The sequence below is a fragment of the Gorilla gorilla genome, chromosome X (assembly GCF_029281585.2).
Source record: "Gorilla gorilla gorilla isolate KB3781 chromosome X, NHGRI_mGorGor1-v2.1_pri, whole genome shotgun sequence".
NCBI classification, from domain to species: Eukaryota; Metazoa; Chordata; class Mammalia; order Primates; family Hominidae; genus Gorilla; species Gorilla gorilla.
Window position 1 is genome coordinate 157,264,691 of NC_073247.2, and position 144,179 is coordinate 157,408,869.

General features: G+C 38.6%; 1 pseudogene; it reads left to right on the forward strand.

Annotated features, from left to right (window-relative positions):
• The first annotated feature begins 12,976 nt into the window (after window positions 1-12,976).
• LOC115932116 (tRNA (guanine(26)-N(2))-dimethyltransferase-like) lies at window positions 12,977-102,754 on the forward strand (annotated as a pseudogene).
• The last annotated feature ends 41,425 nt before the right edge of the window (window positions 102,755-144,179 follow it).

Genomic DNA, 144,179 nt, shown 5'->3' on the forward strand with positions numbered 1-144,179 from the left:
GCCCAGCAGCAGCTTTATTTTTAACATCAAGGAACTGGAAACAGCCCAGTACCTGATGGCCCAGTACTAGACTCCTTTTTCTTTCACCATTAACTTATTCAGTCATTAACTACATTCCAGCCACACTGGATTTCTCTCTAATTCTTAAACCTGCCATTACTTTTTCCCTTAGAGTGTTTGACCAATTATTCAGAAGAGTCTTACCCTAGACCTTCATTTGGCTTGTCGTTACCATTTCCAATCTTTCCTCACAAGTTCTAGTCCTTTAGATCTCCCAACATTTTTATTTTGGTTTACATTCCCTCATTGAGGCTATTCCTAAGAACCCTGACCAAATTACCTCTCCTCCAATCATTTTCTCACACCCATCTAATTTCTTTTCTTCTTAGTACTTATAACTAACTGAACTCATGTTGTTTATTTATTCATTTGTTTTCAGTTATCTGCCTCCATCCCCAGTACGATGTAAACTAAATGAAAGCAGGATTCTTTATGTCAGCATTCTCAGATCCTCTAGGAATGCCTGACCCATTAAAGAAACTCAATAAATATCTGAAGAATGAATGAATGTATTTAAAAACAACTTGTTAAATGGAATTCCTTTAAAATTTAGCAGATTAGATGGTCCATTAAGTATGTCCTTCATATAAAGCAAAGAGTAGGTAACAAAAATGAAATTAGAATTATATGGTATTCTTAAGTAGCATATCTGCTATCACATGTTTAATGTGATCAGATAGTACTACTTCAGCATGTCCAGTTAGAGGTTTAAAATAGCATTTGGGAATGGACTCTTCTTTTGCAATTTCATTAGATAATCTTTGTTCAACCAAAGGCCTGGTTTTTGAACTTTAATTGGATTTAGGGTGAACATTTAGGCTCTGTTATTTGTTGGTCAAAGGACACGCTTTATATGCTCATTGTCTTTCCCATTGCAAACAATAATATCAGTCGCTGAACATGAGGACCAAAGTAAGAGACAAAAACTACAAAGCTAATGATAATTGCTTTAAAGTAAATAAGAAAAAGTATACATAACAAATAAATGAAAATACAGTAACATGAAAATGATACTACATCCATCAGCAGGAGCAAGGGGGTCAGAAAGGGAAATAAATGTCATGTGTTACGAAAGTAGAAAAAGATAAACAAATGCTGTAGCTTCTCGTTCATCCACCATTATTTAAAAAATAATTGTGACGATATGTGAAACCTAAAACCTATGTGTTTATATTTTTATGTGTTGAATTAAATATTTTTTAAAAGGCATTGTATTTCTTTCTGCTTGGCAAACTCTTGTCCACACTCACAGATAACATATTTTACTTTGCAGAAACTTCTAGCCTAACTTCCCACTCATTAACAGAAACTTCCTGACACCTAATCGGGAATGCTGCAGAAGAAATTTCACAGCTCAGAGTCATCTGGAATATTTTAATATTAAAATATTATGCTGATTCATTTTGACTTTAATAACCTTTCAAATAAAAGCATCAATTATCTCTGATATTTGACAAGTTAAATAGGCATTATTGTGCAATGACAACTATGCAGACAAGTTTTGTCCTAGGTTTGAAACTCTCTTCACCTCTTCAGCCTCGATTTTCTAATCTGTAAAGTGAAATGGTTGGCTTTTTTAATATTTCTAAAATAGGTTCTGCTTTTTAAAAATCAATTATTCCGTGAATTGGCTTTCACTAACCATAGTATAGTATAAAATGCCTTGGGATCTAGTGATGGTTGGAGATGTAAAGTTTATTATATTGTCAACTTTAAATTTTCTTTACTTGTTAAAATTGAACAGACTGTAGAGCATGCACAAACATTCTTTCTTTCTATTTATTTATTTATTTATTTATTTTTTGAGATGGAGTCTCACTCTGTCACCCAGGCTGGAGTACAGTGGCGTGATCTCGGCTCATTGCTACCTCTGCCTCCTGGTTCAAGTGATTCTCCTCCCTCAGCCTCCCTAGTAGCTGGGATTACAGTCATGTATCACCACGCCTGGCTAATTTTGTATTTTTAGTAGAGACGGGGTTTCCCCATGCTGGTCAGGCTGGTCTCGAACTCCTGACCTTAGGTGATCCACCTGCCTCAGCCTCCCAAAGTGCTGGGATTACAGGCGTGAACCACAGCACCCAGTCACAAACGTTTTTTCAATGTAGTCTCATCTATGCACTTCAAAGATAGCATTTGCAGCTTAGATAACCAGGAACTTCATGGAGATGACCAATGGAGTACAGTAATTCTGGATTTACTACAAGTAGCTCTGAAACTTTTTCCCTACTATGTTAACTTTTTATCTAAAACAATTGAAATTTAAGGTTTAAAAATTGGGAAAGAGTAACTAAAGTATAAGTGTAATGTAGGGAGATGTAGTGATCAACTGATTAAATATTCTTCATTTCCTAGATTTGTAAGTTGTTTTTATTTACTCTTGTTTTGCTACAGAGTATAGACTATGAGCACCGAGTTTGTTACCAAGACATTCCCAAATGATGTCAGAGGAGATGGATCCCCTTGATGTCCTTGCCTCTGCTTTTACTAAGAATTAATAAACTTAGCTATCTGTGCCAATGTCTATATTAGCTCTCTAATTCTTTATTATAATGGAATTTCTAGCCAACCCTATATTTTGTCATTCCATTTACTTTATCCATCTTGGTTCTCTGAAAGACAAGGTTAAAATAAAACCCATCAGCTTGAGTAATTCAAATTGAGCTGCCAAAACAACTCAGCAGAAAGCAAAATTAGAAAACTATGCCACCCCTCCCCCTTACATCTTCCATTGTTACCTTTTCCTTGGGTAATTTCAAGTGTTCTTTGAATTAAGTCCTGTGGTTTTTACAAAAAAAAAAATGACATTTTTAAAATAATGTCTTTGATTTTTCAAATTGCAAAAGCAAAAGGAGTTTAAAATAGAAAATTTGGAAAATATATCAACATAAGAAAAAGGAAACAAAATTATTTCCATCACTGAGATTTCATCATTGTTTATAACTCAAAGGCTTTTCTTCCTGCATGGGATTATATCATAAATAAAGTGTGGCATTATTTTTTTAACATTTAAAATTACATCATAAGACTGTCCTTTGTCATTAAATATTCTTCAAAAACATAATTTTACTGGTAGTATATCATTCCATCATACGGATATATGAAAACTGACAGTTAACCAAAGAAAGAGCTGATTGAAATGAATTATTAAAGCTGTCTTTCTCTTCTTTCCATCATTCTTGATGGTAACAGAGCAGTCAACGTAGTTTGAATTGTGTCATTTCTTCTCTATAAGCCATGATGACAGGAATCTCATTATCATCTGTCCCTGGTAACAAAGGTGAAAATCACACTGTCCTTTTAACCCCTTATTGAATACTTCTGTCACTTGTTATATCTTCAGGGCCTCTCCTGTGTGTGGTGTGCAATCATTTAGTACTCAGCAGAGAGGAAGTGACAGAAGCTTGGGCAGAGAGCACTTCACGTTGGCTTCTACACCCCCACCCCCAGAACACAAGACAGAGACAGAGGTCATACTAATATTGTAACCGAGCCACAGCCAAAGCATCATCGTACTTAGATCAGGCAGAACATCGGGGAATTCTGTTTGCCTCTCTCCCTAGATCCCCAGACAATACACTTTTGGAAAATGGGGTCTCCAATCCATCTACTCCCAGAGCCCAGCATCAGCCGTCACAGAAAATATGATGTCTGTTGACAGTAACATTACAGAAGTTGCTGGAGACCAATAATAGCTTATTTATTATGTGCCCTTATTTGACAGCACATTAAATATTTTTCTACTTTTAATAGAATGTGAGTTTATTTTCTTCCTCCTGGTTTGCAATAGAAGTAATAATCTCTAAGCCTCTCCTTCACCATATTATCACTATGATTGGTACCATTAAGAGGGGTCTCACTTAAGTACCTCGTTAGTTTTGATACATCCTTCAGCAAATATAACCAAGCCTGTCTCCCATCAAAGACTGTGTAGTGCTTTCAGCAGCTTCAAAACTGAGTTTAATATGACTCTAAGTCTCTCTTGTGTCCCACTTTCCAAAGTTCTACAGACTTAGCAGGACACATAGCCTCATACCTGTAACATCTCAAAAACTGAACAAAATTTTCAACTGCTTCAGAAGCTTATAATAAAAACATAAACAAAAAAACAACAAAATTATGTCTTCAGGACAAACAAAAATAATGTCTCCAAAGAAACACAAGTCAAAATCTTGACCAGTATTGTTATTGCCAGCTGCAGACCCAGGCAGAGGTTTAGTATTACTTGGAAGAAGGTATTCAAATGGGGTAAGAAAAGTGAGTAAACACTCTTGAGTTTCAGCTTCATTTTCACTCCATTCAATCTAACACAATTGACTATACTTGAAAGATAATGAATTAATACTCAACTTTGAGTTAGCCTTCAATCAAGTAGCTGATTTTAATAGCCAGCTTTCCTAATCCTTGAAGAAGAATCCTACTGCATATACCACCTCTCTGCCTAGATAATGGCATTTGAAAAACCCCATCATTTGGTAAAGTTTAGAAATGTGTTATGGTTCTACCCCTTTTTTTCAGTTAGAGTTCTTTCTATATTAAAATCCTTGCATTTCCATTCCTCATTCACAAATAGGTCTAAAAGAAGAGTAGGTATTTACAAAAAAAAAAAAGTAAAAATACTATCCTACTATAAAGAATTATCTGAAACTTTATTTTCTCACTTAATAATGTGGCATATGTCATTATATATGAGACATACTTTTTCACATTTAAAATTATATTATTAAACATTTTAAAATTAAATTATATATAATATACATTATGTAATATATATATACACACCATGGAAATAGTATAAATAAGCTGTGTGTGTGTGTGTATATATATATATATATATATACTTGCATATACATATATATACTTGCATATACATATATATACTTGCATATATATATACTTGCATATATATATACTTGCATATATATATACACCATGAAAATAGTATAAATAAGCTTGTATCTATCTCTCTCTATATATATCACAGATTATTTGATGATTTCACTATCTGTTGACTCTTATTAATTTTTCTTTCCTTCCTTTCTTCTTTATTTCTCTCTTCCTTTCTTCCTTCATTGCAGCATCATTCACAATAGCGAAGATATGGAAACAACCCTATTGTCTACTGACAGGTGAATGGATAAAGATAATGTAATATATATATAAATATATATATGTAGATATATAGATAAAAAATGGAATATTATTGAGTCTTAATAAAGAATAAAATTCTGACATATGTGACAATATGAATGAACCCAGAAAACACTATGTTAAGTGAAACAAGCCAGGCACAGAAAAGCATATAGTGCATGATTTCACTTATATGTGGGAGCTAAAATAGTCTTCGCTCTCCCTTACTAAACAATGGCTTTAAAAATTGTCTATTCTCATTGTTTCCACTTCCTTACATCCACCCTCTCATCAACCCACTCCATTAAAATTGAATTTTCTATCATTCCACCAAAACTCCCTCTATCAAAGATGGAGTGACCTCCACATTATAGATACACTGATTAATTCTCATTTCTCCTCTTCTTTGATCCATTGGCAACATTACAACCATTGGTATTTCTTCTTTCTTGAAATACTCTATTCTTGTGTTCAAGAATACTTGTTCTTGTTTCATCTTTCTCGTGTATTGCTTATTGCTTTTCATCTTTCTCCTTTGCTGAGTCCTTATCTTCTCATTGATCTCTTAACTTTGGAGAAACCCAGAGCTCAATCCTCAGACCTCTTCTATACACTTATTCCCTCAGTAATATTTTCCAGTTCCATTATTTAACTACCATCTATATACTAGTAATTCCTGATATCTTCCAACGTTTTATATCACCAGCTACCTATGTGACATTTTCACTTAGATGTATGAGTCAGATTACACTGCAGTAAGAAACAGCATGAAAATGCCTGTGGCTTAAAACAACAGGCCGGGCGCGGTGGCTCACGCCTGTAATCCCAGCACTTTGGGAGGCCGAGGCGGGCGGATCACGAGGTCAGGAGATCGAGACCATCCTGGCTAACATGGTGAAACCCCGTCTCTACTAAAAATACAAAAAATTAACCGGGCGTAGTGGCGGGCACCTGTAGTCCCAGCTACTCGGGAGGCTGAGGCAGGAGAATGGCGTGAACCCGGGAGGCGGAGCTTGCAGTGAGCTGAGATTGCGCCACTGCACTCCAGCCTGGGCGACAGAGCCAGACTCCGTCTCAAAAAAAAAAAAAAAAAAAAAAAAAAACAATGTCTATTTCTCATTTTATACCGCATGCCAGGGAATCAGCAAGAGGTCTACTTATTGTAGTTATTCATGGACCATGGCTGATGGAAGCTCCATCTTGACACCTGTTTTCATAATCACAGAGTCAAAAAAAGAAAAGATGACAAATCATGCAAGTTGATTCTTGAAGCTTTCACTGAGAATAAATACACGTCACATCTGTTCACATCTCAAGCACTTACCATCTGACATATCACTTAACAATTTACAGGTTAGTTTTCCATTTCTCTCTATTACAATGTAAGCTCTATGAGTTCACAGACTTGGTTGTATTTGCTGCTTTATTTTTAGTACCTAGCACAGTGTCTAGCACATAGTAGGCACAAAATAAATATTTATTAAATAAATGCTCTCTTGTATTTATTTCAATTTATTTTATTGTACTTAGTTGAATTATTGATAAACACATATGACGATTAATCTTCTAAACTCATCTTTCACCACCATCCATATACTTTGAGATGTAGTGCTCTCACTGGTAACATATCCAAATGGTCTGCAGTTGGAGTTGGAAGTTCCCCTTTGACCTAAGTGTTATTTAGAACAATATTTTAAAATATTGGTTGGATATTTCTATGAATTTCAACTGTTTATTTTTAATTTCTAGCTTTATTTCATAGTAATCAGAGAAACAGTAGAGGAGGGTGCCAAAATAAAGAATTTCTATCATCAGCATACTCTGTGCACATAAAAAAATGTGCAATTACAGCAAATAAACATTAACTACAGGATAAAATATCAGATCTTTCGTATTTTCATGAAATCTAACCTTACTAAATATTTCATCTCGTCTATGTTTTCTTCCAAGGTTTCCGCATGCTGTTCCCATGACAATATGCACATTGAAAGAGGGTTATAAAGTCCTAGCATGTAATCCCAGAGGAATATAAATTAACTTTGTTATAGGAGACATGCTTAGGTTGTTCCTGCCTTGTTTACATTTTGTATTTAACAGCACTGTCCTTCTAAACTCTCAAAAAATATATATGCTGAGGAGGCAGAGAAAGATGATGAAATGGAAGGCTTTACCAGTTGCCACCCCACCCCTTAAGTACACCAATTTAACAACTATGTACATTAAAAATGCACCTTTATGATAACCAAAAATCAGGTGAACACTCACAGTACTGGTTTTAACTTAATATCATTGAAAGAGGCACTAAACAGCTAGAAAAAAACAGTCTTGATTCACCAATGGCACCCCTCCCCAACCCCATTGCAGCTGCAGCAAGGTGCCAAGACTGTTTAAGTGCACTGCGAGGGGGAGAACACAGCAATTGTGAGGCACTGAACTCAGTGATGTTGTATAAGAGCAGAAAGAGAAACCGGACCAAACTCAACTAATGCCTGCCCATGAAGGGAGAATTTAAACCAGCCCTAGCAAGAGGGGAATCACGCAACCCCAGAGGTCGGAACCTGAGTTCCTGCAAAGCTCACCAACCTGGGCTAAGGTACTCTGGGGCTCTAAATAAATGCGAAATGCAGTCTAGGAAACAACGACTGCAACACCTAGAAGAGTCTTAGTGAGGGACTGGGGCCAGAGTCAGTGAACTGGGAGGCAGGAGACCTACTGAAACTTCACCTTGGGCAGCCAAGGGAGTGCTGGCATCTCCCCTATCCTCACTTCAGTCCGCAAATTTCAAAGCCCCAAAAGAGACTCCTTCCTTCCACCTGAGGATAAGAGAGGTAATTGTGGAAAGGACTTTGTCTTTCATCTTGGATGCCAGCTTAGCCACAGCAGGATAGGGCACTCATCAGAGTCCTGAGGCCCTGTTTCCAGGACCTAGCTCCCAAATGACATTGCTAGACACACGCTGAGCCAGAAGGGAACCTGTTGCCTTGAGGGGAAGGACCTAGTTCTGGCAGCATTCATCACCTGCTAACTGAAGAGCCCCTGGGCCCTGAATAACCAGCAGTGATACCCAGGCACTAGATTGAGGGCTTCAGGTGGGGTCTGAGACTTGATGGATTCAGGTAAGACTCAGCAAATTTCTAGCTGCGGTGACTGTAGGCAAAGACTCCGTCTGCTTGAGAAAAGCAGAGAGAAAGGTAAAGGGGATTTTCTCTTGCACATTAGGTACCAGTTTAGCCACAGTGTGTAGTGCACCAAGCAGGCATTTGGAGTCCCCGATTCTGGGACCTGGCTATTAGATGGCATTTCTAGACCTGCTCTGGGCCAGAGAGGAGTTCATGTCTCTGGAAGGTGAGTCCCAGGCAAGGCAGCATTCACCACATGCTGACTGAAGAGACCTGGCACCTTAAGGGACTATTGGCAGTAGGCTGGTAGTATTCCACATGTGCCCGTGGTGGTCATGGCCATGGGGTGAGGCTCCTCTGCTTTTGGAAAAAGGAGGGAAGAGTAGAAAGAATGGCATGCAGTGGATTGACTGCCAGCTCAGCCACAGTACAACAGAATACCAGGCAGACTTCTAAAGTTTTTGAATCTAGTCCCTGGCTCCCAGACTGCAACTCTATAACTGCCTGGGGCTAGGGGGAACTTGCTGCCCTGAAAGGAAGGACAAAGGCCTGGCTGTCTTTGCCACCCACTGATTGTAGAGCCCCAGGGTACTGAGCAAACATAGGTGGGAGAAAGGAAGTGGTTACAGTAGGCCATGGGTGAGACCCAATGATGTGCTGGCTTCAGGTCTGACCCAGTGTAGTCACAGTGGTAGAGGCCACAGTGGCGCTTACATCACTCCATGCTCAGCTTCAGGTGGCTCGGAACAGAGAGGGAGAGACTCTGTACATTTGGGAGAAACTAAGAGAAGAGAACAAGTTTCTGCGGATAATCAAAAGAATTCTCCTGAATCTTGTCCAAGACCTTCAAAGCAGTACCTCTATAGGTCTGCAAGAACAACAGTGTTACTGTGCTTGGGGTGCCCCCTAAAGCAGACACAGCTTAGATCAGAACACCCAAGTCCTTTAGAATATCTGGAAAGCCTTCTCAAGAAGGACAGGTACGAACAAACCCAGACAGTGAAGACTACAATAAATATGTAACTCTTCAATGCCCAGACACAGATGAACATCTACAAGTATCAAGATCATCCAGGAAAACATAAACCCAACCAACTAACTAAATAAGGCACCAGTGGCCAATCCTAAGGAAACAAAGATATCTGACCTTTCAGACAGAGAATACAAAATAGTTGTGTTGCAAAAACTCAAAGAAATTCAAGATAACAAAGAGAAGGAATTCAGAATTCTATCAGAGAAATTTAACAAAGAGAGTGAAATAATTTAAAAGAAGCAAGCAGAAAATCTGGAGCTGAAAAATGCAATAGGCATACTAAAGAGTGCATTACATTTTTTAAATAGCAGAATTCTTCAAGCAGAATAAAGAATTAGTGAGCTTAAAGATAGGCTATTTGAAAATACACAGTAAGAGGATAAACAACAAAAAAATAAAAATAGAAAACAAGGAAGCACACCTACAGGATCTAGAAAATAACTTCAAAGGGGAAAATCAGAGCTAATGGCCTTAAAGAGGTGGTAGAGATTGAGTTAGAAGTAGAAATATTATTCAAAGTGACAATGAGAGAATTTTTAAACTTAGAGAAAGATGTTAATATCCAAGTACAAAAAGGTTATAGAGCATCAAGCAGATTTAACCCAAAGATGATTACCTCAAGGCATTTAACAACCAAACTCCCAAAGGTCAAGGATGGAGAAAGGATCCTAAAAGCAGCAAGAGAAAAGAAACAAAATGTGCAGCGGAGCTCCAATACTTCTGGACATCTCAGTGGAAATCTTATAAGCTGGAAGAGAATGGCATGGCATATTTAAACTGCTGAAGGAAAATACTTTTATCCTAGAATAATATATCTCGTAAAAATAACCTTCAAACATGAAGGAGAAATAAAGACTTTCTTAGACAAACAAAAGCTGAGGGATTTCAGCCACACCAGACCTATCCCACAAGAAACACTTAATGGAGTACTTCATTCAAAAATAAAAAGATGTTAATGAGAAATAACAAATCATCTGAAGGCGCAAAACCCACTGGTAATAGTAGCTAAACAGAAAAACACAGAATATTATAACACTGTAAATGTGGTATGTAAACTATTGTTATCCTTAGTAGAAAGACTAAACTATGAAACAGTCAAAAATAATAATGACAACAATCTCTGCAGACATAGACAACACAATAAGATGCAAACACTAAGTACAAAAGGTTAAAAAGTAGGTAACAAAGTTAAGGCATAGTTTTTATGAGTTTTCTTTTTGCTTGCTGGTTTGATTGTTTGTCCATGCAAACGGCATTATTATCGGCTTAAGATAATGGGTTACAAGACAGTATTTCCAAGCCTCATTGTAACCTCAAACCAAAAAACTTACAACAGACACACCAAACATCAAAAGCAAGAAATTGAATCATATCACCAGAGAAAATCACCTTCACAAAAAAAAGAAAGAAGGAAAACAATAAAAAAAGCCAGAAAACAAATAACAAAATGGCAAGAGTAAGTTCTTACTTACCAACAATAACACTGAATATAACTTTACTAAACTCTCCAATCAAAAGACATGAACTAAAATTTCCAATCAAAAAACATACACTGGCTGAATGAATTAAAAAAGTAAGACTCACTCACCTGTGGCCTAAGAAAAATACAGTTCACCTATAAAGGCACACATATACTAAAAATAAAAGGGTAGAAAAAGATATTCCATGCAAATGGAAACCAAAAAAGAAAGAGAAAGAGTAGCTATACTTACATCACAGAAAACAGATTTCAAGACAAAATCTATAATAAGAGACAAAGAGAAACACTATATAATAATAAAGGAGTCAATTCAGCAAGAGGATATAACAACTTTAAATACATATGCACTCAATAAAGGAGTCCCCAGGTAGATGCTGCAAGTATTATTAGAGGTAAAGTAAGAGATGGACTCCAATACAACCAGAGCTGCATACTTCAACACCACACTTTCTTCATTGGACATATCTTCCAGACAGAAAATAAACAAAGATACATTAGACTTACCTGTGCTATAGACCAAATGGATCTAACAGATATTTACAAAACATTTCATCCAATGGCTGCTGAATATACATTTTTTTTCCTCAGCACATTGAGCATTCTCAAGGACAGACCGTATGTTAGGTCACAAAATACGTCTTAAACAATTGAAATTATATCAAGCATCTTCTCTGACCACAATGGAATAAAACTAGAAATCAATAATAAGAGAAATTTTTGTAAACTATACAAACACATGGAAATTGAACAATATGCTCCTGAATTATCAGTGGGTCAATAAAAAAATTAAGAAGCAGATTGAAAAACTCCTTGAAACAAGTGACATTGAACGTACAACACACTAAAACCTATGGGATGCAGCAAAAGCATCCTTGGTCTATGTATCCTTGTTTGCAGATGATATAATCTTATATTTGGAAATATCTAAAGACTCCACAAAATAGCTATTGGAATTATAAAACAAATTCAGTAAAGTTGAAGATACAAGATTACTATGCAAACATCAGTAGCATTGCTATATGTCAACAGTGAACAATGTGAAAAAGAAATTAAAAAGTAATCCCATATTTAATATTGAGAGAAGTTTATAGCTATCAGAACCTATATCGGAAAAGAAGAAAAACTTCAAATAAAAAATCTAAAGATGCATCTTAAAGAACTAGAAAAGCAATAGTGAACTAACTTCAAAATTAGCAGAGGAAAAGAAATAATAAAGATCAGAGCAGAAATAAATGAAATTGAAACAAAAATATACAAAAGATCATTGAAACAAAAAGTTGGTTTTTTGAAAAGTTAAACAAAATTGACAAACCTTTAGCCAGACTTTAAAAAAAAAAAGAGAGAAGATCTAAATAAATAAAATCAGAAATGACAAAGGCAATACTGCAACTGATACTGCAGAAATTCAGAGGATCATTAGTGGCTACTATATGCCAGTATATGCCAATAAGTTGAAAAATCTAGAAAAAATGGTCAAATTCCTAGACAGGAACAACCCACCAAGATTAAAACAGGAAGACATCCAAAATTTGAACAGACCATTTCCAGTAATGAAAGCCCAGGACCCAGTGGCTTCACTGTTGAATTCCACCAAACATTTGAAGAACTAACAGCAATCCAACTCAAATTATTCCAAAAAAAACAGAGGAGGAGAGAATACTTTCAAATGCATTTTGTAAGGCCAGTATTACACTGATACCAAAACTAGACAAAGACACATAAAAAATAAATAAATACATAAACTACAGACCAATACTTCTGATATATATGGATGCAAAAATCCTCAACAAAATACTAGCAAACATAATTCGACAATACATTAAAAACATCATTAATCATGACCAACTGGGATTTATCTTCGTGATACACAGATGGTTTACCATATGTAAATCAATCAACGTGATACATCATATCAGCAGAATGAAGGAGAAAAACCATATGATTATGTAAATTGAGGCCGAAAAATTATTTGATAGAATTTAATATCCATTCATGATTAAAAAAAAAAAACCCTCAAAAGACTGGGACTAGAAGTAACATACCTCGACTGTGCCAACATGGTGGCGCCCAGGTCCTAATTTGAGAAACGTGCACCTTGACTAATTCGGTTTTCTGTGGTTACGAGAGAAGAGCCCGGTTTATCGCGAGGGGCAGTCCCCAGGGCTGCCGAATCCAGCAGCGATGGAGAGCGGCACCGGGCCCTGCGGAGAAGAGCGCCCACATGAAGTCCAGCAGACGACAGTCACTGAGGGGGCTGCCAAAATCCCAGCGCCAACGAGGTCTTTTATAACCTTGTGCAGGAATTCAATCGGGACATGACGTGCTGTGATCATCCAGTTTGCTCGCATTCAGCTTGGGGCCAGCGGAATCCAGATCAAGGTGCCAGGAGAGAAGGATACACAAAAGGTGGTCGTGGACTTGTCAAAGCAAGAAGAGGAAAAGGTTGAACCGAAAGGGAGTGAAAACCTGGCCTCAGGAGACCAGCCTCGCACAGCGACCGTGTGGAAGATCTGTGAGGAAGGCCTGCATGTGCTGGAAGGCCTGGCAGCTTCAGGCCTACTTTCCATTCGATTTGCCTGGGGCTCAGATCTGTGGTTGCAAACGATACCTCTGCCGGGGCTGTGGATCTCATACGCTGGAATGTGCAGCTCAATGACGGGCCCACCTGGTACAGCCCAGCCAAGTAGATGCCTGGATGCTGATGTACCAGCACCAGAGGGTGTCGGAGAGGTTCGACGTCATCCATCTGGACCCCTATGGCAGTCCTGCCCCCTTCCTGGATGCAGCTGTGCTGGCTGTGAGTGAAGGAGAGTTGCTGTGCGTGACCCGCAGGGACACGGCGGTGCTGGCGCGGAACAGTGGGGAGATGTGTTACAGCAACTTCGGTGCCATGGCCCTCAAGAGCCGGGCCTGCCACGAGATGGCCCTGAGAATTGTCCTGCACAGCCTGGACCTCCGCGCCAACTGTTACCAGTGCTTCGTGGTGCCGCTGCTTAGCATCAGCGCCGACTTCTACGTGCGTGTTTTTGTCCGTGTCTTCACCGGCCAGCCCAAGGTTAAGGCCTCAGCCAGCAAGCAGGCCCTGGTGTTCCACTGAGTGGGCTGTGGGTCCTTCCACCTTCAGCGCCTGGGCAAAGCGTCAGAAGTCGCCCGCGGCCGGGTCAAGTCCTCTGTAGCCTGTGTTCCCCCCGTGACCCCGAGCGTGAACACTGTGGGCAGCGACACCAGCTTGGTTGCTCCATGTGGGCAGAGCCCATCCATGACCTGGATTTCGTGGGCTGTGTCCTAGAGGCTGTGAGTGCTAACCCCGGCTGCTTCCACACCTCGGAGCGGATGCCAGAGGGTCCTGAGCGTCATGACTGAGGAGCTCCCAGAGGTGCCTCTGTACTACACCCTGGACCAGCTGAGCAGCACCATCCTCTGCAACACGCCCAGCCTCCTGCCGTTGCGGTCGGCCCTCCTCCACGCTCACTTCCGGGTTTCGCTCTCCCACGCCTGTAAGAACGCTGTGAAGACGTATGCCCCGCCTCCGCCCTCTGAAACATCATGCGCTGCTGGAAGAAGGAATGTCCGGTGAAACAGGAGCGACTCTCAGAGACCAGCCCAGCGTCCCGCATTCTCAGTGTGGAGCCCAGGCTGCAGGCCAACTTCACCATCGGGGAAGATGCCAACCCCAGCTCCCGCCAGCGACGACTCAAGCGCTTCCGGGCCAACCCGGAAGCCAACTGGGGCCCGCAGCCTCATGCCTGGCCAGGGAGCAAGGCTGCTGGCGAAGCTATGGAGGAGAGAGGCAGGCTGCTTCCTAAGGAGTGGAAGGAGCCGCCTGAGGACAGGGCCCAGCGAGCTGCCCTGCTCAAGACATTTCCTTGCAAAAGGGTTAAGGAGGGGGGCGGGGCGCGGTGGCTCACGCCTGTAATCCCAGCACTTTGGGAGGCCGAGGCGGGCGGATCACGAGGTCAGGAGATCGAGACCATCCTGGCTAACACGGTGAAACCCCGTCTCTACTAAAAATACAAAAAAATTAGCCAGGCGTGGTGGCAGGCGCCTGTGGTCCCAGCTATTTGGGAGGCCGAGGCGGGCGGATCACGAGGTCAAGAGATCGAGACCGTCCTGGCCAACGTGGTGAAACCCTGTCTCTACTAAAAGTACAAAAAATTAGCTGGGCATGGTGGCACACGCCTGTAGTCCCAGCTACTCGGGAGGCTGAGGCAGGAGAATCGCTTAAACCCAGGAGGCAGAGGTTGCAGTGAACCGAGATGGCGCCACTGCACTCCGGCCTGGCAACAGAGCGAGACTCCGTCTCAAAACACACACACACACACGCACACACACACACACACAGAGAGAGAGAGAGAGAGAGAGGTCACGTAACCTTCTCCCGATTAAAAAAAAAAGAAGTAACATACCTCAACATAATAAAAGTCATATATGACACACACACCCACAGCTAGCATCACATTGAGTGGGGAAAAGATGAAAGCCTTTCTTCTAAGATCTGGGACATAAAAAGGTTGCCCACTTTCACCACTGTTATTTAACATAGATTTCAAAGTCCCAGCTAGAGCCATCAGACAAGAGAAAGAAACAAAGTTCATCCAAATTGGAAAGGAAGAAGTCAAATTATTTTTGTTTGCAGATGATATAATCTTATATTTGGAAAAATCTAAAGACACCACAAAATAACTATTAGAATTATTAAACAAATTCAGTAAAGTTACAGACACAATATCAATATACAAACATTTCCAGGTCATTGGTCTAAGCAAAAATGTATTGAGTAATACCTCACAAACACAGGTAACCAAAGTAAAAGTGGACAAATGGTATCACATGAAATTTAAAAGCTTCTGCAGAGTAAAGCTTACAATAAACAAAGTGAAGAGTCAACCCACAGAACTGGAGAAAATATTTGCAAACTTCCCAAATTCAAACAACTCTATGGGGAAAAAAAAACGAATAATTCTATCCCCAAATCCCAAAATGGGCAAAAGATGTGAAAAGATATTGCTCAAAAGAAGACATACAAATGGCAACAGGCATAGGAAAAGGTGTTCAACATCATTGATCATCAGAGAAATGCAAATCAAAACTACAGTGAGATATCATCTCATCCCAGTGTAAAATGGCTTATATGCAAAAACAGGCAATAACAAATGTTGTGAGGAAGTGGAAAAAAGGGAATCCTCGTACACTGTTGGTGGAAATGTAAATTAATGCAACCCCTTTGGAGAACAGTATGGAAGTTCTTCAAAGAACTAAAAATAGAGCTACTGAATCATGCTGCAATCTCGCTACTGTGTAAATACCCAAAAGAAAGGAAAGCAGCATGTTGCAGAGATATCTGCCCTTCCATACTTCTTGCAGCACTGTTCACAATAGCCAAGATTTGGAAGAAATCTGTGTCCATTGGGTAAAGAAAATATGGTACACATACACAATGGAGTACAATGCAGCCATAAAAAGGAATGGGATCCAGTAATTGCAATAACATGGATGGAACTGGAGGTCATTCTGTTAAATGAAATAAGGTACAGAAAGACAATCATTGCGTGTTTTCACTTATTTGTGGAACCTAAAAATCAAAACAATTGAACTCATGGAGATAGACAGTAGAAGGACGGTTATCAGAGGCTGCAAAGGGTAGTGGTGGTTGAGGGGGAGGTGAGGATTGTTTATGGGTACAAAAAAATAGAAAGAATGAATAAAACCTACTATTTGGTCTCTTAACAGGGTGACTATAGTCAATAATAATGTAATTACACATTTTAAAAATAACTAAAAGTATATAATTAGATGTTTTGTTATACAAAGGATAAATGCTTGAAGAAATGGATACCCTATTTTCCATGATGTAATACTCGAACCAAAGTATCTCATGTACCCCATAAATATACACACCTACTATGTATCCACAAAAATTTAAGATAAAATTTTTAAATAAAAAGAGAAATGTGACATATAATATATATTATGTGATATATAGATCCACAAGTTTGCTAGGGGCTGATGGCTGTTAGAGCTCTCTGATTCTTGTTAGTCTTTGATGTTTGGACTGGTAGTCCCTTTTCTCAGGAGCTTTAATCAAAACAATGTCCTTTCTCATCACTCTAGCCAGGAACTGTGAAGCTAAGTAAGGCCAAATCAATCTCTCTGCCCTTAATCTTGTATGTATTTCTAAGTGTGAATTGCCTACTACTATTTAATAGTCCTGTAGGATAAGTCTGATATCAGAATTTAGACTGCATTTCATCCTTGTTCCACTTGGAACTTTTTATGATTTCCCTCCTCCACTCCCCTCCCAGCTTAACCTCATCTCCTTTCCCCTCTCCTCTCTTTTCATCCCCACTCGTGTACATATATACTACACACACACACACACACACACACACACACACACACAGATACATATATATCCACACACACACACATATATATTGTGAGTGCTAAATAAGAGATTATAAGGAGAATATTTGACAATTAATAGGTAAATAAGTGACCATTGACTAGTAGCTATTATTAAGGCAGTTAGCATTTATTTTAACTCTCCATCCCAAAATAACAGAATATATATTATTCTTATCTGCACATTCACATACTCTAAAATAGACCACACAATCAGACATAAAACAATCAAGTACTGAAATTGCTGGGTCAAATGGTATTTCTGTCTTTAGGTCTTTGAGGAATTGCCAGCTGTCTTCCACAATGGTTGAACTAATTTACACTCCCACCAACAGTGTAGAAGTGTTCCTTTTTTTCCACAACCCCACCAGCATCTCTCATTTTTTGACTTTCTTATAATAGCCTTTCTTACTGGTGTAAGATGGTATCTCACTGTGGTTTTGATTTGCATTTCTCTAATGATCAGTGGTGTTGAACTTTTTTCCATATGATTGTTGGCTGCATGTATGTCTTCTTTTGAAAATTCTCTGTTCATGTTTTTTGCCCACTTTTTAATGAAGTTGTTTTTTACTTGTAAATTTGTTTAGGTTTCTTATAGAGGCTGGATATTAGACTTTTGTTGGATGCATAGCTTGCAAAAATTTTATCTCATTCTGTAAGTTTTCTGTTTATTCTGTTGATATTTTCTTTTGCTGTGCAGAAACTCTTTAGTTTAATTAGATCCCATTTGTCAATTTTTGCTTTCATCGCAATTGCTTTGGGCATCTTTGTCATGAAATGTTTGCACGTGCCTGTGTCCTGAATGTTTTTGCCTAGGTTGTCTTCCAGGGCTTTTATAGTTTTGGGTTTTACATTTAAGTCTTCAATTCATCTTGAGGTGATTTTTGTATATGGTGTAAGAAAGGGGTCCAGCTTCAATTTTCTGCATATGGCTAACCAGTTAACCCAGCACCATTTATTGAATAAGAAGTTCTTTCCACATTGTTTGTTTTTGTCAGCTTTGTCAAATATCAGATGATTGTAGGCATATGGCCTTATTTCTGGACTCTCTATTCTGTTCTGTTTGTCTGTGTGTCTGTTTTTGTATCAGTATCATGCTGTTTTGGTCACTGTAGCCCTGTAGTATAGCTTGAAGTCAGGTAGCATGATGTCTCCAGCTTTGTTTTGTTGCACAGGATTGCCTTGGCTATCCAGGCTCTTTTTTTTTGTTACATATTAGTAGGAGCTAAATGATGAGAGCACATGGACACATAGAGGGGAACAGCACACACTGGAGCCGTTTGGAGGGAGGACGGTGAGAGGAGGGAGGGGATGAGGAAAAATGACTAATGGTACTAGGCTTCATACATGGTTGATAAAATAATCTGTACAACAAACCCCCATGATACAAGTTTACCTATGCAACAAACCTACACTTGTACCCCTAAACTTAAAAGTGAAAAGAAGACTATCCAAAGCAAATTATAAAAATTAGAAATTATACCAAACACACGCTTGGACCACAGTGCAATAAAAATAGACATCAATGCTAACAAAATCACACAAATCCATACAGTTACATGGAAAGTAAACAACTTGCTCCTGAATGACATTTGGGTAGATAATCCAATTAAGTTAGAAATCAATTAATACTTTGAAACTAATGAGAACAAAGATATAACATACCAGAATGTCTGGGACACAGTCAAAACAATGTTAAGAGGGAAGTTTATAGCACTAAACGCCCACATTAAAATGTGAAAAAGATCACAAGTTAACAATCTAACATCATACCTAGAGGAACTAGAAAAACAAGAGCAAACCAACCCAAAAGCTAGCAGAGGAAATAACCAAAATCAGAGCTGAATTGAAGGAAATTGATACATGAAAAAAACACACAAAGGATCATGAATCTAAGGGCTGGTTCTTTGAAAAAAAAAAAAAAAGATAAAAAGACCACTAGCAAGACTAATAAAGAAAAAGAGGGGGAGTGGCCAAGATGACTGACAAGAAGCAGCTAGTGTGCATGGCTCTCATTAAGTGAAACAGAAGGGGCAAGTAAACACAGCACCTTCAACTGAAACATCTAGGTACTCACATTGGGGCTAATCAAGGAAACTACTTGACCCACAGAGAATAAAGAAAACAAGACAGGACAATGGCCCATCCAGGAGCAACATGGAGCCAGGGAATCTGCCCCTCACCCAGGAAAGTGGTGAGTGAATGTGTGACCCCAGGAAACCATGCTTCTCCCATGGATCTTAGCAACCTTCAGGTCAGGAGATATCCTTGTGGACCCACTCCATCAGGGCCTTCGGTCTGACAGATGGAGCTATGTGGATTCCTGGCAGAGCATCAGCTCAAGCATGCATGGAGAACTTGGAGCCTTACGTACTTGGGCATTCTGGAAAAAGTAATTGCAGCTCTGGAAAAATGGGAGGTTATATCCCTGCACATACCTCTAGGTAGGAGGCTGAATCCAAGAGGCTGAGCAGAAACATCCTGCAGGCTTCACTTCCATGGCACCTCACAAGGTGAGATCCACTAGCTTGGAATTCCAGCCAGCTACTAGTAGTGGTATTGCACCTCCATAAGAAGGAGATCCCAGGTGGAGGGGAGCTGCCATCTCTGCTGTATGGGAGAGTTAGCTGTTTCAGCCTTTGGCCATTGAATAGTTCGAGCTGACCAGGGGAAAAGGGATTCCCCAGCACAGCATAGCTGTTCTACCAAAACGTGGACAGACTGCTTCTTTAAGTGGGTCCCCGATCCCATTCCTCTTTCACTGAGTGGGACTTCCCAATGGGTGCCTCCAGCCACCCCTGTCAGTATTCTGCAGCTGGCTGACAGAGATTTATAACCTCCCTGGCACCAAGCTCCCAGAGGGAGGGGCAGGGCATCATCTTTGCTGTTTGGGTGACTTAGCCTTTCCAGCTTTCATGAATCTGAGTGTGCAAGGCAATTAGAGACTGAAGTGGACCCCCAGCACAGTACAGCTGTTCTACCAAAACACGGCCACAGTGCTTTTTTAAGCAGGACCCCAATCCCATTCCTCCTCACTAGGCAGGACCACCCAACCTGGCCTTAGGGCCAGGAACAGGCCCATGCCTCCCTGGGGCAAAGCTCCAAGAGGGAGGGACAGGCTGCCCTCTTTGATGTTTCACAGCCTTCACTAATGATGCTTCCAGGCACTGAAAAATCTGAGATGACAGGAGACTATAATGGGTCCCAAGCATATAACAGGAACCCTACAGAAAAGCAGCCAAACTGTTATGTGGGTGCTCATTCCCATATCCCCTCAATGGTCAGGTACTCCAGGCCTGGGCCTTGAACCAACCCACACCAGAGCTATCAAGCCAGTAGCAACTTGGCAACTCCCCAGACAGAGCCTCCAGGGGCAACTAAAAGCCCCTCTGCCACTGCCTCTGCAGTGGAACTGCCCTTGCCACCCTTGGACTAATGAATGAGCAAAGACCCAAAGTGCCTTATCCATACTTCCAACAAGCTGCAGTCGATCCAAGGAGAAGAGGTCAGTCAGTTTCCCTCAGGTCCCACACACGTCCCACTGCACATCCCCAGAGAGGGAACCCTTGACTTAGGACAACAGCACAGACCCTCCACCCTGGGCCAATTGCTCTGAGTGATTGCTGACTTGCATCACTCTGGGGTGGAGCCCCCAGCAGACAAGCAAACAACCCTCAGCCACAAGCACTACTAAGGTCCCTTCCTTTGCTGCCTCCAAGTTGAGGAAGGAACATAAACACCAAGATTTTCACAAAGCTGCTCTGGGCGGCCCAGGAGTGTCAAGTTATGATCTACAGCCAGCACTCAAGGGGGAGAACAACCCACACATTTGGAGCATTGAGAGGGAACACAGCAGCAGCTGTGAGGAAACACAGTGGAGCCACACAACTGAGCAAGAGTCTACCAACTGACCAATAAGCCTAAGTGCCACTTGCTGGATCACACCTCAAAACTTCAACATCAAAATACCTAACATAAGCCCTCTGAAACCAGAGACAAGAAGTCAGCTTCAAATAAAGACTCTGCACAAAGCCTCAGCCTGCTGAAAACATCCAGAAAAGAAGTCTATTAACTCTACTCAATCTGCACTGCAGTTAAAGGTACACTCACACACAGAAATGAGAATGAATCAATGCAAGAACCCCAGTAACTCAAATGGCCAGAGTGTGTATGTCCTCCAAATGATCACACCTATTCTCCAATGAGAGTTCTTAACCAGGCTGAACTGGCTGGAATGACAGAAATAGAATTGAGAGTATGGATAGACACAAAAATTACTGAGATTCAGGAGGATGGTAAAACCCAATCCAAGGAAAATAGGAATGATAATAAAGTGATACAGGAGCTGAAGGATGAAATAGCCAGTATAAAAAAGAACCTAACAGATCTGACAGAGCTGAAAAATGCAATACATGAAATTCACAATGCAATCACAAGTATTAACAGCAGAATCAACCAAGCTGATGAAAGAACTTAAAAGACTGGTTCTCTGAAATAAGACAGTCACCAAAAACAAAAAGAAAGAAAAAAGAATAAAGAGCAATAAACAAAAACTCCACAAAGTATGGGATTATGTAAAAGGTCCAAATGTATTAATCATTGGCATCCCTGAAAGGGAGGAGGAGAAAGTAAACAACTTAGAAAGCATGTTTCAATATATCATCTATGAACACTTTTCCCCAACATTGCTAGAGAGGCCAACAGTCAAATTCAGGAAATAAAGAGAATTCCATCAAGATTCTACACAAGAAGATCATCCTTAAGACATGTAATCATCAGATATTTCAAGGCCGTGCGAGCCCACCTCTTGCATCAGTGTGACCTGGATGTGACACATGAGCCAAAGGAGGTCATTTTGGAACTTTAAGGTTTAATGACTGCCCTATTGGATTTTGAACTTGCGTGGGGCCAGTAACTGCTTTCTTTTGGTCAATTTCTCTTATTTGGAATGGGCGTATTTACCCAATGTCTGTACCCACATTGTATCTGGAAAGTAACTAACTTGCTTTTGATTTTACAGGCTCATAGTTGGAAGGGACTTGCCTTGTCTCAGATGAGACCTTGAACTTGGACTTTTGAGTTAATACTGGAATGAGTTAAGACTTTGGGGAACGGTCAGAAGGGCATGATTGTGTTTTGAAATTTGAGGACATGAGATTTGGATGGCGCCAGGGGTGGAATGATATTGTTTGGCTCTGTGTCCCCACCCAAATCTCACCTTGAATTGTAATAATCCCCACATGTCAAGGGCAGGACCAGGTGGAGATAACTGAATCATGGGGGGTGGTTTCACCCATACTAGTCTCATGATAGTGAGTGAGTTCTCATGATATCTTCTTATGAGATCATGAGATCTCATAAGGGGCTCCCCTTTACCGGCTCTCATTCTCTCTCCTGCCTCCCCCTGTGAAGAGGTGACTTAGCCATGATTGTAAATTTCCTGAGGGATTTCCGGCCATGCAGAACTGTGAGTCAATTAAACCTCTTTTCTTTATCAATTACCCAGTCTTCGGCAGTTCTTTATAGAAGCGTGAAAATGGACTAATACAGGCTGCCATAACAAAATAATCACAAATTAAATAACAGAAATGTATTTTCTCATAGTTCTGCAGTGTAGAATTTCACCATTAACTTGTCAGCAGTGTTGAATTTTTCTGAGGGCTGAGAGAGAATGAATGATCTGCTCTAAGTCTCTCTCCTAACTTCTGAGGTCTTGCTAGCAATCTTTCATAGTCCTTGACTAGTAGACACATCACCCCCATCTCTGCCTTTATCATCACAGGGCATTCTTCCTGTTCATGTCTGCATTCAGATTTCTCCTTTTTATAAGGACATCAGAAATATAGGATTAGGGGCCTAATCTACTCTCATATGACCTCATCATATATAATTATGACTAATTATAAACCTACAAGGATCTTCTTTCCAAATAAAGTCACATGCTGAGGTACTAGAAATTATAATGTCAACATATGAATTCTAGGAGGAAACAAGTTACTGATACTGATACAAAAACAGTCACACATACAAACGGAACAGAATAGAGAGCCCAGAAATAAAGCCATACACAAGTTAATTCATAACAATGACTACCTCCTGTAAATGATTGGCAGGACAGGAGCAGGGTGGCAGTTGGGGAGGCAGTTGGTAAGAGTAAATGGGAGCTCTCTACATTCTCAATCTGATACGGACATGGTAAATCTGCAGAAATAAATGAAATAGGAAACAAAAACATAGAAAATATCAATAAAACAAAGAGGTTTTTTTTAAACATCAACAAAATTGACAAACCTTTCGCTAGATTAAGAAGAAAAGAAGTTTCAAAAAATAAAATTAAAAATTAAAAAAGGACCTTACAACCAGTGCTACAAAAATTAAAAGTATAATCTTCCTCTGGTTTCCACAGGGAAGTGTCTCAGGATCCCTATACATACCAAAATCTACGGGTTTTCAACTTCCTAATATAAAATGGCACAGTATTTACAGTATTTAGATATAAACTATGCACATCCTTGTGTATACTTTAAATTATCTCTAGATTTCTTATACAATACAAAGGTTTCTTATACAATGTAAGTCCTATGTAAATGATTGCTATTCTGCATTGTGTTTTAAACATTTGTATTACTTTTATTGTCATATTGTTTATTTTTTGTGAATATTTTTCTATCCAGAGTAAGTTGAATCTGCAGATGTGGACCAACAGATATGGAAGGCCAACTGTATTCTGAGTCTATTATGAACAATTATACATCAACAAATTGGATAACCACTAAGAAACTGCTAAATTCGTAAAAACATACAGCCTTTCTGGACTGAATCACGAAGAAATAGTAAGTCTGAACAGACTTATAACTAGTAAGCTGATTGTTTAAGTAATCTAATACCTCCCCAAAAAGAAAAGCACAGGATAAGATGGCTTCACTGGTGAATTCTACCAAATACTTAAGAAGAATTAATGCCAGTTCTTCTCAAACTCTTCCAAAAGACTGAAGAGGAAAAAAATACTTCGAAAGTCATTTTATGGGGCCAGCGTTACCCTGATATTGAAGACAGGCAAAGCCAATTTAAAAAAAGAAAACTTTAGGAGAATATCCCTGATGAATATAGATGCAAAAATCTTCAACAACAATATACTAGCTAAACACATTCAACAGCACATTTAAAAGATAAAGCATCATGACCAAGTGGGATTTATCCTTAGTATGTAGGTATGGTCAACATATAAAAATCAAACAATGTTTTATACCACCTTAAAAGAACAAAGTATAAAAATCACATGATCATGTCAATAGATTCAGAAAAAGCATTTGATGAATTTGACATCCTTTTATGATAAAATCATGCAACAATCTAGGAATAAAAGAAAATTACTTCAACATAATAAAGGGCATATATGAAAAGCTTACAACTAACATCATACTAAATGTTGAAAACCTGAAAGTGTTTTCCCTAAGGTCAGAAACAAGATAAGGATACTCACTCTTGGCAATTCTACTGAACATAGCATGAGAAGTGCCTGCCAGAGCAGTTAGACAAGAGGAATACATAAAAGATATCCAAATCAGAATAGAAGTTAAAATGATCTCTCTTTGCAGATGATATAATCTTGTATGTAGAAAATGCTAAATATTTCACCAAAAACTGCTATAACTAATAAGCCAATTCAGTAAAGATGCAAGATACAAAATCAACATTAAAAATTAATTGTGTGTCTATGCACTAACAACAAATAATCCAAAAAGGAAATTAAGAAAGAAACCCAATTTTCAATATTATCACAAAGAATAAAATATTTGGGAATAAACCTAATAAAGGAGGCCAAAGACCTGTACACTGAATGGTACAAAACATTGTTGGAAGAAATTAAAGAAGACCCAAATAAATTGAAAGTCATACCTGGGTCATGGATTGGAAGATTTAATATTGTTAAAATGCCCATACTACTCAAAGCAATCTACAGATTCAATTCAAAATATATCAAAATCTCAATAGCATTTTTCACACACAAAAAGTGAAAAGCAATCTTAAAATTTATATGGAGTCTTAAAGTACCACACATGTCAAAAACAATCTTGAGAGAGAATAACAAAGCTGAAGACATAACCCTTTCTGATTTGAAAATATACTACATTGCTACAGTAATTACAACAGTATGGGAGTGGCATAAGAGAAGACATAGACAAATGTAACCAAATAGAGTGCCCAGAAATAAGCTCATGTGGATATGATCAAATGGTCTTCAACAAGGTTGCCATGACTACACAATGGGAAAAGAAATAGTCTCTTAAACAATTGATGTTGTGGAAACTGAATATCCACATACAGAAAATTGGAATCGGACCCTTATCTTACATTAGCCACAAAAATAGACTCAGTGTAGGTCTTAGATATAAGACTTGAAACTATACAACTCCTAGAAGAAACATGGGGAAAAACTCTTTGGCATTGGTCTTGACAATGATTTTTTGGATGTGACCCCAAAAGCACAGGAAACAAAAGCAAAATTAGACAAGTAGGACTACATCAAACTAAAAAGCTTCTGAACAGCTAAGAAAACAATCAACAGATTGAAAAGTCAGCCTACTGAATGTAAGAGGAAATCTTTACAAATGCTACGTCTGATAATGGATTAATATCCAAAACAAAATGAACTGCTACAACACAAAAGTGCACACGCGCACACACACACACGCACGCATGCACGCACACACACACACACACACACACACACATAACCTGATTACTGAATGGGCTATGGACTTGAATAGACATTGCTCCAAAGAAGACACACAAATGGCCAAGTATATGGAAATGTGTTCAACATCATTAATTATCAGAAAAATGCAAATTAAAACCACAATGAGATATCTCCTTCCACCTGGTAGGATGACTATTATCAAACAAATAAGAGATAACAAAGGTTGGTGAGGGTAAGGAGAAAGGGGACCCTAGTACACTGTTGGTGGGAATGTAAATTGCTGCAGCCATTATGAAAAACAGTATGAAGTTTCCTCAAAAAATTAAAAACAAGACTGCAAAATGATCCAGCAATACTATTTTGGGATATTTATCCAAAAGAATTGAAATCAGCATTTCAAGAAGTTATTTGCACTCTTATGTTTATGGCCACATTATTCACAATAGCCAAGAGGTGGGAACAATCTAAATATTCATCAGCGAATGAATATGTAAATAAAATGTAATATATACAAATAATGGAATATTATTCAGCCTTAAAAAATGGAATGGAATTCTGTCATATGCTAGAACATGGGAGAAAGGGCTATGGACTTAGTCCCTTAAATCAATGGGGCTATGGACTATGGGGCTAAGGGGCTATGGAATTAGCCCCTTAGATTAATTAGGATATTAATCTAAGTGAAATAAGCCAGTCATAGAAGGATAAATACTGCATGACTCCACTTATATGAGGTATGTAAAGTAGTCAAACTCATAGAAATAGAAAGTAGAATGGTAGTTGCAAGAGGTGAAGGAGAGGGGGAAATGGGAGTTACTACGTGATAAGTATAGAATTTCAGTCATGAAAAATGAAAAAATTCTAGAGATCCATTGTACAACACTGTACTTATAGTTAACAATTCTGTACTGTGCACTCACAAATTTAAGGAGGTAAATATCATGTTATGTGTTTTTTTTACCACAATAAAACAAAAATAGCTCAATAGTTTACCTAATTATTACCTATTAAAATTCCTTTCTGTCTTGAAAGAAAGAGCAAGGAAGGAAGGAAGGAAGGAAGGAGGGAGGGAGGGAGGGAGGGAAAAGAGAGAGAGGGAGGAAGGAAGGGAATCTTTTGGTCTTTCATTTGTCCTTCTGTTACTGATTTGTAGTTAAACTCATTGTGGTCTTAGACATGCTTTGTATGATTTCTATTCTTTTACATTTGTGCTTTATGGCACAGAATGTGGTCGTTTTGGGTGAATGTTCCATGAGAGCTTCAGAAGAATATACTTTCTGGTGTTCTTATATGGATAGTCTATAAAAGTTAATTAGATCCAGCTGATTGGTGGTGCTGATCAGATCATCTGTAATCTTACTGATTTTCTCCCTGCTCTATCTATCAGTTATGGAGAGGAGTATCTCTATACCTATCATAGTCTCCAAGTATAATACCTGGTTTCACTATTTCTACTTTTACTTTTATAACTTTTTGCCTCATGTTTTTTGACAGTTTGTTGCTAGGGACATACAGATTTTGGATTGGGATGTCTTCTTGGAGAATTGACTCTTTCATTGCTGAATAAACCTAACAATATTCTTTATTTCTTCATTGTTTGAAATTTATGTAGTAATTCCAGTTTTCTTCTCATTATGAATTAATGTGGCATGTCTTTCTCAATTTCTTTACTTTTAATCTGTCTGAGTCTTTACATTTAAATTGAGTTTCATGTACCTGAGATAGAAGTGGGTCTTTTTTTTAAAAAAAAATTCACTCTGACCATATTCTTCCTTAATTGCTGCTTTTATATCATTCACATTTAAAGTGATTACTGATATGGTTGGTTTAAAATCTAACATTTTTGTAGCTTGCATGTTGCTTGCTTCTTGTATTAAAGATTTTACATTATTAATTATCGTTAGCTTAAATTTCTCATCTTATAACTTCAACAACTGTGTCATATGTTAAGTCTGGCTCTGATATTTGTCTCTTCATGCTGTCTTTTTATTGTGTTTTGGCATGTATTGTAATTTTGTGTTAAAAATCAGACATATATTGGGTTATAGGAACTAAGATAAATAGGACTCTAGTGAGAATTTAGTTTAAGCTGTCTAGGAAGTAAGCTGTGCTTAAGGTTTTTTGTAGCTGGAGGTTCCAGAGGCTTCATATAACTCTAATATCCTTGTTTATGTCTCCCTTCTTCACTTTGGTACTTCCTGTCTATTTCTTCTTAGAAAGTCTGCATCTTGTAGCTCTTTAATTTGTAATCCACTGTTATTATATTAAAGTCCTGTTTGTGTGCCAGTAGTGTGTGTGTGGTGAGATTATTTATATTCTTATAATTAAATCCCAGTCTTATATTCGGCCTTTGTCTCTGGGATATGACTTTCACCCAGAGGCAAGTAGGACTTTTCTGATTATCTAAAAATGTCCTCCTTGAATGATCAACCATGTACCAGATTGACTATAGATCTGTTTGGCCATAGATATAACATAAAATAAACAACAAAATGTGAAGAATAAGTGACAGATCTAACATTTTGAGGAGTTCAAGTTTTCTTCCATTGCAAGGAGTAAGACATAGGTAGGTACAGCCCACACACTTAGAGTTTGAAGTTGCTATGAAATCAAAAGCTCAGTTTTCTGTGTTTGGTTCCTGTATTTGTTTCCTAGGACTTCTATAGCAAGTACCATGCATGAATTGGGTTGCTTAGCACAACATTTACTGTCTTACAGTTCCAAAAGCTAGAAATCCAAAATTAAGGTATTGTCAAGGCCACGATCCCTCTGAAACCTGTATGGTAGAATCCTTCCTTGCCTCTTGGCTTCTGGTGGTAGTGGCCATCAATCCTTGGCATATTTTAGCTTGTATAATGTCCCTCCAGTCTCTTCCTCTGTTATCTAAATCTTCACACGGCCATCTTGCCCTTTTATACATCAGTCTTATTATATATAGTACTCACCATAATGGCCTTGTCTTAATCCGATTACATCTCCAAAGATCTTCCTCCCAAATAAGATAACATTCTCAGATACGAGGGGCTAGGACTTCAACATGTGCAATTTGGGGAACACCACTGAAATCATAACAACTCCCTTTTTGTTATTTCTCTGGTCCTTCCTTCCTATCTGTTCAATGTGGTAAAATAATGTTGCAGTAGCCTCTAGGTGAGAAGCCTTCTGTTCCTACTCTGGAAAGACGTTGTAACAAGAGATGAATTCTCAAAGCTCTAAAAGTTCTAAAAGACATGAGCTACACAGGATGGTTGACTTTGGCAGTCTCTCACCCAGACCTTAGAAAAAAATACCCACTTTGGCTAAGCCCAAGGGTAAGAGACCAAGAAATAGTCTGAGACAAAAGAAAAGGCAACTTTTCACAATTCAAATAATATCCAGCTCAGTTGACTATAATAGGGAGGAGTTCTCTAGGTCTTAGGGTCAAAGCTCTACATAACATAAGGGTATTTTTTTCCTTCTACATTCATTCATTAGAGATAATGGTTCCAGTTAAATGAAAAACTCTGCCTTTCTGCTTAAACTTTGATAATTTCAGATGGATGAAGGTAGACCTGAATTAGAGTTAGCTTGTAATAGTAAAACAGAGTTGAATGGCTATATATAAGAAGTAGGACAAGTTTGAAGTTACCTGGAGAAATCTAGGAGAAACATGGTGAAGAGAAAAACTGACAGGGGGTGGAGGGGGAGGAGAGAATAGAGGAGCTATTAAGATGTATGAGACTGAGGCACTATGTAAATTGCAGTAAAATTTCCCTGATGGTAGGAAGGAAAAGAAACTTTTTATATGTTGTTATCTCTGTTTTTGGTAGAATAAGTGATCTCCACCCACGATGCACACAACCTAATGCCCAGTACATGGCAAAAGAGACCTTTCAGATGTGATTAAATCAAGGATCTTGAGCATGGAGATTATCTTTAATTATATGGTGAGCCCAATGTAATAGCAAGGATCCTAATAGGAGGGAAGCCAGAAGATCAAAGCAAGAAAAAGCAGATGGAATAATGGAAGCAGAAGTCTGAGCGATTCTCTGAATATAGAGAAATGATCCATGATCCCATCTCTAGAAGCTGACAAAGGCAAGTAAACACATTCTTCTCTGCAGCCTCCAGAAGAAACCAGACGTGCTGACACTTTGATGTTAGTGAGATTTCTTTCTGACCTCAAGGGCTGTAAAAAATCTGTTTTGTTTTGAACCACTAAGCTTGTGTCAGTTTGCTATAGCAACGATAAAAAACTAATACAATCAGGCATGCCAAAATGTTGAATTTGACTTTTTTTTCTGTTGCTGAAAGGTACACCACTCCTCTGTGCCCTTCCACTCCAGTCAAATTTGTGAACTTTAACATACCAGCACATATTTTGTATGAGTATGGTTGGTGTGTATATGTATATGTGGCAACTGACGAAGAGGCTGGGGTGCATTACTTTATCAGTGTTACACAGAATGGAAAAGGCAATGTGCAGGGAGGAGCTCTGAGACGGATGTGAGCCTAAATGCATAAGACCCCATCAACAGCCCAGAAGTTAAGGGGAGGCCTTTGTGAATCTGGTGCCAGGATAAAATCCTGTCTTGAGGTGCACTGCACAACCTCTCTCTAAAAGACGTATTTAACAGAGAGTTCTCATGGCAAAAAATAAAATCTAATGATGAAAGGGGCAAGAATTGATGGGATGATGATTTTCAGCTACATGGAAACTTTCACGTTTTCATAGATACTGTTTGCTGAAAAAAATTTTGCAGTAGGAAATAAATAGATTTCATGGACTGATTGACTCATGTACACAAACATAAACTTCTCTTAATCAAAGGCAACTAATTATCTCGAGATTTAAGAAATCCCAAAATCTATTTGCGCCTTGTATAATACCTGTCTTTTAGAATTCTGTTGTTCAGAAACAAAGTATCTCTCTGAAAAAAACAAATTCTGTTGTAACACAGTGCTACAAATGGATACACATTTAGGCGGGAACTTATACACACTGGAAAAGGACTTCAGAAATTATATGTTTAATATAATTCTAAGTTATCTAAAACAGTTAATGCTATTTTAATTACCAGAGCAGTTGAGGATGGAGATTTTAGTACCATGGTGGGATACAGCCTAAAGGATTCAGAATAAGCTGAATTCTATATTACAATCATGAACAAAAGACAAATGTTTCAATGTATAGAAAAATGATTGGAAGTTAATTTTGGGGACTTTGCACTTATTTGGGTAAAACATAAGCTTTATCTCATTGAATATGAATATGTACAAAGAATATTTCTTGTGCATCTGGGATGAACTACAGACTCTATATAATGACACCAGTGGTTTAGCGCTAATCTCTTTGGTGCCTAGTTCACATCTCTCATTTATGGTTGTTTCCTCTAATGGCTAGCACATTGTAGGCTCAACAATTTAATAATTATTTATAAAAATAAGTGAAGAAATTATAATTATGAGAGATCAGTGTTTTATAATTTTTATAACAAATTCATTTTCCCCCGTATTTAGAATAGTTTATGATCACACATTTTGCTTTGAGTAAAGGTGCCATCTGTAAATATACAGGAATACTATTGAATTAACCTCTATATTAATTTCCTATTGCTGCTCTAGCAAATTAACTGGAGTGTAGTAGCTTAAAACAACACAAATGTATTCTCTTACAGTCTAGACGGCAGGAGTACAAAATGAGTCTCACTGGACTAAGATAAAGGTATTAACGGGGTGATATTCTTTCTGGAGGATCTAGAGGGAAATCCATTTTCTCACCTTTTCCACCTTCTAGAGGCCATCTGCATTCCTTAGCTTGTGGCCATTTTTACCTTCAAAGCCAGTAGCATATTATTCTCAAGTCTCTCTCTGACTCTGACCTTCTGCCTCTATCCTATAAAGACCCTTCGCATTACGTTGGGCCTGCCCAGATAATCTAAGATAACGTCCTTATCTCAAGGTCAGTTGATTAGAAACCTTATTTCTCTATACCACCTTAATTCTCCCTTGCCATGTAATATAATATATTCAAAACTTCTAGGGATTACATCATAGACATTTTTGGGGGAAAAATTATTCTGCATACCACAACTTCTCAAACTTCTCAAACTCTCTTTCCTGGGAACTGAATCTTAGTACTGATCCAATCACCCTTACACACCTCTCACACACATGGTTACAGTAATAGGGCTCCTGGAAAACATGCTCATATAACATGACACTCTTACTCCAACCCTACTCATAGACCACAGTTGACTGAACCAGATAAAGATGGGCTTCTGACACCATTTGTGTGAATGTTTGTTTCCTAAATAATTTAAAGCTGGGAATAGAATTCCAATTTCATTTTGACTGAATGATACAGACATGCAGAATGTCACAGAGGAAAAAATCTACCCAAGCTGTACCAGCCCCAAGTTCCAGATCACTGCTGAGACTCGGTTGCAATATTGACCTTCAGCTCCATGAGACATCTAGTATACTTGTAATAATTCCCCTGTTTTGCCTATGCTAATTAGAATATACTCTTATTACAACAAAAAGGATTGTATTCAATAACATTTATACAATATTGTTATTACTAAGAGGTACTTTATAAATGACTGAATATATAAATGAAAATATTAAGTGAAATAATTTGTTCAACATCATATAATGGTTCACAGCAAATGCCAAGGCAAGAAGCTAGTTCTCTTGCCTTTCAGTGCAATGCTGTCTCCTCTTCCTTGTAAAAGTACTAGGTAGAAGTAAACATCAGCCTAAGGTCAATGCTACATTTGAATAAAATCCACCCATGGGTACTTAAATGATCAAGACACCAATAAAAATTATTTGGAAGCAACTCTACATTATATTTAAAATATAGCAATTTTTCATCTAGGAGAGTACTATTTCTTTCAAAAATACATTTAAAAATTTATCTTCCAAGAATTTGTTCAGGAAAAATAGCTATTGGTACTTGGCTTATTACCTGGGTGATGAAATAGTCTGTACAACAAACCCCTGTGACATGATTTTACCTACATAACAAACCTGCACATACACCCCTGAACCTAAAGTAAAAGTTTAAAAAAGGAAAAGATCAAGCTATAAACTGTACATATGACAGATCTTAACTTTGAAAATACAGTTATTCAAAAATAAATGGATATTTACAAAAAAATAATTATTCTGTAGTTAAGTTACACGTGAACATGGAATCAAAACCTATTTGTAAAGAAACTCTGTTATTTCTCTCCTCTTACAAATGTTTCATATGTGCCCCCCCGTCACACGGCACTCATCGATTCTGTGGTCTATTCACCACAGAATATCACCACTACCAGTGACAGCCAGGATTTTTGTTCCTTCATTTCCTTAAGACTATGAAAAAAAGGTGCCACATACATAAGGTTTTTAACATATATCCACAAGTAGAAGTGGCATGGTATAGTGAATTTTGTAATGTGTTCAACCATTTTTAGTAACCTTTAAATATAACACAAACACACATATACATTTTTGCACTGCACATATATACATACACATAGACAAAAACACTAGAAGGAGGTACACCAAAATTCAAATTGTTATTATCTTTGGGCAATGAGATTACAAATGACCATGACGGTTTGTTTCCTTCTTTATATTTTTCTGTATTTTGTTGCAGCTACAAACGAACATGCATTTCTTACATAATAGCAAACAGTAAATTTTATAAAGATAAAAAACAAACAAAACCTAAAAAATGGTTATTGTCAAACAATTCTTCACGTCTTCTAAATGGCTTTCTAATCTATTCAGTATATCCCCTTTCCACACTGCTAACCTGGAGCAGATGGCTCAATACCCCCCACCTCAAAGTAAAGGTAATTCCTGGAACTGTGGCGAGGCCCAGCAGTTTGCTTTCCATGTCACTACCTGCACCGTGAGACACTTATTTGATTCAGAGAAATGGCAGATTATTTATAATTTTCATTGTTTTTATAGTATTCTTAAGATAAATCTCAGTGAAGAATTCCTCATCTATAACCAAGAATTCTGAGTATTGAATGTATAGGAAAACTAAAATATGTGGGAAAATAAAGTGTAAGAAAACATACTGGTTTTACAGTTGGTTTTGATCCACAGCGCATTGAATTTCCATAATACGCCAATGTACAACAAGTATTCTTCCAATAAAAAACTTATATTGCAGTAATTATCTACTCTGTCGCTATTATGGCTCTTCTACCAACATCACTTAATGAATCTTCCCGTACAGTCTATGATAATAATACAAATTTAAATTCAACAAATATGATATGCAACGGCAGCAATCTGCAGAAGGAGTGGGAGAAAATCTAATTTAGAGCAGATTCCTGCCTTCAAAGAAGTAACATTCTAATAGGTGATACATGGACAAATGGGAATGATTGCCAGTACATGTTTGAGCTTGTAAAGTACAATACATGGGGCTAAACTGAAATCTATAAAATGGGGGCAATGGCCTGGACAAGTGCTTTTCAAACTATTACGAAGATCCTTAATTTTTTTTAACTCAAAATGTGGCAGGGCCATAGAAAAATATTTGGAGAAATTGAATCAACTCGAAATGTGACAGGGCCATAGAGAAATATTTGGAGAAATTGAATCAACTGGGCTCTAATAGAAAGCTGTATATAAGAAGTCCTATAGCTGACATATTACCAAAGAACTATGGGGACAGCAAACATCAAAATATCAATTCCAGATGTAGATACTGGTGAACGTCATAGAGAACATGTCACATGAGTCTGGTCTTGGAAAAAGGGAATTTCAATTGGAAAAGATTGAGAAAAAGAGCATTCCAAGTTGAAAGAATCACATGAATAAAGTTGAGATATGAAAGTTCATGCACATTTTGAGAATGTGAAGTTAGTGTCACTTAGAGTGTGAACATATCAGAAACAGTGTAGTAAAGACAAGACTGGAAATGTCAAGGACCAGCATGCATGGTCATAGTTGTGTTTGAAAGTTTATTTGGGAATCATTTTATCCAGACTTAGAGCTTTAAATTTCATCCAGATGTTTATGACTCCTAAATGTGTATCTCCAGTACTATCCTTTTTCATAACTTCCAGAATCATCTAACCAACTTCCCCGTAAGCATCTCCATTTGGGTGTCTAATAAGTTTCCTTAAATAACATGTCCAAAAATCAAGAACTTGTTCTTCCCTCTGTCTTTACTAATTTGCTAAACGACAACTCTAGGCAGCTAATTACTCATATGAAAAACCTGAGTGTTGTGTGATATTCTTATCTCCCATATTAAATCCATCCTTCATCCATGTAAACGCTAACTTTAAATATTCTAAGTCTATCCATTTCTCACCACCTCATTTTCTGAATGATCATTATCTCTCAAATGGACTACAGTAATAGTCTGACAGTTTTCTCGGTTTCCAGTCTCTCATCTAGCATAGACTAGACTAGACTAGACTAGACTAGACGTTTGGTATGAAATATTTTTACTTCCATCTCCTTCACCTCCATGAAAGACATGCATTTTCTGACTCATTGGCCAATGGAATATTAGGAAATGTGACAGAAGGAGGGCCTGAAATGAGTGTGTTCGGTATTGTCCTCTTGTGCTTCTGCTATTTCCATGATAGGACTATGCTTTGAATAGCTGCTAGTTCAAAGAAGATGACAGACATGGAGTGTACTTGGGTTCAACCCACAGCCAATTCACATGCTTAAGGAAGACACAATGCTAAATTCCATATGCTCCTGAGTTTTGGAGTGGGTTGTTTCTCAGTATTATTGTATCAATCACTTATTGATATAGGCTCCAACATTCTGTAAACCACACAGCCACCCTTTAATGCTTAAATCAGACTACAGCACTCCACTGCTATCAACACTATAATAACTTTATACGTGCTTAGAATAAAATTCCATATCTATACTACTGTCTCCAAGCACCTTGACTCTGGTTCCTGACTACCTTTTATTCACTTCATGTCAGCCACGTGGATTACACCAAGTAGGCTCACATCTAAGGGGATTTACAGTTCCAATTCCTTCTGTCCTTTATACTTTTCCCAGGAATATTCATATGATTTACTCTTTTACTTTATTAAAATGTTACCTCTTCAGATATACCTTAACTGACTAACCAATCTAAATATTTCCCTCACTAACACACCAAGGAACCACTTGTTTATCTGCTTTATTTTTTCTTCCTAGCACTTAACACTGTTTTAAAATATATAATATATTTGGCTGTTGCTTAATTTTAGGTCTCCTCCAATCAAAAGAAAGCTCCTTGAGAAGTTGTTCTGTCCTGTTAACTGTTATATCTCCAGTGACTAAAAACTGTCTGGGAAATAGTAATCACTCATTGAACATCTGTCAGATAGGAAAGAAGGAAGAGAACATTTTATAGGAGATATTGGTAAGAAAAATATATATGTAATTGCAAAGGTTAAGAAGCTATTACAATAGTTTTGTGAAAGATTCTAGATAAGGGCAGAAAAACTGGAAAGAAGGGAGACTATGAGATATTTTAGAGGTAGAATCCATGAAATTTAGTGGTTGACTGAATGCCACAATCCTGCAGCAAAGATATATCAAATATAATTATGAGAGGTCAAGTTAAGGAATCTGCAAAGGTAATTGTGACATTCAAACATGAACTCACGTCAGCAATGTACCTGAACACCAACTGTATGCCATATAGTGTGCTAAGTCTATATAAGCAGTTGACAACTTTTAGACAGGAATCATGTCTGATTTATTATTTATTCATTTATTTGAGATGGAGTCTTGCTCTGTTGCCCAGGCTGGAGTGCAATGGTGCAATCTCAGCTCATTGCACCCGGATTCAAGTGATTCTCCTGCCTTAGCCTCCTGAGTAGCTGGCATTACAGGCATCTGCCACCACGCCCGGCTAATTTTTGTATTTTTAGTAGAGATGGGATTTCACCATGTTGTCCAGGCTGGTCGCGAACTCCTGACCTCAGGTGCTCCGTCCTCCTCAGCCTCCCAAAGTGCTGGGATTATAGGGGTGAGCCATCGCACCAGCCCTATGGCTGATTTATCTTTGTGCTCCAGATAAATCAGACATGGCTCCTGTCTAAAAGTTGTTAACTGCTTATATAAAAAGGCAGAATTTCATTGAAATGTGCTGAAGTGCTATGATAGATATTTGCACACGGGGGCAACACACTTCCACACATAAGAATGCAGATAGAAAACATAGGAACAGAAGCAGGTTTGCAGGAAAATATAAGTTTGGCTCTAGTTACGATGGATTTGAAACTCAAAATGAAGATGCCAGCAGTTCACATTATCTGAAATTTGAGGGCAAGGATTTGGTTAGATATCTGGAATCATCAGAGCTATTAACAAAGCAGTGATTGGTTTGGAGGAGATCATCTCAGGAGAGTACATGAACAAAAGAGCAGTGACCTAACAACAGAACTCTGGGACGCTAAATAGCTAGGAGATGAGCAGAGAAATAGAGGACTGTGAAGGAGATTAGATAGAAGATGTCAGATGGGAAAGGAAATAAGAGAGGGAAGTTTGGCTGGAGCCGAAAGAAAAACTAATTTCAAGCAGGAAGAAATTATTGAGATTGGAAGATATCTTCTAGAAGGTCATTCATTTTATAGTTGAACTAAACTAACAATAACATGACCTATCCATACTTCTATGTATCACTTCATCAACTCATTTATTCAATAGGTATTTATTGAGCACCTACAATTATGCATCAAGTAGGATGCTTTACTCTGATAAATACAAAGGTCTTTCCCTCATGTGGTCTTTAGTCCAGCTGGAGAAATATGCATTAACAAATGATTTAAAAAATACATATATAGGGTGATGTCACCACGATGGTGCAGTGTAGCTACTGGCCCTCTTTGCTCCCCACACACACAAAGAAAAACATATATGGACAGCTTTCAAAAGCCAAAATAGCTCAGAGAGGACTTGAGGGCCCATTAAAGAATCTGGAGCAACAGAGTGGAGCAAAATAAAACCCAGAGATTATCCACATAGAAAGGATTGCTAGTGAGATCAGCATATCTGAGGCACCAGATGACTGCTAGGAGCAAAGAAAGGCAGAAACTGTCAATATCAGCCAAGTGACAAGAATCATGTTGGTCACCATTGGCCTGCTCTGCAGAGAACACATGCATCTCCTGCCACTGAGGTAAGCAATATCCATTCCCACTGGAGAACCCCATATAAGGAGATACAGCTACACAGCCCTCCCCACCCAAGAAGCAGTTTCTCTTGATCAGCCTTGGGAAAGGATCCTCCACCTCTTCCATCCCTAACCCCAGAGCCATGTTCTAACAAAAATTGTTAGGACAAACAAATGAATTCAGTAAAGTTGAAGAACACTAAATCAACATACAAAATCAGTACTATTTCTATGCACTAACAACAAACTATTCAAAAAAAATTTTTATCTAATTTCAATAGATACAAAAAAATTTTAAACTCAGGAATAAATTTGACCAAAGAGGAAAAAGATCTGAACACTGAAAACTACAAAACGTTGATAAAAGAAATTGAAGAAGACATGAATAAATGGATAGATATCCAGTGTTCATGGATTAGAATTATTAATAGTGTTAAAATGTTAATACTACCCAAAGTGATCTACACATTCAATCAATATCAAAATTCCAATGTCATTTTTAACAGAAATAGAAAAGACAATCCTAAAATTTGTATGGAACCCCAAAATATCTGGAATAGCCAAAGCAACCTTGAGCAAAAAGAACAAAGCTGGAGGCATCACACTACCTGACTTCAAAATATACAACAAAACTATGCCAATCAAAACATCATGGTACCTGCATAAAACAGACACACAGACTAATGGGACAAAATATAGAAATGAGAAGAAATATCCATGTATATATGGTCAATTGATTTTTGAATAAGGCAATAAGAAAAGAAAGAACAGTTCCTTCAATAAATGTTGCTGAGAAAACTAGATATCCACACACAGAAGAATTATATTAGACCCACATCTCTATATACAATAATCAACTCAAAATTGATTAAGGACTTAAATCTAAATACCACAAACTTTAAAACTACTAGCCAAAAACATAGGAGAAAAACTCCATGACGTTATTCTGGGTAAAGATTGTTTTCAAGATGATGCCAAAAGCACAGGCAACTAAAGCAAAAATATACAAATGGGATTATATTAAACCAAAAACCTTCTACGTAGCTAGAGAAACAATAAGCAGAGTAAGGAGACAACCTACAGAATAGGAGAACATGTTTGCAAACCATAATCTGATAAAAGGTTAATATTCACAATATATAAGAAATTCAACCCAGCCAAAACAAAAATAGCCCATTTAAAAATAGGCCAAAGACCTCAAAGAAGACATACAAATAGCAAAAAAGTGTATAAAAACATGCTTAACATCATTAGTCATCAGAGAAATGCAAACAAAACCACAACGAGATATTATAACCGTTAGAATGGCTATGATCAAAAAGACAAAAGATAACAAGTGGTGGCGTGGATGTGGACAGATAGTAACCCTTGAACATTGTTGGTGAAAATGTAAATTAATAGAGCCATAATAAAAAAACTGTAAAGGTTCCTCGAATAAATAAAAATAGAACTACCATATGATCCAGTAATTCCACTACTAAGTAAATATTCACATGATATTAAATCAGTATGTTGAAAGATACCTGCAATCCCTTGTTTTTGCAGCATTATTCAGAATTGCCAAGATGCTAAATCAACCTAAGTTTCCATCAACACATGAATGGATAAAAAACTGTGGTATATATACATACTAGAATATTTTTTCTGCCTTTAAAAGGAAGGAAATTCTGTCATTTGCACCTGTGTGGTTGAACCTGAAGCACATTATGTTAAGTAAAATAATCCAGGACAGAAGGGAAAATATCAAATGATTTCACTTATATGTAGATTATAAAAAAGTCAAACTCATAGAAACAGAGAGTAAAGTGCTTGTTAACAGAGCTTGAGGGTAGGTGGATTAGGAAGATATTGGTCAAAGGACACAAAATTTCAGTTAGACAGAAGGATAAACTCAAGAACGTATCCTTCTAATTTTAGTTAGAACTTTATCTTTCTGTCTAAAATTTTGTGGTGACTACAGTTAATGAAAATATATCTTATATATGAAAATTGCTATGAGAAGAGTGGGCATTAAGTACTCTCAGCATGAAAAAAATAGTAAGTATGTGAGGTAATAATACATTAATTAGATTGATTTAGCCATTTCACACTGCATACATATATCAAAACATCATGCTGTATATCATAATATATAAGATGTTATTTGTCAATTGAAAACTAAATTTAAAAAACATATATAATTACCAATAGTGATGATTCACAAGGATGAAGTAGAGAGTGCTGTAAGAATATCCTCTAAAGGGGTCTGCTCTAGACTGGGGTACCAGGAATGGCCTACTTCAATAAACTGAATGCTTACAAACCCCCCAAATTTACATGTGAATAGCCTAACCCCCAAGGTGATGGTATTAGGAGTTGGGGCTTTGGAGACATGACTAGATTGTGAGGGCAGGGTTATCTATAAGGCAGGTGCCGTCTATGAGAAAGTGAGCCCTCACTGGACACGGAATTGCCAGGACTTTTATCTTTGACTTTCCAGCCTCCAAACCTATGAGAAATCGGTGTTTGTTGTTTATAAGTCATACAGTTTATCATATTTTCTTATAGCACCCCTAACAGACTCATATGGTTTGGCTCTGTGTTCTCACCCAAATCTCATGTTGAATTGCAATTCCCATTGTTGGGGAAAAGACCTGGTAGGAGGTGATTAGATCATGGGGGCACATTTTCCCCTTGTTGTTTTTGTGATAGTGAGTGGGTTCTCATAAAATATGGTTGGTTAGAAGTGCGTAGCACAGCTCCTTTCACTATCTCTCCCTCCTGATCCAGCCATGTAGGACATGCCAGCTTCCCCTTCCCCTTCCACCATAATTGTAAGTTTCCTGAGGCCTCCCCAGCCATGCTTCCTGTACAGCCTGCGGAACCATGAGCCAATTAAAGCTCTTTTCTTCATAAAGTACCCAGTTTCAGGTAGTTATTTACAGTAGTGTGAGAATGGACTAATGTAGAAAATTGGTATCAGAGAAGTGTGGCATTGCTGTAAAGATGACTGAAAATGTGGAAGCAACTTTGGAACTCGGTAACAGTTCGAGGCTGAAACAGTTTGGAGGGTTCGGAAGGAGAAAGGAAGATGAGGGAAAGTTGAGAACTTCCTAGAGACTTGTTGAATTGTTGTGACCAAAATGCTGATAGTGATATGGACAATGAAGTACAGGCTGAGGTGGTCTCAGATGGAGAAGACGAACTTGTTGGGAACTAGAGTAAATGTGACTCTTGTTATGCTTTAGCAAAGAGACTGGTGGCATTTTGCCCCTGCTCTAGAGATCTGTGGAACTTTGAGCTTGAGACTGATGATTTAGGGTATCTGGCAGAAGAAATTTCTAAGCAGCGAAGTGTTCAGGAAGTGATCTGGCTGCTTCTAAAAGCCTAAGGTAATTTACATAAACAGAGAAATGACCTGAAACTGGAACTTATATTTAAAAGGGAAGTAGAGCATAAAATTTTGGAAAATTTGAGGCTGACCATGCAGTAAAACAGCAAAACTGATTTTCTGGGGAGAAATTCAAGCCTGCTGCAGAAATTTGCATAAGTAACGAGGATCCAAATGGTAATAGCTAAGACAATGGGGAAAATGCCTCCAGGGCATTTCAGAGACAGTTCAACAGCCCCTACCATCACAGATCTTGAGGCCTAGGAGGGAAAAACGGTTTCATGGGCCAGGCCTGGGGCCCCACTACTCTGTGCAGCCTCAGGACATGGTGCTCTGTATCCCAGCTGCTCCGTCTCCAGCAGTCACTAAAAGGGGGCAATGTACAGCTTGGGCCATTGCTTCAGAGTGTGCCAGCGCCAAGCCTTAGTGGTTTCCACATAGTGTTGGACCTGAAGGTGCACAGAAGGCAGGAGTTCAGGCTTGACAGCCTCTGCCTAGATTTCACAGGATGTATGGAAATGCTTGAATGTCCAGGCAGAAGTCTGCTGCAGGGGCAGAGCCCTCATAGAGAAACTTTACTAGGACAATGTGGAGGAAAAATGTGGATTTGGAGCCCCCACACAGAGTCTCCACTGGGGCACTGCATAGTGGAGCTATGAGAACTAGAGGGCCACCATCCTCCAGACCCCAGAATGGTAGATCAACCAACAGCTTGCACCATGCACCTGGAAAAGCTGCAAGCACTCAATGTCAGCCCTTGAAAACTGCTGCAGGGGCTGTACCCTCCGAAGCCTCAGGGGTGGAGTTGCACAAGTCCTTTGGCACCCACCCCTTGCACCACTGCAGCCTGGAAGCAAGAAATGGAATCAAAGGAGAGTATTTTGAAATTTTAAGATTTAATGACTGCCCTGTTGGTTTTGGACTTGCATGGGGCCCATAGCCTCTTTGTTTTGACCAATTTCTCCCATTTGGAATGGGAGCAGTTACCAAATGCCTTTACCCCCATTGTTTCTAGGAAGTAACTAACTTGTTTTTTATTTCACATGCTCATAGGTGGAAGGGAGTTGTCTGTCTCAGATGAGGCTTTGGACTTGGACTTTTGAGTTAATGCTGGAATGAGTTAAGACTTTGGGGGGCTGTTAGGAAGGCATGATTGTGTTTGGAAATGTGAGAAGGACATGAGATTTAGGAGGTGCCAGGGGTGGAATGATATGGTTTGTCTCTGTGTCTCCACCCAAATCTCGTGTCAAATCATAATTCTCAGTTTTTGGAGAGGGACCTGATGGGAGGTGATTGGATCATGGGGCAGATTTTCCCCTTCTGGTGATAGTGAGTGAGTTCTCATGAGATCTGGTTGTTTAAAAGTGTGTAGCACCTCCCCCCTTTTTCTCTTCCTCCTGCTCCAGCTTCCCCTTCACCTTCTATCATAATTGTAAGTTTCCTGAGGCCTCCCCAGCCATGCTTCCTACACAGTCTGTGGAAGGATGAGCCAAGTAAACCTTTTTTCTTCATAAAGTACCCTGTCTTAAGTAGTTCCTTATAGCAGTGTGAGAACAGACTAAGACACAGACTAAGACACCTCCCTATGAAAGTGATATTAAAGTTGGTGACTAAAGGATGAATTAGGATTTAGCAAGGTAAAAGTAGGGTAGAGTGAGGGGAGAATTCCAAGCAAATTGAACAGCATATGCAAAGGCCCTGAGGGAAGAAATCCTTCAAATGTGATCTAACAACTCAGAGAAGTCAAAGTATTTGGACAGAGAAAGAGAAAAGAAGCAAGGGAGTGAGTAGAACAAGATAAGACTGATAAGACTTGCAGGTTCCTAATCATTCAAGGTCTGGCCTTTGGGTTGAGCAAGTTTTACAGTACATTAAAGGCAATGGGGAGTCTTTTAAGAGTTTTAAGCAGAATACTGTTATAATCCGATTGATGTTTTAAAATTTTACCATGGTTAAAGTATACAGAATGCATTATCAGCTGCCTTGGTTAAAACAGAGGTGTGGAGGAACAGCTGCAGGTTTGACTCTTTGAATCTTTTATGTCAACGAGAAATGTAAGTAATCAAATAACTGAAGATCTAACATGTTAATGATCTCAAGGGATTATGCCTCTCCCCTAAAGTCCATCTATAATATCTTGAAAACTCAGATTTTAAAGAGGTGGATGCAGGGAGAAGGTGATGTCAGAGCTACTTCTCAGGCTTCTAGCACGAGTAATATGGGGGCGGGAGAGCGGGGGGGTCATTTGCTGAAATGGGCAAGACTGTGAGAAGTAGGTTTTGAGGAGAAATCAATTAGGTAGTTGCATATGTAGGTTTTCAGCTTACATGAGAGATCTGGGCTGTAGACAATCGTAGATAAAACAGATAAAATAAATTCTTATATATGTACTTGAACTGCTTCTGAAATAGAGACTTATGTTACATGCTCATTGTTATTCCAGACATTTTTTCTGACACTTTGATCTTATTTCATGAACTTGATTCCAGGAACGACAATTAACTAGCTATGTGACTTTGAAGAAATTACTTAACCTCATGGGAGCCTCAGCCTGGCATACAACAAATTATAATAGAATTGTTGAAGGCAAGAGCATATTTGTGTTCCAGTATCCTCTGTACCACTTATTAATTTATGACACTTAGGTCATTTAAATTATCTTTGCCTCCGTTTCTTCATCTATAAAATAAGGATAAGGACATGATTTACTCTAAGGCTTTTTTGAGGGTAAATAAATTATAATCTATGTAAAACTAATTTTTGTCACAATGCCTGAAACATGGTGAGCCTTAAATAAATGTGTTATCACAGCGGTTGTAGGACACAGTCAATAGATGTGTCCTCACTTCCTTTCTTCCTTCACCTTCTTTTCCAAACACTTTAATTCAATCAATTTTTGACGACTTATTATGTTCACCACCTTTTCTTTCTTCAGTTAGAACACGTTAAGATATGAGAATTTAGTGCTCACCTTGTCGCTACCAGAATCAAATATGCAATAAAAATAGCAGTGCAAAGAGAGAACGAACGAAAAGCACTTTATTATCTTTTCTCTAGTATTGGTAAAAACAGACAGCAGTTCTGGGGAAACGTTGGGTTCTGTCTTCTAAACTCTTGTTGCAAAAAATAATATTTCTCCTGTGTGGGTATCCTCACTGCCAAAAAGATGAATAAATACACACACACAATACTATCAAGAGTTAAATAATTTCACCTATTGAGGCCATCTCTTTTCAGCTTAATTGCCTTAAACTTGGCATTATATTGCCTGGTTCTTCCTATTAGATACTGTTTATCATGTTACCTTATTTCTTACTATTATCTGTGTTGCCAGAGCCCAGAGTAATATGATGACAAGGTAAATAGAAGTCTGCAGCCAGTCATGTAGGTTCTGAACACACTACAACTGAGGGCAAGCAGGGAAGCAAGCAAGTATGAGAGGCACGGAACCAGTGAGAAAATCAATGGGTAAAGAATCATTGTGGATAAATGAGAAAGTAAATGTGACTCACCAGCATTAAGGAAATCACAAGGTTGTCCTAAAACTAGGGCCAGGCTCCTCTCTCAAGAAGGAATTCTTGTTTGTTGCCTGTTGGAGTAAAAACAAGTCCTGAGTAATGCACAGTCTGTGTGTCAGATAAGTGAATGCATGTTTTGTCTCTGCTTGGAAAGAGTAAGGGGTTCAGAGTTGAAGGTAGATCCTGAAACCCAAAGAACTCCAGGTAGCAACAGCAGGCAGCCTGAGTCTGTATTTTTCCTCACACAATCCATCACCTTTCTTTTCCTGTCCTTGTCTGGAATTCTTGGAATAGACTAGTTGGCAGAATACTAACAAATCTGCTAATCTTTCTAGCTATGTGTTTTTCTTTTGCATTATAAAAATAACACTGTTCTGGCTCTACCCCTGAGACATCCAGTGGTCCATACCAATACCCTGATCTCCAGTGACTGTTGTGAGATATGATGCTCAGTTTTCGTCACCCTCAGTACTTGAGAATTCTTAATTTCTATCTATCTAACGAGCCTTCTGACATATCACCTGTTCTCTTTGCACTTGTCGACCAGTACTGATTTACAACCTGTTTCTGATTCTACATGCCTAGATTGTTTCTCAAGTTTTGTTTTATCATTAGTGTTTCAACTCACACAATAGACTATGCAAACCATAGTGCCATTAGACAGAAAATGATGAGAGACAGATAAATCAGAAAGAAAGTATTGAAAATCACCAACGACAAAAGCAAGAGAGGAAATTTGCATCAAATCCTCTTTTCTTTAAACTTGTATACAAATATGAATTATGGCATCTAGAAAAGTTGTGATGCTGCTAATACTTATTAAAAATAAACACATAGACTTGATACCAGATAGTGTTTTGTTCGGTGAGATATTCAGAGTAGAATAAACTAGATTTACTTGTTTCTGTGGTAGAGACTGGCCAGTTATTCACCAGTCTCTACCACTGTATTTTTTCTTTTTCCTACATTTCCCAGCTTCCCGTGGAGTTAATTGTAGTAATATGACTGAATACTAGCCAACTGGTTATGAGAGGCGTCATGTGCAATCCTTACAGGACTGATTCATAAAACTGTTCATACTTGATTCTCTAAGCTCTTTCTCTTGGTTGAAGTAGAGGGGCCTGATGACCTCGAAAACCATGTATTGAAGATGGAGCCTCCATGAGATCGAGATATTCTAGGACCGTGAATCACCAACTGACAGAGAACCACTTGCTGATCAGGAACATTCATTTTGAAATTAGTGTGTGAGAAAAAAGGCTCCTATGAGGTTTGAGTCCTTGTATATTTTTGGATTTGTTTATTACCAAAGCTAATATCAACTTACATAATAAAGTAACCAAAAACAATCGCTAGTATTTATTGAGCTCCTATATAAAACAAACTCTATAAATGAGAAGTGGCTGCTGCTGCTAGTAGATAGGATAGGAATTGGGTTTAAAACACTAATGTTTTTCACTACATACCCACTGAAACATGTCTCATGTAGTTTAGAAAGGGTGCACTATGTATATTTATTTATTTTTCCAGTTTTACCGAAGTATAATTGACAAGTAAAATCATATGTATTTTAAGTGTACAACATGAGGATTTGATATACGTACACATTGTGAAATGATTGCCACAGTCAAGCTAATTAACACAACCATCACCTTACATAGCTGTTATTGTGTTTGTGTGTGTGTGGTAAGAACATTTAAGATCTACTGTCTTAGTAAATTTCAAGTGTACAACACAGTTTTGTTAACTATAGTCACCATCCTGTAGATTAGAACCCCAGAATTTACTCATCTTATAACTAAAACTGTGTACCCTTTGACTAACATCTCCCCTGGCCCCTGGTAACCACCATTCTACTCTCTGCGACCATGAATTAGATTTATGAAAGGAAAATCAATCTCAGGACCCCCAAATTAGAAAGCCGAAAGGAACAGTCAAGCTGGGAACTGCTTAGGGCAAACCTGCCTTCCATTCTATTCCTAAAATAAATAGCTACTAAGATAAAAAAAAAAAGCTACATATCTCCCACACAATTTATCCATAAGGAAATTCCTTGTAGACAAAGGACAGACAAAACTCAAAGTCATCCATCTGCTCACTGAGATAAATGCATCTCTGATTGCTTCCTTTGGAAAAGCTAGTAAAAGACTCAAAAGAATGCAACAATTTGTCTCTTATCTACCTGTGACTTGGAAGCCCCCTCCCTGCTTTGAGTTTCCTACCTTTGTGGACCAAACCGTTGTACATTTTGCACATGTTCATTGACGTCTCATATCTCTCTAAAATGTATAAAGCCAAGCTGTGCTCCAATCACCTTGGGTACATGTCACCAGGACCTCCTGAGGCTGCATCATACCTGCACATCCCTAACCTTGGTAAAATAAACTTTCTAAATTAATTGAGACCTGTCTCAGATATTTGGGGTTCACATTTGGTGACCATGAAGGGACTCTGACTGAAGGTGGCCCTGATCTTCGACAAATCATCGGTGCTTGGTACCAGCTTGAGATATCTTCATGGGTCAAACAAATAGGACATTTGGCTGATACCTGGGAGCCCCCGCTCCGGAGAATCCCTGATCTCCCAAAATTTGGTCAAGATCTAAAGTTAATTTTTCTGAACAACTTATTTTTCTGCCATTTACTTGCTTCCAACAAGGAAGGTGTTTTCCTGCTTCCATGACGATGGAAGGCAGGTAACTCCATTCTGGAGTTTGAGTTCACTTCTGACGGGCAATGTGAGTTTTTTCCTGTGTCTAGGATGGTAGAGAGCAGTCTTCAGCCTGAGACCTATCCCTAGGTAAGTAGCTAAATTGTGGTTTCGTCTTGGCTAAAGTTACAATTAAAGCCAGCCGGTCTTAATTTCTCCTTACCATTACAGTGCTCAGTTGTTGGGTTTTTGTTGTTGTTGTTGTTGTTGTTGTTGTTGTTGTTGTTGTTGTTGTTGTTTCTGGCCTTTCTCCTGTCAGACTTGACCAACTGTACCTGACTTGGTCTAATCTGAATGAGAATTCCAAATTATGAGAAACAAGTCCTCTCTGAGAAAAACAAAACAAAACCATGAGCTTGGTTTCTGCGTTTGATTCCTGTCTTTAAAAAAAATTCTTATTTAGTTTACTATTCTTCCACTCAATTCCTCCTTTCCCCTTTGCCATTTTCAGTACCAAGATAAATCTAGAGAAGATTTCTAATGACTCTAACCCCTTTAAGAACTCAGAACTAAGGCACCACTCACATCTTCTTGGGGTGTTCTGTTTTCTTTGTGGGGTTTCAAGAGTCATGGGCAGATTCTTAGGTCTAAAGTTCTGCTCTCTTGTACTGCATTACATGAACTCTTTGGTTTTTTGGGGTACCAGAGATTATCTTGTACTGTGAGAGGATTTGACCTCAGCATGTGTAATGGTGTAAGAGAGCCACAAAGTTAAAAGTGGCTAAGTACAGTTTACAGGAATTGGTCTTATCTGTTTTTGTTTGTCTGTTTGTTTGTTTGTTCCTCCTAGGAAGCTGTTGTTTAGGATCCTAATTTTAATTCCTAGGTACATTATAAAGAGTCTTCTCCATTCTCTTTCCTCCCAAAATTAATCTCAATTTGGCTTGTGTGCATATTTGCATGAGGAACTAAACTGTCGTTTGCATAGATAAAGGAGAGACTGAGTTTCCTCAGCTCCGAAGCGAAAGGGCATTTTGCTCTTCTCAGCTGAAAGTCACCCATGGGTGACAGGGGGCCAAGTGATAGTGTCTAGGGGGTTGTGCATTTCTGAGACACAGGGCCAGAAATTAAAACTATTCAACTTCTCAAGGCCCAGGGGCTATCGCAGAATACGTGGGTGCATGAGATTGTAAGAGCCAATTTTGAAAAATAAAATAAGTTCAGTTCCTCTATAACTTAACAATTAACGTCAAAGGCAGGCCAGCATATGGGCACCTGCATTTGATTAACAAGGTTTATTTGGAGCATTAACCCACTCCTTATTAAAGGTTAAAAAGGCTTATGAAAATCATATCTTGTAGTCAAGATGATTAAAATTTTATAGATTGTTTATAAAATTTGGGAAAACAAATTTAATTGGCTCCGTGCTGTTTTTATTAGGGCTTATTGTTGGGGGAATTAAGTCTCCTCTCCCAAAGAATAAAGGTTTTCACTGTTTTAAAAAATCTTTGAGTTATCACTTTGGCTAAATGAATGACTTATTTTACAATGATTGTTGATTCAATTTTGTGATATCAAGCATTTTATACATTTTATATTTGACAAACTTCCCAAAGTCAAATTCTAACTTTGATCCTCATTAATTTTTTGATATTGGTCTCTTGAAGTCCAAAAGAGACATATTCGGCTTGTTTGAGATAATAAAATCATACAGGAAGTGTTGTCAAATATAAAACAGTGTTTACCCTTCTTTGGATTATATTTATATAAATGTGTTATTAGTATGTGTTCCAGAACTATATGAAATTCTTTTGATTCTGATATGTTTTAGCATGTTATTATGAATAATTATGATTATTATGTAAAATTGTTGTGTGGCACAGAAGTAACCAAGTTTCCTTGTCAATTGTGTTTTTAACTATGACTGTTTTAAAACTTGTGTCATCCACAATTGTTTTACTTTTATCCTTTTCAAAATGTGGTTTTGTAATCAGCATAGGACTCTGACAGGTGCTCCTGAATGCATGTTTTGGAGATTGTGATGCTAGAATAGAGAAGAAGTCTTCAAAATCTACCAGGGAGAGCTGAAATGTCCATGAATATCAAGCAGAATGTGAGTTAACTGCATGGACTCAACTAACAGAATATTGAAATACTCCTTTTATGATTTTTGCTTAAAACGTTGCTGATCCTTTCTCTGTTTTCCAGAGCCAAGAAAAATTTTCTTTTGAGCTATTTACAGCTTTTAACAATTGAGTAGACTATACTCCTAAAAATGAAATTTGGAGCATATTTCTCTCTACCTGATTCCTCCAAAATTTGGAAACTAGTTGTGAGTATTCTTCACTTATGGCAATGTTATTTGCATAAGTACAAATTCTTATTGTTTCTGTTTTGTTTTGTAACAGGACACAATTGGAGACACTGGTATTTTACCAGTGTTTTGACTGGAATAGCATGCTATCAGATACAGACTCCTTTACGGAATTAAAGTTGACTTTTAGAGCCAATAAAAGCCCCTTGGGAAAGCTAACCTCATACCTTGTCCAGACAGTCCCAGTACAGGTTCCTGACCGGTAGTAAGTAAAGAATGTCACTTTCTGACAGACTCAGGAGCCCCAGATTCTCTCGGGACCTCTAGGTGAATAATTTACCCAATTAATACAGGTATTTGCAGGCACAGGCTAAGATTGAGGCATTAAAGTTGAATCTGAGATCCCTTATCAAATGAAGTTCCAGCAAAGCCAATTTTTGTTAAGGAGGAGCCTACATGGTAAATGTTTATTCTTGTTGACTTTATGCAAATACTCTGGCCAAATATAATAAGACTAAGACTTATTTTGCAAATGAATTTCTCCCATAATTTGTCTTTAGTGAAAATGGGACTGAAGAGAAACATTGAAATAAACGATTGTACACAAGCTCTTAGAGTCTAGTCTTGCCTAATATTTTTCAATTTTTATTATTTTCTACAGGTTGGAGTGAATTGTAAAATTTTTCCTGGCTAAAAGTCTCCAAAATAATGTTTTCAGTTCCTTCTTTCCATTCATTTTTTTCCCTATTTTTTTTCTGATTTGAAATAACTAAAAATGAAGCTGTATTTTCTTAAAGCCCTGCAAACTGAAGCCAGATAACTTAAACTTCAGAAGAAAATAACAGCAACCTATTTACATACATAAGCCACTTTCCTACCTTCCTACTGATGTATAGATTTCAGAGTAATAGGCCTATATAGATTTTCCAAAATTGGTATTCTTTTTTTGTTTGTTGTTGCTTTTCTTCCTTACCCCCACTATTTTTTCTCTGTAGGACATGAGACTTTACAATCTGCTAAAAATGAGCTTTCCTAATAACGTGGGACCTACCCATCTAAGAATAAACCATTCTTGCTATATCAGGCAAAACCTGAGACCAGAGACTCATTTTTTTCTAAAATCCTTTCTCCAGAATATTTTAAAACGAAAAGTGTGGGAAATGAGAAAGAAAAATAAATCTCAAGAACCTCAAATCCCTAAGCCAAAGGGAAAAGTCAAGCTGGGAACTACTTATGGCAAATCGGTCTACCATTCTATTCCTAAAATAGATACCTGCTAAGATAAAAAAAAAGTTACATACCTCCTTCTCAATTTGTCTATAAGAAAATTCTTTGTGGACAAAGGACAGACAGAACTCAAAGTCATCCCTCTGCTCACTGAGATAAATGAATATCTGATTGCTTCTTTCGGAAAGACTAATCAGAAATGCAGAAGAATGCAACCCTTTGCCTCTTGTCTACCGATTACCTGGAAGCCCCCTCCCTGCTTTGAGTTGTCCCGCCTTTCTGGACTGAACCAATGTACATCTTACATATATTGATTGCTGTCTCATGTCTCCCTAAAATGTATAAAACCAAGCTGTTCCCAGACAACCTTGGACACGTGTCATCAGGACCTACTGAGGCTGTTTCATGGGCACATTCTTAACCTTGGTAAATTAAACTTTCTAAATTGACTGAGACCTGTCTCAGATATTTGAGGTTCACAGACTTTTTCAGATTGTCTATATTAGAGAGATCATACAGTATGTGATTTTCTGTGTCTAGCTTACATTACTTAGCATAATGTTCTCAGGGCTCATTCATGTTGTGGAAGATGGCAGAATTTTCTTCTTTTTAAATGCTGAATAATAATATTTTATTGTGTATGTGTGTATATGTGTGTATATGTATCCGTTCATCCACACACAGGCACTTAGGTTGTTTCCATATCTTGGCTATTGTAAATAATGCTGTAATGAACATGGGAATTCAGATATCTCTTTCACATACTAATTTCATTGCCATTAAATATTCACCTAAATGTAGAAATGCTGTGTCATATAGTAGTTGTATTTTTAGCTTTTAGAGGAACCACCATACTGTTTTCCATAACAACATTACGAATTTACATTCCAACCAGCAGTGTACAAGGGTTCCCTTTTCTCAACACCCTCACCAACAATTATTGTCTCTTGCCTCTTGATAACAGCCATCCCGACAGGTGTGGGGATATCTCATTGTGGTTTTGACTTGCAAATCCCTGATGATTAGCGATGCTGAATATCTTTTCATATAACAGTTGGTCGTTTTTATATCTTTTTTTGGAAAAGTGTCTATTCAGGTTCTTTGCCCATTGTTTAATTAGGCCATTTGAGATTTCTTTTTTGTAAATATTAAGTTATACAAGTTACTTTTACATTTTGCATATTAATTCTTCATATTATATTATAATTTGAATATAATACACAGTATGTAAATATTTCATCCTGCTTCACAAGTTGCCTTTTTATTTTATTGATTATTTTCTTCGCTGGGCAGGAAGTGCAGCAAAGTCTCAGTTTGATGTAGTCTCAATAGTTTATTTTTATTTTTGTTGCCTTTGCTTTAGCAGTCATATTAAAGTCATATTAAAGAAAAAAATCATTGCCAAGACCAATGTCAAGGAGCTTTTTCCTACTAGTTTTACAGTTTTAGATCTTATGTTTAAGTCCTTAATTAACTTCAAGTTAATTTTTGTGTATTGTGTAAGACAAGGCTCCAATTTCACTCTTTTGTATGAGGATATCGAGTTTTCCCAACACTATATATTAAAAAGATTCTCCTTTCCCCATTGTGTGTATTCCTGGAAAAGATTAGTTGACCGTACATGTGTGGGTTATGTAGGGGATTTCTATTCTCTTCCATTAGTCTATGTGCCTGTTTTTATGCCAGTACCATGATGCTTTGATTACTAAAACTTCGTAGTAGATTTTAAAGTCAGGTAGTGTGATGCCTCCAGCTTTGTTCCTCTTGCTCAAGATTGTTTTGGCTATTTGAGGTCTTTCGTAATTCCAGTAAATTTCAGCATTTTTTCTATTTCTGTAAAAAATGCCATTGAAATTTTGATAAGGATTGCATTTAATCTGTAGATCACTTTTGTCAGACATTTTAGCAATATTAATAATTTCGATTCATGAACAAGAGAAATTTTTCCCTTCATTGTTGTCCCCTTCGATTGTTTTCATCCATGTTTTATAGTTTTCAGTGTACAGGGTCTTTTATCTCCTTGATTAAATTTATTCCTAAGTTTTTTATTTTTTGAGCTATTATAAATGGGATGCTTTTCTTAATTTCTTTTTTGAATAGTTTGTTGCTTGTGTATAGATATGCTACTGATTTTTGTATGTTGATTTTGTATCCTGAAACGTTACTGAATTTCTTTATTGGTTCTAATACTTTTGGGGGGAAGTCTTTAGGGTTTTCTACGTGTAAGATCATTTTGTCTGCAACCAGAGACAATTTCACTTCAATGCCTTTCTTATTTCAGTGCCTTTTATTCTTTTCTCTTGCCCAATTGTTCTGGCTAGGACTTCCAATACTTTCAGTACTCTGTTGAATAGAAGTGAAAGCAAGCCTCCTTGTCTTGTTCCTGATATAAGAAGAAAACCTTTCAGCTTTCAACATCGATCATGATGGTAGTTATCAGCTTGTCATACATGGCTTTTATTATACTGAAGTACATTTTTTCTGTACCTAGTTTGTTGAGCATTTTTCATGACAGGATCTTGAATTCTGTCAAATGTTTTTATGCATCTTTTCGGATGATCATAGGATTTCATCCTCTATTCTGTTCATTGTATCACATTCATAGATTTATATATATTGAAATTTCATTGCACCTAAGGAATAAATCCCATTTGATCATGGTGCATGATCCTTTTAATGTGCTGTTGAATTTTGTTTGTTAGTATTTTGTTTAGAATTTTTACATCTAAGTTCATCAAGGATATTAGTCTGTAAATTTTTTCTTGCAGTGTCCTTGTCTGGTTTTAGTATGAAGGTAATGCTAGCCTCATAAAATGAGTTTGGGCATGTCCCCACCTCTTTAACTTTTTCGAATAGTTTCAGAAGGAAAATACAGTGTGTTTGTAACAAAGACTGGAAACCAGACACCCAAGTGAATGGCTTCAGATACAGTCTGTGTAAGGAAACATAAAACTTGGTTTGAGACAGCCTTAAATCAGTGTGATTCATGCCTGAGTGCCTGAGTCTGTCTCTCTAGTGACAGAAGCCCTGTATTATTCAAATATGTATCCTCTTCTTCTCCAGTACCTTGTTCAGTGTCTTGCAAACAGTTGATGTCCACCGGATGATCTTACAAATGAATTGGTTTGAATACAAAGTACAAAGTTTGGAACTGTGGTAAGTTAGTTTCATAGCTCCTATTTTGTTTTTTCTAGATTCACCCTCCTGAAAATTGTCTTGTGTATGAGGTCAAATCTAAAAATAGTTTTTAAGAAATTTAAATTACCTCTTAGGTGATACTTTAGCTCATCTCTTATACCTTTCTGTGCTTTTAAAAGCAGATAACTTAGGTAAAGCTCTTAGCACAACTCCTAGAATATGCCAAGCACTCAATAAAATGGCAACTGTTATCATTAACATCAGGTTTCACTGTGATCTCTCATTGATATTCTCCTTTTGGATATTTTTCCTGTCTAGTGTTGGTGTTTCTAATGCTATGATTTCTACTGCTGTGCCTTATCTTCTCTAATTTCATTCATTCACATTACATTTACCAGACACTGAAACATACTCTATATGTATTATCTCATTACTCCTCATTAAAAATGGGGTTTGGTATATTTGTTCTACAAATGAGAAAACCAAGACCCATAATTTAAGTATCTTGTCTAAGATCACACAGCTTTAAATGACAGAACTGGAATTCAAAACCAAGTCTGCCCAACTACAAAGCGTAGGCTACCCACAGCACTAATAACTGAATTTTCCTTTTCTTTAAAGAGCAATTACTATCATTATTAGCTCATTAGTTACATAACATGGAGTAGACATTTAAGGTTGGAAGGAATATAGTCCATAGTAAGCTGGAGCCAGCTTATAATAGCTTGCAAGAGTAGATATCTTCCCAGTTCCATGTTCAGTGACAGCCCGTCCACAGCTTGAAATTATCCATGGTGGGTTGGAGTGTTTGCACTGTAAAAATTATCAAATGGTACACACAGCACAAATAAAGTCTTCTCTTCTTTTCCTTTTTCTTTTTAATTTTTTTTTTTTGAGATGGAGTTTCGCTCTTGCTGCCCAGACTGGAGTGCAGTGGCACGATCTCAGCTCACTGCAACCTCTGCCTCGTGGGTTCAAGTGATTCTCCTGCCTCAGCCTACCGAGTAGCTGGGATTATAGGCAGCCGCCACCACACCAGGCTGATTTTTGTATTTTTAGTAGAGACGGGGTTTCACCACATTGGCCAGGCTGGTCTCGAACTCCTGACCTCAGGTGATCCTCCTGCCTTGGCCTCCCAAAGTGCTAGGATTACAGGCATGAGCCACTGCGCCTGATCTCTCTTTCTTTTTACAAGCAAATGACTGGTTTTGTAGTACAGACTGTTTGGTTCATAAGGAAATAAGGTTAGAGGAGGCTAATGGCTTATCCAATGTAATAGAGCTAGTTTGTGGCAGAGATGGAAACATAACCCAGGTTTTCTGACCCCCAATATATAATGTAAAAGCTGTTGCTACCTCCTCCCTTATTTGGATAGAAATCAGAGGGAGAGTGAGAGAGAGTTCATGAAGTGTGTAATAATACACAGCATCATAGATTCTGCATTGTAAGAAAAGTTGAATATCTTATCTAGTATTTCCCAACAGTAGCTTCATATAAGACTCACCTGAGGCAACTGTGAAAATTAACGTTTTCCTGGACCATCTACTGAATGAGACACTCCAGGTGAATCTGCATGCTTAATATGAATCTCTGCATGTTGTTATACAGCCACAGATTCTCATTCAGAAATCGCTTTATGTAGCCCAATTTTGTATTCCATGTGTGAAACCTCTCCACATAACTCATGCTTTTATCCTGTATGTGTTTAACACTAACCTCTAAGCTTTAAACAGTTCATTCCCTTAAGTCATTTTTTTGTGTAAGGTTTGCACATTACAATGTGAAACAAGTTTCCAGAAACTAATGACTTATAGTATTAAATAAATAAATATATATATATATATATATATATATATATATATATATACACAAATTATGTTGGTATGATAAAAGAACTTTTGTTCTTGGGGACTTTATAGTCACTGTCTTCTTTGGGATGCAGGAAAGGATTATCAGAAAATTTGTGTGTGTGTGTGTGTGTGTGTATGTGTGTGTGTGTGTGTGTACAGAATGGGAGAAAGGGTAGCCTCAAGAATGTCCTCATTTCAGGGCTCTGTGAGGAGCTTGGAGTGCTCAGGGGATGCCCCGCTTTGGCACTAAGTGTGAAGGCAGGGAATGTCCCGCTGAAAGAAGCCAGCCGTGATCACTGGCAGGGAGAGCAATAAAAACAGAGACTTTGTTCTCAAAAGCTTGCTGAAAGTATAACATTGGACCATTGAGACAGCTCAGTCTCTCACACACACTCCCACTGGGCTTTGCCAAGGTGCAGGAAGGCCTTGCTCAGCCTAGCACACAGAGAATTGCTCCCTCTGAAAGGAACCAAGTAGCTCGCAGACGGTAATAAAGTTCTTGAAAGAGTGTGCCAAAGGAAAGTTTTTAATCTTTAATTTGTTTACAACTTAAATCCAGGGTTTATCAGCAAATATGATTTGGAGGCACTCAGGATTAAGTGGGTATTTTTTTCTTTCAAAGTCATACAAAGCTCGAAGAATACCAGCAGCTCCAAGAATATCATTTTCTCTGGAATTCTTGACTCTGGAAAAGATATCAATGAAAGACATCATAGTTATAAAGCTGTAACCTATAGCCATGAAAGAAGGCTTCCAAAATACTCCTGGTGGTTAGGAGAGCTATGCACATGACCGTTGTGGCAAATAGTATGAATTTAACTCTGGAGTCCCTAAATCCCTAGTTTTCGAGATAGTCTAATTAATGAATAAATGAATGTATGTTCTAATGAATGAATGGATGGAAAATAGTCACCTGCCTGATGATAGTGCCTGAAAAGCAACCAATAAGAAACAACACATCCAAAATCTTCACAAGGAGGAGAAATTATTGATTCTTTGATTTATTCATCAAAAGTTTACCAAGCACTTACTATGAACCAGATTCTGTGATGACCACTGGGAGTATCTGTCTCAGTAGTACTCAGACTTGAATGTGCATCAGAAATACTTGAAGGGCTCATTAAAACAGATTTCTGGCCCCACCCCTAAAGTCTCTGACTTATTAAGTCTGGAGGGATGCTCAAGAGTATCCATTTCTAACAATTGCCCAAGAGATGCTGATAGACAAGGGACCAGACTTCTAGAACGACAGGTTGTTCATACGGGAAGGAACATGTAAATGTTTATAATGCATAGTAATAAGTGGTAAGTGCCATGAAGTGTGTTGGGAGAGCACAGAAGAGGGGCACTTTATTCAGCTTTGGGATGAGGGGACAAGGGGAAGAGGTCACCAAAGGCTTTCCAGAAGTGGTGACACCTCAAGTGAATCTTGGAAGTTGAGTGAGATTTCCTATCAGGGGAGGAAGAATTGAGAAGATACTCTGGATGGAAGAAATAGCATGTATGAAAACAGAGAGGTGAGAAATAGCATGGTGATTTTAGAGAACTGCAAGTAATTTTTGGCAAGAGTTGGAGTGGATAACAAGTTTCCACTTATAACATCTAGTACAGGCTTGCCACAAAAGAGGCACTCAATAATGTGTAAATGAATGAAATGTTATAGCACTATGCTAGGGACTATGCAAACTCCAGGATAACATGTGGTCCTAGGCTCAACCCTCGAGAAGCTGTCAAAACTGTTTTGGGGAGGAGACATGGTGCTTTCAAAGTGAAGCAGTAATTCCCCAGAGACCACAGGTCAATGTGGTAGACAGCAGCCAGGGAGGCTGCCTGGATCACAGTGATTTCTTCTCTCTTCTGGAAATGATACTTAGCCTAAGGTTTGCAGACAGAGTTTAGGTTAAGTGATTCTACCTCACGCCATCCCAGAGTTTTCTGGAGATAGGTATCTGAAGCAAGTAGGTAAATCAGAGTACTTCCCTACAATTATATGAAATGAAATGGAGAAGAAAATCTAAAACCTCCTCTAGTGAACAGCCTGTGGGTATATATACAGCACAGGAACTATTTGTCACCATGTCTCCCAGAAGAAGCTGAGAGAAAGAAGGTTCTATGCCAATGGAAGCAAAGATGAGAGAGGGACAGAGCACTGGCAGCACTCTGAGTCTGAGTCTCTGATTCCAAATGTCCCTAAGGCCCAGCTGCCCTTGATCTTCCCACCTTTTCTTAGTAGATTAAATTCCTCAAGGGCCTTCCGGTAAATTTCCCTTTTGGCCTCAGCCAGATCAAATTGAATTTCTGTCACTTGCAATCAAATCAGCTGTGACTATAGTCAGCTATAGTCAGCAATCACTCAGGATTCAATGCATGAAAAAGACACTGAAAGGACCTATAATCCATGTGCTAAACCTGTAGTAGAAGTGGCGTGGGTGCAGTGGGACTTGAGCTAGCATCGGGACACCTGGGCAGGACTCGGCCAAAGAAAAGTGAATAGAGGCCCTACCAAATAAACAGAATAGCTTAAAAGAAAGTGCTGTGTTAGAAATAAACATGGTTTCCAATGCTGGGGGATAGGCCTGCTGGCTGGACAATGGCTTCTTTCTGGGGTAAGTATGAAGAAGCATCAGATATGAAGGAGCCTGCATGCTAGGCTCAGACGATTGGACTTTCACTTGAAAGTCTGGAAGGACAAACGGAAGAAAGTGGTGTTTTTCAAGAGCATGAATCTCATGACAGTTTTTTTTTTTTTTTCTGGGGAGAGTTCTCTCTCAGTCTCTCTTTCTTTCTGAGAAGAGGTGTTCTTTCGGAGAATGCTCATCGCCAGACTTCTCAGGAATTTCTAGGAACTGGGTGTGGGCAGCAGGGCTCACCCTGAGACAGTTTACCCTAACCCAGAGGAGCCGAGAATAGCAGTGTGGAACATGGCCACAGAGAGCACAGCAGCCGCCAGGTGCGGTAGTGGGCAGAGCACTGGGCTGGGATTCAGAAGGTCTGTCCTTACACAAGTCACTTGCCTCATTGAACCACACTTTTCTAATCTGTAATATGGGAATAGTAATCCCCACTTTGTTTTTCTCACAGAGTGGCCATACAGAGAATTAAGATCATATGTATGTAAGAACTTTCTGCATGGCAAAGAATTGGCAAAAGGTTGTGAATATTGCAGTGTGATTTAACCGTTTATTTCAGAAAATCTGTGACAGAGCTTGCCTAAGTCATCACTAGTAGTGTACTTTTATTGGATGGGTGTGGTATTTCCCAAGCAGCCATCTCAGTTTAGGGAGACTGCTTTCCACTACATTTTCTGGGCAAGCCCATCGTTGTAAGGCTTTTCTCTTTTTTTTAGATCAGACATGCTGCAATTACAAATTACTTTCAAGACATTTTAAATCAACTGGGAAAGTATGCACATGCCCTGGTCCATGGAGACCACGTTTGCTCATCATGTTGTCTCCTCATTATTAATCCTGTCCCAAGATCCCTTTCTTTAAGCATCTCCTTCTCTTTTATGGGAGGGAGCCCTGTCTCACAACCGACAGTACGTTTCCCGGAGCCATTCATCTTTTCTTTCACGCATACCACATTTAACATTCTCTCATGTCTCCGTCAGAAGAGTGCACTCACTGCAAATCCACTGGGTCCAGGCCTGATGCTGGGAGCAGGGCACACCTGTCTGGCACTGCCAACTCTGCCCTGATTTATTCAGAGATGGAGCTGAATGCCCTGAACATCTTCAGCCCTGGGAAGTCCTTGTCAACGCTGTGATCTATATATACCTTCAGGGAAACAGTCAAGAGACCAATCCAAATCAGGTGTCTTCCTTCATACGGAGGAAGGGAGAGCGGTGCTCAAGCTACAGGATGGCTACAGTACCTTTGAGTGTTACGGGAATGTATGGAGTTCTGTTGCTACCACAGTTTACTTTCTGCATATTTCTCTACACTGTGTCATTGGCAAGGTTTCCGACTTTGTCATGCTCTTAAAGCTTTACAGCGTGTAATAGAAGAGACATTTCAATTGTAATGTAAAAAAGATACTTTGTCACTTTTATCTTCACTGATTCAACACATGTCCATGTCCAGAAACTTTTCTATTATCGAGCCTGCATTTTAATAGGATGACTCCGAAAGTACCCATTTTCCTAATTATTTCAGAATTATGTGGACAGTAATTACCATCTTCCATTAGCAGCACTAGTGGTGGTTAGGACAAATTTCAAATGCATCCAGCAAGTGCTTTACACTAATATGTCTGCTTCATTAACTTCAATCAAAAGACAGCAGTGGCTCCTCATAGCAATAACTTTGCTTTGATACATTCTCATCAAATATTGATCTGAATAGTGTGTAGGAGTTCTCTGTCAGGCTGTGTGAAATTTATTTACTGAATATATTATTTCTATCCCCAAACTGCCAGTTGCTATCTCAGAAAATGTTTTTTTCATGTTAAAAGTTTATTAACATTAAGAAATCACTAAATTTTTGGCCATTAAAACGTGTCCAGAAAAAGGTTTTTAGTGCAAAATCTGCAACAGGAAAGGAGAGGATTCAAAATTTTATCAGATGATAGATAGGTTTGCTTTTCCAGTTGGTCCGAATAATTTTTTTCCCAGAGAACCAAATCTGCGCAATCGTGACTGGCAGTGCTCCCTTCCCCCAAACAGGTTTACCCAAATGTAACTGGTGTGGCTTGCAATTAAACAGATATTTTGTTGAACTCCATTTCTTATCTTTTTTTGAAACTCTTTAATAGAGATACAGGTTTCCGGTATTCGAAACTTCACAGATTCAGGAAAGAGAGAGAAGTTCTCTTCTAAATGTATGCGTCATGGAGCTGAGTTCCCTATTTCACATGGACTCTTCAGTTGCAGCTGAGGCCTGTGAGGGTGGCAGAGCAGTGAACAGAATACAGAGCAGGAAAGAGAGCCTGGCCGAAGAGTTCTGAAGGAGGAGATAGGCAAGGTTATTAAATAGGTTCTGACAGTCCCGTAGAACCAGCAAGAGACAAAGCACCGGGCATGAAATGGGAATTAGAAGGCCATTTAGCAATCCAAAATGGCAACCCTATCAGCAACTGAAAGCTAGCAGGGAAAGAAAAATCCAGAAGTTGTTTTCTATCTGATTTCACTGGAGATTTAAAAGTGAAGTTGCAAGAGAGTACAAAGGAAGGTTGCTTGTGATGGGGGGGGGTAGAAAACACAAGTGAGACAAGCCATTTTCCCAGAAATGAGGCAAACAATTTCCATTAAATGTAGTGTGTTGTGACTGAATGGAGAACCAATTGACTCCAAATCGTTTGGTGTGTTGGGATCACAAACCTTGAGATGGCCTGGAATTCTTTGACAAATATTTACTGGTCACCTACGGTAGGCTTTTGTTCTAGATGATGATGAGCAAAACATGATTTCAATATTGTGCCTGTTGTCTGTGACCATTGCTGTGTTCATCCCAGTTGCCTGTGACAGTCATGATCAACAAGTCTGCACCATGACCTTCTCATCTCCATATCCAGTGCCCAAGTTATTCCTTTCCCCAACTGCAGGGTGAGATGTGCCTGGACACGGTCTGCCACTGTGGCAGTTGCCCCTCAATAAACATAATTGAGAAACTGAGGGCACACAGGGCCAGAGGCTGTTGTCAGACTCCAAATCTAAGACTGGCCCAGGTTCCAGATGCAACTCAAAAGGGCCATTTCGACGAAAAGAGTCCTGTGTGAGTATTCTCAATCACATATAGACAGGGTCTGCCTCAGGGACTGCTTCTCCAATTGTAAAAGGATATGAACGGAATCGTACACCCTTAAGTTTTACATATGCATAAAGAGCTTTATACACAAAAACCCATGTCCAAATATCATCACACTTATTGTCCAGGGTGAGTGATGTGACTCCTACATTGCAGGCTGGAAACATCAGCTCCAAATGTTAAGTGACTTTCCCAAGGTCATACAACTGGTGACTATCAGAATCAAAACTCAAACACTGATTTTCTAATTACCGACCATTCACTGTTTTTATTATCACACGTTACATGTCTGCCCAATATTTATGCTTTATAATTCAAATGTGTATCACATAGGTATAATAACATACTCTTACCTATTTACCTATGTCAATAGGCCTAATATGTCTATGCAGCTATTTAGTAATTAACAGAGTGATTGTTATTGCTATTGAATGATTACTCTGTAGCAGGCACCATATTAAATATTTTAAGGATTTTTCTTTTTTAATCCTCAACAACCCTATGAGATATGTACTCTAACATATAAGGAAATTGAGACTCAGAAGGTTACATACCTGATTCAGAGTTACATAATGTATATGAAAGGTCATGTTCTTTCTATGAGGTACTACTTACTTCATTTCTCTGATGCACACGTGCACTTGTTCTCTTTCTCTTTCTCCTCCTTTCTCTCCCTCTCTGCCTCTCTTTTGATCATTGTCTCTCTGTCTGTGAATGCGTGCAAGTCTCTCTCATTGTCATGTAGACAGTGTGCAACTCTGCTCTATAATCTAATTAAATAGTCAAATGAGATGTCATCCAATGTAGTGGATAGGCAAACACAGGACAAACAAGAGTAACAGTGGTCTCTTTGGCCCTTTTAGTTATTGAGCTGAAGTCACCCCTCCTGGGTTTTGCTTGGCCTTTCTGAAAAAGGTCTTCCTCAAGAAAAAAATGTGAGAAAAAAAAAAAAAACTTTAAGAAGACACAGATATTTTGCTGGCTTGATAAGAAGTAGTTTGCTTCAGAGTTGTGGAGAACAATGTATTCAAAAGTGGGTAGACAAGCAAAGACTGACAATGGGAGCTATATATTTGTCTAGAGAGTAGAGAATTTTTAGAAAGTACAAGAAATGACTATAATAAAATATTACTAGTGATTCAGTATAGAATTGTGATGTATTTTGTAGAAAATTAAATAAGAAACATAGCTTGTTACCTTGCTATTACTTTAGAATTACACCAAGACTCTCCTGAAGGTTTATAATTACAAATCCAAAGGATCATTATGCTGCATTAGGGTGGATAATTACTGACCCGATTTGGATCAAGGTGAATTCAACTTCTTTTCATCAAAGTGTAATTATTCTTTATTCAAGCCCTTTCCAGATCAAGATTCTCTTTGATGGAAGGGGAAAATAACACATTCTTTCTAATACAGTGTGTATATTTATTAAGTATCATAGATCCTTAATTGTAAACTGATTTTCTACTTTCCTGGGGTCACTGGAGGATTGCACTCCATAACTGAACAATGCCTTAATGAATGTAATTTGGTGGCTCCACTTGCTAATGTGACTTGTTCCTACTGTTTATTTCACTTCAAAATTGGACGTGATCAGATATGGAAGCATAATTACACTGTGTAGAGATAAGATCCAAGATTTCCAGACCTGACAGAAGAAAGCATGTGGGCATGTAATTAAGAGAGAGGAAAAAAGTTGACCTACTTTTTGAGTTTCAGAGATCAACCTGTACATCTGACTATGGATCAATTCATCCCCTTGTCTATTCTTCTTCTAATAATCCTGACCTCATTTTTTATTGTTTGTACTAATGAAATAATTTGTAGTCTAATTCTGTTGATTTAGAACTCCAAATAAATGAGAGATTTGGAAGTGTCAATTAGGCAATCTGTGGAATTCCTTTCACAAAGATTGCTTTGTTAGCCTCATTTTGTATTCAGTATGTGAAATTAATTTGGGGGCAGGGGTAATGGGAAGGAATCATGCCAGTTACAAGGTCATTGCAAGGGATGATTCAACTTAGAAACTGTCACATGCAACACATGATAACTGGGTGTCTTCTTCACTCAGAAGAACTATCGATATTAAAATTAATCATCTGGGAACAGTCAAAATCGTAATGGCCCTCCTCTTTTAAAGAATAAAGATGATTTCAAGCAAATGGTGGAAAAAGAAAGAAAGAAAAAGAAGAAAGATAAGATTTCTTAACTCTGCATTCAAGGGTCTGGTTTAACTTCCAGGAAAGGAGCAATTTGGTGGAAATAATTTGTCTGCAAGGTCTATAGAACATTCACGTGGAAATATCCACTAGGCTATTACGGACCTGAGGTCCTGGAGAAATGTCTGGACTAGAGACCTATTTGAGAACCATTTGCGTAAAAGGCAGAATTTTCTAATATAACTTTTTGTGATGATAAAACTGTTCTATGTTTGCACTATCCAATATAGTAGTTACTGGCCACATGTGGTTATTGAGCATTTGAAATGTGGCTAGTGTGCCTGAAGAGCTACATTTTTTATTTCATTTTCTTCTAATTAACTTACATTTAAATAGCCACAGAGATAGTGGCTGCCCTATTGGACAGCACACATACAGAGGAAAATTGAAGACTGACTAATGGAGGATGAGATTGCCCAGACGGACCGCAGACTGAGAAGGGCAAAAAGTCTAAAAGAGAACTGAAGGTAATAAACGAGCGTTTCAGGGATGGGAAGATAAATATGATTAGAAAGAGTCATCAAGATGAAGTAAGAACCCAGCATATTAAAAGACAGTAGAGAATAGAGTTGCAAAATGGGAAGATAAACAGCGTCAAATGCTGCTTAGGAGTCAAGCAGAATGAAGATTCTATAGGGGCAATGATTTATTCTTGCAATATTTATAAAATAGGCATTAAAAGATACCCAGAAGCATGTCGTCCTCAAAGGGATATAAAATACTTTGAAACTTACGGTTTGTTTTTTAAAAAGCATCTGAGATTTTGTCTCTGAAAGTGAAAGTTCTCTTCTATTTGAGTTAGTCGGCATATGGTATAATTTCAAACAGGTGTTTGAAAACAAGCAACTTAATTCAGTCAATGCTTTGCCTGGTAACAGGATGCTAATGAGTACTTTTAAAGTAACCACTTGTTTGATCACATTTAACTATTTGGAGTCTTTTCAAAGCAATTTACGTGCTGTGTGGAGCTAGCTATAAACTTGTCTTGAGGATGGATGTGGAAACTGTATTCAGCAAAAAGAACAGAGTAATAACACGGACATTTTCTTGACCATCTATTGAAGTCACCAAGGCCTGGGCTGTGCATCTCTGAAAGGAAAGCCCTTTGAGATCAGTGCCTATGGCTTTCAAGCATCGCTGGAACTCTTTTTGAGTTGTTCATCTGCCACTTCTTTCCTTGACTAGTTTGAACTCTTTACAATTTCACGTAAAATCCCCACGGTTCACTAACTTTTAAAGAGCAATATTTCTTCCCCACCTCATTTTGTGACAACTCACACAATTGAAGCCACACAATTGAAATATCTTGTCTTGAGCTTGAGAGCTTTCAGTTGAGTAGAAAATAAGCCACATGGAACTATCCTCAAAAGCATTCAGATTAGCTCATTGTGGAACAGTCATTCAGAGGGAAATACAAATGCAGACGTTTTAATTCACTATCCAGTCGCTCCTAAGTGATATGCCCAGAGAGCTCTGTTTAGTAGGCATAGCTCAAAAATCTGTTTTCTTATTTCCCAAGAGTATGCACCCCAATAGCCTCTCTATACCTCTCATGGTCTTCCCTGGTGATTTACTCCAACTGTTGTCTGACCCTGACTAATTCAAGCCCTTTTCTTACAAACACCAGCTTCACAAAAGCACCGGGTTTTGACAATTTGAAGTGCCTCTTTCAGCAGAAATATTACCATGCCCTCTGCAGTGTACAAACCGGAGTAACATGTGTTAATCTTTCTGCAAAGCAGAACCTCATATTTGAGGTGTTCCCCTGGGGCCTTCACAGAGAGAGGCTAGTGGATGTGAAGATTTAAAGATAAAAAGATATTCACTCTACAGGTGATGAAAGGATCGGACAGAAGGTCACCCAGAAGCTACTACTGCTTCCCAATATGCAGTTACAAAGACACAGAAATAGTAGTCTCTCAATAAAGGGTTCTCAAAGTTTCTCTGGTGAAAATACGTCTAAAATAATATCATCAAGCTCAAGTGCAACTGGTATGAATTTTCATCAGTACATTTCAAGGCTAGTAACTTTTAGTTTTATTTTTTTAGAATCAAATAAATCTAGTTTAGTACCTATCTGCTAAAATTGATAGAAAATTTAATCTCAGCAGTGTTTTGGGAGACTCCCCCCAACTTGAGATTATACAGGAGACAGAAGGGCTATTCAGTACATAAAATGTAATGATGAGCCTCTGTTCTCCAATGCATCATGGTCCTTGCTCAGACCAGCCTACTTCACTCAAACTCAGGTGGCTCTCTCTTCCTATCATGCCAAGCTTAAGCACAGAAACTTCACTGAGCACCCAAGCTAAAGCTACTAATGTCCATCCATACCACGTAGCCATCTCCCCTTTGGATATCTGCACGGAAACAGGGAACACGGATCTTCTACTCATGAAATTTGCTACCAAAATTAAAACCTAACCCAATTTGGAAACCTTAGGCAAATCCACTGAGTATCCCACATTAAGCCATTCCTCACTTTTGGTCTAGGCATCAGTTTCCATCTCCTAAAGTCCAGCATGATTTCTTGAGGCATCTAACATTGAAACATACAAATTCTTAACTGGGAGAAAAGGAGTTGGAAGAGCAGCTCAGCATTTGAGGCTCAACCACATCAAACTGGATGTTCTCTTTTTTAACAAATATTTTGTAATACTCAATTTACTGCCATGAAAAGAAAGCCACACTCTGCATACTTACATAATTAAGGTAAAAATATGATACAATGCCAGAACTATATCATAAAAGATAAGTTCAAGGAAAGAAATTAATAATGAGTGAACGCATTTTAGGTTAAGTAATAATGGGCTAGATGGATTTTTATGTGATAAGAGCAAACAAAGAGAAAACCATTGTTGCAATGGCCATAATTATGGCCAAACAAATTACACACTTCAAGATGAGAAAAGGAACAAACATGTGATTCTTGCAAATGAGTTTGTCCCCATTTTTATGAGTTATGATATAGGACAAGAAGGTATGAGTTATCATGAAAAACACATCTTCTAATTTGAAATTCCATCACATGTCGAGGTATACATTATGGTCTCTAATAGATAAATAAATCTTAGATAACATATCTTTCAACAGACAATGAGAGAATAAAGGATATATTAGAAAAGGAACCTAATAAGATAAGTTCTAGAGTGGTTATAATCGACCTCAGGGGACAGGATCAGAATAAGATTGAAAACAAACAGGCAACCCAAAAAATTAAATGAAAATTTCCATATGAAATGTTTACAACTACTATATCTAATTGGCCTAATGATGTATTACAATAATAGTAATAATATTCTTAAAACAACATTTATTGATGAAAATCAGTGATATCACTGCAATTCATAATTCTGCAAATTTGAGAATATTTTTACTTTTAGATCCATTGAATGGACTTCAAAGTAAAAATTTATTTTTTATCAATTCTCAGATACAGGTGCCTCAAATAGGTCTAGCAGAACCCCTATTAATGTTAAAGTTTGTGATATGGTTAACAACTCTTGACAAAATTCCAAACAAAACTAAGGACAGACTTTCCCTATTTTACATGGAATTTTGCATCTCCAAAAAATTTTAATGGTTATTAAAATGTGCAACAAATACTTTGGGTTTCTATGTAAAATTGAAATTGTTTTCAAACTCAGCTAAATATTAACAGCTTTTATACATAAAATAATGTCTGCTGGGATATTCCAAAATAGTGCAGAAAATAGTATGAATCTTCTTTTTCCAAAGCCTGTTCCAGCATTGCAGAACATCTCGGCTGTCTGGCCGCTAGTCACTGAATGCTTGTAGTTCTCTGTAATCCCTGTGACAGCCAAAAATAAAAATAAAAATAAAAATCACTCCAAGATACTTCCAATGTGCTTCCTGTGTGCGGGGGAGGGGGTGTTCTACTCCAGCTTAGAGCCAGCATGGGTCACAAGACACAAGACTTGAGTGTAGAAAGAAATATTACCTTTTGATTTTTCAAATTTCTGACAACAAGAACAAAAAATCAGCATTTCAATAAACCATAGATATTCTCATTTCACAAGTTATGGAAATAATGAAAGAAATAATGGAAACCCCTAGACTTTATGCCAAGTTAAGCATATCCAGAAAGAAGTAAGCTTTCTTCTCCATTCCAGCTTATCTACCCATTCCTACATTTATACTGTGGACTCTGTCAGTACCTAAAGCTATGCTGCCACTGAAAGCATTGATTCAAATATGTCTTTCTTGAACACTATCTCTAACCCTTCCAGCTAGCTTAAAGAATCCCAATTGTGTTAAATTAGTCCCTACTTACTGTGACATTCAGTCCATTCATTTCTCTACTTTCTCCCTATTGATCAGTCCTCGACTTCCTTCAGAGTCCTCTTTATCCAGCTTAGATTCCGTGTTCCATCAATTAGTATTCCATCAATAATACTACTGCCATTATTCTAATCTTCTTACTCATCTGTCACTGTGCTTATTTGGCAAAACCCAAAAAGAGCTAAACTCAAATATCTACCCTTTCCCTCCCTGCAGTGAGAAATTCCAAGGCTGCAGGAGAAAATCCTAAAATACTGCAAGTGTGTTTTACAATAAATTCATGGTCACCAACCTTAAATAAATCAATCCTCAACACTGCTACACATTCCTATTACGCCCCTTTTCTCAACTGATGCTTCCACTCTTTCCAAGGTCTATGTCAAGCATAATTACCCTCTTCCAAAGCTCTGACTCCACCTCGCCTTTTTTAGTGTGCAAAATGATCTTGTTCCTTGCCTCACAAGGGAAATAGATGCAGACAAAAAGTCCTTCAGTTTCTGCCTATTTCTTGTTACAAACCCACCTATATCTGCTCCAGTCTTTTCCTTCCTCTTTCTCATTACAGTAGAGGTTTCCTTCTTTAGTCAGAAACAATTCATACAAATTTCTCTCCAAATATGTTTCCTCTGTTACTTGTTTGTACATTCTCATGTATATTTACTTTGTAACCCATTCCAATCTGTTTCAGGTTCTTACTCCTCCCCTCAAATCATTTGTGTCTATGTCATCAATGCCTAATTGATAAGTTCTGGCTACACCATATATTCGGATGAGTTAGCCTGCCTCCAAGATTTAGGTTGTCATTGATAAAAGTACAGAAATAATATTTGTTTTGTAGAGTTGCTGCAAAGATTAAATGATATAATATTAATGAAATCATTAGAAAAATATCTGAGAGTATAAACTCCATAAACATTATCTCTTTCCAGTAGTAGTAGTAGCAGCACCAGCAGCAGCCGCAGTAGTAGTAATATTAATAAATCCAGTAAGTGATCCTTAGTTCTCCTGTGTGACTTCTCAGCACCCTTGACTCAGTTAACCATGCAAAATACTGGCTTTCTGCCCTGTAGATTTAGGCGACTGGCTTTATGATGCCATGATACTCTCTATAATGCCTAAATGATATGTGCTGGTTTTGTCAGATGCATTCTTTCTATTTTATCTTTGTTCTCAGAGTGTTGTGGCAACACAGAGAGTGTCTTAAGCCCCTCTGAGAGAAAATTTCACCAACTGTTTTAGTCTTTCTGGAAACTGGATGCTGAGCGGTGGCATATTTTTTGTTCGATGCTGTTGTACTCTGCATTCTCAACTCATCCTGAGCAACTCAGAGACTTCAGAGTTTAGTCATTCGGTACAAAAGACATGTGAGCTGTACATAATATATTGCAGCTCCTTAAGGGTAGAAACTATGACTCATTCCTCTGTATACCCTATGGCATGGAACAGGATGCTTAACATATACTAGGTCTCAATAAATGTGCTTTGAATAGAACTGAAATTGGAAAGAACAGGCTGAATACTCAACTTGACATTCACTAAAGTACGTTTTCATGCTTAAGATTTAAACTGATCTTTACAAGGCTTTCTCTTGCTGATTAAGCATCCATTTGCTAAAATGCTGTCTTTCCTTTTCTTGGTAGCTAACACTGACAGTGTTTCCCATCAGTCCTCTTTATAGAGAATCTATCGCCTGAAATAATTAGTATACTCATCAGTCTTGTTTAGATATTGCCATCCCTAGCTGGCAATTTCCATTTTAGAGAATCAGCAAAAGGCTTTGATGCCATGACAGATTAAATGGATGTGAGGTTAGAAATTTCAAGATAGATCAAGTTCAGGCAGATAAAGGAATGTATTTTTCCTCTGAGTTCAATGAGGCACACTGACACCAGCATACTGTACACAGTCTGAAATTGTCACATAAAACACTTAGTTTTTCACTAAACATGACTTATACGCTGAAAACAGACAGATACCTGAAACTTAACACCAACAGGTTTTGTTTCTCAGTCTCAAAATTAGTGTGGCCTTTGGAATAGGTTAATGTGAGTGTGTGAGCATGTGTATGTGTGTACATATAAATGTGTGTGTGCACAGAAAAAAACAAATTTTTACTGAAGAAACTTTGTTTAATAAATAAAAGGGATTCACGGATGACCAGTTAGAAAAAAAAATATGGATTTAGAGCCTTCTCTCATACCATACATCAAATTTAGTTAAAGCAAAAATGAAGTAGAATAAAATGAAGGTGGTTATTGATCCAACCTCTGGATCTCAGAATGAAAAACATCTTGTACACTTAAAAGCAGTAGAGGCCGGGTGCGGTGGCTCACGCCTGTAATCCCAGCACTTTGGGAGGCCAAAGCGGGCAGATCACCTGAGGTTGGGAGTTCGAGACCAGCCTGACCAACATGGAGAAACCCCGTCTCTAACAAAAATACAAAATTAGCTGGGCTTGGTGGCGCATGCCTGTAATCCTAGCTACTCGGGAGGCTGAGGCAGGAGAACTGCTTGAACCCAGCAGGGGGAGGTTGCGGTGAGCCGAGATAGTGCCATTGCACTCCAGCCTGGGCAACAACAGCAAAACTCCGTCACAAAAAGAAAAAAAAAAAGCAGTGGAAAAAAATGACAAAGTTTATGATTAGTAAATTTGACACCATAAGCATCTTATTTTATTATAAATTTTATTTTAGGTTCAGGGGTACATGTGCAGGTTTGTTGTATAGGTAAACTTTGAGTCACCGGCATTTCATGTGCAGATTATTTTGTCACCCAGGTAATAAGTGTAGTACCCAATAGTTATTTTTTCTGATCTCCCTCATCCCATTCTTGACTGTTAAGTAGGCCTGGGTGTCTGTTGTTCCCCTCTTTGTGTCCATGTGTTCTTGTTGTTTAGCTCCCACTTATAAGGAAGAATGTGTGATACTTGGTTTTCTCTTCCTACATTAGTTTGCTTACGATGATGGCCTCCAGCTCCAACCATATTGCTGCAATGGACATGATCTCATTTTTTTATGGTTGCATAGTATTCCATGATGTATATGTATCACATTTTCTTTAGTCTACCATTGATGGGCATTTAGGTTGATTTCATGTTTTTGCTATTGTGAATGGTGCTGCAATGGACATAGGCATGCATGTGACTTTATGGTAGAGTGATTTGTAGTCCCCTGGGTATATAACCAATAAGGAATTGCTGGGTCAAATGGTAGTTCTGTTTCAATTCTTTAAGGAAGAGCCACACTACTTTCCACAATGGCTAAACCAATTTACATTCCCACCAGGAGTGTGTAAGTGTTCTCTTTTCTCTGCAGCCTTGCCAGCATCTGTTGTTTTTTGTCTTTTTGATAATAGCCATTCGGACTGGTGTAAAATGGTGTCTCATTGTAGCTTTGATTTGCGTTTCTTTAAATGATATGATTTGGAGCTCTGTCCCCACCAAATCTCATGTCAAATTGTAATCCCCAATGTTGAAGGTGGGGCCTGGTGGGAAATGATTGGAATATGGGGGAAGATTTGTCATGAATGGTTTAGTACCAGCCTCTTGGTACTGGCCTCATGGTGGTGAGTGAATTATTGCGAGATCTGGGTACTTAAAAGTATGTGGTACTTCCCCTCTCCCTCTCTCTTTTGCTCCTGCTATTACTACCATGTGAATTTTCTGCTCCCGCTTTGCCTTCCATCGTCATAAGTAAAAGCTCTCTGAGGCCTCCCCAGAAGCAGAGGCCACCATGCTTTATGTACATCCTGCAGAACCATGAGCCAATTAAATCATTTTTCTTTATAAATTACCCAGTCTCAGGTAACTTTTTACCACAATGTTAGAATGGCATAATACACTAATGATTAGTGGTGTTGACCATTTTTTCATATGCTTGTGGGCCACACGTACGTTTTTTTTTTTTTTTTTGAAAAGTCTCTATGTAATTTTCCCACTTTTTAATGAGGTTGTTCGTTTTTTGCTTGTAAATTTGTTTAAGTTCCTTATAGATTCTGGATATTAGACCTCTGTTAGATGTATAATTTGCAAATATGTCTTCCCATTCTATAGGTTGTCAGTTTGCTCTGTTGACAGTTTCTTTTGCTGTACTACAGAAGCTCTTTAATTAGGTCACACTTGTCAATTTTTGTTTTTGTTGCTATTAGTTTTGGCGTTTTCATTATGAAATCTTGGCCAGATCCTATGTCCAGAATGGTATTGCCCAGATTATCTTCCAGGGATTTTATAGTTTTGGGTTTTACATTTAAGTCTTCAATCTATCTCGAGTTGATTTTTGTGTATGGCATAAGGAAGAGGTCAAGTTTCAGTCTTCTGCATATGACTAGTCTGTTATCTCAGCACCATTTATTGAATAGGGAGTCCTTTCCCTATTGCTTATTTTTGTCACCTTTGTTGAAGACTAGATGGCTGTAGGTGTGCAGCATTTCTTCTAGGCTCTCTATTCTGTTCCATTGGTCTATGAGTCTGTTTTTGTACCAGTACCATGCTGCTTTGGTTACTGTAGCCTTGTAACAGAGTTTGGAGTTGGGTAACGTGATGCCTCCAGCTTTGTTCTTCTTGCTTAGGATTGCCTTGGCTATTCAGGCTCTTTTTTGGCTCTATATAAATTTTAAAATAGGTTTATCTAATTCTATGAAGAATGCCATTGGCAGTTTGATAGAAACAGCATTGAACGTGTAAATTGTCTTGTGCAGTATGGCCATTTTGACAACATTGATTCTTCTTATCCATGAACATGAAATGTTTTTCCATTTGTTTGTGTCATCTCTGATTTTGTGGAGCACTGTTTTCTTCCACCTCTCTGGTTAGCAGTGTTCCTAGGTATTTTATTTGTTTTATGGCAATTGTAAATGGGATTGCATTTCTGATTGTGCTCTCAGTTTGGATGTTGTTGGTATATAGGAATGCTACTGACTTTTGTGCATTGATTTTATATCCTGACACTTGGCTGAAGTTTTTTTTTACCAGATCAAGGAGCTTTTAGGCAGAGACTATGGGATTTTCTAGATATAGAATAATGTCATCTCAAACAGGGATATTTTAACTTCCTCTCTTCCTATTTGGATTCTTTTCATCTCTTTCTCTTTCCTGATTGCTCTGGCTAGGACTTCCAGTATTATGCTGAATAGGAATGGTGACAGACAGCATATTGTCTTGTTCCAGTTTTTAAGGGGAATTCTTCCAGCTTTTGCCCATTCGGTATGATGTTAGCTGTGGATTTGTCATAGATGGCTCTCATTATTGTGAAGTATGTTCCTTCAACATCTAGTTTATTGAGGTTTTTTAAACATGATGTCATGTTGAATTTTATCGAAAGTATTTTCAGCATCTTTTGAGATAATCATGTGGTTTTTGGTTTTAGTTCAGTTTATGTGGTGAAATACATGCATTGGTTTGTGTATGTTGAACCAGCCTTGCATCCTGGGGATAATGCTTACTTGATTATGGTGGATTAACTTTTCGATGTGCTGCTGGATTCAGTTTGCTAGAATTTTTGGGGGGATTTTGTCACTGCGTTTTTGAGGATGTTCATCAAGGATATTGGCCTGAAATTTTCTGTTTTGTGGTGTGTCTGCCAAGTTTCAGTATCAGGATATGGCAGGTCTCGTAGAATGAGTCGATGAGGACATCCCCCTCCTCAATAGTTGCAGCAGGAAACGTATCAGCTCTTCTTCATATATCTGCCAGAATTTGGCTGCAAATCCGTCTGGTCCTGGGCTTTTTTTTGGTTGGTAAGCTTTTTATTACTAATTCAATTTTAGAATTAAAATGTCTGTTGAAGCATTCAATTTCTTCCTGGTTCAGCCTTGGCAGGTTGTATGTGACTAGGAGTTTATTCATTTACTCAAGATTTTCTAGGTTATGTACACAGAGGTGTTCACAGCAGTCTCTGAGGGATTTTTGTATTTCTGTGAGGTCAGTTTTAATGTCCCCTTTGCCATTTCTGATTGTGTTTATTTGGGTCTTCTCCCTTTTTTCTTTTATTAGTCTAGCTAGTGGTGTATCTATCTTATTAATTTTTTCAAAGAACTAAGTTCTGGATTCATTGATATTTTGCGTGGTTTTTCATGTCCCAATTTTTTCAGTTCAGCTTTGATTTTGGTTATTTCTTATCTTCTGCTAGCTTTGGAATTGATTTGCTCTTGCTTCTCTAGTTTCTCTAGTTAGGTTATTAATTTGAGAATTTTCTAACTTTTTGATGTGGGTAATTAGTGCTATAAACTTCTCTCTTAACACTGCCTTAGCTGTGTTCCAGAAATTCTAGTATATTATATTGCTGTTCTCAATAGTTTTAAAGAAATTCTTGATTTCTGTCTTAATTTCAATATCTACCCAGAAGTCACTCAGAAGCAGGTTATTTAATTTTTATGTAATTGTATGGTTTTAAGCAATGTTCTTAGTGTTGACTTCTACTTTTACAGCACTGTGGTCCAAGATTGTGGCTGGTATGATTTCTCCCTTTTTTACTTTGCTGAGGATTGTTTTATGTCTGATTATGTGGTCGATTTTAGAGTATGTGCCATGTGGCAATGAGAAGAATGTATATTCTGTTGTTTGGAAGTTGAGAGTTCTGTACAGGTCTGTTAGGTCTATTTGGTTAAGTATAACCACAGTTTTAAATGAAATATTATGATAATCCAATAATATAAACCAGATAAAAATGGAGCTGGGCTTATTGAAACAGCAAGCAACATGCAGTTCCATTAGCTTAGCCTTCTTCCTTTTCACACCACAGTGGTTCCTGAATCAGATTTCCAAAAGTCCAGGACTTCGCAGGCATACTTTGAAAGCCATTGACCTAGGGTGTGGACTGTGAGAAGTCTGAGGTAGAATTTTTTTCCCACTGAACTCTTTCATTGAAAGCATTAAGGAATTCAGAATACAATGATGCAAGATGCTCCATCTATTTATGGCTTCGTTTCTTACCACATGCTGCCGCCACTCAGCAAAAACGCTGGGGAGGCGGAAGCTTGGCATTTGGTATGTAGATAGAAGAAAAGAAAGTACCTTCCAAGAAAGCAGTGAATGGGTGTGAGAGGCGAAATGGAAAAGAAATAAAGGGGAATGTCTTAAAAACTAAGGCAAGTTGTTGATTTTTTTAAAGAGGATGGAGTGGTCAAAAGGGTAAATATTGATGACAGTCTGATGGGATAGCAGCTGATTTGTGTTGGGCTGAGTTAAGAAGAAGAGGGGAAGAACTGGAAGCAGTGAGTATAAGCAACCTATCTGTAAGTCTGGCTGTACAGGGAAGAAGAGTGGGCATTAAGTGGATGCTTATTTTTCTTTCAGTGAAAAAGAACTAAGCATGTATAAAAGCTGAGGCAAGTCACTTATTTGAGAGATAAAGGTTGAGAATAATAAAGAGAAGGAGCAAACAATAATTAAAGTTTCCTGAATACAAAGGTCTTGAAACAGTGGGAGATTATACTGTCTGAAGCTTGAGCCGGGTGTCTGGCCTCAGCTTGAAGGATATACAGGTCCTATATCATGACAAAAATGAAGGAAGATAAAAATGAGTAGAGTTCAGGTACAGGCAGATGTGCATATGATAGGTGGACACAGAAGTTCCCTTCTGTAACTTTCTGTTCCTTGGTAAAACAGGGAAAAAAAATTTCATCTACAAAACGTGATATAAGGCAGGGTTCAGATGTGAAAACAAATTTTGAAGTTGCCTTTGTGGATACAGGGAAATCAGATTGACCATAGAAATATGATATGTTTTTCACGAAGAATCGAGGGCCCACCTGAAGTTCATAATCATGAATTCATGTTTAAGTCATCTGCTCTGTTGAATCATAATTTTCAAAAAATTCAGCTGACTATCGGCACAGAGAAGTTAGCCAGTTGGATTAATGCGTGAGGTTGGGTTTTTGCAGAATATTGAGTTTTCCTTGGCAATGAAAAGACAAATAATGTAAGGCTTTTGGGGTATTGACAAAGATGTTATTGAAATGGTTAACTATGGAAATAGGTTGGTTAAAAGGGGAAGTTGAGAAAGGGGAGTATTGATTGATGAGAAGAAAATAGAGGGTAAGTACTTTGGGTATCCTAAAGAGATTAAATAACAGTTGTGCTACTAGTTGAACTATAAAACTGAAAGGACAGGTGATTGTGTTAATAGAATGGGCTACTGGAATGAGAGATTTTGCAAGTGCAGCAGTTATGAATAATGATTAGGTCCAGGGTGTAGCTGTGGGAGGGCTAACTGAAAAAGCCTGGACTAGAGGGTCATTGGAACTAGGAGGCCAGGATATGTAGATTGAGCCATCCACAAAGGCACTGACGTCATCTTAGGATAATGGAGGGACTTTGGGTAGAGAGGAAAACTGTGAACCATGTGCCAAAGTCATGGATGAATGAGTAGGGTAGTTGATAGAAATTTGGAGAAGGAAATAATTTTAAAGCTGGATGACGGACCTTTCAAAACAGCACAGATATTTACCCGCAGCATAGAGGAATAATATTCTAGAAGAGGCCATGGAAAGCAGTAGTGACACCGTCACTACTTTCAGGTCCACTACTTGAGCAGTGATATAGCAAGAGTAATTGATGCTCAGGAGGTAGTGGAATCTGTTTGCACTTTTTTCCCTATTCCATATTAGGATTTTGCCTAGAAAATAATAAATTCATAGTGAAACCAGAGTATGTTTATTCCATTTTTTGAAAACTCAGTGATTATAACTGAATACAAAATGGTAAGAAACGTTGTTTTGACCTATGCCATTTTGGCATCCCATAAACTGTATCTGGGAGCACATGTAGTTCCCTTTACTCTGCCACTTCATATAAGAAGGCCGCAGGGAAAGAAGTATCCTTTTCAGTTAAACAAGGAGGTGGAGGAAATGATAAGAAAGAAGTTGAAGTTGGCTCATTATGAAAAAGCAAAAAATCTGAACATCATCTGTCACTCTCAGTGAACTCCAACATCAAATAAAGCATCAAGTTCTTTCAAATGTGTCTCCTAAATATGTCTTTGAATAGTTCACTTCTGATCACCCTTAGTGCTACCACTCTGCTTCAAGCCACCATTCTCTCTCATCTGTTCTATTGCAATAATTTTCTCATTAGCTTCTCTGTTTCCTTTCTAGTTCACCTCCAATCAACTTTCCATTCTGCAGCCAGAGAGATCCTTCTGAAATAAAAGTAGGTCATGCTGCTTCTCTCTTCCCCAATGATTCAAAATGAAAGGCCTTGTCCCAGTATTCCTTCACATACACGTACATCTCATGACCTAACTGTAATGAACTACTTGACGAAACATGCTAAACTTTTCTTATACTTGTGCTTATATTCCTCTCCTTGCTTGGAAGGCCTCTCTATAGTCCTTTCCTTCTGTGCTTGGCTACCTCCTGTTCTCCTTAAAGATTCAGGCCTGGGTAGTCCCTCCTTCAGGATGTTCTCCCTGACATGTTTACCCCAAAGGCAAAGTGAGAAGTTCTCATCCATTGTGCATTAATAGAGCCATGGGATTCCCTCTATCATAACACTTATTAAAGTATGTAATAGCCACCTATTTGCTTGCCTGTCTACCCAACATGCACAGAAGTTTCCAAATTGTAGACACTTAACAGTTCATTATATAGGAATGAGCTTGGAGAGAAGAGTCTACCAGTTTTGGACTTGAGGTGGCTAACTTCATTCTTTCCCCAGAAGAAGCGGGGTGCTATGGTCTTTCCAATAGATGGTTGTTCAACCACTGCATTGCCCTCCATAGTACTCTTTGTCTCTCATACAATATCTTTACTTTGTGCAAATTATAGCCACCGAGCACACAGTCTGTCCTACAATGACTTCTAGCAAAACGCAATTTTCACAAGATGATAAGAGAGACTTAGCAAACTTACTATGCTACAACAGTATAAAGGCAACATTTACTATATAAAGAATGTCCTGAGGAACACACACACATTTTCAGGAATAAGATTGGTTATGAAAGCCATTGATACATTTCAAATTCCCATGTATTTGATGTTTAAAATGTTTTTAATTTGAACCCAACTTAGACATAGAGAAAAGTATCAAAATTTATGGAGTTCCTTCATGTCTCTCACCCAGCTTCCCCTAATGTTAACCTGTTATATAGCCATAGTACAATGATCAAAACTAAGAAATTTACATTGTTTAATTTGGAAATTGTATTGTGACTTAGCTATCTCATCATCTGAAGCTTTCATTCTGTTGATGGGAAGGTGAGTTTATGCAGCTCTAGTTGCAAAAAGAGAGAACTGGAGTAGGTGACTCTGCAGGGAAGTTCTATCCTGTCTACATTCAAAGAGATCAGACCTTGAACTAGAGTACACTTGCCTGTAAAAGGAACAACACTATCACTTTCTGAAGGGAAACTAACCTCTTATCTAAAAAGGAGAGAGATTTGGCTGAAAGAATGCTGGACTAGGGCACAGGGGGCCTGGGTTGAAGGCTCAGTTCTACCATCAGTTAATTCTGTGAGACTGTGCAAATCTCAGCATTTCCAGCATCCTCACTGAGCTCACTGACTTCTAAGATCTCCCCTAACTCCAAAGTTTAATAACAGAGTACGATGTAGTTGAAAGAGCAAGATTTAAAGCCAGTATCACATTAACATTTACATAAGAAGCCATACACTTGACTATATTGAACAATAAAGTAAGGAGATTACCTGTGTATCTGATTGGAAGAGAATTGCCAAGGGGAATAATTATATTTATTTTATGCCACTGAAATACTGTACTTCATGGTTCTCTGTTGTCTTTCCTTAATATTGACTTCTACTTTCATATTTGCCTGGTACAACAAAAGAAGCCCAAATATCCAGTTAGGATGCAGATGAAATGATATATGGAGCTCAATTTGGAAGAAAAGAACCAGTGAGGAAACAATCTTTAATGTTTGCAATAAAAGCAAACCGAGTTCAGAAATAAAAAGGAAATATAGGACAGCTTATAAAAGTAACCACTGCTTTACCTCATCCACTTTCATTCTCTAAAACAAACCTAATCTGCAAATGCTATGTGGAGCCCTCCATCATTGAAGAGAGAGGAGTAGGTATAATGGGGTTGGGGAAATAGACAGTGAAGGGGGCAGGAGGACAGAGGATATTAGTTAAACTCCATTCAGTACACAGTATAGGTGAAAGCACTATGCTGAAAACAATAGCGTCTAAGTGAACAAAAATAAGTTAGGCAAAAAAATAGCACATAATGACAACATTTATTCAAAGAGTTTTCTCCTATGGACTGCTGGCAGTCCTCAACATCAACTGTTTGCAGAAGAGCAGTATGTTAGTTTGCAATGGCTGCTATAATAAAGGTCCTCAAATTAGGTGACTTAAAACAACAGAAATACATCGTGCCACAGTTCTGGGGTAAAGAAGTCTAGAATCAACGTATCATCAGGGCCACACTCTCTCTGAAGTCTTTAGGGTGGAATCTGTTCCGTGTCTTTCTCCTAGATTCTCGTGCTGTCAGCAGTCCTTGGCATTCCTTGACTTGCAGATATATGGCTCCAGCCTCTGCCTCGGTAGTCATATGGTGTTTACCCTGTGTATTTCTTCTCCTCTTCTTATAACAGATGTCAGTCTTGTCGGATTAGGACCCACGGAAGTTGAGTATAATCTCACCTTGAGTTTATTGTAAACACCCTACTTCCTAATAAGGTCACATTAACAGATACTGAAGATTAGAACTTCAACACCTCTTTCTGGGGAACAAAATTCAACCCACAACAAAGAGTTTCCCAATTTTCAAGTATGAAAACACTTTATCACTGCCCTCCCACAATGTTACTGACCTCTATCCACATAAACGGAGTTACAATATTAGTGTTTGTTGATTGAGGAAAAAAAGGCATTGAGGCCAGATGCTGTGGCTCACACCTATAATCCCAACACTTTGGGAGGCCGAAGCGGGCGGATCACCTGGGGTCAGGAGTTTGAGAACAGCCTGGCCAACATGGCAAAACCCTGTCTCTACTAAGAATACAAAAATTAGCTGGGTGTGGTGGCGTTCGCCTGTAATCCCAGCTACCCAGGAGGCTGAGGCAGGAGAATTGCTGGAACCTGGGAGCAGAGGCTGCAGTGAGCCGAGATTGCGCCACTGCACTCCAGAGCCAGACTCCATCAAGAAAAAAAAAAAAAAAAGCATTGATTTTTATGAACTTTTTCTAAATACCGTAATGCTTTCAAATACATTTGTATTTTATCTTTTTTTTTTTTTAATAATAATGGCACCCATCCACATTTGGAGACCAGTCATACATAGAGGTACAAGACAGTCATAGTCAACCACATGATGGTTTGAAAACTAATGCTTTTGAGTCTTGACTTAGCTCCAAAGGTGACACATGACCATGGGCAGGTTCCTTAACCAATTTTTTCTAGGTCTTAGTTTCATCTATGCCTGAAAAAGGGATGTATTAGTTGACCTTTAAAATTTCACCCCTGACATTCTCATAAGTTTATATGAGAAAAAACATCTTAGGCAAGAATATTTCAGAAGTTGTGTTTTTGCTAGATAAGTTAATGTCCATTTTCACAATCAAATTTCACCCCTGCTAAGACGATGTATCAGATTTGGTATTTGCCAATGTTCTTACAGAGCAATTTAAGGTAATTCAGTCAGGTAAATAGTTCAGGGCAGTAAATGCTTCATATTTTTTTAAAGTTGTCCAGCTGAAAAGTTACAAACTCAGTTTGTCTGTAATTGATTTATCAATAACAAGGACAGACCTAGCAAGGAATAAATACTTAATGAATCTCCAACTTATCATTCTTTCTGCAGTTACAGCCTTATAGCTAGTTGCTGCTTGAACTGAAAACTTCCTGGTTACACACCCGGAGTGCACATTACTAAAATACAGGGGTTTTTCATTTCCACAAGTTGCTACAAATGTGTGTGTTTTACATTCCTCACCAGAAATTTAAGCTCACCCAAAGTTTTCATATTCTGTAGGCTCTAATTAAGATGGAATATATCTTTAAACAATTAACTTCATGGCATAAACCCTTTGAGAAGCTATTAAAAGACACTATTTTTCTTGCCTTTTCTTTCTTTCTTTTTTTTTTTTTTTTTTTTTTGAGACGTAGTCTCGCTCTGTTACCAGGCTGGAGTGCAGTGGCGCGATCTCGGCTCACTGCAACCTCCGCCTCCCAGGTTCAACCGATTCTCCTGCCTCATTCTCCCGAATAGCTGGGACTACAGGCACCTGCCACCACGCCCGGCTAATTTTGGTATTTTCAGTAGAGACGGGGTTTCACCTTGTTGGCCAGGATGGTCTCAATCTCTTAACCTCATGATCCGCCCACCTCAGCCTCCCAAAGTGCTTGGATTACAGGCACGAGCCACCACGCCCGGCCAAGACACCATTTTACAAAGGCACTGTTGGTATTGGAGATATATATCTGGCTGGGGATATATATTCCTGGGATCATCACTGAGTCCCTCTTCTCTCCTCCATCTACCTCATCTAATCAATACCAACAGATTCTACCTCTTAGTTCTTTCCCAGATTCACCCAGTCTTGTACACGCCATTGCTATAATGATGTTCAGACCATTATCCTTCCTCATTTAGATTCATGCAAGGCACTGGAACTTCTATTTGGTGTTCCTGATATTTGTTGTTGCTGTTGTTGATACTTCATGGTTGTCCATATTTCTGGGGTACATGTGATATTCGATACATGTATAGACTGTGTAATGATCAAATCAGGGTAACTGGGATATCATCATGACACCCACTACCATCTCCTACAATCCATTCTCTGTACATTAACTTAAATCATCTTCTTAAAATAGAAATCTGATGATGCTATTCCCTTTCAATGGTTTTTTCATTGCTGCTGGTAAAGTCTGAGTTCTTCTGCCATACATACAATATACTATATTATTTGGCCCATGCCTCCTGCCTCAACTTCATTTTCTGATCTCCTCCACTCCCTTCATGACATTCAATATTCCAGTTGCATTGAGTTCCTTACAATCTACTAAACAGGCCTTTTTCTCTCTTCCCTCCAAGTCTGTTTTCATGAGCCTTGCTCTGTCCAGAATGCCCTTCTATCCTCCTTCCCATTCTTTATCAAGTTCCTCTCACCCTTGAAGACTAGGCTAAGGCATTCCTTCTTGATAGTCTTTCTTGAACTACCCATCCCCTTTCCCCAAACATTGAGATTACCCATACCATGACACTGATTGTAAGTATAAGATTCTGTTGCTCTCTTCATCACCTTTCTACACCTCCTGAAGAGCAGAGAATACTTACCCGAATCAGTTAATTCCCATGATATCTATCTGTCCATGTTTACCATTTGATGGGGTCACTGGGCATTGAAAGATCAAACTCACATGCGCAGCTCTCTCTTCTGGTTCCTGTCTCTTGCAACAGGATGAGTCAGAAAACAGGCCCCCACTTTGATTTTTTTTTTTTTTGATGCTTTCTTCTCACTACAGAAGAAAGCCTAAGGGTAAGTTAAACATCATGTTCCCTCTTCTTCTAGTTGCTTTAGTTTCTTCTGGACTGTGACCTTCACAATTGTTTTTTACTTTTTTTTTTCCTCCCTGTAGGTAATCCAGAAAGGCTGGAGGTAGCTAGCGTCAAGTAAATGTGCTTTCACAGATGAACTAAGCTTCCGGCAAACTCTTTCCTTTGAAGAGTAAACTTATTTACAGAGAATATTCTGGGATTATTTCACAAAGGTTATTCTTTCCCTCTCTGTGCCAGAATCAGGAAGAGGTATTTGTTGGCTCTTCTTTGTGATTATCTGATAGGGGGTTCCCCAAAAAGGGATGGGGCCCTACTTAAAAATGCCACCCTATCAGTTTCTCACCCTCAAGCCAGACCACACTTAGCCTCCAAAAGTTCTTCATAATTCTCATGTCTGTTTCTACCAGTATATGGTTTCTGTGGCTTCTACTTAAAGCAAGAAGATATTGGCTAGAATCCATTATATTTGCCTGCCTCTGCAGATTTCAGGATGGTATTTGCCCTGTAACCTCAATTATTTGATCGATCCAAGAAAAGGTGATTTTCAGTGTATTCAGATGTATTTTTACTACGATGACAGGAATGATAATTTCCAAGTTCTTTACATGTCATATCTACTTCTGTTCATCTATAGCATTTATCACCTGCTGATACACTATGTCATTTATTTATTTATGTTTATTACCTGTTCCTCATGCTAAACACAATTGCTGGGGAGGCCAATTAGTGTATGTTTACTGTCCTAAACAAGAACCCAAAACAGGGCCTTACCTCTTTATATACATGTTTCAATTAACATAAGGGAATAATTATTCATTTATAATGTGTTCTGGTGGGGGTGAAGGATGGGTCCTGAAGAAAAGTAATATTGGTCCTGGTGCGGTGGCTCATGCCTGGAATCCCACTAATTTGGGAGGCCGAGGCGGGTGGATCACTTGAGGTCAGGAGTTTGAGAGCAGCCTGGCCAACTTGGCTAAACCCTATCTCTACTAAAAATACAAGAAAAGAAAATTAACTCGGTGTGGTGGTGCACACCTGTAATTCCAGCTACTTTGGGAGACTGAGGCACAAGAATTGCTTGAACCCGGGATGCAGAAGTTGCTGTGAGCTGAGATTGAGCCACTGAACTCTAGCCTGGGTGATGAAGTGAGACTCTGTCAAAAAAAAAAAAGAAGAAAGAAAGAAAGAGAAAAAGAAAGAGAGAGAGAGAAAGAAAGAAAGAAAGAAAAAAGAAAGAAAGAAAGAAAGAAAGAAAAAAGAAAGAAAGAAAGAAAGAGAGAAAGAAAGAAAATTAATATTGAGGTTCAGCCAGGTTAATGATCTAAGAACCACTATAGGCTACATCATGGGCCATAAAACATACCTTAACTAATGCTAAAGAACAGAAATTGTACAAAATATATTATCAGATAACAATGGAATTTAACCAGATATCAATACCAGAAAAATAGATGGAAAATCTTCATATATTTGGAAAGTAACATTTTTCTAAATGATACACGCATCAAAGAAGAAGTCTCAAGAGAAATGAAAAATTATTTGAACTAAATGAAAATTAAACTGCAACTCTATGAAATGTAGTGGATGCAGTGAAAGCTGTCCTCAGAAGGAGACTTGCAGCATTGAATACGTGTATTAGAAAATGAGAAATCTAAAATTGGTAAAGAAAGAAGAGCAATTTTAGCCCCAAGCAAGCAGTATACAAGAAATGGCCCAAATTAGAGAAGAAATCAATAAAATAGAAAACAGAAATCAATAATTAAAATCAACAAAACCCAAAGCTGGTTCTTTATAAAGACCAGTTCAACAAATAAAACCATAACCAGGCTAACCAATAAAAAGTGAGAGAAGAGCTGGGAGCAGTTGCTAACGCCTGTAATCCCAGCACTTTGGGAGGCCAAGGCTGGCAGATCACCTGAGGTCAGGAGTGCAACAACAGCCTGGCCAACATGGCAAAACCCCGTCTCTACTAAAAATACAAAAAAAAAATTAGCCGGGTGTGGTGGCGCGCTCCTGTAGTCCCAGCTACTCGGCAGGCTAAGGCACCAGCATCGCTTGAACCCGGGAGGCAGAGGTTGCAGTGAGCTGAGACCCTGCCACTGCACTCCAGCCTGGGGCGACAGAGAGAGATTCTGTCTCAAAAAAAAAAAAAAAAAGAAAAGAAAAGAAAGAAAGAAAGAAAAGGAAAAAGAAAAAAAAAGACAGAGAGAAGAAACAAGTTACTAGTATTATAAATGTTATAAATGAAAGAGGCATCATTATTACTAATCCCATCATACTACAAACAATTCTATCCTCACACATTTGATACAAATATGAAATAGACAAATTCTTTGAAATACATAAACTATCAAAACCCATAAAGAAGACACAGAAAATCTGACTAGGTCTGTATTTATAAAAGCAACTGAGTCAATAATTAATAAACTTCCAAAAAAGAAAGCTCCAGACCCAGATGTTCTCACTGGTGAAGTCTACCAAACATTTAAGCAAAAAAACTAACTAAAAAAAATAAATGAAAAAAAAATCTTCACTATTTCTTCCAGAAAATAGAATCAGAGGTAAAAATTACTAATTCATTTTATGCAGCATTTCACTAATACCAAATTCATATAAAGATATTGCAAAAAAGAAAAACCATGGACAAATACTTCTCAGGAGCATAGATGTAAAAATTCTCAAAAAAATCATCAAATTGAATCCAAGGCTATATAAAAATAATTATATATTATGAGAAGTTGGGATTTATTCCAGGTAAGCAAAGTTGGTTCAACATGCGAAAATCAATTAATGTGATCCACTATATCAATACACTTAAGAATAAAACCATATAGTCATTCAGTTGTAACCTAAGCAGCATTTGAGAAGAATCTAACACACATTCAACATAAAAACTCTCGGCAAACTGTAAACAGAGGAGATTTTCCTTAACATGATAAAGAACCATGAAAGCCGGAAGTTAACATTATACTTAATGGTAAGAAATTGGACACTTTTTCCTGAAGACTGGGAACAAAGCAGGAATGTTCCTTCTCACCACTCCTATTGAAAATCATACTGGAAGTATTAGTAAGTGCAATAATACAAGGAAAGGAAATAAAATGTATACAGTGTGGGAATGAATTTGCAGATAACATAACTGTCCATGTAGAAAATTCCAAATATCAACAAAAACTCCTGCAACTAATAACTAAACATAAGAAAGTCACAGATATAATATTAATATATAAATACATATTGTTTTCTTGTATATCACCCCCAAACATACAGAATTTGAAATTAAAATGCAATATCATTTACATTAGCATCAAAAAATGAAATACTTAGGTATAAATCTAACAAAATATATTCCATATCTATATGGTGAAAACTATAAAACTCTGATGAAAGAAGTGAAAGAATATCTAAATACATGGAGAGATAGTCTGTGTCCTTGGATTGCAGGACTCAATACGGTCAATATGCCAATTATTCCCAACTTGATTTATATAGATGCAATATCAATCAAATGTATGGCAAGCTATTTTGTGGGAATAGACAAACTGATTCTAAAATTTATATGGAAAGGAAAAAGACCCAGAAAAGACAAGAAACACTGAATCTGAACAACCAAGTTGGCAGGCTGACACTAACCAACTTCATGACTTATTATAAAGATATAGTAAACAAGGCAAAGTGGTATCACCCAAAGAATACATAGATGAAGAGAACAGAATAAAGAGTGCAGGAATGGACTCACTCAAATATAGCTAACTGATCTTTGACAAAAGAATAAAGGAAAGAAAACAGTAAAAATACCCTTTAAATAAATTGTACACCCATATGTGAAAAATAAATAAACAAACCTAGACACAGTCTATGAAGCTTTCATAAAAATTGATTCATAATGTATCACTGATGTAGATATAAAGTGGAAACAATAAAATTTCTATAAGAAAACATAGGGGGAAAATGTAGGTTACTTTAGGTTTGGCACAGTTTTTATATTCAACACAAAAAGGACAATCCACAAAAAAAAAAAAAAAAAAAAACAGTAAGTTGAGCTTTATGAAAGCTTAAAACCTCTTCTTTGCAAAAGATGCTTTTAAGAGAATGGAAAGACAAGCCACAACTGGTAGAATATATTTGCAAAACACACATTTAATAAACATTTTGAATCCAACATACACAAACAACTCTTAAAACTCAATAAGTTAGATAAAAACCTAATTTAAAAATGAGCAAGGAATGAAATAAAAGAGGATACAAACAAATGGAGGAACATTCCATGCTCATGGGTATGAAGAATCAATATCGTGAAAATGGCCATACTGCCCAAGGTAATTTATAGATTCAATGCCATCCCCATCAAGCTACCAATGACTTTCTTCACAGAATTGGAAAAAACTACTTTAAAGTTCATATGAAACCGAAAAAGAGCCCACATTGCCAAGTCAAACCTAAGCCAAAAGAACAAAGCTGGAGGCATCATGCTACCTGACTTCAAACTATACTACAAGGCTACAGTAACCAAAACAGCATGGTACTGGTACCAAAACAGATTTATAGACCAATGGAACAGAACAGAGCCCTCAGAAATAATGTCACATATCTACAACCATCCGATCTTTGACAAACCTGAGAAAAACAAGAAATGGGGAAACAATTCCCTATTTAATAAATGGTGCTGGGAAAACTGGCTAGCCATATGTAGAAAGCTGAAACTGGATCCCTTCCTTACACCTTATACAAAAATCAATTCAAGACGGATTAAAGACTTAACATGTTAGACCTAAAACCATAAAAACCCTAGAAGAAAACCTAGGCAATACCATTCAGGACATAGGCATGGGCAAGGACTTCATGTCTAAAACACCAAAAGCAATGGCAACAAAAGCCAAAATTGACAAATGGGATCTAATTAAACTAAAGAGCTTCTGCACAGCAAAAGAAACCACCATCAGAGTGAACAGGCAACCTACAAAATGGGAGAAAATTTTTGCAACCTACTCATCTGACAAAGGGCTATTATCCAGAATCTACAATGAACTCAAACAAATTTACAAGAAAAAAACAAACAACCCCATCAAAAAGTGGGCGAAGGATATGAACAGACACTTCTCAAAAGAAGACATTTATGCAGCCAAAAAACACATGAAAAAAATGCTCATCATCACTGGCCATCAGAGAAATGCAAATCAAAACCACAAGAGATACCATCTCACACCAGTTAGAATGGCAATCATTAAAAAGTCAGGAAACAACAGGTGCTGGAGAGGATGTGGAGAAATAGGAACACTTTTACACTGTTGGTGGGACTGTAAACTAGTTCAACCATTGTGGAAGTCGGTGTGGCGATTCCTCAGGGATCTAGAACTAGAAATACCATTTGACCCAGCCATCCCATTACTGGGTATATACCCAAAGGATTAGAAAGTATGCTGCTATAAAGACACATGCACACGTATGTTTATTGCAGCACTATTCACAATAGCAAAGACTTGGAACCAACCCAAATGTCCAACAATGATAGGCTGAATTAAGAAAATGTGACACATATACACCATGGAATACTATGCACCCATAAAAAATGATGAGATCATGTCCTTTGTAGGGACATGGATGAAGCTGGAAACCATCATTCTCAGCAAACTATCACAAGGACAAAAAACCAAACACGGCATGTTCTCACTCATAGGTGGGAACTGAACAATGAGAACACATGGACACAGGAAGGGGAACATCACACTCTGGAGACTGTTGTGGGGTGGGGGGAGGGGGGAGGGATAGCATTAGGAGATATACCTAATGCTAAATGACGAGTTAATGGGTGCAGCACACCAACATGGCACATGTATACATATGTAACTAACCTGCACCTTGTGCACATGTACCCTAAAAATTAAAGTATAATAAAAAAAATGAGCAAGACTTCCGAACACAAACCCTCAGATATACAAATAGCAAATAATCATATAAAAATGCTCAATGTCATTTTCCATTAGGTAATTGTAAACTAAAGCAACAATAAGTATCATCACATCCTTATCAGAATAAATAAACAAAATATTAAAAGTAAAAAAAAAAATGCTAAATGCTGATGAGGATTAAGAGCCACTGGAACTCTCACTCGTTGCTGTTGATAAAGCAAAATGGTTTAACAATGTTGGATAAAATCTGGCAGATTCTTACAAAGCTAAACATAGACTTACCACAAAAATCACACTTCTATGTATTTACCCAGCTAATTTTAAAACTTACACCCATGCCAGAAATTGCACACAAGTGTTTATAATGGCTTTATTTGTAGTCACCAAAATGTGAACACAACCAAGTTGATCTTCAATAGGTGAATGGTTAAACATTTGTAGTACATCCATACAATGGAATACTATTTAGTATTACAAAATGAGCTATCAAACCACAAAAAGACATGGATGAATCTCAAATCTATATTGCTAAGTTAAAGAAACCTATCTGAAAAAGCATCATGCTGTATAATTCCAAATATATGGCATTCTGTAAAAGGGAAAACTCTAGATACAACAAAAAGTTGAGCTGCTGTCAAAACTCAGAGCTGGGGAACAGATGATTGAACAGATGAAGCATAGGGAATTTTTAGGGAGGTGAACTTTTGATTTAATACTGTACTGGTGGATACATGACATTATGCATCTGTCAAAACCCATACAAGTTTACCGTTGAAATAATGATTCTTAATGTAGGCAAGTTTAAAAAAAATAAGTGGTCAAGTGTCCCAGGATGGAATGCAGAATGTGAGAGGAGAATTTCATGGCATTACAAATGTATGAAATAACCTCACTGACATGCATAGAGGAAGTAGGCATGTTGACCTAATTAACTTTGAAAATGAGTGTAGTCTTGAATACCAAAGCCAAATTAAACTACACATAAACATTGTACTCTAATTGATAAGATTGTTTCCAACAGGGATATGGATTAACAATTCTGAAAACACTATAAATGAATACTGAAATTGAGCAATTAAATAGATGGCAGATGATGGGTGCCAGGTTTCTCAGTGTTGCAGCAGGAGTATGAAGATAAGCAAGAGGAAGACCTAGAATAAATATGTGGTAGTAGATTACGATTGAAAACATCAGTGTGAACTCATGTTTAACTTAATAAAGACATAGATGGTTACATATAGAAACAGCTATAAGTATACAAATGGGTTAGTATACACACATACACATATGGAGTAACACTTATGCAAAATGCTTGGGACCAAAGGGTTTCAACGTTTAGAGTTTTGCAGATTTTGGAATATCTACATTATACTTACCAGTTGAGCATCTCTAATCTAAAAATTCAAAATCTAAAATGCACGAACGAGCATTTCCTTTGAGTGTCATGTTGGCACTCAAAAAGTTTCAGATCTTTGAGCGTATGGAATTTTGGATTTTTGGATTAGAGATGCTCAACCTATATTTCCTTGTTCTGTTAGCTAAGACGGCTCCAAAGTAATGACAACATCAATGAGCACACCTAGTGCCCAGATCTCGGTTTCTAATACCATTCGCAAATAAAAGGAACCAGGGCTCATTGAAGAAATAGCTGACTGTGGGCCCGGGGCAAGAAGCATACAAGAGGATGAGGAATCTTTTAGCAGAAAGTAATAAAATGTTAAAGAAACAAAAACCTACAAAGGATAGGATATGTCAAATGGGGATAGGAGCCAAATATAAGAGCTCCTGTTCCCCAAACCTAGAAAAATTTGAGCAACAAAATAGAGCATCATTAATAGAGAGAGATATATATAGCCATATATATAAATAAATATATAAATATATAAATATATATAAATATCTATATAAATATATATAGCCATATATATAAAAATGTATATAGCCATATATATAAAAATATATATATGGCCATATATATAAAAATATATATATGGCCATATATGTAAAAATATATATATGGCCATATATGTAAAAATATATATATGGCCATATATGTAAAAATATATATATGGCCATATATGTAAAAATATATATATGGCCATATAAGTAAAAATATATATATGGCCATATATATATAAATATATATAGCCATATATAAAAATATATATAGCCATATATAAATATATATGGCTATATATATATATTTGGCTATAGTTTACATATATACGATATACACTGTATATACTATAGTATATAGTATACATATATATACTGTATATACTATAGTATATAGTATACATATATATGTGTGTGTATATATATATACATATATTTGGCTATAGTTTAATGATGCTCTATTTTGTTGCTCAAATTTTTCTAGGTTTGGTGAACAGGAGCTCTTATATTTGGCTCCTATCCCAATTTGACATATCCTATCCTTTGTAGGTTTTTGTTTCCTTAAATATATATATATATATATATATATATATATATATGGATCAGGCCATAGTGATATAAATATACAACTGAATAAAAAATAAGTTAGATTTGGTAGAAAACCTAAAATTAAAATCAAGGAGGGAGAACAGGCAAATCTCCTGTACATAAACATTCCAAACAATTCATGTGGACACTCTGCTCTCAAGGAGATCTCGCATAACTTCCCACTCCTTGAGTGTGGATTCTGCATAGTAACTTCCTTCCAGAGTACAGTATAAAAAGGTGGGGGAAGGAATAATTTTATAGTGGAGAAATCTGACAAATACAATCTCAGCCAAGTAATCAAAGTCAATGTCAACAGTGATAAGTCATGTTGATAGTTTTTACCCTTGCTATCATATGATAAGAATGACACTTACCTTAGTCAGTTTGAGCTGCTATGACAAAGTACTACAGACTGGGTGGCTTTTGAACAACTAAAATTTATTTATCACAGTTGTAGAGGTCGAAAGTCTGAAATAGGGGTGCCAGCATATTTGAGTTCTTGTGAGGGCCCTCTTCTGGGTTGCAGATGGTAAACTTTATTTTTACTTTTATTTTTATTTCTGGGGTACACATGCAGGATGTGCAGGTTTGTTACATAGGTAAATGTGTGCCATGGTGGTTTGCTGCACCTATCAACCCATCACCTAGGTATTGAGCCCAGAATGCATTAGCTATTTTTCCTAATGCTCTTCCTCCCCTACCCCACCAGCCAACAGGCCTCAGTATGTGTTGTTTCCCTCCCTGTGTCCATGTGTTCTCATTGATTGTTCAGCTCCCACTTATAAGTGAGAACATGTGGTGTTTTGTTTTCTGTTCGTGCGTTAGTTTGCTGAGGATAATGGCTTCCAGCTGAGGATAATGGCTTCCAGCTCCATCCACATCCCCGCAAAAAAACATGATCCCATTCTTTTTTATATTTATTTATTTTTTTGAGACAGAGTCTCAGTCTGTTGCCCAGGTTTGAGTGCAGTGGAGTGATCTCAGCTCACTGGAACCTCTGCCTCCCGGGTTCAAGCAATTCTCCTGCCTCAGCCTCCCGAGTAGCTGGGATTACAGGTGTGCGCCACCATACCCGGCTAATTTTTTGTATTTTTAGTAGAGATGGGGTTTCACCATGCTGGCCAGGTTGGTCTTGAACTCCTGACTTCATGATCCACCCGCCTCAGCCTCCCAAAGTGCTAGGATTACAGGTGTGAGCCACCGTGCCTGGCTTGATCTCATTCCTTTTTATAGCTGCATAGTATTCCACAGAAGCTGTGAAATAAGTGGGTATTGTTTCAAGCCACTGTCTTTGTGGTAATTTGTCCAGCAGTAGTAGATTACTAATACAGAATTTGAGAGGCGTATCTATGCAGCTACCTAGGGAGAAATGCAGAAAACAGCAGGAGAGTAACATGACCTGATGTAGACTGTAACAGGGTCACTTTGGTCGCTGTATTGAAGACAGACTGAAGGTGGCAAGGTCAGAGGAGCCTGGAGAGCAGGTGAGAGGATGTTGCAGTAGACCAGTTGAGAGATTATTTTGGTCTGGGCTAGGGTGGTGGTCGTGGAGGTGACAGAAAGGAGTCAGATTCTGGACTTATTTTGAAGGCAGTGCCAAAAGAATTTCTTGACAGACAGAGTGAAAGTGGGATATGAGAAAGGGAGGAGTCAAGAATGACTCCAAGGTTTATAAACTGAGTAACAAAAGAATGGAGCTGACATTTACTGAAATGGAGAATCAAGTAAACCCTGGGCTGGAGCCCCTCCTCATTGCATTTTCCTCCCATGAATTGTGACCTAATTCTAAGAGTTACATTTTAAAGTGAAAGTGCCCCAGGCAAAAATAACTATAGTAATAGAACATTTGATGACATTTATTGAACTCCTACATGCCACACACTATTCTAAGTGTTTTATATATCTCATTTAATTATCTTAACAGTCCTATACAGAGGTACTCTTAACTGCTATATTTTAAAAATGAAAATATTAAGGATAAGAGAGGTTATACTTGCCTCCAGGTCCACAGACTGTAAGTTGTGGAGCATAATGTTTATGAACACATAAATACAAGTTCTAGAATCAGAGAAACTGTACTCAAAACTTAGTTCTAGGCCAGGCACGGTGGCTCACGCCTGTAATCCCAGTACTTTGGGAGGCTGAGGCGGGCAGATCACGAGGTCAGCAGTTCAAACCAGCCTGGCCAACATAGTGAAACCCCAATTCTTAAAAATCCAAAAAAATTCAGCTGGGTGTGGTGGCGGATGCCTGTAGTCCCAGCTACTTGGGAGGCTGAGGCAGGAGAATCGCTTGAACCGGGGAGGCAGAGGTTGCATTGAGCCAAGATCGCACCACTACACTCCAGCCTGGGCAACACAGCGAGACCCTGTCTAAAAAAAAAAAAAATCTTAGTTCTAGTTTTTACTATCCATGTGATCTTGAATATGCTATTTAATGTCTCTGAGCCTGAATTTCCCAATAATAGTAAGTGAACTGGGACCTTTTGCATGTGTTAGTTTATCTAACCCTTAAAATGATCCAATGAGGCAGAGTGTATCACCAGATACAGAGTCTAATGATTAGATCAGTGAAACAGCCTGCCTGGGTCACCCACCCCTGGGTGTTTGTGCGATGGTCCCCAGGGAGAATATGCGAATGGATTGGTGCCAATGCACTTCGCATACTCTGCTGATGGCGAGATGTTGGCATTTCTACGGAGACAGCTATTTTGACAGCAATGCTGATTAAACAATTCTACTGACTAGAAATAGTGTAGACATTTTATTAATCAAAACTACTGCTCTTTCTGAGTTTTGCTAAACTGGTTGCTATTTAAGTTTCTGGAATAATAATAGGAGCTGCTAACTGTTGAGTGTTTCCTATATGCAGGACACGGCAATAAATGTCTTATTTTGTATGTGCTAATAGATATAGTCTTCACAGCCTTGTCACACAAAGATTCACATTTTCTTGTTTTATAGATAAGGAAAGTGAGACATGCAAAGTAGCTTATTATCATTAAATAACTAGTATATGACCCATCTGGGCTGACTTCAGATCTGATGCCCTTAACCACTGTAATTTTGAGATTGACCACTTACTATGAGCTAAGTGATATGGCAAATTCATGATATCTTCCTGTTATTTAAATAAGGCAGAGATGGTTCCTGTTTATTTGCTGAAAATAGCCCCATGTTGTTTATTTCTTACACATCTTTAAATTGCTTTAAATATAGCCCAACATAAACACATTTTTAACCATTTAGAGCCTAGTTACTCTACATATCCTCATAAAATTACACCCAACGTCTGCTAACCATAGGTAAGACAAATATTGTAGCTATAAAGATCCCAAACCACTGCTCTTCTTCAGAGCTCTTTGATTGAGAGACTACGATGCTGCTGAGCAACATCACCAAGTAAATAACCCCCCTCTTCAACTTGCCTCTCCCCCAGAGTATCCTTTGACTTATTCCTCTAGAGTGGTGGCCCATGACTTTATCTCTGGAAGGTCTCCTGCTGGGAGTGACTTCCCGTCCCATGTCCCATGCAATCTTATTCACATGCTGCCCAGTAAAGATTGTGTGCCTCTCATGATCCTGTCTCTTTCTTAGTAAGCCCAGAAATACTTGAACTCACTACATTTTCTCATCAGGACTAAATCATAGGCCTTCATTAATTTACTTTGTGTTTTTGTTGTAACATCTTTATTTGTGGTATAATTTACATACCATAAAATTTATTCATTTTATGTGTCCAATTCAACAATTTTTGGTACATTTTCAGAGCTGTGCAAATATCACCACAATCCAACTTTAAAACAATTCCATCCTCCAAAAAGAAACTCATGCCCATTTACAGTAACACCTGTTCCCATCCCCAACCCCAGGCAACCAACTAATCTACTTTCTGACTCTGTAGATTTGCCTATACACTTTCTGTAACATTTTATCAAGACAAAAAGCTGATTTTGACCCAGATGAACCAATTTTTAGTTACATAGTTACTTTAGACATGTCTAAATGATATTTTAGCAAGTTCATAAAGGCTCTAAAAGTCTGTGGTAAATATATATGTGTGTGTGTATCCATCACAGATGTAATGTAACTCCCTTAAAGACTATAACACTTTTGTATCCGTTCATTCATCTGAGCCAAACAATATCATGAGGAAGGCAGAATTCTATGGTTGCGTTAATAGGACATGCGCTCTGCAATCAGAGCTGAGTTCTATTTAAGCTCCATGGGAATACAGACTATGTCCATCAGGTTCACCATTATGCCCTCAATATTTAGCTGAATGCCTGGAACATAAGAGAACCTCAGTAACTGTTAGGGGGGTTAAAAAAGGAATGAAAGAAAATAAAAAATGAACTCTGCGACTCACCAGCAAGCTGCAATGTAAATTTCACTTCACTGAGCCTCTAGCATCTCCAAAAGGGGGAAAATATCCATCTCCTAGAGTTGGGAGGATTGAATGAGATGATGTTTGTTAAGTGCTTGACACACAGATAAGGGTAGTGAGGGGCAGAGGAGTTTAGTTACTTGTCCAATGGTATATGTCGTGCACTGTAGTGGTGGAAGAAGGGCTCAAATTTAGACCTGCCTTTCTGCCTACCTGAGAAAGCCCTTAAGCAGTAATTTACAGAACGTTTTGACAGACAGCTGAAATGAGCACAAATCATTGTGACTATGTGCTATATTATTACAGAGGTGCAGTGATGGTGGAATTAAATGATCCTACAATGTCATTTTTCTTCTCGGTAATAGTGGTAGAAAAATCCCTTAGTGCAAGCCTATGTGATTTCAGAGTCCATCCTTTATAGTAAATGCCTTACCTTACCTATTCCTTATCTCCAGTCCATAAAATGGTGTTTGATCACTTTAAATCCTCTTCTCTGCTTGGCTTTGATTGCAAAATGTGGTCAGGTTAATTGGTACAATTAAAGTGTTCCTGGGGGATAATTACCCCTTTTACTTTCTATGTGTGAAGAAGGAGGATGACTGGTCCCAAAAATGGGATCCCTGTGGCACACTGAAAAGGAGAATTAAATACACAGTGAGATGAAGCCCAGAAAGCATTTTCTCTTGTACTTAATATAATTAGCCAATAAAAGCATATGCAGTTTCTTATATCTATTTCCACCAATTCACACACCTTGGGGTAGGCGGAAAGAAATGATCTGGCATCTGAAACAAGAGAAAGCCGATGTCTGAGTCAAGGAAGTAGGAGTGAGCAGGAGGGCTGGAGAGGTTTTTGTACATCTCCAACAACCTTGCCCTCCTTTCCCACCTGACACATCACCACACCATGGTTATTGCCAGGCCTTTCCGCTGAGTTTTGAGAAACAATAGCCGCTGACGAACTACCTTTTTCTTTTCTAGATTCCAGCCCTCGACACAACAGGAATCTCCTCTGAGGATTCTGCCAGCCATAAAGCTCCCCTCCCCCACAGCTCCCAAATCACTCTCAAGCCTGAAGAGTGCTGCCCTGTCTTCAACACCACAACTACACCCAGGCTGCCGGAACTAAGGTGTATTCCCCAGCAAGATTTAAAGTCCACTCGGGAAAGTAATACAGTAAGTCTTCTACCTTAAAAGCTGTTATGAACTGTAATGCTTAGCAAATTGGCTGGGGGGGTGGGGGTGAAATTGCAAAACGCTCTTTTCACCCTGCAACTTGTATTAACAAGCACATTATGAAACTTCCTTGTAATCAGGTTGAGTGACTTGAGCACCACGTGATTCAAAGACAATTTAGGTGTCAAAGTGAATAGGCTCATTTATACAATGGATACATTTCTCACAACCAGTCAATAATTAATGTTTCAAGTTGGGTGCAAGAACCATGTCGAAATTGACATCCTTTAAAATGACATCCTTCTGGGTGATCAAGAGGAAGGGAAACAGAAGAAACTTCAACAACAGAATCATAAGTATATGGCTTACATAAGTATACTACAGCAAGCTGGAATCGTCTGTCCATTGACTCCTCCAATTATGCTAAATTGCTAGAATGTAGACTGTGAAAACTGGTAGGAGTTTTGAAATAATTTCACCCTTAAGGGTTCTTAAATGTATAATTAAAAAATAAGGGGTGGAAAAGGTGACAGAAGAGAAATGGCTTTGGAAATAGAGCGTCACCATTACTACATGACCTTGAAAACGTTACTTCGTTCTGTGAATTTCAGTTTTCTTCTCTATGATTGGAAGTGATAAATCTTCCTTTGTAAGATTATTATGAGGACTAAATGAGCTAGGTACAAAGTGCCTAGCAGCAAGCCCATCATAGAAGAAACGTGTACTAAATTCTGGTTCTCAAACCTTCTCAAGAAGAGAGAGCTCATCATTGAAATGAGTTACAAAGTTCCTTATGCATGGGAACTTTCCTAGAGAGAAGGCCCATAACTTTCATCTGTTGCTCAAAGCTCCAAAAGGTTAAGAACCACCACAATAGACTGAACGTCTCAAAGGTAGGAAAGCCCCTTATTCATTTCTATATACACGGTGGCACATTATTTTGAGACATGAATCAAGTATTCCTCCTGGAACTAGAGCAACCTATTGGTTTGATTACTAAGGACGGTTGATTTCACATCTGTCCAGAACCCAGCTCTGCACAGGGTGCAAATTGTAGCAACAGCAGTATTAATGTTAATAACTAGCCTTTATTGAACTCTGTATATTCTAGGAATTGGGCAAATGATCTTATAACTATTAATTTATTTAATCACCAAGCAATCCCATGAGGTAGCTATCATTATTATTATCCCCATTTTCAGAAGTGAGAAATTGAAGAAGAGAAAGGTTAAGAATCTTGCTTAGTGCTACACAATCAGTAAGGGGTGGAGCTGGCGTAGGAATCAAGCAGTCTGACTAAGCGTCTACCCAAACTAAGTCTGAGAAACATACCTATCCTAAGGGAGCTCACCGTCACCTTAATTAGATTTTTGAAAAGATACACTCTAGGAAATTTGGACTTGACACCACCCACTAGTGCCCAGCTGCTCCCTACTCCGTACTGGGGCTGGGATGCATGGCCCAAGGAACCCATACAGCTGGCTGGCTAGTTCCCGAAGCCACAAGCTGCAACAGCCTTTCCCTTCCCCAGCCAATGAGCTTTACTCCAGCGGACAGTAATTAAGCTTAGACTTTTCTCCCTGGTGGAGGAAGCAGTTGCATAAGAATAAGAGACTCTTCCCCAGGCATTTTAAAACTGTTTCTTTTCTTCCCTCTTCTCCACCACGTCAGTCAACCTTTAAAGGTTTTTTTTTGTTTTGTTTTGATTTTTTCCTTTTAGAGGACGTTTTTACTGGGCCAGGCCCCTCAACTATCATTGTTTGTACTCTGTAAAATTTTGGTTGTGAAAGGATTTGTGGCGCTAGTCTTGGGCGGTGGCCAATCTGCTGTGCTTTGCATATCTGTATGGTTTGTGATGCAAGCCTCCATCTTGCTTTACATCGTGGGGGCACGGCCCAGTAACCACTTGGCAAGGCTTTGTTTAGCAAACCTGCCTGAAGGGAGGAGCCCTCTCAGGTTTGATATCTGCTTGTTTTCCTAGCCCTGTCTCTTAAAGGGCCCCACCCAGAGATTGGGTTTTCTTCTGCCTGTGTGTATGTGTACTGTGTGTATTGTCTGTCAAAAGAGCTCTAATTAATTTGGCCTAAAGAAAGAAAAGCACTTGGATCAATAATTTTTTTTAAGGGAAGTAAAAGCTGCAGTACCTTTCAGTTTACGTGACTTTAATCTTTGAGAAATAAAAGCAGCCGTAAAGATTATTGGTGAAATGTAGGTCAGATGCAAGGTTTCCTTATTCTAATGGCAGTTAGATATGCTTCTTTAGAAGGGGGAATGAGACAGCTAGGTGGGAGGGGATCCCTGAAGAAACTCCAACCAGCCTGCCCACTGAGGTGGGGCCTCAGGAAGTCCAAGAAGTTTGCAGCAGGGAGGAGCCTGGCCCCTCCTCTTCCTGTGTGGAACCTGAGATTCAAGCTGCAGGCAGGAAGTGCTCTAGCAGGGACTCTGGCCTTGGGAGAGTCCCTGTTTCCCCCTTTTCTTCCTTTTCACCCACTGAAACCCTGTCTTACTCACTATTCAATTTGTCTGCAAGCCTGAATTTTCATGGCTATGGGACAAAGAACTCCGTCTTTAGCTGAACTAAGGAAAAGTCCTGTAACAATAAGATTATTTATGATAGCCAAAAAGTGGAAACAACTCAAATATCCATCAACATTTATACAATAGAATTGTCTAGAAAATGTAAACTAATCTGTAGTGGCAGAAGGGAGATCAGTATCAGTGGTTGCCTGAGATAGAGCAATGGCAAGGGAGGATGGAGGAGTGATTACAAAGGGGTATAAGGAAACTTCTGTGGGTGATGGTTATATTTATTGACTTGACTGTACTCATGGTTTCATGGGTATATACGTATGTTAAAACTTATCAGATTGCACACTTAAAAATGTACTGTTTATTGTTTATCTCAAAGCCACTTTTAAAAATGACAGTAATACCACCTACATTCCAGGGTTGTTATGAGACTTAAATAAGATCATTTATGTTAAAGTGCCAAAAACAAACACAAAAATTTAACATAAAAATAACCATTTAGTAAACAGAAGTTCTAACGTAATTGCAAATAATGGAGAGTCATTTTTTTATTGAGCAGAGGCATGAAAAAGCGAAGAATCTCATTTCAGCCGTCATAGTAGATCAATTTTAGTTATCTCCCTTCATATGTACCTTAACAATGAATTAATGAATACGTGTCCCAATGTACAAGTGCAAGTATATACGTATCTGTATTTGTGCATGTGTGTATATACATTAAGTCCTCACTAATGTTGTCAACAGGTTCTTGGAAATTGATGTTAAGCGAAACTATGTACTAAATGCCATAGGACCTTAACTCTTGTCTATACCAGCCTATGATAAAATTGGCTTCATTACACAGCCTGTCATTTTTGCTTTAAGGAGTAGTTTCCAAGAACTTATGGATGACGTTAACTAAGGACTCACTGTATGTATGTATATATGTGTGTGTTTACATGTATATACATTCACACACATATATATGTTTACACTTTCTTGAAAAGTCCTTTCTACACAATGCATTGGAAGTGGTCTACTTTATTTTCATTTCTATTGTTATAAAAGACCTCAAGGTTGTTTGGAATCAGTGGAATCAGCAATTTTCCCTATTTTTAATAAAAGTGGGAGCTTATTTTATGCTAAGCATTCAACTATGCCCTTGATGTACATCATAACAGTTTTCCTGGGAAGGAGGTATCATCAGCTCTATTTTACAGGTGAGGAAGTGAAGGAACACTAAGATTAAATGATATCTTTAGAATCACACAGCTAGTATGTAGCAAGGCCAGGGAACATATTCAACATAATCTAACCCAAAACTCAATAGCATTTTAGCTCTGCGAGGCTTTCTTCCCAAATTGCTAGATCTAGTATGTGGGTACATTGCTAATACCACCTCAGCAGTCACATGTACCTACAAATTACCAAGATGAATTCAAACCTAGCCTCACAATTAGTGTCACGTCAGTGTCAGTGAAGCCAAGGCTATGGTGAAGAGAGGGAGAAGAAGCCAATTCATCCAGCCATAAAAAATAATCATTAAATGTATGATTCAAGGTGAGTTTATAGATATTTTAAGTCCAAGCTAATATCCATGCAATAGGAATCAAATTGTTGAGACATCCCAAAATCTTAGCGCTATATACAAATTTCTGGATGGAATCTTTTTAGTTTGAAGTCTCATTTTTGTCTGTGTTCTCTGCTTTTGTTTTTTTTTTTTTTTTTTTTTTTTTTTTTTAGAGGGAGTCTTGCTCTGTTGCCAGGCTGGAGTGCAGTGGCGCAATCTTAGCTCACTGCAACCTCCGCCTCCCAGGTTCAAGGGGTTCTCCTGCCTTAGCCTCCTGAGTAGCTGGGACTACAGGCGCACATGCCACCATGCCCAGCTAATTTTTGTATTTTTAGTAGAGACGGGGTTTCACCATGTTGGCCAGGATGGTCTCGATCTCTTGATCTTGTGATCCACCTGCCTCAGCCTCCCAAAGTGCTGGGATTACAGGCATGAGCCACCGCACCCGGCTGTTCTCTGCTCTTAAACTAAAATTTTAATTTTAGAAGATGCTAAAGAAGATGTGGCTAAGTGTATCAAACTAATTTATCAAGTACTATAAATTGAACAGTTTAATCCTGAACATGAAATTTTAATAAAAGTGCCTTAATAAATCTTTAAGCACGTAAGGAAAAGTTACTATAATCATATTGGCTTTAAAAGAGATTTTCATTCTTTTATTTGAGGTCGTAATAGATATAAGACCCCTAGGGAAATATAAAAATGAGAAATAAAAAGGTATTTTGTACAGTTATGGCTAATATTACAACAGTCTCATGTCTGGGATGTTAGACCTCATGCTTTGATCCCAGACAAGCTAAGTTAGATTGTCAGCCCTGCCACTTCATAGTTTACTGGGTTGCACTAGGCAAGTGCTTAGCCTTTCTGGGATTCACTTTCTTATACTGTAAAATTTTGCCAGTGGCAGCACCTACCTTTAGAGTTGTTCTGTGAATTAGATAAGGTCATGTATGTTAGCAACCAGGAATGATTCAAGGTACATAGAAGTGTACTCAACACATAGGGGATGCTATTAAAATAGAATTTGGGCTGCATAGGAGTTTAATGAGTTTAACTTTACTCCATTGCCTTTCTGGGCTGCAGGCAGTAGTGGGAGCCCTGGGCAGTTAGCTCAATGATGGGTGTACCCAGTGGCCTGAGGAAGGAACCTAGAACTAGATTAAAGGATCCAATCCAAGTTCTGGATAATCAATGCTAATTGCACACTCAACTGAGGAGCCTCCAGAACATCACCTTGGCATAAAAAGCATAGCTCTGACTTACTTTTAACAATTGTTTGGGGCCGGGTGCGGTGGCTCACGCCTGTAATCCCAGCACTTTGGGAGGCCAAGGGTGGGTGGATCACATGAGGTCAGGAGTTCGAGACCAGCCTGACCAACATGGCAAAACCCCGTCTCTACTAAAAATACAAAAATTAGCCGGGCATGGTGGTGGGTGCCTATAATCCCAGCTACTCGGGAGGCTGATGCAGCAGAATCGCTTGAACCTAGGGTGAAGAGGTTACTGTGAGCCAAGATTGTGCCACTGGACTCCAGCCCAGGTGAAAGAGCAAAACTCCGTTTCAAATAAATAAATAAATAAATAAATAAAAGTAAAATAAAAATTAAAGAAATTGAGTAACAGCTTTACAATAACAATGCAAATTGTTAACATTTTTGACAACTTTGTATGTGCTCTGCCCTATATGAAACACTGTATATGCATTATCACATTGCATCCTTAATAATAATTATGAAATAGTTGCTATAATTATCCTCAGGTTATAGATGAGAAAACTGCTGCCTTGTCGGAAGGAAAGGTGCTGTTTGGTCTCTTCGCTGGCGTCCCCATCTTTAGGAATTCCAGCCCAAACAAGCCGCCTTCCAATTAGCAGTAACCCTCCTGTGTGTGTGTATGTGTGTGCACATGCATGTGGATGCATGTGTGTATTTGATGGCATTATATATGGGCTAGAAATCAGTTAATTGTTCTATGAAGTCTTTCTCTGATTAGGCCCTCATCTATTTTGTGGACATTGGTTTTGTATATAAAAGGACTGTCATCAGCAACCCAACGATGCTTTTTCTCCCAGCACCCATAGCAACAGCCTTTTTTGTGAACTAAAATAAGTTTGATACGAATCCTCACACTGGAGTTTTGACAGTTAGGTAAGAAAAACAGATCAGTGAGTACATTACACCCACTGTGCTGTAGAATAATTATTTTAAATAATGTATATAAAACATCATTGCATTTTTTCCTGGTTTACCTTTAAATTTGTTAGCATGCCAGAAATGCAACTGCCTAGCTATCATCAGTCCCCATTCCCCAAAAGGCAAACACTTCGTGGGCTGCCAGTGAGAGGTATCACCTGCATACCTGCATAGAGACCTTCTTTCTCTAGCACACAAAGCTTATCCCTGAGACTGGAAGTGTTGAGCAGTCTCTAATTGTCTAGAAGAGCCAGGCCTGGCAAGTCCAGAAGTAGGTTCTAGGCTCTCTCCAACCTCACCCCAACTTAAACTTTGGCTTCATGTTTTATGAGTCTGAAGGCTGTATGCCCAGCTTCTGTAAAGACGGAAATTTATAAGTCCACAGGAAAAACAGAGAGGATAAAAGAGAGTAAAATGAGATACCAGAAACCTGGTGTGGAGAATACATAATAGAGTTGACCCCATAAATGTATCCTAAAGCAGGGACTCAACATTCCAGTTCATCATCAAGAGAGATGAACAAAGCTATCCGAAGGCCTAGGTTGCCATAAAGGAGTGTGGAATGAGTACAGTTAGGAATAGACGGGGCTAGCCTAGAGGTGGGTGCACACGAATAAATCAAGGGGAGACAAATACTGTAAAAGTAATTATAAGGGAGATTATGTTTAAGAAGGAGAATGTAGAATGCTATGTGACCATAAAATAGGGTAATAAAATGGGATAATAGCATATGGTGAAGGCAAAAGCAAGTATACAAATATTTTTTAAAAGCTTAATGTCCATTTAATAAATGGTGCGGGGAGAACTGGTTAGCTATATGCAGAAAAATGGAACTGGACCCCTTCCTTACACCTTATACAAAAATTAACTCAAGATGGATTACAGACTTAAATGTAAAACCCAAAACTACAAAAACCCTAGAAGAAAATCTAGGCAATACCATTCAGGACATAGGCATGGGCAAGAATTTCATGACAAAATCACCAAAAGCAATGGCAACATAAGCAAATAATTGATGAATGGAATCTAATTAAACTAAAGAGCTTCTGCACAGCAAGAGAAACTATCATCAGAGTGAACTGACAACCTAAAGAATGGGAGAAAATTTTTGCCATCTATCCATCTCACAAAGGTCTAATATCTAGAGTCTACAAGGAACTTAAGTGAATTTTCAAGAAAAAAGTCATTAAAAACTGGGCAAAGGACATGAACAGACACTTCTCAAAAGAGGGCATTCATGTGGCCAAGAAACGTGAAAAAAAGCTCAACATCACTGATCATTAGAGAATTGCAAATCAAACCCACAATGAGATACCATCTCACACCAGTTAAGATGGCAATTATTGTAAGTCAAGAAACAAGAGATGCTGGCGAGGTTGTGGAGGAAAAGGAATGTTTTTATACTGTTGATGGGAGTGTAACTTAGTTCAACCATCGTGGAAGACAGTATGGCCATTCCTCAAAGATCTAGCAGCAGAAATACCATTTGGCCTAGCAATCCCACTACTGGGTATATACCAAAAGGAATATAAATCATTCTATTTTAAAGATACGTGCACACGTATGTTCACTGCAGCACTATTCACAATAGCAAAGACATGGAATCAACCCAAATGCCCATCAATGATAGACTGGATGAAGAAAATGTGGTACATATACACCATGGAATACTATGCAGACATAAACAGAAAGGAGATCATGTCCTTTGCAGGGACATGAATGTCGCTGGAAGCCATTATTGTCAGCAAACTAATGCAGGAACAGAAAACCAAACACCGAATGTTCTCACTTATAAGTAGCAGCTAAATGGTGAGAACACATGGACACATCGGCAGAACAACACATACTGGGGCCTGTCGGGGTGGAGGAAAGGAGAGCTTCAGGAAGAACAACTAACGGATGCTGGGCTTATTACCTAGGTTATGGGTTGATCTGTGCAGCAAACCACCATAGCACACGTTTACCTATGTAATAAACCTGCACATCCTGCACCTATACCCCAGAATTTAAAATAAAAGTTGAAGAAAAAAAAAGATTAATGTTTACAGTATAAAATATATGTCATGCCTGCTGATGACCATGCTAACTATATGGATGTAGCAAACTTCTGGAAGGCAATCCTGTTCTCTTTTGCCCTGCTATGGGAGAAGAAGGCCTTGTTAATGAGCTCTGAACAACTTCTCTTCTATGCCATGGATTCCCAGAGGGCTTCTGATACATGTTAGGGAGTCTCTCGGACATAAGAGGCACTAGAGCTTGTCCAGAAACTACTGCCTGAGTGCCACAGAGGATCCACTTATAATTAAAATACCATGATTCAAATGCAAAATTAGCTTGGGCTTTTTTTGGAAGAAATGTGCCAAGAGGGATCCTGCAGGAAGAGGCCTCCGGAATATTATATTATTGTTTAAATATTTGTGCCCATCATAGAGAGGGTTGTACATCCCTGTCCTGCCCTGCCAGGCTTAGCTACAAAACTTAGTTTGGACAGTAAATAATAAGCAGAAGTGATCCATACCACAACTGAACAGAAGCCTTGAAAGCAGTATACTGTTTGCCACTGCCTTTCTTTTCCTTCTGCCACAAGAAGAGTCATGTTCTTGTGAGGCACAGCTCCATCAGTACGGGTAAGAAAGATGTGTGGGCCAGGCGCAGTGGCTCACGCCTGTAATCCCAGCACTTTGGCAGGCCAAGGCGGGCAGACCACAAGGTCAAAAGATCGAGACCATCCTGGCCAACATGGTGAAACCCCGTCTCTACTAAACATATAAAAATTAGCTGGGCGTGGCGGCACGTGCCTACAGTCCCAGCTACCCAGGAGGCTGAGGCAGGAGAATCGCTTGAACCCAGGAGGTGGAGATTGCAGTGATCCGAGATTGCGCCACTGCACTCCAGCCTGGCAACAGAGCAAGACTCCCTCAAAAAAAAAAAAAAAAAAAAAAAAAAAACACAAAGAAAGATGTGTGCAGACACCCCACAGTAGACGTGAGGCATGAGCAAGAAATCAACCTTGGCTATTATAAGTCATTTAGATTTTAGATTTATTTTTTTGTTTCCACAGCATAAGCTGCCTGATAAAAGGTTCTTTTATCAAGATGACTATGGATACCCCAGTGGAAAGTTTTCTATGATGAGCTAAGAAGGACAGCTAATAATTGAGCACTTCATTAGTCATGAATTTCCACTGAAGCAAGACCAAAAATTTGGCTCTAAGCCCAAAGATACTTACTGCCATCTGCATATAACAAAGTTTCATTAAAAATAACAAGAAAATACAACTATACTGGTTGCCTTTATTAGGTTATTAGGCTGCATGTGTCAAAACAACTCCTATCTAGCAACTAAGGAGGGTGGTCTTATTGGGGAAGAAGAGATAATACACCCAGAAAGAAGCTGAATCCTCACTTGACCTCTAAGGATGCCTTTCTGTCTGCCCCACCACTTGATAACCAGACCCAATGTCTTTACAAAGATAGAAATTTCAGAATAGTTTTTACTTAGGATGAATATGTGGGGTTTCCACATTTTAATGAAGCTGATGATATTAACCAGGGCAGACTTCTAAGGAAAGGCTTCATAATGTTAAATCCATAATGCTGCATGTTTAAAGACAATTTTGAGGCACTATCCACAGATAGATTCTCAGAGACATAAGCCTGCATTTTACATCGACTCTCCCTCCTGCCTCTTGGCTGCTTATTGTCTCCTAGAGTTTTGCCATGATGGACAGCTACAACAGAGTCAATTCATTCAGAAACGATTGAAATCCCTTCATAGTCTAGACACTATAGGATGTCTAGGAACAGGATGACTAAGGGTTTCATCCACCCTTGAGGAGTTGCTCTGTTGAGAGCGAGGGCTACTATGCCATTTGCAATTACAGAACCACCAGGTAGTTCTGTAATTCCAGCCTGGATGAGAGTTACCTGGCTGAGTAGAAGCAAAGAGCCATGTGTGTGCTGAAGAAGAAAGAGCCATACCCCAATTGCTGGTCAGCTCAGGGTTGGGCATAGCACTCAGTATGTGATAGGATCCAATGGCCATCAGAAAGCACTGAGCCATCCTAAGGGATTGGACAAAAAATTGTCCAGTCCCTTTCCATGAATTGTGTTATACTGTAACAGAGGTCTGCAGAGGGTGCTTCAGGGCAGCCTCTTCTTGTTGTGGTTGGGCAGACTAAAGCCTTGACACATCTACAGTCACCACATCCTGTGGCATTTTCCGAGAGTCATGGAGAAGAGGCTGAAGTTCAAGCATCAAGCCCAAGCAGAAAAAGAAAGAAAGGACCACTATGATGGTATTATCAGAGAGTGTGAAACCTTGGGGAAGCAGTCACTGGAGAAAGGACAGCAAAGCTTCAAGTACTTTCTATCAGGCCTCTGAGCCCAAGCTAAGCCATCATATACCCTGTGACCTGCATGTATACATCCAGATGGCCTGAAGTAACTGAAGAATCACAAAAGAAGTGAAAATGGCCTGTTCCTGCCTTAACTGATGACATTACCTTGTGAAATTCCTTCTCCTGGCTCATCTTGGCTCAAAAGCTCCCCCACTGAGCACCTTGTGTCCCCTGCCCCTGCCCGCCAGAGAACAACCCCCTTTGTCTGTAATTTTCCACTACCCACCCAAATCTTATAAAACGGCCCCACCCCTATCTCCCTTCGCTGACTCTTCGGACTCAGCCTGCCTGCACCCAGGTGAAAAACAGCCTTGTTGCTCACACAAAGCCTGTTTGGTGGTCTCTTCACATGGACGCGAGTGAAACTTTCCTTAGTTAACCAGTACCCAGCTGTGGAGGCTTTTTATAATACTTCTGTGGGTGCAGGCAGTGTTGTAAGATGGGAGGGCTTATAGCACAATCTAGAAGCAGAACTGGCATGTCCTCATCTACCACAGACCAAAAGCCCAGATAAAAAGTCTGCAAATGGACCAAGATTGGGGCCAGAAAAATAGAGCAAGGTGCTTGTTCTTGACACCTCTTAAAGGTGAGTAAATTCCAGTGAAATTTTGTATTGGCTGGTAGGCTCAGGAAAGTCTTCAGAGCTGCAGAATAGGAAGGAGTTAGTAGATGGAGGAGCCCCCTTGTAAGCAGCACTTGTACGGGCCTGGAAAGAGACAAGGGGAGCTTTGCTTTCCAGGAGCATTTGGTTCACAGGAATAACAAGAATGCACATATGAGCTTGCATACCAAATGGTTAAGATTCGTAACATGAAAATGCTCTGTCTGCTCCCCTGCAGTGACCTCTGCTCCCCACGGAGGCCCTGAGGTCCTTGAGAGAATTCATCTGATGAAGAAGCAAATGCTGCTGCCCTGTCTTTGGGTTTAGAAGAGGACAACATGGGCTGAGTCCTGTTATTGGTAATGGATCTGCCAAGCCCCATCCCAGCCCTAACTGGAACCCTGGCAATCCACATGGTGAGCATTAAAGCCTGGTTTAAGAAGATCAGTGTCTGTTCTTGGACTTAGCTGAATGCTCTTAAGTGTACAGGCCATGGTCCTGGCAGCATTGGTATTGAGAGTCCTAAAGAAATGCACTTGTATGCACAGACAGGGTTGGCAATATGGCCATCAACATTTATTTTAATTTTACTTTCACAGTTTAGAGGATTTTATTTATTCTGAAACTGGTGAGACTGATTTTAAATTAAAGTGTTACATGCAATTAATTAATTACCACCAGGAAGTTCTTCCTTAATCCCCAGAATCAGCAGGACTCCTACACAGGAATGCTTCTTAAGCACAGAATGAAATGGACTCTCTGACTTCCAAGCCCCTGGGATAGCTTTGGAATTTAGTCCAGCTAAAAAGAAACCTCCTAATTATTACGGCTTCAAACAATACTGTTTTATTTAGGATTCTCACTCTAATCCTGTGAAAGGAGCTATATAAATCACCAAGTGAACTATACTCAGCCTTTTTCCTCCCCCACTGTCACACCCACATCATCACCAGATCGAAGGATCAAAGCCAACTCCAAGTATAACTGGTATTTGCTTCTCTAGAAAATTAGTTGTCAAAAAATTTCACTGAGGGGCCTAGATATTCACAAGATATTAACAGAGATTTCCCTGAAAAAAAAAAAAAAGCTAACGCTGTTTTGACAGAATTCAAAAGATTATGTAACTGTTGGATGATACGCAGTGCTGTAACCCGATATAGCTAATGTAATTTACACTTAATTAGCATAAAGGTTTATTTAAATATTGGAAATCTGAGTATGTCAGTATGACTTTGAATTGATAATTTTTGGTATATCAAAAATAAGATTGAAAACTGACACTGCACTAGGGGACTAGGTATCAGAATGAATTAAGACAAGATTCCCTACATTCTTGAAGGCTTTCTTTTTTTTTTCTTTAACCCAGCGATGCTGCAATTAACAAGCCCTGGGAGAACAGAGCTCCATTATGACAAGTTCAGCTGTGGGAAAGCAACCAACAAAACACCACTTCTGAGAAAGGGGAAGCGATGTCAGGGAGTGTCATCTGCTGACGTTTGTTCCCACTCTTACTCCCCTCCCACTCACAGAACTAGGAGCTTTCCTGTCCTTTGACCTCTGAACTCCAAAAGAATGGCAAGCGCCAGTGGAACAGGAGTTTCTGAGAGTCCAGTGTCTATGGCATGTATTTGACAGTTCTGATGAAAAGTATGAGCTGTGAATTAGACTTCCCCTAGCAGAGATGTTTGTGGATAAGGAACCTGCTTAAAACGGTGAGGCAGTCAGAGTGTCAGAGGATTGGGAAGACTCACATGTGGGCAACAGCAGCAGAAACTGGGGACCTGTAGCTGGGAAAAGAGACGAGTTGCAGGCTACAAAATAGATATCTTCACACAAAAAAAGGAATATTGTCTGTGAAGGGACAATTTATCAAGGTAACAGCACTGGAAGTTTGTGCAGAATCTAGCCATCCATCCATCCGTGCATCCATTCATCCCTCCGTCATCTATGCAGCAGTTTTATAGCTAACTATGGAAAAATGAGCTTTGTGATATGTGATTTCTAGCAACAGCCAGCAGGTGGGTAAAAGTTTTAGGCATGTAAAGGACCCCCCAAATCACACTGCTTTCCTTATTATTCAAAATGTCTTCATAGCTTATATCCAGTGCCTTATTTTCCTATGTAAGTAGTAAAACAGAAATAACAATGAACAGACGAAATCTGTTAACTATTAATATCACAGACTTGAAGACTAGGGATCTTTTCTAGAAGGTATGCCTGCCTTGTTCATTATTAGAAAGCACACATTCAAGTTTCCAATTAGCCCCATTCCATATTCTGCCTCTACCCTAACTCCTGAAATAAACCTACTGTTGTTCTGTTGCAAATAGATCATATTTGGGTCAATTGCAGGTTTTGCAGCTGAAACCTTAATGAGTGAATACAATTGTACTAGAAAAAGTAACTCCCAGAAGCCCAGATTCATGCTTGCCCATACTGCAGAATAATAACTACCAATTATTTGTTATATACCAGAAGATCTATGTAGTGCATCTCAGATAAATCTCATGACAATCCTCAAATTGAGTGTTATCTCAGTGTTTTTTGTTCATTTGTTTGTTTTCTTTTGAGATGGAGTTTCACGCTTGTTGCCCAAGCTGGAGTGCAATGGTGCGATCTCGGCTCACTGCAACCTCTGCCTCCCGGGTTCAAGTGATTCTCCTGCCTCAGCCTCCTGAGGAGCTGGGATTGCAGGTGCACACCACCACGCCTGCCTAATTTTGTGTGTTTTTAGTAGAAACGGGGTTTCACCATGTTGGCCAGGCTGGTCTCGAACTCCTGACCTCAGGTGATTCGCCCGCCTCGGCCTCCCAAAGTGCTGGGATTACAGGCGTAAGCCACTGTGTCTGGCTGAGTGTTATCTCCATTTTAAAGAAAGAAAACAGAGGCTTAGACAGTTAACTAACTTGTCCATTCACATGGTTAGTAATGTACAAAGCTGACCCCAAACCAGGCCTTCTCCATCACACCACACTTTCTGGATCCCTCCTACCCCTCCTAGATTAATTACTATAGCATTTATTCAAGTCATTTCAATAGAGCTATTATCAGAGGTATGGGAAAAGAGTTCAATGCCAAATACATTGAAGAATCTGGTTTAAGAAAAGTTAAACAGGTTTCTTTATGGAAGCATTCCTCAATGGCCTCAATAGACAAAAATGCGTAGGCCTTATTTTTGTTGTTACTGTCATTGAAGAGCAACTCCAAAGACACAGCAGTAAAAGTGCTATGGAAAAAAATGCAAACTGCTTTAAAATCTACCTTGCAAACAAGCACCATCCCAGTGCGCAGGGACAAGCCCTTCTGGAGGCATGGAACTCGAAGGTGCTGTGCTTTGGCATTTTGGCTCCAGTCCAGCGGAGATGCAGGCTGCCCACATCCTGTTGCGGGGCTAGGGCCAGACAGAGTTTACATCCAGGAGACCCTCCTAGCAAAGGCACTAAAAGCAGCGCTGCCTCCAGGACAATTCATGATCTCCTAGACAGTAGGGCAGCTGAGCGTGATGAGGAAGGGCACTGTCTCTCTGATTCCCAGGGCCTGTCATTTCCCGAGGGCTGGTGGAGCCCGGGGATTGGAGGGCAAGAAGCCCAGCCGTAGTCTAAAGGAATGATACTGAATGGGCCCTGTGTGCTGAGCAGAGAGGAGGAATAGATTTCCTCGCTTGTCCCTGGATACTTGCCAAACCTGAAGTAAGTACTGTATATGGTGAATCATTGTCAGCACCAGCATTGCCAGATGCTGGGCAATGCATATAAAAGAGCCTGCATTTGGAGGCATTGATTTCCTCAACAGAGCTCAGGTCTCTCCTCTTTGCTCCTGCCTCCAGGGTTGCCTCCTCCAACCCTCTACTCTCCACGCAGATGCTCGAGAAATCTCCCTAAAGCAGATATATGAGTATATCCTTCCTCTGCATAAAAGTCTTCAGTAGTTCCAGAAATAGATGCTTGGAAATCTAATTACTTGCCTAAGGCCTCATAGCTTCTACTTCCTAGAACAGAGCCTTCGTACTGATCTGGCTTACACACAAGCTGGTCCCCTTAACTACCACTACTTTAACCTATGGCTCCCATCTGGATGGTTTTGTGATGGTCCTCATCTGGGGACCTCAGCCACAGATGAACACTCCTGCTGGAATTAACCCAGCTCCAGATATCTCTCAGGATTCACCCCATCTTACAGTCATCTCATTGTGTCTTACTTCCCCATTAGACTGCAAGCTTGTTGAGCCAGGGAATACATATTATTGAACTTTGTATCCCAACCCACAGCACAAGGCCTGGCCTGTCATAAATGTGTGTTGAATGGATAATAGAAAATTTCCCAGGGCCCGTGTCCTGAGCTCCATGTCAAAATCTGTGCATTTGAATTCAAAGATAACTCACTTTGGCTAATCCAAAATATGATACTGATTTCTAGCATTTGTGATTCTTAATACCAAAGCCAATAAAACAAAATTGATATTAAAACCAGAATAAAACAGGCAGGATGGGGATTAAGATGAGTCAAAGTACAGAGAGGTGCAATATAGAATCTGACTCTGAGATAAGTAAAATAATTTTTTTTTTATTTTAGATAATAGCCTGTATGCATTCCACTATAGAATGGTCCAGCTGAAATCCGTTTTTCAAAAGGTAGTGTTTTCTTTCCTCCTATTGTTATCCTTAAAAATTGAATTTTCAGTTATTCATCATTGAACCTGAAAGCAAGAACAGTTTGAACACCCATTTACTTTGTTCTCTAAATGTTTTAATCAGCTCAGCTTTAATGTTATGAAACTACTCAACAATGCTAAGTATTTATCATAATAATGTATCAAAATACAAATTCAAGTAGACACGTGTTTTTATTTTAAAGTGCACCATCTAGTCTTATGCTGACTCTGACCCAGACTGCCTTAGGGAGGTGCAGACTGATGATCTTTAGTTTAAACAAGAAAGGCCATTTTTTTTCTGTCCAAGGGCAATAGTGAAACCACAGGTTATCAATTAATATGCTTGCTGTCGAGTTAAATGTTTTGGTTCCAGAGATCAAATATTCCAGTATGAATCCCATTTTATACAGTGGCTGAATTATGGGTCATTATATACATATGTTAGCCAATCCCAGCACAGAAGGAACTGGAACCAAAGTCCTATCAGTTAGTCTGAGTCATGAAAGTGGATGGAGTTTCTCTTGATTCAGTATTGCCTTTTACTGGGCAGCAGGTGCAGCTTTTACCAATAGAGAAGGGACATTGTTGGGGTCATGCAGGGGGAAGGTGGGGTGTCATTACCTTCTCTAATATCATGTGTCAGTTTACAGCCTTGCCTAACTTCTTCACTGCAACATTCCTAGCATCCAGCCAAGTGCTAGGTATGTAGTATGTTCTCAATAAAAATGTGATGAATGAATAAATGTCACTGGATTAAAGGAAACTTAGGGAATAATTGACAGAGAGTTAATGCATGTGGAAATTAAGAGCTCAAACACTCGAGTCACACTGCCCAGTTTTCAACCCCAGCTCTGACCTTGACTACGTGTGTGTTCTTGGGCAAATCCTTTTACTTCTCTATGCCACCATTTCCTCATCTGGAAAATGATGATGCTACTCATACCAATCTCAAACAGTTATTGTGATGATTGATTTTAAAGCCTGAGAAGCTCTTCGAAGAGTGCCTACCTCATATTAAGTGCTCAATGAGAGAATCTGCTATTAGCATCAATTATTGATAGACAGCCATGGATGCAGGGTAGTGTGACCATCCACTGTGCACCAAAGTTTGTGCAAATATGTAGAATCTCCTTCTCCATTGCTCCAGGATCTATGGCTTATGTAGCTCTGTATCTTCAGTGGCTGATCAAGAGATGGTTTGTAGTAAAGGATTCTGGATGGATGGAGGCTTGTTCAGCTGTCTAAGCTGATTGGCATCTTTACAAATACACACCCTGCCACGGCCACTCTTCCTAGTTCAATGATCCCTCAATACTCTGGCTTCAACCCTCTGTTTGGACCCTTCTTGCTCTTCACCAGTTCCCTGGGCATGGTCTTGAGTTTGGAGTCACCCTGTGCCTACCCCCTTCAGTCTGATGGCTGAGTGGGACAATCTGCCAATCTCCATCATCATTTGTCCACAGGGTAATGTTTCTTTGATAGCATCTCCATGGTTTCTTACACTGTAGCCTCGGGAAAAATGATAGCCTATCCAAGATTCCTGAGGCAATAGGCCCAATCTTTGCTATAGTGTCCCAGGTCTCCATTTTCCTTGGAAGGAGAAATTCAAATATCAGAGGCATTGTTCATAATATTTAAGGTCAAGGGCTTTGAGATTAGATCATTCTATGAATAGGTCTTATCCCCACTGAGCTACCTACTTGCTCTGTGAACTTAGACATTTTGAACTCTATAGTTCATGGTGTCCTAATCTGTAAAATGTGAATAATTATAGAAAGTACCTCATAACTGCATGGGATAGTGCCTAGCATGATGTTACATACAAAAACCATCCAAGAAATGCTAGCTATTTTACATTCAATCAGCTCATAACACTGAACGTCTACTATATGTCAAACCTCATTTTAGTTATTTAGTGACTTAGAGATGAATGAAACACTTTGGCTGCCCTCAAGAAGTTTACATGCTAAACAAAGGCGGGTATAAATGATAAACAAGTAAGCACACTGGTGTGTGACTTTGTGTATGATATGGTTTGGATGTTCATCCTCGCCAAATCTCATGTTGAAATGTAATTCCTTATGTTGGAGGTGGGGCCTGGTGGAAGCTGATTGGATCATGGGGGTAGATCCTTAATTAATGGTTTGGCACCATCCCCTGGGTGATATGTGAGTTCTCGCCCAGTTGATTTATTTGAGATCTGGTTGTTTAAACGTGTGTGGCACCTCTCCTCTCTCTCTCTTGCTCCTGCTCTCAGCATATGATGTACCTGCTGTCATGACTGTAAGCTTCCTGAGGCCCTTACCAGAAGCAAATGCTGGCACTGCACTTCCTGTACAATCTGCAGAAACATGAGCCAATTAAACTTTTCTTTATAAATTGCATAGCCTCAGGTATTCCTTTACAGTGATGCAAACAGACTAATACAGTGTAAAACACGATATAGGGTGATTTACGTGAAAGGGAAACCTGAACCATATATTCATGTGAGCAGCTGCCCAAGGGTTTAAGCCAGTTATTTAAATGTAGTATGTACAGATGAATAGTTATAAATTGAATATTAATTGTTTAAGATAAATAACTGCAACGTTTCACTTTCTAAAACCAAACAAACAAGAGTGTATAAAAAGAGGTTTAAAAGTTGGTGAGCGCTTCTTTATTCTTGATAAGACTCACCTATGGACATCTGGGTCCATCAGTTAGAGCACATCTGTGGGACCGAGAGGGACTAAGGTAATCTTGCTATGCTACTGTTGGCTGTCATACATTCCTTTGGAGTCATCTAACCTGGACGTCAGAGGGGTGCAGCATGGAAAGAGCACAAAAGAAAGGCTTTTTCTAGGCCTAAAAGATGAGCAGCAGTGGCTGGGCGCGGTGGCTCACGCCTGTAATCCCAGCACTTTGGGAGGCCGAGGCGGGTGGATCACGAGGTCGGGAGATCGAGACCATCCCGGCTAACACGGTGAAACCCCGTCTCTACTAAAAATACAAAAAATTAGCCAGGCGTGGTGGCGGACGCCTGTAGTCCCAGCTACTCGAGAGGCTGAGGCAGGAGAATGGCGTGAACCCAGGAGGCAGAGCTTGCAGTGAGCCGACATTGCGCCACTACTCTCCAGCATGGGTGACAGAGTGAGACTCCGTCTCAAAGAAAAAACAAAACAAAAAACAAAACAAAACAAAACAAAAAAGATGAGTAGCAGTGAGCCAGTGAAGAGTGACAGGAAGGATGGCCCAGCTAGAGGAGGACACTCTATACCACATTAGCTTCAGTGGACACATTTTTTTTTTAATTGAGACAGTGTCTCGCTCTTGTTGCCCAGGCTGGAGTGCAATGGTGCCCTCTCAGCTCACTGCATCCTCGGCCTCTCAGGTTCAAGTGATTCTCCTGCCTCAGCCTCCCGAGTAGCTGCTATTACAGGCATGTGTCACCATGCCTGGCTAATTTTTGTATTTTTAGTAGAGATGGGGTTTCACCATGTTGGCCAGGCTGGTCTCCAACTCCTGACCTCAGGTGATCCACCCACATCGGCCTCCCAAAGTGCTGGGATTACAGGCGTGAGCCACCACACCTGGCCAATGGATGCAATTTCTGATCAGGGAGCAGGGATAAAAACTTATAGCCTGGTCAATGGACAAGCCCTTAAAACTAGTGCTAGCAATCACTAAAATAATAAGGTCAGTATCTTTTTGTCCATAGCCTAACTTCCACTCATTTGGATAAGACTAAACACAAGGTAAAATCATAATCAGATGAACAGGTAAATACAGTTTACACTAACCAAGCAATCTGGTATGAACAAATTTAACTAGTCTCAGAATTATATGGGCTCGATTGGCCTAATTTCACTTGTGACATTCCACCTTATTTGTGTAATACTGCTACTACACTGAGATTTATCCTTTGAATCACAGCACACCAGTGAGCCATATCTTCAGTGGGATATAATGAAGGTATAATCGCAGAGCATACGAGTAAAGTCCCCAGCAGCCTACACATGCCAATTATTCAACATTACATTTGGATGCAATTTAATTTTCCCATTGGTTGTCTAGTCAGGTAATAGATGGTAAACCTTTTTAATCCTCTTACTGATTAATAATAAAATAGCCAAGGATGTAATAATTTCTAATGGGTTTTCAATTCTGCATGTTTCCAGCTTACATTTAAGACTGAGTTAACATTAAAAAAAAAAAAACAAGAAAAGCAAAATCTTACTTCAGAAAAATTGTAGGTACTTCCTTTAGCCTGAAAAGAAAATGCTAACACCAATTATAATACATTTCTTGTATAATGTTTATTCAACTAATTTTACCTCATCCTTCTCCTAGTATCTGAGTAACTGCATTGGAACCCATTGGGAACGTGCAATACTGGCCACATTACTGTAGCTGACTGAGTCACATCCTTGGATTCCCAGAATTTTCTAATCTTTTGCTTTTAGGAGAAAGTAAATAAATATGAAGTGTTTATTCTTTAAAAGCAGCTTCATATGGATATATTGAGAAACAAAAATGTAATTACTAATCTGTATTTTCTATATCTATAGAGTAAGCAATGAAAATTATGTAAATAAGAGTACCCTGAGTGCCTGCAAAGCATGACATTCACAAAGTCATTTCTTTAGTTAAGAAGAAAGTAGTACATACAGTCCGTGATCCAAGTGATGCAGTCAGACAGGGCACCCAAATTGATCCCAGATGGGAGCTTGGCAAAAGATAAGCTAGGTTGGTAAGTCCAACAGGCTTTAAACATGGTATGAGGTACCTCTTGCCCAGAATTTCCTTGAGTCAAGCTACAGGCAGATACTTAAATTTATGCTCGAAAACAGTGCTTCTATTCACAATAGCAAATATATGGACTGAACCTAAATGCCCATCAATGGTAGACTGAATGATGAAAATGAGGTACATATATGTACACCATGGAATACTATGCAGCTATGAAAAATAATGAGATCATGTCCTTTGCATCAACACAGATGGAACTGGAGGCCATTATCCGAAGCAAATTAACACAGGAACAGAAACCAAAATACTGAGTGATCTCACTTATAAGTGGGGGCTAAACATTGAGTACACACGGACACAAGGAAGGGAACAACAAACAACAGGACCTACTTGAGGACAGAGGGTGGGAGGAGGGTGAGGATCAAAAAACTACCTATCGGGTACTATGCTTATTAGTTGGGTGATAAAACAATATGCACACCAAACCCCTGCAACATGCAGTGTACCTATAAAATAAACATGCATGTGTACCCCTGAACCTAATACAAAATTTTGAAAAAAACAGGAAAAAATAAAACAGTGCTTGATATCATCAGGTACAAGAACCCAAATTGTATTGCTTATTTAGACAAGAGGAAGAAAAAATGACGCTACACATGGATATATTGAGAAATAAAAATGTAATTGTTATTCTGTGTCCTCTACATCTACAGAGGTAGGCAATGAAAATTATAGTAACTCTTTATCAGATGTTAATATGATCTGATATTATCATATAATATCGGATAAAGAGTTAATATCTGATAAAGAGTTAATATCTGAAATACCTAACGAACTCAGACAATTCAATAGCAAGAGAACAAACTGACTTAAAAATGACCTAAGAGCTTAAATGGACATTTCTCAAAATAAGACATACAAATGGCCAGCAAATATATGAAAAAATGCTCAGCACCACTAAACATTGGGACAAGCCAATTAAAAACACAGTGAGATATTACCTCATATTAGTCAGAATGGCTATTATAGAAAAAGACAAAATATTGTTGGTGAGGATGCAGAGAAAAGGGAACTCTTGTACACTGTTGGCGGGAATGTAAATTAGTACAGCCACTGTGGAAAATGGTATGGAGGTTCATCAAAAAACAAAAAGTAAAACTACCATATGAGCCATCAATCCCTCTCCTGGTTATATAGCCAAAGGATTTGGAATCAATATTTCAAAGAAATATCTGCACTACCATGTTTATTGCAGCACTATTCACTATATCCAAGGTATGGAATCAACCTAGGTGTCCATCAGCAGATGAATGGACAAAGAATATGTGGTATATATACACAATGGAATACAATTCACCTTTTTAAAATCAGAAGAAATTTTGTCATTTCTGACAACATTGATGAACCTGGAGGACATTATGCTAAGTAAAATAATCCAGGCACAGAAAAACAAATATCGTAGGATTTCACTTACACGTGGAATACAAAACAATTGAACTTATAGAAACAAAGAATACACTGGCAGTTACCAGATGCTGGGGGTGTGGGTAACGGTGTTGGTCAAAGAGTATAACATTTCAGTTAGACAGGAGGAATACATTTTTTGAGATGTATGCCACACAATGATGACTGTAGGTAACAATAATGTATTCTTGAAAATTGCTAAGGGAGTAAACTTCAAATGTTCTCTCCACAAAAAAGATAAATATTTGAGGTGATGAATATGTTAATATACTTGATTTAATCATTCCACATTGTATACATATATCATGACATCACATTTTATCCCATAAATATATACAGTTATAATTTGTCAATTTATAGCAAAATACAGTATTAGATTGCTTATCCCCAGCACAAGGTAGAAAGCAGTGGGTAATGACTGGAATCAAGATGAGAAGGTCTACAAAAAAACGACAAGGAAAAGTAATGAGATAAGATATGGATAAGTGGCTTGGACTCCTGTTTTGGACTGTTGTCTATCCAGAAATGAACTTTGGATAGTGGTAGCTTTTTTTTTTTTTTTTTTTTGAGACAGAGTCTCGCTCTGTCGTCCAGGCTGGAGTGCAGTGGCTTGATCTCGGCTCACTGCAAGCTCCACCTCCCAGGTTAATGCCATTCTCCTGCCTCAGCCTCCCGAGTAGCTGGGACTACAGTCGCCCGCCACCACACCCAGCTAATTTTTTGTATTTTTAGTAGACATGGGGTTTCACCGTGTTAGCCAGGATGGTCTCGATCTCCTGACCTCGTGATCCACCCGCCTCGGCCTCCCAAAGTGCTGGGATTACAGGCGTGAGCCACCGCGCCCGGCCAGTGGTAGCTTTTAAATCGACTCATGGTAGGATTTTGTGTGGAATGAGCCAGTCGATTTAAAGGGGGCTAGGCACTGTGGAAAGATGCTAGGCTTATATTCTAGGTTATTTTGAAGGCTAAACCTTAAGCAGAAGCCAAAATCAGGAATCAGAAAAAAATAAAGACTCAAGGCATTAAGAGACAGAAACATCAACAGTGGAAAGAATGGTCAAACCAACGTTACCAAATTGTGCTTTTCTCATTGTGATTTGCTTTGAACAAGTCACATGTATGTGTGTCTTAAGGACACAAATGAAAACCTGATTGGCACAATAATGCCGTCATCAATATGCAGCTCCACAAGGTAGAAAAAGGGGGCTGAGAGGTTTTCCCATTCAAGTGAAGCAGAGAGGATTTTTATCCCCAATCTTCAGGTAACTATATTATTAACTCCATTGATTCTTAAACGTTCAAACTAGTTTAGATTCAGTTTTAGTTTTGCTATTTTATTTTGCCTTCTTAATTGAACATTTCTATCTATACACTTTACCAAGCATAAATATTGATGCTTCCTTCAATAAAATTAGGTCCCTTAATCTGTTCTCTGTGTGTGTGTGCACGTGAGTGCATATGGACCTGCCTGAATTTAGCTATTATAACAGTTCGATTCTAAAAATATTCACCCCTGCATAAAAATAATTAATCCACAAGCATACCTCAGGTCTGTGGAGCTGAATATTAAACATGCTAACCAAGAAATTCAGTAAAATTGTAATACCGTATGTAGAAATCCTCTTTAAAACTCACCAGCGGTAGTTCAACTAAATGCTTGCCATTTTGCCCTTAGTTAAAAATATTTCCTTTCAAGCAAACATAGTAAGACAGGAAGCAAAGTATAGTGAGAAAAACACATGCTCTGGAGGTTTCACATTTGCATTTAGATCTCAGCTCTGCTACTTACTAACTCAGTAAAGTTAAGCGACCTCTCTCTACATTAGCTCTTCCACAAGAAAAATGCGGATCATAGTAATACCTACCTCCCAGGGTTGATGTGTGTATCTGATGTATATGAAGGATCCCAGTAGAGTATTAGGTAGATGCAAGGCCTCAGCAAATGTTAGTTCTTCTTAATTCCTTTCCTAAGACTGTGGACGTATGTTTCTGAAGTGATATGCAAGGCTGTAAGTCTGCATGACTTCATTAATATATCTGAGTGTTATAACTAATAGAGAGAAATGGGGACGTGGTGCCCCTTTGATATGGTTAGGCTTTGTGTCTCCACCCACATCTCATCTTGAATTGCAATCCCCATAATCCCCATGTGTCAAGGGAGAGACCAGGTGGAGGTGATTGAATCATGGGGGCAGTTTTCCCCATGCTGTTCTCATGATAGTGAGTGAGTTCTCAGGAGATCTGATGGTTTTATAATGGGCTCTTCCCCCTTTGCTCAGCACTTCTCCTTCCTGCCTTCTCCTTCACCTTCTGCCATGATTGTAAGTTTCCTGACGCCTCCCCAGTCACGCTGAACTGTGAGTCAGTTAAACCACTTTCCTTTATAAATAACCAGGCAGTTCTTTATAACAGTATGAAAATGGATCAGTACACCCTCCATTTATCAACTGAGTTATGGATTGCGTTTGGTTTGTCCTGGCCTCAAGTGTGCTAAGGAGAGCGCTCTTGCAGCAAACAAGCATCCAACATCCTCCTCCACATTGCACTTCTCTATAGCCCAATATTCAAAGAATCTCATTTCAATATTTGTCATCGAGTCTTTGTTCTATAGATGAAACTACTCTGAAATCCAGAAACACAGCTTGACAACTGATGCTCTTATGATCTTTTATATTGGAGTTTTACTAAATAAAGATCTGTTATTATTTATGCCCTCACAAATCCTTTCCAAATAGGAAGTTGCTTTATACTAAATAGTTGGCCAAACAAATAGAAAGAAAATGTATACATCAGACGGTCCAGCCATTTCTCTACTGAGTAACCCTTACTGTCAAGAAATACATATGTCTGATAAACTTTTATTGTATTCATCACCTTTCTTCCTCCCAAGAATCGTCCATATGCTTAATAAACATTATTACATTGTTTTCCTTTTCATTCTCTTGGTTAAATCACATCAAGGTATTTCTCTTTGTTTTCTTTAGATTTGATCTTTGAAAATTCCTTAAGTGTGATCAGAAGATAATCATTGATTTTTATTATTTTTTATTTGTTTAGGCAAAAGTATTGGCTAACATCGTAAATTGGAATTCCAAGTTTCATATTATTTAATGCCACTTATCACTTAATGACATGGCAGAGAATGATGAGTTCTATTAATAACAATGGAACATGCAGCTAGAAATGAGAATTGAATTCCAGCTCAAAAAGCCTTGTATATTTGAGGACTAGAAATGCCTATGAGTTCACATAATTATTGTTTTCACCTACCATCACAGGAAATTGAGTCAAACAAAGCAATGATAACAGTTTAAATTTAAATCATGTCCCAGCTTGAGCTCAAAAAAATGTAGATCAGGGCTGGGCACAGTGGCCTCGCACCTATAATCTCAGTGCTTTAGGAGGCCAAAGCAGGAGGATCACTTGAGACTAGCATAAGGAGGCTCTGGCTATACAAAAAATAAAAATAAATTAGCTGGGCATGGTGGCATACACTTGTAGTCCTAACTATTTGGGAGGCCAAGGCAGGAGGATCACTTGAGACTAGCACAGAGAGGCCCTGGCTATACAAAAAATAAAAATAAAAATTAGCTGACCAGGGTGGCATACACCTGTAGTCCTATTTGGGAGGCTGAGGCAGGAGGATCACTTGAGCCCTGGAGTTGGAGGCTGCAGTGAGCTATGATCACACCATTGCATTCTAGCCTGGATAACAGGGCAAGACCTTGTCTCAAAAAATAAAGTAGATCAGCTATGTTTTATATCTTTATGAAGGAAGGAGAAACAAGGACAAACTGGGGATAGCTCTTTCCTATCTCAATGGATTGTTATTTTTTTTTTCTTACTGCCAGTGTCTAACAGATTATACTTCCTGTTGAGTGTCAGGAGTTGGAGGGATATTGCCTCTCAGACATATCACTGTATATCTGCTCCCTTTGGAAAACCTGGATGCTCATCCTGGCCTCTTCTCAAAGGGAAACAGAAAATAGAGACAACAGCTATCTTGCACTTTGTGTCCCCAAAACAGCCAAAAGTACCAGGTTTACAGTCCTTCTGTGGGAATGTGGTATTGTAGTTTACAATTTGGCAATCCTGTTTTGAAAATGAAACTGAACTCAGGAGACAGCATGGTGGCCTGAGTTCTAATTCTGCTTCTGCCTGTAATAATTATGAGACCGTGGGAAAAAAATCTGATCTTTCTGGATAGCAGTTAGTTATTCCAGTTTGCCAGATGAAGACACTGAATACAAGCACTTCTCCACTTTGCTACTTAAACTTTTCTCAGTCAAGTATTTAAAATTGCATTTTAAACTCACACTCTAAGAGAAAACTTCCCCATCCTCATGGTGGTTGTTTTATCAGTATTCTCTGCTTTTCTGCCAAATGTATCATGTGGATGTGTCTCTCTGTCTACATTTTATTCATATTTAATACAGGTGATAATTCAATAGGCAGAACCATAATTTGTGACATCATAATAGTTCACACATTCATAATTTTAACTTTAAACCTATGATTACACATTAATTATGAATAGCACAGTAGAGACTATTTGAGTCCCAATTCTGAATCATTAAAAGACAAAGGCATGGTAAGTTACCTCTATTAAAATATATGTAACTCTGGGAGATGTTAATATCCATTTTGGGAGCCAAGTATTGTATTCACTCAGAGAACAACATAGCTAACCATGATTAACTCTAAAAGAGGTGAGAAACTCAATGTCTCCGTACGTTATTATTATAAGTGAAAGTTATTAAAGTAGAATGTTTTAACCCAGAATGTTTGACATAGATACACACACTATGTCAAATTCTGGGTTAAAACACTGATTCACTGATTTTTTTTCTTTATGTGATAAAGAAACTTCTTGTTTAAGATTCCACATATAAGTGAGATCGCAAAGCATGTTTTTTCTGTCTAGCTTATTGCGTGTTGAAACATCATGTTGTATGCCTTAAATATGTACAATTAAATGTTTAAAATAAAAATAAACTAGTTTTAAATGCAAAAAATGCATACTAAGTCACAGGACATTTTAAAAGTTGCTGAATCCTCTAAAAAGTGACATCTTTCTGATTCCAAAAAGGTGCTTTTTCTTCCATCTCATGTATACTTTCAAAAGGCATACATTTTTAAGATCCTGCTAATATACATCAGCTGAAGCTTACCACCCACAAAGGCTCTCTTTTCCGATGTTGTACTTACCACCTAGGCTTTTCTTTCGAAATCCCGAAGAGCCCTGAAATCCCAGAGAGCTTTATTTCCTTCTTGCAGACAGACAAATGATGTAGAAAAGGTTAAGTGACATTATCAAACATGGAACATCAAGTCAGAATGGAGTCAGGGACTGAACCGAAATGTTTGCCACAACAAAAGGGTTACTTATTAGCCATCTGGATGCTCTTTAAAATCTCCTTCCAAAAAGCATCGTTGAAGGTATTGTTTCTGATATATCTTTTATAGGGAAGCAGATGTTATCTGTATGCAACATCAGGCACTAAATTGCAAATTATTAAGTGTAATTAAGTGTCCTCTAAAGTAACTGAGTCTGACACTTCCCAAACTTTTCTTGCTCCTACTCTCTCAGTGTCTTAAATCTGAGAAACTATCTGGACTCTATACCAAAACAAGAGCCAATCTCTAACAAACTTTCTTGCATCCACACAGTGCCACAGTTGATTTCATTTTTCTTTTTTCAAATGTCTGCATCATCTCAATGAGCCAAGGAAAGAAAAAGAATGCATAACCTTGAACCAGGAGAGAATTAGGGAAGGTAACTAAAAGTTATGCTGGAAAAGTCTCTTTGAAATATATTGTATACATATATTTTCCTAATCATTAGTGATGTTGATAAATACCCCAGCTCTTGTCTCCTTTCAGGTAAATGACAGATTATGCTTCCTTGCTTCCTTTTAAATTAGGCATGGCCATGTGATTTGCTTTGGTCAATGAAATATAAGTGGAACTGAGGCATAATGGAAGTAATATGTGTGGGTGTGTCACTTCTAGGTGGAAGCTTTCAGAACAGGGCATAACTGACTATGTTCTCCTCCCCTTGCCACAGTGACCTGGGAAGCACATATTGAGATGAAGTCTCCATCACCCTGGAGCCTGGAGTGGCCAGGTGAAGCAGAAGCCCCTGCTCAGCCACATTTTGTGTGCAGCATGAGTGAAAAACAACCTTTTGATGTGTTAAGCCACTGAGATTTGTTTTCGTTTTTATCATAGAATGACTGAGGCTATCCTGATGAATTCATTCATTCATTCATTCATCAACATGTTCACACAGTTTTTTTGAGGGGTTAATTTTAGAAAGTAGTAGGCATGCCTGTTCTTCTAGACAAAAGGAAAAGATGATGAAGCCCTGGATAGGATTGGAGGTGGCGGGAGTCAAATTGTTGAGAAAATCTCTATCTCATGGTGTCTGTTTTCCTAAAGGTGCTGGAGATCTGGAGAGGAAGTATTGTAAACTAACACCTGGTTCCTTCTAGGGGCAGGAGACCAAAGTTACTTGGAAATAAGTATGGATCTAGCCTTCAAGTGCCTCAGAGCCTAAAAGGAGTGATAAAATGGAGACATAAAAACTATGATACAAAGTTGAATAAGATAAGAGTTTAGGCCGGGCGCAGTGGCTCACGCCTGTAATCCCAGCACTTTGGGAGGCCGAGGCGGGTGGATCACCTGAGGTCAGGAGACCAGCCTGGTCAACATGGCAAAACCCCGTCTCTATTAAAAATACAAAAATTAGCCAGGCGTGGTGGCGCGCACCTTTAATGCTAGCTACTGGGGAAGCTGAGGCAGGAGAATCATTTGAACCCAGGAGGCGGAGGTTGCAGTCAGCCAAGATGGCGCCATTACACCCTAGCCTGGGCAACAAGAGTGAAACTCCATTACAAAAAAAAAAAAAAAACAAAGAGTTTAAAACCAATAGGCAATGAGAGAAAAGGTCAGAAGAAGGGAAAGCCACAGAAGCCTGTGTAGAGAAAGGGATGTTAAGCTGGATCTAAAAAGTGTTACTTGGAAAAATAGGTCTCAGAAGGTGGAGCAAGATAGTAGAATAGAAAGCTCCATTGATAGGTTCCCCACACCCCCCGCCAAGCAAGGACATCAAGTTAACAACCATCTGCACAGAAAAAAACACGTTCATAAGAACCAAAAATCCGAAAAGCACTTATATTCCCCGGTTTTACTTCATATGGCTGAAAGAGGCACTGAAGAGATAGAGAAAAACAGTCTGGAATTGCTGATGCCACCCCCCAGCAGCAGTGGCAACATGGTACAGAGAGCATCTCTGGGACTTGGGGGAGGGAGAACACATTAATTGTGAGACATTGAACTCAGCGCTGTCCTGTTAGAGAAGAAAGGAAACCCGAACCAAACTCAGCTGATGCCCACCCACTGAAGGAGCATTTATATCCACCCTAACCAGAGTGAAATCTATCCCAGTGGTCAGACCTTGAGTGCCTGCAAACCTCACAACCTAGGGCTATAGAACTCTGTGTTTTCAAGTAAACATGGAAGGCAGCCTAGGCCATAGAGACAGCGACTCATAAGCAAGTCGTAGGGCTGAACTAGGCCCAGAGACATTAGACTGAGGGTAGGGCATGCAACATACAGAGACATCAACTAGGGCAGCCACGTTCAGAATTCTGGCATCACCCCTCCCATAGCCCCATGCTGCACAGCTCAGGGCTCCAAAAGAGACCCATTCCTTCCACTTGAAAAGAGGAGAGGGAAGAGTGGGGAGGACTTTGTCTTGTATCTCAAATACCAGCTCAGCCACAGCAGAATTGGGCACTGGTCAGGGTTTTGAGGCCCCTATTCCAGACCCCAGCTCCCAGATGACACTATTAGACACACCTTGGGCCAGAAGGCAACCCGCTGCCTTGAAGGAAAGGACCCAGCCCTGGCAGCATCCATCACCTGCTAACTGAAGAGGCCTTGGGCCCTGCATAACCAACAGTGATACCCAGGCACCATATTGAGGGGCTTGGGTGAGCCTCTGAGACTCGCTGGCTTCAGGTATCAGCACGGCCACAGTGAGGTAGAGCACCAAGCAGGCTCTTGGGGTCTGTAATTCCAGGAGTTGACTTGTGGACAGCACTTTTGGACCCGCCCTGGTCCAGAGGGGAGCCCACTGCCCTGAAACTTGAGTCCCAGGCCAGGCAGCATTCACCACAAGATGATTTGAGAGGTCTTGGACCTTAAGGGAAGATCGGGGGTAGTCTGGCAGTACTTCTCATGGACTGGGGTAGTGGTGGCTGTGGGGTGAGGCTCTTCTGCCTTTGGAAAGGGGAGGAAAGAGTGTGAACATCTGTGCCCTGTGGTTTAAGTGCCAGCTCAACCGCACTACAATAAAACACCAGGTAGATGTCTAAGGTTTTTGATGCTAGACCCTGTCTCTTGGACAGCACTTCTGGAACAGCCTGGGTACTGGGGGAAATCGCTGCCCTGAAGTGAAGAAAATAGGCCTAGCTGGCTTTGTCACTTGCTGATTTCACAGCCCCAGGGCCTTGAGCAAACATAGGCAGTAGCCAGGGAGTGGTTACAGCAGGCCTTGGGCAAGACCCAGCACTGTGCTGACTTCAAGTCTGTCCCAGAATAGTCATAGTGCTGGTGGCCACGGGGGTATACATGTGTCACCCCACCCCCAGCTTTAGGTGGCTTAGAACAGAGAGAATGACAATCAGTATATTTCTTTCAGGCTATTTGAAAATGCACAGTCAGAGGAGACAACAGAATAAGAAACAATGAAACATGCCTACATGGTCTAGAAAATAACTTCAGAAGGGCAAATCTGAGACTTATTGGCCTTAAAGAGAGAGTAGAGAAAAATACAGGGGTAGATAGCTTATTCAAAGGGATAATAACAGAGAACTTCCCCAAACTGGAGAAAGATATCAATATCCAGGTACAGGAAGGTTATAGAAAACCAAGTAGATTTAACCTCAAAGAAGACTACCCGAAGGCATTTAATAATCAAACTCCCAAAGGTCAAGGATAAGAAATGGATCCTGAAAGCAGTGAGAAAATAAGAAACAAATAACATACAATGGAGCTCCAATATGTCTGGCAGCAAAGTTTTCAAGGTAAACCTTACAGGCCAGGAGAAAGTGACATGACATATTTAAAGTGCAGAAGGAAAAAACTTTTACACTAGAATATTATATCCAGCTAAATTATCCTTCAAACATGTAGGAGAAATAATGACTTTCTCAGATAAACAAAAGCTATTGGATTTCATCAGTACTAGACCTATCTTAAAAGAAATGCTAAAAGCAGTACTTCAATCAAAAAAAAAAGGATGTCAGTGAGCAATAAGTAATCACCTGAAAGTACAAAACTCACTGGTAATAGTAAGTACACAGAAAAACACAAAATATTTTAACACCATGACAGTGGTGTGTAAACTACTTTTATTCTAAGTAGAAAGACCAAATGATGACTCAATCAAAAATAAGAACTGTAACAACTTTTCAGTACATAGTAAAATAACAGATAAATAAAAAAAAAACCAAAAAGTTAAAAAGCAGGGGAACAAAGTTAAGGCATAAAAGTTTTATTTATTCCCTTTTTGCTTGTTTGTTTAGGCAAACAGTCTTAAATTGTTATTAGGTGAAATAATGGGTTACAAGTCTTTCAGAAAAAAAGAAAAAACCCAGAACCTGATGGCTTCACTGCTGAATTCTATGAAACATTTAAAGAGCTAATACTAATCCTACTCAAACTATTCCAAAAAATAGAGGAGAAGGGAAGACTCCCAAAGTCATTAACAATAGAATGAAGGATAAAACACCACATAATTATTTCAACTGATGCTGAAAAAGCAGTTGAAAAAATGTAACACTCCTTCATAATAAAAGCCCTCAAAAAACTGGGGATAGAAGGAACATACCTCAACATAATAAAAGCCACACATGACAGACCCACAGCTAGTAGTATCACACTGAACAAGGAAAAACTGAAGCCTTCCTCTAAGATCTGGGACACAACAAAGAAGATATAAAGGTCATCTAAATTGGAAAGAAAGAAGTTAAATTATCCTTTTTTGCAGATGATATGATCTTACATGTGGAAAAACCTAGACTCCACGAGAGAACTATTAGAACTGATAAATACAGTAAAGTTGCAGGATAAAAAATCAACATACAAAAATCAGTAGCATTTGTATATGCCAGCAGTGAAAAATCTGAAAAAGAAATAAAAAGTAATCCGCTTACAATAACCACAGATAATAATAAACACCTAAGAATTAACTTAACCAAAGACATGAACGATCTCTATAATGAAAAGTATACAATACCGACGAAGGAAACTGAAGAGGACACCAAAAAATGGACAAATATTCTATGTTCATGGATCAGAAGAATCAATATTGTTAAAATGTCCATACTATCCAAAGTAATCTACAGATTCAATGTAATTTGTATCGAAATACCAATGACACTTTTCACAGATATAGAAAAAAAATTTAAATTTATATGGAACTACAAAGGACCAAGAATAGCCAAATACATTGTAAGCAAAAAGAACAATACTGGAGGAATCACATTACCTGACTTGAAATTATACTACAGACTGAGCTTTAGTAACCTAAACAGCATGGCACTTGTATTGGTCTACTCTCATGCTGCTATGAAGAAATACCCACAACTAGGTAATTTATAAAGAAATGAGTTTTAATTGTCTCACAGTTCTGCATTGCTGGGGGAGGCCTCAGGAAGCTTACAATCATGGCAGGAGGCACCTCTTCACAGGGAGGCAGGAGAGAGAGTGAGTGCCAAGCAAAGGGAAAACCCCTTATAAAACCATCAGATCTCATGAGAACTCACTGTCATGAGCACAGAAGTCTTATGCAAGATGAGGCAAGTCCCTTCCGCCTATGAGCATGTCAAATCAAAAGCAAGTTTGTTACTTCCTAGATACAATGGGAGTACAAGCATTGAGTAAATACATCCTATACAAATGGGAGAAATTGGCTGAAACAAAGGGCTACAGGCCCCATGCAAGTCCAAAATCCAATAGGGAAGTCATTAAACTTTAAAGTTTCGAAATGATTTTCTTTAACTCCATGTGTCACAGCCAGGTCACACTGATGCAAGAGGTGGGGTCCCATGGATGTGGGCAGCTCTGCCCCTGTGGCTTTGCAGGGTATGGCACCCTCCTGGCTGCTTTCACCAGCTGGTGTTGAGTGCCTGCAGCTTTTCCAGGTGCACAGTGCAGGCTGTCAACGGATCTGCCATTCTGGGGTCTGGAGGATGGTGGCCCTCTTCTCACAGCTCAACTAGGTACTGCCTCAGTGGGGACTCTGTGTGAGGGCTCACACCCCACATTTCCCTTTCACACTGCCCTAGCAGAGGTTCTCCGTGAGGGCTCTGCTCCTGAAGCAAACTTCTGCCTGGACATACAGGTGTTTCCATCCATCCTCTGAAATTTAGGTGGAGGTTTCTAAACCTCAATTCTTGACCTCTGTGAACCTGCAGACCCAACACCACATGTAAGCCACCAAAGCTTGGGACTTGCACCCGCTGAAGCAATGGCCCAGGCTGTGCCTTGGCCCCTTTTAGCCATGGGTGGAACTAAAGCAGCTGGGACACAGGGTACCATGTCCCGAGGCTGCATAGAGCAGGGGTACCTGGGCCTGGACCAGGAAATCATTTATCCCTCCTAGGCCTCCTGGTCTGTAATGGGAGGAGCTGCCATGAAGGTCTCTGACATGTCCTGGAGACATTTTCCCTACTGTCTTGATGACTAACATTCGGCTCCTCATTACTTATGAAAATTTCTGCAGCAGGCTTGAATTTCTCTGTAGAAAATGGGTTTTTCTTTTCTACTGCATTGTCAGACTGCAAATTTTTCAAACTTTTATGCTCTGCTTCCCCTTGAACACTTTGCTGCTTAGAAATTTCATCTACCAGATATGCTAAATCTTTTCTCTCAAGTTCAAAGTTCCACAGATCTCTAGGGCAGGGGGAAATGCCACCAGTATCTTTCCTAAAGTATAACAAGAATCACCTTCATTCCAGTTCCCAACAATTTCCTCATCTCCATCTGTGACCACCTCAGCCTGGACTTCATTGTCCATATCACTATCAGCATTTTGGTCAAAGCCATTCAACAAGTCTCCAGGAATTTCCAAACTTTCCCACATCTTCTTGTCTTCTGTGCCCTCCAAACTGTTCCAACCTCTGCCTGCTACATAGCTCCAAAGTCACTTCCACATTTTCAGGTATGTTTACAGCAGCACCCCACTAGGCGGTACTAATTTACTGTATTAGTCCATTTTCACGCTGCTATGAAGAAATACCTGAGACTGGTTAGTTTATTTAAAAAAGAGGTTTAATTGGCTTACAGTTCCACATGGCTGGGGAGGCCTCAGGAAACTTATAATGATGGTGGAAGGAACCTCTTCACAGGGCGCCAGCACAGAGTGAGTGCCAAGTGAAGGGAGAAGTCCCTTATAAAACCGTCAGATCTTGTGAGGACTCACTAACTATCATGAGAAAAGCATGAAGAAAACTGCCCCCATCATTCAATTATCTTCACCTGGTCCTACTCTTGACGTGGGGATTATTATTACAATTCAAGGTGAGGTATGGGTGGTGACACGGAGCCAAACTATATCAGTACTGGCATAACAACAGACATATTGACTAATGGAACGGAAGAGATAACCCAGGAAGAAATACACCTACAGTGAACTGATTTTCAACAATGTTGCCAAGAACATACACTGGGGAAAAGAAAGTCTTTACAGTAAGTGGTGCTGGAAAAACTGTATTTCCATATGCAGAAGAATGAAACTAGACCCCTATCTCTCTCCATATACAAAAATAAAATCAAAATGGAATAAAAACTTAAATCTAAGACCTCAAACTATGAAACTAGTACAATAAAATATTGGGGAAAATCTCCAGGACTTCACTCTGGGCAAAAAGTTATTGAGCAATACCCTATAAGTGCAGGCAACCAAAGCAAAATGGAAAAATGGCATCCCCTCAAGTTAAAAAGGTCCTGCACAACAAAGGATGCATTCAACAAAGTGAAGACAACTCACAGAATGGGAGAAAATATTTGAAAACCATCCATCTGACAAGGGATTAATAATAAGAATATATAAAGAGGTCAAAAACTCTATAGGAAAAAAAATCTAATAATCCAATCAAAAATGGGTAAAAGATTATATATACCAACTACATAAAATTTAAAAATTAAAAAAGGAAGAACCAAAAAGACAGGCAAAATAAATGAATAGACATTTCCCAAAATAAGACATACAATTGGCAAATAGACATATGCAAAAGTGCTCAACATTATTGATCATCAGAAAAAATCAAATCAAAACTAAAATGAGATATTATCTCACCCTAGTTAAAGTGGCTTATATTCAAAAGACAGGCAATAACAAATGCTGGAGAGGATGTAGAGGAAAGGGAACCCCTGCACACTGTTGGTGAAAATGTAAACCTAACTTGTACACCATATAGAGTACAATTTGGAGATTCATCAAAAAAACTAACAATTGATCTACCACATGATCTAGCAATCCCACTGCCGAGTACATATCCAAAAGAAAGGAAAGTAGTATATAAAAGAGATGTCTGCCCTCCTCTTTGCTGCAGCACTGTTTACAATAGGTAAGATTTGGAAGCAACCTAACTGTCCATCAACAGATGAATGAATAAAGAATATGTGGTACTTATACACAATGGAGTACTATTCAGCTATAAATAAGGATGAGATCCAGTCATTTGCAACAACATGGATGGAAGTGGAGGTCATTATCTTAAGTGAAATAAGCCAGGCACAGAAAGACAAACATGGCATTTTGGGATTGAAAAATCAAAACAATTGAAGTCATAGATATAGAGAGTAAAAGGACGGATACTAGAGGCTGGGAAGGGTAGTGGCAGGTGGAGGAGGTGGGAATAGTTGATAGAACTATATAGAAAGTATGAATAAGACCTATTTGATAACACAACTAGGGTGACGACAGTTAATAACAACTTAACTGTACATTTTAAAATAGCTTAAAATTGTAATTGGATTGATTGTAACTCAAAGGATAAATGCTTGAGGGGATGGATACCCCATTCTCCATGATGTGCTTATTTCATATTGCATGCCTGTATCAAAACAAGTCATGTACACCATAAATATATACAACTACTATGTACCCATAAAAACTGAAAATAAAAACTCATTTAAAAAAATAAAACATATCAAGTAATATTTGAAGATACAGAAATGGGAAAAAGACATTTTAACCTATGGAAATACCACAACTGAAATCAAAAGATTTGGACTGTGAGGTTTCGTGGGGAACAGTAGTAAGTGGTTTTATGCACATGAAGCAGAGAGAATGTGAACAGGGGAAATAGGAAAGGAGTGTTGGGTCAGATCCAAGAAGTGTCTCAATGCCAGAATAATGGCTTTGTATTTAATTCATTCTGCCATTAGTGGTGATCCACGGCAGACAACTGAGCAGGTTGGGGGAATCGGTGTTGTGACCAGAACGGCAAGTACAACATTGTACATAGCATCCTCTCCAATATAAGACATTTAGATACTTAGTAATTCAGTACTAGGTTCAAGAACAGAATTAACCAAGCTACAGATCTGATTGACAACTGATACTCGAAAAAAGACACAGAAATTTAATATCTGTGTTTTCCAAGTTTACATGGTCATGAAAATCAACTAGTGTGCTGGGGAGAAAAAAAAATAGAGATGTCTAAACCACCTCCAGGCTTCTCTGCCTGATAATTTATATTTTTAGCAATAAGTGCAGGTGATTACTGTGATCAGGAAAGTTTAGGAAATCCTGGTGTAATTCAATACAGAGAAAATGACAGGCATGGTTGCATAAGAATTCAACATTTTCATCCATGATTCCGTTCTTTTATTTCAAAAACAAAAGGATTGAGTCTTGCATCCTTGGCAAGGTGCTAGGAATTGGAGACGCAAGAGTGAGAAAGACAGAGCACCTGCTCTCTCAAAGCTTACATTCTACTATGAGGAAGGGACAACAGAAATTATATAATCAATTCTTTACAATTATGTGGAATGCTGCATAAAATTTTAGTATGCTATGAAGGTGCATACTAAGGATATTTGACTTCTTTGAGGGTGTCTGAGGTTAAGGAAATACAATTGAAACTGATATTTGAATTATAAATAGGCATTAGCTAAGTGAGGAGGTGGAACAGATAATTCCAGGCAAAGAGATGATCACTGCATCTGCCTGGACAGAGAGTCCAGAAGAATCCTAAAGCATTTCATGGAGACTTGGCTACAGAAAAAGAGTTAAGCAGTCAACATGAGCTATAGCCCACACTGGTGACACACTGATATATACTCAATCTAAGTATGTGCCAACAAGATGGGACTCAGGCCTTGGCATAAGTCCCAGATTAGACTTCCGCCCTCCCCAAGCCTTGTGACCTTTCCCATGAAACCAATATGCGACAATACTGAGAGAACAATATTCTACTATCTGACTCACATTTCTCACTTGAAAAATTTAAACCAGTGCAGCATATTGGGAAAGTCTGTCAGCTTTAGAGCCAACAGACAAATTAAATCCAGCTTTATCACTTACTAACTATATGGTCTTAGGAAAGTCATTTAATCTATTTGAGCTTTCATTTCTCCAACTGTCAAATGGAATTAATAATAATCTCTATGGTATAGAATATTTTGAGGATTCACTAAGGTAATACATATATAATATAGTGGATAAGAGCTCAAATCTAAACAGACCTATGATTGAATCCCATTTCTACCACTTACTTCCTGGGTGACATTGGGACAAGTTGACTTACCTTTTAAGAGCTTCAATTTCCTCATTTGCAAAATGGTGATAACAGTGCATCCAATATGTTGTAAGGATTAGCAATAATGTGTGAATACTGCCTCATCCAATGCCTGACACATAGGCAGTCATCTTCGAATGGTAGCCATGATTAACATTTTTGGGTATCAGTAGGATATTCTGCCTCTGATGAGTTCAAAAATAAATTTTGGAGCATGATAGGCAACAGGCCTGAACAGAGAGTCAGGAGCCCTTGGGCAAGTCATGTTTTACTCTGAATTTTAATTCCCGTAGGTGTGACATGAGGCAGTCATGCTTCTTAAACTACCTATAGCAAAGACTTTTTAATCTCAATACATCAAGACCAATACTTTTGCAAAACACAAAATCACAACCTTGGATGTCACTGCAATGCCAAATTGCTTTAGAACTTCCAAAGTGCTTACTCTCATACTCTGCACTTCGTACACTGTGTACAGACAACAGTCCAAGACCAGTCCATGGACACATACTGAGCAGCATTGGCCTAGATGATCTCAGGAGGTGCCTCCAGCTTGGACACGCTGGTGGCAAATGGAACTAACACTACTTCACAACAACAGTATACTCTACAACAGAGAATTACAATCTGAACACCAGAAGGTCCAACAGTGTTTCTCTAAAGATGGCAAAAAGCCTGGCGGGCAACAGGCTGGTAATAGTTGTGATGTTCACCATCAAGTACTCACTGCTTGGTGGGCTCATTCAAGACAAGAATTCAATCTCATTCATCTCTGAATTCCAGGGCCTACCTATCACAGCGGACAACCCATAAAAATTTAATGGATGAAATTAAATGGAGAGTTTTCCCAATTGTCATGATATTCAGGCTATTTCTGCCCTACACAATGCCTACAGGTTTTGGCTCTGTGCAGCAAAACAATTTTGGGGGGAAGGAGAAAAAAATAATTAAGTGAAAGAGGTATGCGTAGTAGACGTGTACAAGGTATACTTGCCTGAAACTTCTGAGTATGTGCTAGCGATGGAGAGGACATGGCCAAATACATATGTAGATGTGTAGGGGTAACCAGGAATGTCTTGGGCCAACAACTGTGGAGTGTGTGTACAAGAAAGGCAGCCAGCCCAGAATGGCACGTGTTTATATATGAATGGGTATGTTTGCTAGTGTGTGTGCCTACAGATGCATGAACATGTTTTAACCATAAGAATGCCCTAAGCTGGGAGTTCAGATTAAAATTTACCCAGCTTTCCTTTTCATTGACAAGTTGTCTTTCACCATTATGTCATAAGCTTTGTTAAAGCAGGAGGTTTTTGTATTCCCACTACCTAGAACAAGGCCTTACACATTGTAACCCTTCAATAAATATTTGTTTAAAGAATAAATTCATGGAAAGCATTTAGCACAATACTTGCACACAGTAAATGGTCAGTAAGTGTTGGTCATTATTGTGGTTATAATGCCTTGAGTGTAGTAAGAGCTAAACAAATGATAGTTGAATCTGAAATTCTAAATTCACAGTTGCCTATGTGGAGTGATTTTATTTGTTCTTATTGGGATGTCTACCCAGCTATTTGTTTTTCTTTTTAAATAAGATTCATTGGGGTATAATTTATATAAAATACAATATACTTATTTTAGGTGACCAATTCAATGCATTTTGACAAATGTGTACTATTCATATAATCACCATCACAATCAAGATATGAAATATTTGCATTATCTCAAAAAGTTCTCTCCTCCCTCTTTGGACTACTCACCTGCTTTCTGTCATTATGGGTTTGTTTTACCTGTTCTTAATTTCATGTAAATTTCACATATACTCTTTTATGTCTGGCTTCTCTCACACAGGAAAATTTTTTTGAGATATGGTTAGTGTGGGTATCTGTACATCATTACTTTTTGTTCTGTTTTATGGATATGCCACAATTTCTTTATGCATTCACCTCTCGTTAGACAGTTGGACTATTTTTAGTTTTGGGATATTAAAACAAAGCTGCTGCATAAATCTTAGCATAGTCATATGCCTTAATTTCTCTAGGGTAAATATCTAGAAGTGGAATGACTGCATAATATGCTAAGTGTATTTTTAACTTTAAGAGAAATTGTCAAATATTTCCCCAAAATATTTGTAGAAAATAAAATCATACAGGATATCTGTTTGTGGCCGTGACGGAGTAAGTGGTAGAGTACTTGCTTTCACACAGTAAATGAGTAAATTGGACAAAACAAATAGAACAGCTGCTTTCAGATATTGAATATCAGGCAGCAGTAAAATGAGTGTTCCGAGAGAAACAAACCAATTTAGCCCTATGATCACTCTGGTGTGGCACACAGTAGCCCTTGGCTAAATATTTCTAGAACATTATCCATCATTATATGTTAGTCATCATTATAACTAGCATAATGGCTTGCACAGAGTAGGAGTTCAAAAGTGATACTTGAATCTAAATCAAACTTAAGCAGTTTCGTATATGGACTTATTCTATTACTTTAGTGCCTTAAAAAACTTAGCATTTTCAGCAATGTCAAACCTGCATAAAAGTGGCAAAAATGTTGCAAAGAACTCCTGTGTATGCTTCTTCCAGAGACCCCATTCAAGTTTCATCAACCGTCTCAATAATACCTGTGATGGTAAAAGAATCCAATCCAAAACCACAGGTACATCCTAGTGGTATATCCTTCCAATCTCTTTTAATCTGGAATAATGCCTCAGTCTTTCCTTGATTTCCATGTCCTTGATTTTCTAAAGATTACAGACAAATCAATTGGTAGAATGTCTTTCATTATGAGTTTTTCTAAAGTTTCCCAATGATTAGATCTAAGCTATGCATTTTCTATTGGACAATCAACAGTAATGGTATGTTCTCGTTTCACCCTATCAGATTTGATTCATCAGCCTAAGGCACTGTAAAATTTTGGTCACTTGATTAACTTGGTGTCTACCCTGTTCTTCTAGTGAGGAGTAAATTTGTTTTCTTCTTCATAAGGTGTAAGTCTATGTTGGGGGTGGAGGGGAAGATACTATTAAACTATGTAAAATCCCATCCATCATCCCATTTTCACCTGATAGTTTTAGCATCTGTTGATGCTTCTAACCTGAATTAATTTTATGATGGTTGACAAATGATTATTTTATAACCTGATCATTTCTTTTACACATACTAGTTAATCATCTATTATAAGAAAGGGCCTTGTCTTTCACCTATTTATTCATTCATTTAAAACTGAAAAGATTCATTACTATGTTTAGTGGACTTTAATACGTTACCACCATTATATATATAGATGCTCAAATTGTCCTGGATTTAGCCAATGTGAACCTCATTAAGCTGACATTTGCATCCTTTTGAAATATCTTTATTCATTACATCAGTTAAGGTTCTTCAGAAGAAATAGAAGCAACAGGATGTGTATATATATATATATATATATATATATATAGAGAGAGAGAGAGAGAGAGAGAGAGAGAGAGCTTATTAATTGGCTCACATGATTATGAATGATGAGAAGTCCTATGACCTCCCTCTGTAGGCTGGAGAGCCAGTAGTAAGGCAGAGAAAGCAAATTCTCCCTTATTCTTCCTTTTATTGTATTCAGGCCACTAATGGATTGGATGAGGCTCACTCATATTGTGTAGGGTGATCTGCTTTACTCAGTCTACAAATTCAAATGTTAATCACACCCAGAAATACATATATACATCCAGAATAATGATGAACCAAATATCTGGGTACTCCATGGTCCGCTCAAATTGCCAGAGAAAACTAGCCATTACACTGATAATTCTTAGAGCATTCTTTTATTACTTTCTCTTATTTTGGGAACCATAAGAAGGCTCCAGGTTCATCTCATTATTTTCTGGCCCCAATTCTAGGTGCAATCATTTCTCACAATGGCTCTGGCTCCTTTTATTGGACAGTGGGTGGTACAGTAGCTCGCCCTTATCCACGGAGGATATGTTCCAATATCCCCAGTGGATTCCTGAAATCACAGATAGTACCAAACCTTATATATACTATGTATTTCTTATACATTCATACCTATAATTAAGATTAATTTATAAATAAAGCACAGTAAGAGATTCACAACAACTAATTATGTGAATGTGGTCTCTCTCTCCCTCTCTATCTCTCTTAAAATATTTTATGGGTAAATGAAACCTCGGAAAGATAAACCGTGGATAAGGAGAGACTACTGTGTCTATAAACCAAGATTTGGATGCTAGATGTCCTTACTGCTACCATGGTGTAACTGTTCCCAGGGCTGCTCAATGAACTGAGTTAAAAAATGTATGTGTGTATATATGTGTGTTTATGTGTATGTATATTTACATATTTATATATACATGTTTATATCAATATTTATTTCTATATTACATATGTACATATATGTACTTATATTTATATATAATATATAATCTATTGCATAATTGATTTATACATTATATATGTTGATATATGTAAAAATATTATTCCTATATTATTTTTACAATAATATTATTTTAAAATAATATTATTAGAGAACAAAGGAATACATTCATAAACTTATAGCAAACTGATTTTCAACAAAGGCACCAAAAACACGCATTGGGAAACAGACAGTCATTTCAATAAATGGTGCTGGGGAAACTGGATATCTGCATGCCAAGGAGGGAAACTAGACCCCTATCTTTCACCATGCACAAAAATCAACTCGAAATGAATTAAATAGTTAAATCTGATTCCTGAAACTATGAAACTACTAGAAGGAAACCTAAAGGAAATGCTTCAAGACATCTGTCAAGGATTCATTTGTTCAAGGATTTTTTAAATAAAGAACTCAAAAGTACAGTCAACAGACACAGAAGTAGACAAATGGGATTACATTAAACTAAAAAGCCTAAAATTCTTCTGCACAGCAAAAGAAACAATCAACAGAATGAAAAGACAGTCTACAGAATGGGAGAAAATATTTGCAAACTAAGCATTTGACAAAGAATTAATATCCAGAATATTAAAGTACTCGATCAACTCAATAGTCAACAAACAATAATAATAATAATCTGATTTTAAAATGGGCAAATGACATGGAGAGACAATTCTCTGAAGAAGACATACAAATGGCCAATAGATATATGAAAAAGTGTTCAACATTATTCATCATCAGGGAAGTGTGAATCACAACCACATTGAGATATCATCACACACATCTCAGAATGGATATTATCAGAAGGAAAAAAAATAACAAATGCTAGTGTTGAAGTGGGGAAATGGGAGTCCTTATACATTGTTATTGGGAAGGTAAATGATTAAAGGCATTGTGTAAAAAAACAGTAAAACTAAAAATAGAACTACAATATAATCCAGCAATACAACTACTGAGTATTTATCAAAAGAAAATGAAATTAGTATTTGGAAGAGATATCTGCACTCTCATGTTTATTGTGGCACTATTCACAATAGCCAAGATATGAAGTCAACATAAGTGTCCATCAACAGATGAATGGATGAAGAAAATGTGGTATAGATACATAATGGAATATTAGTCATTCAAAAGAATAAAATCCTGCCATTTGTGACAGCATGGATAAATTTGAAGACATTATTTTAACTGAAATAAGCCAGGCACAGGAAGACAAATACTGCATGATTTCATTCATTTGTGGAATTTTTTTAAAGCCGATCTTATAGGACTGCATGCCAGAGGCTGGAAAGGGTGGGGTTGAATGAGGAGATTGGTCACAAGTACAAAATTAAAGAGAAAAAGGAGGAGTAAGTTCTGGTGTTCTATTGCACAATAGGGTCACTATAGTTAATAATATTGTATTGTATATTTCAAAGTAACTAGAAGAGAGAATTTTGAATGTTCTTACCACAAACAAACGATAAATGTGTAAGGTGATGGATAAGCTATTTACCCTAATTTGATCATTACACAACGTATACATGTATAGAAACATAACACTGTATCTCATAAATACGTACAATTACTTTGTGTCAATTAAAAATAAAATAAAACAAAAAAGTAAATAAAAATTACATTTTGCAAAGGAGTTTGTGTTTTAGGAAGACGTATGAAAGCAAGGTATGAGGTGGTGCAAAATCATGAGACTTAACCTTGCTACTATTTAGCTGGGAGACCCAGAGCTAGCCATTTAACCTCTCCGAACTTTCTTCTGCATTTGAAATATGAGCTATTACCATTCCTATGCTCAAAATGTTGCTGGAAGAATTAAATAAATGATAAAGGAGACCTACCTAAAACAATGTATGAAATATAGCCTCAGTGCATAATATCAGAATCAAATAACTTGCAGTATGAGTATTAGATTAGAGAGATGGGGAGACTAGCTAGGCTGCTATTGCAGTAGTTCAACTGAGAAAGTCTTAGGCACGAACTGGGGCGATAGGAATGGAAAAGAGGGGACACAAGTAAGCAATGCTAATCTTGAAAGTGGACAGGGAGAGAGGCAGGGGAACTTAGGAAGGGATCTAAGATGCCTGTAGTCTCTCATGTAGATGGCTGAGAATGGTGCAAAAAATGAAACAGATAGAGTAGGTGCCTGTGGAGGCATGGTGTGCGTGCCTGCACTTAGAGACAACATCTCAAATGACTGTTCATTATATGATATTGTCAATACTTATTTATGTTCTTCTGTCAAGCTCTATAGTTGGAACATGGCATCACTATATCCTTGGCCAACTCCTGTTGGTGAGTCCTCTTTGGAAATTTCTAGTGAGAGCGTGATATGAGACAAATATCCATTTTTTCCCCCATGGTTCATTTTTTCCTTACATTTTCCTTTATTTGCCTCTTCTTGTCATCATAAGGTTAAGGTCTTGAGAGTCTATACTTGAGTGTGGGACAAGGTGGTCACTTGGCCAAATTTCAGAGTAGGATGAGTCCTGGCCTTTAATCTAGGAGAAAAAGTGTTTCTGAGGTTCACACGCAGGTTTTCATAAGTCATCATTCATAGGGCTTGTTGGCTATATGTAACGAATATTCATTGACTGCATTCTATGTATATAGATATATGCACGTGCGTGTGCACACACACACAGATATATACAATTTAATCACTGAATCTTTACAATATTCCTGAAAAATAGGTACAAGTATAATCCTAGCATGGCTGATTATGAGTATGTAGAATTTCAGGTGTGGAGGAGAAAAAAGAAACGCGTAAAAGAGGCATATGGAGGGTTAAAGCAAGCTGCAATATGAGATTGATGCCCACGGCATCCCTCACTGAGAAGGTGACATTTGAGTAAAGGAAATAAAGGAGCAAGCCTTGGGCTCTCTCAGGGAAGGGCTCTCTACAGAGAGGGAACACCAAGTGCCAAGGTCTGAAGCAGGGGCTGCCTGGCATGTTTAAGGAGCAGCAAGAATTTCATTCTGGCTGAGGTAGCATATGAGCGAGGGGAAGACAAGTATAAAGTGAGGTCACGGAGGTAAAGACAAACAGCTTGTGTGGGACTTGATAGATGTAAGGACTTTAGCATTTTCTCTGAGTGAAATGGGAGCCACTAGAAAATTTTGCAAAGACTGACATGACTTAACTTTCATTTTAGTAGGTTCATTCTCGCGGCTGTATTCAAAATACAATGGGATGAGGAGGGTGAGGAGAGAGGCAGATGGACCAAGCTCCCAAAGGTGATGAAAGCTTGAAAGCTAATATCTAGTGTACCAGTTATTAAGTTATTGCCTCTAAACTCCAAAATTCCTGTGGTTTCTGTCTCCTGATTGAGTCCAAACTGATAAACTTAAGTTAGTTGAACTACATTCATTTGTTGAGGAAACACTAGCCCGCCCCTCTCCCTCTAGCCTGTCCAGCTCTAAATATCTAATTTTCAGAGGAACCCATGAGTACTTGGTGTTTAGTGCAAGATTCAACAATCATGGGTCTCATCATTCCTCAATCACTTTCTTTTTTCTTTCTTTTTTTTTTTTTGAGACGAAGTCTCGCTCTGTCGCCCAGGCTGGAGCGCAGTGGCGCCATCTCGGCTCACTGCAAGCTCCGCCTCCCGGGTTCACGCCATTCTCCTGCCTCAGCCTCCCCAGCAGCTGGGACTACAGGCGCACGCTGCCACGCCTGGGTAATTTTTTGTATTTTTAGTAGAGACGGGGTTTCACCGTGTTAGCCAGGATGGTCTTGATCTCCTGACCTTGTGATCCGCCCACCTCGGCCTCCCAAAGTGCTGGGATTACAGGCGTGAGCCACCGCTGCCGGCCCCTCGATCACTTTCTATCGGAAAATGTAACTAACAGAATTATAGCCATTGCTTAAAGTGTTCTCCACTGAAAACTAAATTAATTCATGTTAATACACATTTAGATTAAGACGTGATTGAAAAAATAGCTATAAAAATCAACTAAACTATTCATAAATGCTAATTCCAGCTAATACTACATAGATGTCTCTATTGCTCTTTTATAAAACATTTTTCAGACCTAAGATGGTGAATAGATATGAAAATGAACACTCATGATAATAACTAAGAGTAATTATATACTTTACAAATACATAATTGAGAAAATAATAACAAAACTGATAGAGAAAAACTGTCAGTTTTACTTTTGGAGGAAAATTCAAATGATGCTTCACCCAAGAAATACTTACGTAATCAACACCTAATGAGCTGCAAAATGCAGTACTCCTCTTAATTTCCAGCAGGTATTATAAGCTCATAAAATCAAGTTATTTTAAGCAAGGAAAAAAAAAAAACCCATAACCATTACAGAAAGGCAAACTCTGTGTTATTTTACCATAATAAGTTTTTCCCTTTCCTGACGTTCTAAATGCCTATAATTTTAGTCACCAAGACCTTACATGAAGTTTTACTGGCAGAACGCTAAAGTGCCTTACGATCTTTGCTATTTATAGGGCACAGACTTGCCTGATACCTGATTCTCTGGCCTTCTTGTTTTTAAAGCCAATATCACCAATGCAAAGAAACAACATCCTGTTTAATCAGAACTGACAATTGACCTTTGATCGTGTGAAAAGCACAGCTGCAATAACTTACATCAAAATTGCCATTTTAAAGTGAAGAAGAAATGGATATACAATGCAGTATAAACCAAACTTATGATGTAAATTAGAAATACATGGTTAGGATTAGTGGGCAGAAATGTCCACAAATTAATTTTTTTAAAAGGGTTCCATCTACAATATATGTGACTGATTACAGGTGTCTTTGAGGTCTTTACTGAAAACTTAATGAGGGGAGATAATAATCTATTAATCTTTTTACATCCAGTACCTAGTCTAATTCCTGGCATATAAGGGAGTCTCCACAAATATTAAATAAAATATGCTGTATCATTTGATAAATGTTTTTTGATAAGTGTGTCAACCAGAATAAGATGGGTGTTTAAAATATCTTTCTTTTCATTCATTTCAAGGTTAAGGCAGCAAAGTGTAACACAGCGTTGCTCAGACCTTAGTCATTCTTAGGACACC